Below are 144,179 nucleotides of genomic sequence, written 5' to 3' on the forward strand. Positions count from 1 at the left end.
TGTGGGGATCGGACCCCTGCCTCAGTTCCCCCACCCGCTGAGGGCAGGTCCAGTCCTACCAACACTCCTGTTTCTCCCCTAGTTCCTTCATCCTCCTGAGTTTTGTGTGGTTCTATATATTCTTTTCCACTGGCTGGGTACTCCTGTCTGCTCTCAGCTGGTGTTCTGCATGCACTTCTGTGTCTGAAGGTGTATTCCTGATGTATCCATGCAGAGAGATGTACTCCCCGTGCACCATCTTGTTCTCTTCCTGACTACCTTTTAAAAATTTTCTTTATCTTTGGTGAAGTTCTTGGGGGTATGGACTAGACTGACTGCTCAAGATAAGTGACTAATCTTTAGCCAGGGCTAAAATTGGGTCAGGACAATATTTTTGAGAAACTACATTTCATGAATTACTAACGCTCTTGGATTCACAAGTTGATATTTTTAATCACACTTTGAAAAAATTTAGCCAATATTTCTCCAAATATTTTTTCTTCTCCTAAACTCCACTTAACATAGTTGTTAAGCTGCTTGATGCTGCCTCACAGTTTATTCATATATTCTTTTTTTCTCAGCCGTTTTTCTCTCTTTGATCTTCAAGCTGGACAATTCCTATTAACTTGTCTTCAACTTCTCTGATCCTTTCTTTCTGCTGTGTTTAATCTTCATTTAAGCCCACTCATGAAATTGATTTTTTAAATTTTATCTCTCTCCTAAAATTCCCCATGTCTTCATCCTTTGTATATACCTATTCCTATTTCTGTAACATAGTTATTGTATCGTTCAGTCACTCAGTCGTGTCCAACTCTTTGCGATCCCACGGACAGCAGCACATCACGCCTCCCTGTCCTTCACCATCTCCCAAGGCTTACTCAAACTCAAGTCCATTGAGTCATTGATGCCATTCAACCACCTCATCCTCTGTCCTCCCCTTCTCCTGCCTTCAGTCTTTTCCAGCATCAGCGTCTTTTCCAATGAGTTGGTTCTTTACATCACGTGGCTAAAGTATTGGAGCTTCAGCTTCAGCATCAGTCCTTCCGATGACTATTCAGGACTGATTTTTTTTAGGATGGACTGGTTGGATCTCCTTGCAGTACAAGGTTTTCTCAAGAGTCTTCTCCAAGACCACGGTTCAAAACCATCAATTCTTCAGCACTCAGCCTTCCTTATGGTCCAACTCTCACATCCATACATGACTAATGGAAAAACCATAGCTTTGACTAGATGGACCTTTGTCAGCAAAGTAATGTCTCTGTTTTTTAATATGCTCTCTAGTTTAGTCATAGCTTTTCTTCCAAGGAGCAAGTGTCTTTTAATTTCATGGCTGCACTCACCACCTTCATTGATTTTGGAGCCCAAGAAAATAAAGTTTGTCACTGTTTCCATTGTTTCCTGATCTATGAAGTGATGGGACTGGATGCCATGATCTTCATTTTTTTAATGTTGTTTTAAACCAGCTTTGTCACTCTCCTCTTTTACCTTCATCAAGAGGCTCTTTAGTTCCTCTTTGCTTTCTGCCATAAGAGGGATGTTATCTGCATATCTGAGATTGCTGATATTTCTCCTGGCAATCTAGATTCCAGCTTGTGTTTCTTCCAGCCTAGCATTTTGCATGATGTACTCTGCATATAAGTTAAATAAGCAGGGTGACAATATACGGCCCTGACATACTCCTTTCCCATTTTTGAATAGTTATTTTAAATTCTTATTCAATACTTTCAATATCTTGGTTGCCTATTTGTCTCTTGATTTTTTTTTTTTTGCTTCATTTATATGTCATGCATTTCTATTTCTTATGTCTGATTTATGACATATAAATCAGACATTAGATACATATTGTATACTGGACATTCTGAATGATGTACAGACCCTGGATTCATTAATTTTCACATGAAAACTATTCATTTTGTTTTAGTAGGGAGTTAAGTTACTAGCGGATCATTTTGATTTTAGACTTTATTAGAGTAGGTCTGAGCTTCCCTGGTGGCTCAGTGGTAAGGAATCCACCTGCAATGCAGTACATGCAGGTTTGATCCCTGAGTCAGGAAGATCCCTTGGAGAAGGAAATGGCAACCCACTCCAGTATTCTTGCCTGGGAAATTTCATGGACAGAGGAGCCTGGCAGGCTATAGTCCATGAGATTGCAAAGAGTCAGACACAGCTTAGCAACTAAAACTACAGAGTGAATCTATTTTAGATTAGCCTTTCATCCTAGGGCCAGGACCTGGATTCAGTGGAAAGCCCTGAATTTTTACTGACCTCTAACACCGTTGCTATCATTCAGTCATTCAGTTGTGTCTGACTCTTTACAACCCCATCGACTGCAGCACGCCAGGCTTACCTGCCCTTCACTATCTCCCAAAGTTAATTCAAATTCATATCCATTGAGTCGGTGATGCCATCCAACCATCTCATCCCCTGTCGTCCTCTTCTCTTGCCTTCTTCAATCTTCCCCAGCATACAGGTCTTTTCCAATGAATCAGCTCTTTGCATCAGGTGGCCAAAGTATTGGAGTTTCAGCTCTAGCATTAGTCCTTTCAATGAATATTCAGGACTTATTTCCTTTAGGATTGTCTGGTTTGATCTCCTTGCAGTCCAAGGGACTCTCAAGAGTCTTCTCCCACACCACAGTTCAAAGGCATCAGTTCTTCGGCTCTCAGCCTTTTTTATGTTCCAGGCCTCACATCCTGGCAGGGATTGGGGGCAGGAGGAGAAGAGGATGACAGAGGATGAGATGGCTGGATGGCATCACTGACTCGATGGACGTGAATCTCAGTGAACTCCGGGAGTTGGTGATGGACAGGGAGGCCTGGTGTGCTGCGATTCATGGGGTCGCAAAGAGTCGGACACGACTGAGCGACTGATCTGATCTGATCTGATCTGATCTCAAATCCATACATGACTACTGGAAAAACCATAGCTTTGACCATATGGACCTTTGTAGGCAAAGTAATGTCTCTGCTTTTTAATATGCTATCTAGGTTTGTCATAACTTTTCTTCCAAGGAGCAAACGTTTTTTAATTTCATGGCTGCGGTCACAGGCCACAATGATTTTGGAGCCCAAGAAAATAAAGTCTGTCACTGTTTCCATTGTTTCCCTATCTATTTGCCATGAAGTGATGGAACTGGACACCATGACCTTTGTTTTTTGAATGTTAAATTTTAAGCCAGACTTTTCACTCTCCTCTTTCACTTTCATCAAGAGGCTTTTTCTCTTCACTTTCTGCTATTAGGGTGGTGTCATCTGCATATCTGAGGTTATTAATATTTCTCCTGGCAATCTTGATTCCAGCTTCTGCTTCATCCAGCCTGGCATTTCCCATGATGTACAATGCATAGAAGTTACATAAGCAAGGTGACTCCTTTCTCAATTTGGAACCAGTCCATTGTTCCATGCCTGGTTTTAACTGTTGCTTCTTGACCTGCATACAGGTTTCTCAGGAGGCAGGTAAGGTGATCTGGTGTTCCCATCTCTTTATTTTCCACAGTTTGTTGTGATCCACACAAAGCTTTAGTGTAGATGTCTTTCTGGAATTCTCTTGCTTTTTCTATGATCCAACAGATGTTCGCAATCTGATCTCTGGTTACTGCCTTTTCTAAATTCAGCTTGTCCATCTGGAAGGTCTCAGTTCACATACTGTTGAAGCCTAGCTTGAAGAATTTTGAGCATTACCTTGCTAGTAATGTGAAATGAGTGCAATTGTGGGGTAGTTTAAACATTCTTCGGCATTGCCCTTCTTTGGAATTGAAATGAAAACTGACCTCTTCCAGTCCTGTGGCCACTGCTGAGTTTTCCAAATTTGCTGGCATATTGAATGCAGGACTTTCACAGCATCATCTTTTACAATTTGTGATTCCATGGACTGCAGCACACCAGGCTTCCATGTCCTTTCCTATTTCCCAGAGTTTGCTGAAATTCACGTCCATTGAGTTGGTGATGCCATCCAACCATCACATCCTCTGTCATTGCCTTTTCCTCCTGCCTTCAATCTTTCCCAACGTCAGGCTCTTTCACCTGGTGGGACACAAATGCAAATGTTTTCCCCCCAGTACCAGACACCTGTAAGGCAAATTCAAATCTCTGTGGCTTCCTCCTTTCTGGGATTTTCCCCCTTTGAAAATCTACCAAGGTATATGTTTGTGTACTTGTACCTTCACATGCTATATACATCAGTGGTAATTTTTTTACAAGAAAAATGTGATTTCGTGTCGGCACCCAGATTTCTGATGGCCCCAGACCAACTCAGATCACCTCTCCAGCACCTCTCTCCTGTCCATGACACCAGCCACAGAGGTTCACACGTGACTCCCTAAATGAGACGACACCAGCTCTCACTCCTCCCTGTATCCCCATCTCCCTCATTCTCTGTGGGTAACGCTACTGTTCCTCAAGCTTCAGTTTAAGCGCCATCTCCTTGTATAGGCTTTTCCTGGCCACCGAACCCCTCCTCCACCTCAGGTGCTCTTCGCTGTTCTCACAGTCACAAGGGCCCCTCCCCAGCCTCCACTTCTGCAACAGCTCTCGTTACACCAGCCTGCAGTGCCCAGTGAGCACCTGAAAAGCGGGAACTGTATCTTCAACCTTAAATCCAGCCCCAGAGTAGTTCGCAGAATTTCCAAAATGAACAAAGGCCCTGACATCCTTCCTGTTATGGTTAGTGCTTCTGGGGTAGCTTGCCTGCCAGATCCTGCCTGAAGCAGTTCCCCGAAGTCTGGGACCTAGAAAAGGCCTAAACGTTCTCCTGAGAACCGAAAGAATCGGCTGCACCTGGACCCAGCTCCTCACTAGACAGGATGTTCAGGTAAAGTTCTTCCTCCTGTCCAGGCCTGCTGCATGTGTCAGATGAAGGCGTGGAACTCTGAGCTCTAACCATCTACTCTTCCTAGACCGAAGAACTGAATGACAGACCAGGGGGCTTTAAAGAAGAGAAGGAAAAGTTTATTGTGTTGACCTTATTTTCATTACAGTACCAGAAATTCATTCTCAGTTCATTTCCGGCGCAGAGGGCTCTGCAGACACTTAGCGCCCCAGTGCTTGCTCCAAAGCAAGGGGCAGCACCCAAACCTATGGTGCATTTCATAGAACATGATTACAGTAAAACACAAGAGTTGCAAAGGGTTTTTTTAAAGTACATAGTTTCTTTAAAAATTCTAATATTTTACTTTGTTTTTCCATGTTTACCTTATTATTACCAAAAACAAGTGACTGGAAAACATGGTACTTCATATTCTTGTCTCAAATTGTTGACCTTAGGTTACTGTATTTTGCTATTTTCATTTTAAAGAGGAATTATACCCATTTCTCTGAGGAAATCTAAAAGGTGACAAGTAAGGCGATGCATAAATTACAGGTGGGATGAAGGCCCTGGTTCATACCCTAACTCATGTCCTACTTAAATCTGCCACATTTGGCCTCTGTGCTGTGAGGTAACTGGAAAGGGCTCAGGAGATGGCCTCACTTCTGGACTACCTCGGAAGCTGATTTCCTGATTTGTTTTTTAAAAACTGTCAGCACTCATGACACCCTGACAGGGAGAGATCCTCCAGTCAGGGCACGGACTCATCGCCACCCAGAAAAGTCATTTCTGCATTAGGTTGAGAGCTCAAAGACCAAATAATAAAAGAGGAACTGGTATCCTCCAGATACTCTGAAATGGCAATGACAACCTGAGTTAACGATGTCTACATGTGGTGAACTCTGTCAGGTTAAAGATCTTTCCTCACTATGTCAAGACTGAGAAAACAGAAATTTAAATTAAAAAGTTTATCCCACCAGACTAGACACTTAACAGCAATATTCAAGTTGATTAACCCACAAAAATGTCCCCATAAAATAAAATATTTAAAAAACTATTAAAATTACACAATGGAATATAAATTTAAATAACTTTGCACACCATGCACCCTCCATTTGTTGTTACCAAGAGAAATCTTCCATTACATAGCTTTACAAAAACTTTAATAGTTCCATGAAATTTGATACTCCAGCACTAACATCATTTTATCCAGAAAAACACACTAGATGTTCCCTTGGAACTCTTGCGCTGAATCACTTCTTTTAACCATTCATGACAATCGTAGGGGGAAAAAACTGCTTTCAAGTACCTAAATTTACTCATGAAGCAGGTGTGGGGGAAGGGGAATCGTACTCGTTTTGAGGGTGGTATCTGGCCAGCTCCAGGTCACAGTGGCAGTATGGTGTAACTCCCAGCCAAAGGGAATGGGTTTTCCTTCCTCCCAGTCTCTTCTGGAAGCTGCACTGCTGTCCCTGGCCATCAGGGACTCTGCAACCAGATAATCATTGTTTACTCCATCAGAATCTTAAGAAGGTTCGTAATAGGAAGTCGTGAGGACAGCAGAGGAAATTAAGCTCCATTCTTGGAACTGCTTCTTAATGTTTATAAAACCTTTGCTCTCTCCAGAGAGCTGAGTTCACAAAATACATGGGCTTACCAGATGCGTGTGCAATCTGAAATGCATTGTGAGACATTCAACACTTTATCAATTGTATGGAAAACTAACACACCATCATCCTCAATGTGCTACGTACAGAGGACAATTTTAAAACAAAACACAGGCATGTCCCCACAGCCCCAACAGCAGATTGTGTTACATGCATTTTGACCTCAATCAAATATCACTGTTCACAGAACACAAAAAGTCACACTGTTGCATTTCATTCTGACATGTCACGTTATTTCATATCACTCTGGCACTGATTAAGACAAGTTTTCTATTATGGCATGATGAAAGAAAAAGATTCATTACATATACATGATGGTTAAAAACAACACACTGTGAACAGTTTCCAGAAGCTTCAACTTTTCAATGAAATCAATTCATGTTTCTTAGAAAAAAAATCTACCAATCTTTTCAGTCACAATTTGCTTTCACACAGTAGAAACAGCAGACAAAGCTGACCAAGACCAAATTTTTGTGGCAGCATCATTTCCTAGGGTGCTAGAGATTCGTTTTGGAAGATCTTATGCCACATGAACCAAGAATTCCTGGCATGAGGAGGAGGGTCTGAGGCCATCTCAGAAGCAGGCTGGGGCTTGCATATTTAGAGACTTAAATCCAGGGTGCTAAGGGGCAATGAGAATACACACTGAACAGAGAACAGATTTCACACTGCACCTTCCTCATACAGAATACGCATGAGAGACCAGGCATAAAGAGGTGGAAAGGTGCCCTATTCCATGACCCAGGGGAACCAGCATTTAGAAAGCATATCCCAGTGACTTTTTAGTTATTTCCTGCTCAATATCCCAGAAAATAAACTGGAAAAAAGCACCACTGTGCCCATGGTTTATAGACACAAGTGGTGGCGACAGCAGCTTCTCGGAAGACTTAATTAAACCTCAGATGAAGCTGAGCAAATGTCTTTCATCCTCATTGATTCTATCCCTTTAGCTGCTCTGACCAGTAGAGGAGCAGTGTTGGGGGGTGGGGGTGGGGGGATAGATCACACTACCGCCTTTGTCAACAGCAATAACTCTAAGGGACCTTTTTAATCTTGGATCAATTTATCTACAAGTCCCTCCTCCCCAGTTTTTACAAAAGCAAACTCAAAAGCTCCTTCAGACTTACAGACTCCTGAACTAATGCTTGCATATGAATATGGAAAAAAATTAATTATTTGATATTTGTCCTAAGACCCTGGAAGGAGTCTATGGAGTGCTCTGCAGCTGTAGCTTGCAGCCTGGGCAGACGGGGAGCAGGACCTGCAGTTTCACACAACCGGAAGACTCCTCTGGGTGCCTCCCAGCACTGCCCACCCAGTAGGAAAGGCTGCTGTGCAAGGGCTGTTCCGGGTTGCTAACGACACAAAAAGCCATGACTCATGAGTCCTTCTTACTTCAAGAAGCAACTCTGTAGAGGCAGAACGAGGGGAAGGCTGGCAACGTCTGCTGGCTTAAACTGAAAGAACTACAGAACGGTGTATTTATAAAAACATGAGTTACACAATCAAAATCTCTCCTGGTCTCAGATCTGGGAGTCTTTTGTAGAGAAAAGACAAAGCCAACTTCCCCTGGGTCTGAGAGACAAAAATTCTGCAGAGAAGCAGCGGGTAAATGATGTGGTGACCTGCCTGAGGGAGTTCTGAACCCCTCAAGGTGGATCACTAGAGAGGCTTACTATGGCTGTATCCAATAAGGAAATAACAGACTTCCTGTAAGAAAGTGGGAAGAGAAAGCAAAGACTTTTGCAAATACAAAAATTGCTTACAAAACAATTACTTAAAAAGTTCACTGGGGCTGGGTGCAGAATAAGAATAATGTCTTCATTTCATATTAGTCACAATGGTTCTGACGGTTTATAAAAGAGAAAGGCCAATTTCTGGTTTTCCTCATGACCCCTCCCCCAACATTCCAGAGCCCTCCTACTGCTGCTATTTTCCCTACCCTCACCCCAACCCACCCCCTCCTCCCCTCGTCCTCTCCCCAAATTAATTTGCCCCGAGCTTAGCCTGAAGACACATGATTGTTCATTGGGTTTCAATTTAACAATGAACCTGATGCTGGGGAAGGGCACAGGGGCCCACTGGCGCAAACCCGGAGAGGCTCGCATGGGCGCCGCCCCACCCACTATCCGCCCGGAAGGGTGGCCCCCGCTGCAAGGAGCTCCGCCGCCCCTCCCCGTGGACTGAGGTACGGAGGACCCGGCGGCTCCGGCTAGTGGCCTCTTAAGACACTGCAGCACATGTGCGCTTGTTTCTCTTCCAGTTGCTTTTGCCATCTTCTCTTCTGGTGAGAGGCCTGCTCTTCATAGAGTCCCCCAAAGATCAGTTTCTTGTCTTCCTTTGAGGTTCGAATCTAGTAGAAAGCCTTAACTCCAGAGATCCAGAGCTGCCAGCGTGCGGGAGTCAGGATGAACAGGGCGGCATGCCCAGTCGGTTCATCAGCAGTTGTATAGACAAATTGGAAAAAACTAGCATTTAATATAAAAAGTGTTTTTCAAATGGTATAATTTCCTATCCTCCGTGGAGATCATAATTCCTCATGTGTCTGAGGTCCTATGGAAAAGGAGAGCAAGTGGAGAAAAAACGGATCACTATCAAGTTATAAAGTACAGACTGGGCATATTCTGCTACTGAAACCTATTATTTGTGCCCCACCTCCACTGTATCTCTCTTTTTAAATTTTTAGGAGCTTTGGTTTAATGTGTTTGTGTCATATTTTGAAAGCAAAAACAAATAATACATTTTCATTTTCAAGAACACTGAAACTAACTGTATACCCCTACTCCCTCTAAATTGTTTTCACAAGTACAATATTTACTTCTAGTAAAAATGCACATATATTTAGTCAGGATTCTTCTTTTTTCACTTAATAACGTATACATTTTCCTCTATAGCAGTGTAATTTACCATTTTCTAGTCTTGGGTGTTTAAACTGTTTTCCAATGCCTTTAAAAAAATAAATGATATTAAATAAATTTCTCCATGTATATAACTTCTTTATTGTATTGAAGTATTTCTTCCAAGGTAAATTCTCAAGAGAGGAATTATTGAGGATATAAAATTTAAATGAATCCTGATGATTGATTTACTGCCTTTTAACAAGGATTTTTCTAATGCACACAGCTTCAACAAGATTCACCCAGTAGAGTTTCACCACCATCTTCCCCAACAAATGGAATAATCACCAAAAGTTAAAGTGTTAGTTGATCCATCATGTCCAACTCTTTATGACCCTACGGTCTGCAGCCTGCCCTGGTCCCTGGCATTCTCCAGGCAAGAACGGTGGAGTGGGCAGCCATTCCCTTCTCCAAGTTATCTTCCTGACCTAGGGATCAAACCTGGGTCTCCTACATTGCAGGTAGATTTTTTACCATCTGAGCCACCAGAGAAACCTGGCATTACAAGCATGTACACTCTTTTAGTAATGCTGCTGCTGCGTCACTTCAGTCGTGACCGACTCTGTGCGACCCCATAGACAGCAGCCCAACAGGCTCCCCCGTCCCTGGGATTCTCCAGGCAAGAACACTGGAGTGGGTTGCCATTTCCTTCTCTAATTCATGGAAGTGAAAAGTGAAAGTGAAGTCGCTCAGTTGTGTCCGACTCCTAGGGACCCCATGAACTGCAGCCCACCAGGCTCCTCCGTCCATGGGATTCTCCAGGCAAGAATACTGGAGTGGGGTGCCATTGCCTTCTCCGAATAGTAATGCTAGAGTCCTTTAATTTGATTACTGTTTCTTCAAATTCATTTATTATTTGTGTTTTCTATCTTATTTAAACAGCATGTCTACATTCTTTACACATTTATTTATGAAAATCTTTATGTTTTACTGATGAATTTAATTATTTTTATGGTGAATGTCCAACATTTCAGCTGTGATTTTAATATCATGGCATAGTCTTCAGGATATTTAGGTGAAACACTCAAGATCCATTTCTATAATTGCTTTTTTAGAATTAGTTTTGAGCTGAATAAATTAAAATCCAGAGTAAATCTTACTAAAGGTTTATATAAAGTCACTTTTTGTATTCTAACAATTTTTTAGACTGGCTACCACTCAAAATGTACACAAAGTAGAGAAACCAGTGTATGTCATGTATCACAAAACTCATAAACCTAAACAATAATAATCACAAAGCACTCTTTCTTCAAAAAAAGAAAGAAAACAAAAGAAGGAAGGATGGAAGGGAGGGAGGAAGAGAGGAAGAAGGATGGGAGAAAGAAAAAGAAAAAAAGGAAGAAAGAAAGGCAGCAATTACATTAATAAATACTGTCTAGAAGTCCAACTGAATAAGCAAAGTGAAAAATATAGACTATCAGATGTCACGATGGAAGACTGAATAACTGATTCTTCCTGTTCTTACAAGATTCTGTTTCTGCAACAGAAATCAGACAGGCCAAGAAGCACCTACCTAAAGCCAAAGATCTGTACATACCTTCTCGGCTTGCCTCCTTTGCTGTCTTGTCTCTATACAGTGCTCCCATTTCCTTCTCCTCCTGAAAGCGGTGCTGTAGCTGTTTGATCTCCTGATCATAGTCCTGCCACTCTGGGACAATTCGAACAGCGGCCTCCAGCTTGGGCTCTTTGGTCATTGGATTATTACACTGTGAAAATCAAAATAACGTACTTCAACCGAGTTAAGGAAGGGTATACTACATAGCATTCAGAGGTGTTTCTATTCTTGGGTTGTCGGTCCTAACTGGACAAAAAGAACAATGACATGAGAAGCAATGTGGTAGGGGCTGTACAAAGCTTCTGCAAAGAAGTCGTGGAGCAGTACTGGAAGGCAGAAAGAGAAAGTCCATTCGGAAAAACAAGGCACAGAGTGATCTGGAAGACAAATGGTACCTTCATGGATTCTAAATAGTGAACACAGCCCCATTAGACAACAGAGGACTTGCCTTCCTGCTGAGGTTACTGTAAGAAGTCCTCCAACCCCTGAACTACACAATTACAGAGAAAGACCAAATTATCTAGCTATACATCAGACTGGACTGAATGCAGAAAAGAGCCACAGACAACTTACCAAATCAATTGTTTTTGCCCTTTTCTTAGAGGCATCATCACACCACGTTTCACACCAAAGCCATTCTTGAGGGAGTGATTTAATTGGCACCTGATGGATCATGTTATTGGGCAAATCCTATTCAGTAGAGAAGACAGAACACAACAATCTGAAGTTCTAGGAGAATAAACAACAAGGTCCTACTATAGAGCACAGGGAACTATATTCAATATCTTATTATAAAACATAATGGAAAAACATGAATAAGAACATATATTATATCTGAATCACTTTGCTGTATAGCAGAAATTAACACAACATTGTAAATCAAATATGCTTCAATAAAATACAAAACAGAATATTTAGAAATAAAGTGCTAGGGGAAATTTAAATGAACAGCAAATTAGCTGCTCATTACATATCACATGCCAATCACAAAATTTTAAAACAGAGAGAGTCCTTAGCAAAAACTGTAAAGTACCTACAGTATTTATTGATGGTGTTTTTAAAAACCAAAGTTTAGATGATCCATAAAACACCTACCCATAAGAAGCACCTGAAAAACTTTAGGCTAATACTCACAAATAGTCTGCTTTCTCCTTGGAAGGAAAGCTATGAAAAACCTAGACAGCAAATGAAAAAGCAGAGACACTGCTTTGCTGACAAAGAACCATATACATAGTTAAAGCTATGGTTTTTCCAATAGTCATGTATGGATGTGAGAGTTGGACCATAAGGCTGAGCGTTGAAGAATTGATCCTTTCAAATTGTGGTACTGTAAAAGACTCCTGAGAATCCCCTGGACTGCAAGGAGATCAAACCAGTCAATCCTAAAGTAAGTCAACCCGGATTATTCATTAGAAAGACTAATGCTGAAGCTGAAGCTCCAATACTTTGGCCACCTGATTCAAAGAGCCAACTCATTAGAAAAGACCCTGATTCTGGGAAAGATTTAAAGGCAAAAGGAGAAGTGGCTGGTGGCAGATGAGATGATTAGATAACACCAACGGACATGAATTAGAGCAAACTCCAGGAGATAGTGAAGGACGGGGGAACCTGGCCTGCTGCAGTTGACAGGGTCAGGAGAGTTGGACATGACCTAGCAACTGAACAGCAACAACACACTTCCCTTCCTGAGGGCATTTCTAAGAAAAACAGCACTGCCTTCTAAAAGCCAATTAAGCACTGAATGTGGCTCTTGTAATGTCAAAGTTTTGCTTAAAGGAAGCTCTACATTCACCTTGTCAACTGAGGCTTGATCCCAGGGAGATGAAGCCCACATGTTTTCTGAAGCCAAAAAGGAAGCTCTACATTCACCTTGTCAACTGAGGCTTGATCCCAGGGAGATGAAGCCCACATGTTTTCTGAAGCCAACTGTACTCTATGCTTTGAAGCTTTTTTCTTAGTAAAACTTTTGAGTTTGACACATTAATAATAAAATGTTCTATTGTCCAAAGACACAAACAACCAATATGATCCAATAATTTCACTTATGGGTATACACACATAAGAACTGAAAGCAGGGACTCAAAGAGATACTTGCACACCAATGTTCATAGAGGCATTATTTACAACAGTCAAAAGATGGAAATAAGCCAAATGTCCACCAGCAGGTGAACAGCCAAACAAAATGTAGTATACACATACAATGAAATATTACTTGATCTGAACAATGGATAAACGGAGTTAATGAGGTCTAAGACAATGCTACTCAAAATGTAGTATGTGGACTTGGAGCACAGAGTTTGCTCAGAATGTAGATTCTTAGGTCCAACCCAATACCTACTAAATCAGCCTGTGGAGGATTGAGGCCCAAAGATTAGTGCTTTAGTAAGTTCTTCAGGTGATTTTTTTTTTTTATTATGCTAAAATTTGAGAAGAACTGTTCTAATCTCTTTGCACTGTCCAGTAGCTGGGTAAAACACTATTTAATATTAGCCTTTGCAAAGTCAGAAATGCATGCTGTTACCTCTAGGCTAATCATTAAAAAATTATTTAAAACTGTATAGAGGGAAATAGAATTATTAAAAACTCTCGATCATTTGGAAAGAAACTAAGGAAAAAAAAGACACACAGGACATATGGCATAAGCAAGGGGACTGTGGAAAAGCCAAACTTGTTGGTGATTACATTTACTATCAGCGGATTAATGTTCAAATTAAATGATGGTCACACCAAATGAAAAAACAAACCAATATAAGCTCTTTATAGGAAACAGAACTAAAACATAGGATTAAGAACTATTGAAAACAGAAGGATAAAAAAATACACCATGAAACACTAACTAAAAGGAAAACCAGTGTAGCTATACTAATATTAGATGAAGCACGCTTCAAGCCCCTGCCCAAAAAGCGTCAACAGAAATAATAAAAAGTTAATTTGTCAGAAATATATATGACTTCTAAGTTTTTAGGCAATGAACAATATAGTCTCTAAGTACATCAAGCAAAATTTGACAAAACTAAAGATAAGATTTCACTTTATGGAAAGAGATTTTAACATAATTGCCTCTAATAGAAAAACAGACAAAACACACAGAATGTAACAGGAAAGAACAAAAGCTGACTCTGTTGGATCTGTTTCTCTACCTTATGCTTTCTGTTGCTTTTGTCATCACTAGAGGATGCTTTCTAAATCACTAAAAGGATGCTTTCTATAGTAACAAGCATACATAATGGCCTGCCTTGGGGAACCCTGTCCCTCGGCCTGAAAGGTAAACTCAAGGGGTTTTGTTCAGCTTAGAGAAACATGTTGATCTTGTCCACCTGTGAATGGCTGCAGGAAAGAAGAAATCAACACATCCCCTCCCAGAGGCTGGCCAAACCAGGAGATATTTTGCAAGACTTCCAGCCTCTTCACTTTACTTCCTCACCTCCAGCCTCTCTCTGTTTTATAAAAGAAACTAGCATCCCCAATAAGATAGTACTCTAGGACTCCTGTCCACCATCTTCTTGGACACCCAGGTCTCCAAATAAAGTTGCTATTCCTTGATTCAACACCTCATCTCTCAATTTATTGCCTTCTCATGCAGCAAGCAGACTGCGCTTGGACTCAGTAACAACATTATCACTAAACCTCACCTACTGGACATACAAAGAAAAGCATCACATCTAACATCTGCAGGGTATAAAACCAGATGAAATGTCTACCAAAACTGACCATATCTGGATCAAAAAGCAAAGCTCAACAGATTTTAAATGCCTAAAATCATACAGAATACTTTCTCAGACTAGAGCAACAGGGCTAGAACAAACAAACAAAAACCCAGAAAATCTCCACGTATACAGTGAAAGAAACAAGAGGGGAATTCAAACATCTATGAACGAAGGCAGTAATGTAGGAACTGAGAAACACAAAAGATACATAGAAAACAAGAAACTGGCAGATGTAAATCCCACCTCACTAATAATTACATTAAATATAAACAGATGAAACTCTCCAGTTGAAAGCCACATGGGATGCTAGCTCATATCTTATCAATTCGATTAACAGTAAGTATTACTCAAAACACAGAGCATCAGGAATCCTTGCACTGCTGATGGGAGTATAAATCAGAACTACTTTGGAAACTGTTTGGGATTATCTAATAAAGATAAAGATCCACCCATCTGATGGTTCAGCAATTCAACTTGTAGTTGTATACACAACTGCAATATGTGTACATGTATTTGCATGTACATCAAATGTCTTGCATCAACCAAGACATGTATAACTGATCACAGCAGCAGTATCCATGGAAGACAACAATGGAAAACAATCCAAATTTATAATAAACAAAACAGTACCATTTCATACAGCAACATGGATGAATTTCATTAACATAATGTTAAGCAAAAGAAGTTAGACTCAAAAGAGTACACCTTGTATAATCCCACTGAGACAGGCAGGGGAAAAAAACAGGCAAAACTATAGTGTTTAAGGACACATGTGTAAGTAGTTACTCAACACAGAAAAGCCATGGAATGATTACCACAAAAGCTAGGATGCTGTTGCAGAAGAGGGTGGCTTTTGAGTTGGAAGAATGTTGAATTTCCTAAACTGGATGGCAGTACATGGGTGTGTGCTGTGTGGTACTTCATTGATGCATATGAATATGTATTTACATATTTTGTTTTGTACACTCTTATTTATAGGTGCTAAATATCATAATAAAGGTTGAAAAATGTTTAAAGCAGACTTAAGCAAAACAAAGTATGTGAAACTATGTACCAAAAGCACAAACTACAATCTCATCTCTAAAAAATGTTTAGCATTAATAAATAGTGATTCAGCTAAACTTCTTAAAAAAACACCATGGTTTTTGATATAGAAAAAAGAGAAATAATAATACTATATCCTGTGCTGTGATAGTTGGTTCCTAAAGAAGAGAAACAAACTGACCCTAGCAGGCAGAGAAACAAATTTATCAGCTTAGCTGGGCACAAAATGAGAAGATATGGCAGTGCCCTCCTTCCATCTCCCTCCCCAAACCGACATCAGGCCTATCATATTTTTTACCACTATGTCCTCTCTTAAGGGCAAATAAAAATCACACACCCCCCCAATAAACACAAATTCCTTTCCACAAAAAAACAAAACACTATCTCAACAGAGAGAAATGAGAAGCAAATACTATTTCATTTTCTGACACAACATTGTACACCCATCACCAAAACTGTTAACCAAAAAAAGTGGCCACTTACTTGATCAAGATTTGAAAGGCTGTTAGGATCCTGACTCAGACCTTGGTACTGGCCCCTGAGTCTGTCACCAGCTGCTATTTTCCTAAACTTCTTCAGATCCACAACATACAGTGCACTGGATAGAGAAAATCCACTTGTTATAACCATGGATTATGGCAGAAAAAGTAACCCCACTGATGAATGGAACAGATCACTAGGCTAACATTCTGGTTTCTCGTGGAAAAGGTAAGCTGAGGCTCTTCAGTAGAGCTCACAGTCAGTATGTACCACTTCAAAGATGCTCAGGAAGTGATTACAAAACCCATATTCTGGTACCACAAGCTCATTCTGTCACTGTTCCAAAGGAAATAATCTCTGGCAAAAGAAGTTTCTAGCAAATGTCAGCAGGTTTGATAATAAAAACTATAGTAATTGATAATCATTAGTCAAAGATATCCTGATGATATCTTAAATGTTACACAGGAAAAAACCAAGTGTTATAGTTCCTTCGGATCAAGGGCATACAGTACAATACTTAATCACCAACATCCCAATATTTCTCTCTATATATGTTGCTTCCCACAGGTTTCCCTACTGTCCAAATCACACTTTTCTCAGAGAAGATAATATACAGAAACAACAGATGTACAACAAATACACACACTGTTTCACCTAGGAGTTTCAGGAATCTATTCTATAGGTATATTTGAAATATACGAAATTGTGTGTTTAACTGGTGGCTCAGTGGTAAAGAACCCGCCTGCCAACGCAGGAGATGAGCGTTCGATCCCTGGACTGGGAAGATCTGCCAGAGAAGGAAATGGCAACCCACCCCAGTATTCTGGCCTGGGAAATCCCATGGATAGAGGAGCAGGCTACAGTCCATGGGGTCTTAAGAGTCAGACACAACTTAGTGACTAAACAACAACAAATAACGTTGTGTGTCATAGCAAGACCACAGTGATACATGTACTGGAATAATATGTTGATACAAAAAGGAAAAAGGTCTCTCTCTACATGTTGATGTAAGGTCTACTAGAAACATCAAGTTAAAAAAGCAAAGCACAAACTGTAAATAAGGTAGGATATATTTTGTGTAAAAAAAGAAGTCATAGTTTTTTACCTAAAAATTAAAACACTCTAGGAGACACAGTAAGTAGACAGAATGGGGCAGCTTTTCACTATTTATTTTTTATAGTTCTTATTTTTGATCCACATTAACATATTACCTACTCACAATTTTAAATACACAAAATTAATTTTAAGGAAATGAAAATCAAACCATAACATTCTCATTACCTGATATGGTACTTTCGCCCAGCTAAGTGACTGGCCCAGTACCCTGACTTCCAGAACCTGTAGCCATCCATCTCTCTGCGGCTGTCACAGAAAGGAGTGTAACCATAAGGAGCACCATCCAAATTGAAATCTCTTAGCTCTTTCAAATCTGTTCGTACAATCTGAAGAAGAAAGGATCACAGTCACTTGTTTAACACCCATGCAGATAGCAGTTTCCTAAAAATACTGAGGGCAGCTCAGGGACTGGTGAGTGGCACAGGCAGCAATCCCAGTTCAAGCCTGGCTGCTTCTTGATTAGGCTGACTGTCCTCTCTGGCACATAAGATGATTAGCCTAGCGCTTGGGACACAGTACTCTAAGTGTTCAAAAAAAGGCAGGAGTAAAACAGATTCACATCGTGTTGCCTCTCTGTGACTCAGTTTCTGGGTCTAAACTGGACATCTCACAGGCTTGTTGGGAGGGTCACATGAACTCGTGTATGACAGATGGAGAACGATGCCTGGCACACAGTAAGTGCTCAGCAAGGATGAAATGTGATCGCAGAACTAGGAAAGCAGGCTTCATGTTGAGCCACCTGTGATATAAATGAGCCAGGTGGGGCAGAATTCCCAAGAAGTGGATGATTTTTGTCCAAATGACTTCTGCACACATTACATCACTTCCACTCAGATGAGGAACTCGGGTTTTAGATAGTTCAGGATAAAGGCAAAGGCTGTAGGGCAGAAGTATATTTACACTTTTTGAGTGTGTATGCTCTAAAATTTGTATGTTCCTTTTAATTAAGTCAGCTGTCTTCCTGATAGCAGGAAGACCATCTGAAGAGTTCCATATGGTCAAGGCCAGGCACCAACCCCCTCTCTTACCCACGTCAATAACTCCTAGCTTTGGGGCAAATGACTGGAGATGACAGCAAGCAGTGTTTTGTTAAACCGGCAAATTTTTCAATTTTAGTTTGTATATTAAATGAGTTAAATTTAAGATACAAAACTACATAAATGATGTGATCACAACTACGTAAAAGAGGCACAGGAGGAAAGATGAAAGGAGATACACTGAACGCAAACTTTAAAAGTGACCACATCTGGTGATACCTTTCCATATATTCTTTTTTTTTTCTTTTTAATTGAAGGATAATTGCTTCACAATACTGCATTGGTTTCTACCAAACATCGACATAAATCAGCCATAGGTTTACCCATGTCTCCTCCTACCTGAACATCCCTCCCACCTCCCTCCCCATCCCAACCCTTTAGGTTATTATCAGCCCCAGTATGAGTTCCCTGAGTCAGACAGCAAATTCCCACGGGCTGTCTGTTTTGCATATGGTAATGTATGTTTCCCTGTTAATCTCTCCAATACCCCCCACCCTCTCCTCCCCGCTGCCCAGCCATGTCCATAAGTCTGTTCTCAATGTCTGTGTCACCACTGCTATTCTGCAAATAGACTCACATAGTCTAAATAATGTAAAATAAGTGTGTATTTTTCCACAATTGGAAAGATAAAATCATTTAAAAAGGAAAAGGAACTTTAATGCCCTTAATTTGCACTGCTGAAACCCAGCCTTTGAGAGCTCACCTGATCCGCATCCACAAACAGGAACTTGTCCACAACCAGTGGGAAGAGCACATCCAGGAAGAGGATCTTGTAACCCCAGATGATGCGCTGCTTCTCAGTCTGCTGGTGAAGCCACCGGGGCCACTTGTACTGGACAAGCTCATACTGAAAATTGTATTTGTCCGCCATATAAGGTATAAACTCCTATTTGCAGACACAGAGAACAACAAGCATTTACTTTGATTAAGAAAAACAAGTCAGGCAACAAACCACAATTATGGCACAAGTAAAACACATTTACTGTATCAGCAGTCTAATGAAGGAATGTGACCCTGACTAACTTGTGACTACGTAAAGAATACATATAAACTTTCTGTCAAATCTCCATTTTTTATGATTTCTAATCACACATGAGATGACCAGAAATCTTTAAGTGAAGGCTTTTATATAACTAATTTATGTGTGTGTGTGTTTAAGGGAAATGGACTTTGTCTAAACTTGATTTCAGTAAAACATTTTTTTGAGCTTGATTTTAAGCCTTTCTCACCACTAAGTCTAATCCAGGGAATGACATGGCAAACTCAAATACTCTGAACAAGTTTGCTGCCATCAAGTCTTTCAGATTCTAAATATAAGTACCCTAGGGGACCAGAAGTGAATTATTTATCTAGGAGAGATATTACTGAATATATTAAAAGTTGCTTAATAAATTCTACAGAACAACAAAGAAAAAGATGCAAATAAATCAATTTGCATGACAAATACTGATAAAAACAAAGCAGAAAACTTTCTAAACTTTCCATGTGTGTTTTTGCTTTGCACAGATGATATATTACTTCCACAGATCACTGGGTACAGTTGTTCAAAACAGAACAAACCATCCTTCTCACTGGAACCAGTACTGCGCTTTCTCATTAAATGAGGACATTCATGCTTGAGAAATGTTACTTCATCAAAACGGAAGAAACAGACTCTCCTCTTATGTTATCTAAGCTTCAACCAAGTCGTAATTCTATGCTCAGTTTTATAACAACTATTCCCCTCGAACAGACAGGGGAAAGAATAATCAACATATAATTATGCAGGTGAATTACAGTAACCTAATAAAAGGAAAAAATTTTTAAATACACAGATAAAGTAGAAGTAGTAAACAGTATATTGCACTGTATATATCTCCTTAATAAGAATGTTTTCCTTTTCAAAGCCTAAGGAACAAACCTTAAACGTGGGGGACAAATAATTCTTCAAGAACCAGAATTTCACTGGAGTCTTGGTATTCTTCAGTACTGATAGCATCATTATGCTGTCAAACAAAAGCAAACAATAATAACAATCATTCAAATCTTTTTAATCTCAACAAAATCAATCACTAGACTCAATGTTCTATATGGCAGAGCTAACTAATGGCTCAGTTAGGCAAAGAGAGACCCTGAATAGTGGAAATTGGAAACTTGCACTTATTCATTTTATAGAGTCATCACTGGATGAGAAAGAAGTACTTATCACCTATAAAAATACACCAGACTAATAAAGGCATGTGTTCTAATTACGTTACACCTTAAAATAAACTCCTTTATGAACTGACACATTAATTATGGTACAAATGAATCACGGAGGTTGTGTTTAATGACTACATCACTCTAAAAAGAAAGTCGGTGAAGCCTTAGCAGCTGTGTAATAGCACTGCCTCTCCCAGCCTACATCGGGGAGCCCAGCCAGGGAGGACAGTAGGCAGAAGGAAGGGGATGGCAAATGATCATAGCTTCAGGATTCCCTACTTGGAAAACAGAAACAAATGTTGAGTCAAGGAATTTAATTAAATTCAGTGGTTGTTAACATCTGACATTACAATTCTAGGTCAGATATATTTCTTGGGAATATGACAGCTAAACATGAGTAAAATGACATCTTGATTATCTGCTATATTAGATTTGTAGTGGAAAATTACAAGTAAAAAAGAGCCTTGGCATTAGGAGAGTCACTGCCAGGCAAAGGTGCATATTCATAGCCAAGCCCCCCTGACCACTGACCACAAGGCGCCCCTGAGGGCTTTCCCCCTGGTGGCGGCTGCATTCACCAGCCAAGCCTGTGCCTCCCCTCCACTCTGGCTATGTGACCTCAGTCGAGTCCCGCTACCCTCCAAGTCTCAGCCTGTCTATAAAACACAACTAAAATCCCTCCTGGCTCTAAATTCCTACAAGTCATCAGAAGGCAGGTCCATGGCCCTGTTCCACCTCTATTCTCTATCCTTGGCAATGTTTGGTGGACAATGAAAAGCCACTCTTTATCATGTGCATACAGTAGTTTTAAAGGTTTATAACCTTATAATAGCTATACAGATTCATTTACTATATATTATATAGTCCATTTCATGAGGTTGGCCAAATCGAAACAATATATAATCATCTACACACAATCCTCAGAGTGCCTCAAATCCAAAGAAGTATAATGGGCAGAATCCCATAAAACGTGTATTCCCTAATGAACAATATGACAAATTCATGCATATACACTGAAATAACCAAACATGACTAACCGAAGAAATCTTTCATAGAGATGACCAGATGCAACGGAGAAAATATTAATTATGTCATCTTTGTCTTGTTTCACTTCCTCGGTCTTCTGTCCTCCTGTAAAGCCCCTACAATAAAGAAGGTAAAAACAAGAATACTTGAAATGCTGGTACAGACATGTTGCCCTTTAAGGGGAGGGGAAGGAGATGGTGCTTCCCACCAGGACAAAGAGAGGGAGGCTGCCCAGAGGGCCTTGTGGAGCTTCAGGAGAAGACTGGACTAGTCCACTAGAATGCAAAACAAACAATGGAAATTTAACTGAGCAGTTACCACTCAACTCTCCAAAGAGCAGGAAAAGTCCAACAGGAGTTAGGAAGTCAGGCACAGAAGGAACTCCACTATGAGGGGACACTAACCTCTTTCAGTAACTCAGTAGGGAACACTCATCTACTCTACACACAAGTGGATGCAAAGAGCAGAATCTGAAAAGCCCAGACAGGATTACTATATTCAAAAGAAGGGAGGGATGGCATTTACATCTCAGTTTTTCCTTAAAAACATCACTTCTTTCTGATGCCAATTTACCATTTGAAGGAGTCCCAAAATCCAGATTCATTCTCATTAGTCCCATCGCTCAGCAAGTCCTCATTCACCATGTCTGCCTTCTTCTGAACCTGCAATCAGTCACATGTGATGAATCTCACTCTCCCTACTGGGTTGAGGAGGCACTGAACTGATCTTCACGGGATGCTCACTGAATACTGACCACACTAGAGAGTGAATTCTCCTGCGAGCAGATATAACATACTCTGAGTCCAGACACATTCAACAGAACATGAATGCTGAATTCTGTTGAATGAGTCCAGACACATTCAACAGAACTATGCTCATCATACCACATTAAAATCTTGATGAGGAGATAGCAACCTCTTGTAACTAGATAATAACTGTCTCTAGTTTGAAAAACGGGCAAAGAACCTTACAGTTTAAGTAAAAACAGAAATGCATTCACCAAGCTAACTCTAGTTCTAGGCAAAGAGTACAGTGTGCACATGCTCCAGCTGCCAGGAAGGAGTCATCTCACGTGACAGCCTTGTTTTAGGACTGACTAGTGCAAAGAGGGGTTAAAACTTCTCGAGAGCATAGGGATCATTTTTCTGCTCAACCATGTGTGGCCTGCTTTAGATTTTAGAGTATAATGACTGTCTCATAATATCTTTTATTTGAATATAATGCACTAGGAATTTCAAAGTTCTAAGAACAGAAAGCAAAAGTGAGAAGAAATTAAATAAAGCTACCACCATTTATTATTGTTGCTGAAATTCTCATTGGCATTCTTCCCAGTTTTCAAAAAATAATGTGAACTGTGATTGTACAAACAAAGCAGTATCTATGAAAACATTTCATGTAAAATGAGACCTGCACTGCTCAATGAGATAACCCAAAAGGCGCAACCTCTCAGCTGAAGAAAGCCACAAACTTGTATTTACAAAATATGCTTTGCATTTCAAGCCGCATTGCTATAAGGCTACAGTAAAATCCCAAAGGTGAATTAGTCTTAGGTGGGTTTCTTTCCTTTCTCCTCAGCTTTACTGAGATATAACTGACAAGTAACACTGAGTAAATTCAAAGTGCAGGACATGATGGCCTGGTACAGTTCTATACTGTGAAATGATCGGGCTTCCCTAGTGGCTCAGTTGGTAAAAAATCTGCCTGCAATGCTGGATACTTAGGTTCGATCCCTGGGTCGGGAAGATCCCTTGGAGGAAATGGCAACCCACTACAGTACTCTTGCCTGGAGAATTCCATGGACAGAGGAGTGGGACAGGCTGCAGTCCATGGAATCACAAAGAGTAGGACACAGCTGTGCAACTTTTTCACCATAATAACAGCAATTTTTCTGAAGTTAACACATCCCATCACCTCACATAGTTTGGAGCTGGTTTAAAGATACATATTTTTATATAACAGCTACTAAAGACCAAGTTACTGCTGCTTTTATCAACTAAAATAGAGTGGCTGCCTTAATATACCAAACTTACCTTCACTTTAATAATTTTGCTCTTGAAGTTGTTGAGAACAACAACAACTTCATCAGCATCGGGTGGAGAATCTGTACCGTCGTGACTTAGAAAAGAAGAAAGGAAGGCAGGTATCACAAATCATAATTCTCAAGTTGCAGTAAATGGACTTACATCAACCTGATATATTTTTCCACCATCTTTCATCATAAAGGAGTTTTTTCTGAACAAATTATTTTCTCACAACCTGCAGAAAACCCCTTCAAGCAACACAGAGGCACTTGTCAAAATCTCTACCCTTACATGTTGAACATGTGAACTGGTCACAGCCCAAATTTCCTTCTGGAGCCCCTCACTGAATGACCTTCCATACACTGAGAGGCTCCCAGTGCTGGCAAGAGTATGATGGCAACCCACTCCAATATTCTTGCCTAGGAACTCCATGGACACAGGGGCCTGGCAGGCTACAGTCCACTGGGTCGCAAAGAGTCGGACATGACTGAGTGCGCATGCACGCATTACTTTACGCATAGCAAGACACAGCTCTACTTCAGAGTTTGGTAAAGGCTTCAACTCTGTCCTTCCTGGAGGCACACAGCCAAGTCCAGGCCATGTACTCAATCTAGCATTCATACTCTGCAGGAAGAACTAAAACAAGCTCTGTTTGCAAGCAGACAGAGCAGAGGAGAAAATTTAAAGAGAGTATTTCCTCCCTAATCAACGATAATGTCTAAAATTTCCAGTCACCAATTTTTAAGATGCTAATTATATAAAGCCATGATAAAATATGAATTCACTGAATTCACTTCCATCCAACAGAGAGCAGAGTTCATGGGCAAAGGTGAGATTCTGATAGGGAGCATGGAACATTCCAGAGCCCAGGAAGCACAGAAGGAAGAGAGCCCTCAACTGCTAGGTGGAAAGAGGCCCACACACCCTAGAGGGAAGAGTGGCTAAGAAAAGGGCATACAGATGGCACGGGGTTTAGAAAGACAACAGATAAGCTCTTAATGACAGTACTAAAATTCTTTAAAACCATATTTAGGGAAAACATTTATTGGAGAAAACCCTACCATGTACAATGAAGATATAATTATAATACAAAAATCTTCTATTTTCTTGGTAAGAAATATACAGAAATTCACATTGCTTTCATGTGTGTCAGATCAGATTCTATGAAGCTAAGACGAGGACACAACATGATGTTGTTTTCAAATAACTAATGGAAATCATTCCCAAAATGAACTGGCATGACGTCTTCTCACATAGCTTAAGACTAATTTAAATTGTGTTAAACAGAATTTAGACCACACCTCTTTAGAAGGCAGTATGATTTTTTTAAACTAACAGTCACTTGTAGCAAACCTTAAAGCAAAACAGCAGGCTACTGTCAGACATGCTGGGAGTACTTCCATACTTTCTCAGACCTAAAAAGACAAGTGCTCCCACCAAGGTTCTAAGACCAAAGCCTACCTATGTCTGGTCAATCTGCAACCCACTCAGGGTACACAAATATACTACCCTGGGTTGAAAAGTCTGAACTGTTCTTCATTTCTTTTCTCCTTCCTAAAAATGACTCACTTTCTCATCTGCCTATGGTTTTCATCACAGCTGACAGAATGATTTGGTGCTGGGACAGTTAGCACAAAAGAGGGACTGAAGCCAGACTTGATTACATATATTGCTAATATTTATACTGCTTACTGTTCAATTATACCCCAACAACTCTTCCACATTTCATTTTCTGGAAAAGCACATACAATTACAAAGTAAATTCTAATTGCCTAACTGCCAGTGTACTATTCAATTCAAGCTGATTCATACTGCAGAATATTCTGAAAAAATGCACCTGTATCATTTAATCCTACCTGTAGATTCTGTAAATATCTTCAGAACGTCCCTTTCTTAGTCTGAGAATCCAAGCTCCTGGGTTGGCTTTTAACTGAAAATAGCCCTAGGACCAGAAGACAAGACAAATTTTAGTTCTCTTGGAAACATCAAAATGCTGTTTCTGAGGGACAGCTATTTCTTTTTTGAAATGTCAGTCAACTTTATTTTAAATAAGATACTTAAACCAATGCAATTCTTAAAACCCACATATTAGAAACACTAGCGAAATACAGGCCTGTCAAGCCAAGAAGCCTGTCCTTTAGCTGTACTTCAGTGAAGAAGCAGTATGTAATATGTGAATATACTTCAAATTTCCAATAAAATTAAAAAAAGAAAAAGGCTATTGGCTCATAAGCAACACATTTTCAGGAGCCAGTCTGGTTAGAGCAAAATATTCTAGCATGCTTTCTTTTAAGATGCCATGTGATTCCAATCTACAAGTTTAACTAAACTGATGATTTTTAAATTGACCAAATTCAGTCCATCATGAACTTTAATCTCACTCATGTTCAGAATGCTAATCGCTCCGTCATAAAGTGTAGGGCCCAAATTAACGTGACGCAGTATCGCCACCTGATGTACTGTTATTTACCAGGTTAGCCATAACAATGGTATCCACAATGACTGGCTTGGTTGAAGTTCCTAATGTAAACTGCAGTCCCCGGGGGGGCTGGCCGGTGGTGATGTCATAGCAGTGACCTTCTAGTAACAGGTACTCCAGCTCATACTCAGCAGCCACAACGCTATCCACCTGCAATATCAAAATTAAATCACAACCTGGAGACTACTCAGCAATAAAAAGAAACGGTCTAGTGATACATGCAACAACACAGATGAATCTCAAATGCACTATGCAAAGTGAACGAAATCAGACATAAAGCTATATGTCATATAATCATGTTCATAAAAAATTCAAGAAAAGGTAAAACTATAGTGACGAAAAGATCAGCTGCTGCCTGTGGCCTGGGGGGGAAGGAGGGGATTACCCGCAAAGGGGCATGAGAAAACTTTTTGGAGAGATGGAAATGCTCTGGTATCTTGATCGTGCTGGTAGTTAACAAGCATACACAATTTTAGAAACTCAGGTGGGTTGGAAGGAGAGGCAGGAAAAAGGACACAGAAAAACAGTAAGGAGGTTATTCCAAAAGTACAGAGGAGAGGATAAGATGTTAATCTAGGAAGGTAGTATTGGGAAAAAAATCACAAAAAATAAAATTTCAGAAAAACATCCGACAAAAATGAAAATTCATCTTGGCCTTTAGAAGACAGCTGAAAATACTGCTGTTCTAAATGCAAATATCGCAGATATATTTAATGGTTCCATAGTGGCATAAAACTAACTGCCTAAATTATTGCTAATTCCTTGCAGAAAATATGGTATAATTACAAAATCTTAGGGCAGCTTGGCTTTAGCCATTAGGTTGGCACAAAAGTAATTGTAATTTTGCACTGTTGAAATCTGTTGCTTGATATTAGAATATATTCTAAATAAATGTAGTTATATTATACATTGTTTTAATGCATATTTCTCACCTTATTTTTTTGGTAATGACTTATTACTTCCTGTTTATTTTAGATCAGGGAAATGATGTTAGACAAAAAGCAAATTCAAGCGATTTTCTTACTTGAGTTCAAACTGGGTTGTAAAGCAGTGGAGACAACTCACAACATCAACAACGCATTTGGCCCAGAACTGCTAAAGAATGTACAGTTCAGTGGTGGTTCAAGAAGTTTTACAAAGGAGACAAGAGACTTGAAGATGAGAGGCCTAGTGGCCAGCTGCTGGAAGTTGACAACGACCAACTGAGAGCCACCATAGAAGCTGATCCTCTTACAAACAATGAGAAGTTGTCAAAGAATTCAGTGTCAACTCTTCTACAGTCATTCAGCGTTTGAAGAAAATTGGAAAGGTGAAAAAGCTTAGTAAGTGGGTACCTCATGACTGCAAATCAAAAAACATCGTTTTGAAGTGTCCTCTTCTCTCACTCTACACAACAACAACAAACCATTTATCAATTGGATTGTGGCATGCAACAAAAAGTGGGCTGTATATGACAACTGGCGATGATTAGCTCAGTGAGTGGACCAAGAAGAAGCTCCAAAGTACTTCCCAAAGCCAAACTTGCACCAGAAAAGGTCATGATTACTGTTTGGTGGTCTGCTACTGGGCTGATCCACTACAGCTTCCTGAATCATGGCAAAAACAATATATCTGAGAAGTATGCACAGCAAATCAATGAGATAGACTGAAAACTGGTGTGGACGTGACTGCTGATAGAAGTAAGGTCTGATGCTGTAAAGAGCAATACTGCATAGGAACCTGGAATGTTAGGTCTATGAATCAAGGCAAATTGGAAGCAGTCAAACAGGAGATGACAAGAGTGAACGTTGACATTCTAGGAATCAGCGAACTAAGACGGACTGGAATGGGTGAATTTAACTCACATGACCATTATATCTACTACTGTGGGCAGGAATCCCTCATAAGAAATGGAGTAGCCGTCATGGTCAACAAAAGAGTCCGAAATGGATGGAATCTCAAAAACGACAGAATGATCTCTGTTCATTTCCAAGGCAAATCATTCCATATCACGGTAATCCAAGTCTATGCCCTGACCAGTAACACTGAAGAGGCTGAACGGTTCTATGAAGACCTACAACACCTTTTACAACTAACGCCCAAAAAAGATGTCCTTTTCATTATAGGGGACTGGAATGCAAAAGTAGGAAGTCAAGAAACACCTGGAGTAATAGGCAAATCTGGCCTTGGAGTAAAGAATGAAGCAGGAAAAAGGCTAATAGAGTTTTGTCAAGAGAACGCACTGGTCACAGCAAATACCCTCTTTCAACAACACAAGAGAAGACTCTACACATGGACATCACCAGATGGTCTACACCGAAATCAGATTGATCATATTCTTTGCAGCCAAAGATGGAGAAGCTCTATACAGTCAGCAAAAACAAGACTAGGAGCTGACTGTGGCTCAGATCATGAACTCCTATTGCCAAATTCAGACTTAAATTGAAGAAAGTGGGGAAAACCACTAGACCATTCAGGTATGACCTAAATCAAATTCCGTTATACAGTGGAAGTGAGAAATAGATTTAAGGGACTAGATTTGAGAGAGTGCCTGATGAACTATGGACAGAGGTTCATGACATTGTACAGGAGACAGGGATCAAGACCATCCTCAAGAAAAAGAAATGCAGAAAAGCAAAGTGGCTGTCTGAGGAGGACTTACAAATAGCTGAGAAAAGAAGAGAAGCAAAAAGCAAAGGAGAAAAGTAAAGATATACCCAATTGAATGCAGAGTTCCAAAGAATAGCAAGTAGAGATCTTGCTATAATAGCCTTCCTCAGTGATCAATGCAAAGAAATAGAGGAAAACAACAGAATGGGAAAGACTAGAGATCTCTTCAAGAAAATCAGAGATACCAAAGGAACACTTCATGCAAAGATGGGCACAATAAAGGATAGAAATGGTATGGACCTAACAGAAGCAGAAGAGATTAAGAAGAGGTGGCAAGAATACACAGAAGAACTGTACAAAAAAGATCTTCATGACCCAGATAATCATGATGGTGTGATCACTGACCTAGAGCCAGACATCCTGGAATGTGAAGTCAAGTGGGCCTTAGGAAGCATCACTACGAACAAAGCTAGTGGAGGTGATGGAATTCCCGTTGAGCTATTTCAAATCCTGAAAGATGATGCTGTGAAAGTGCTACACTAAATATGTCAGCAAATTTGGGAAACTCATCAGTGGCCACAGGACTGGAAAAGGTCAGTTTTCATTCCAATCCCAAAGAAAGGCAATGCCAAAGCATGCTCAAACTACTGCACAATTGCACTCATCCCACACGCTAGTAAAAGTAATGCTCAAAATTCTCCAAGCCAGGCTTCAGCAGTATGTGAACCGTGAACTTCCAGATGTTCAAGCTGGTTTTAGAAAAGGCAGAGGAACCAGAGATCAAATTGCCAACATCCGCTGGATCATTGAAAAGCAAGAGAATTCCAGAAAAAACATCTATTTCTGCTTTATTGACTATGCCAAAGCCTTTGACTCTGTGGATCACAATAAACCATGGAAAATTCTGAAAGAGATGGGAATACCAGACCACCTGACCTGCCTCTTGAAAAACCTGTATGCAGGTCAGGAAGCAACAGTTAGAACTGGACATGCAGCAACAGACTGGTTCCAAATAGGAAAAGGAGTACATCAAGGTTGTATATTGTCACCCTGCTTATTTAACTTCTATGCAGAGTACATCATGAGAAACGCTGGGCTGGATGAAGCTCAGGCTGGAATCAAGATTGCCGGGAGAAATATCAATAACCTCAGACATGCAGATGACACCACCCTTATCGCAGAAAGTGAAGAAAAACTAAAGAGCCTCTCGATGAAAGTGAAAGAGGAGAGTTGAAAGAGAAAGAGAGAAAAAGTTGGCTTAAAGCTCAACATTCAGAAAACGAAGATGATGGCATCCAGTCCCATCACTTCATGGTAAACAGATGGGGAAACAGTGGAAACAGTGTCAGACTTTATTTTTTTGGGCTCCAAAATCACTGCAGATGGTGACTACAGCCATGAAATTAAAAGATGCTTACTCCTTGGAAGGAAACTTATGACCAACCTAGACAGCATATTAAAACGCAGAGACATTACTTTGTCAACAAAGGTTCATCTAGTCAAAGCTATGGTTTCTCCAATAGTCATGTATGGATGTGAGAGTTGGACTGTGAAGAAGGCTGAGCGCCAAAGAATTGATGCTTTTGAACTGTGGTGTTGGAGAAGACTCTTGAGAGTCCCTTGGACTGCAAGGAGATCCAACCATTCTATCCGAAAGGAGATCAGTCCTGGGTGTTCATTGGAAGGACTGATGTTGAAGCTGAAACTCCAATACTTTGTCCACCTGATGCAAAGAGCTACCTCATTTGAAAAGACCCTGCCTGATGCTGGGAAAGATTGAGGGCGGGAGGAGAAGGACGACAGAGGATGATATCGTTGGATGGCATCACAGACTCGATGGACATGAGTTTGGGTATACTCCGGCAGTTGGTGATGGACAGGGAGGCATGCTGCAGTTCATGGGGTCGCAAAGAGTTGGACACAACTGAGCGACTGAACTGAACTGAACACTGAAAACTACAATGTCTGCAGCCAGCACCGGTCAACAGAAAGGGCCTAATTCTTCTTTACAACAACACCCAACAATGTTTCAAGAGTTGAACAAATTGGGTTATAAGGTTTTGCCTCATCTATCAAATTCACTAGATCTCTTGCCAACCAACTACCACTTCTGCAAACATACTGACAACTTCATGCCTGGAAAAAGCTTCCACACCAGCAGGAGGCAGAAAACGCTTTTCACGAGTTCATCAAATCTCAAATCATGAATTTGTATGCTACAAGATTAAACAAACTTATTTCTCATTGGCAAAAGCATGTTAATTGTAATGGTTCTTACTCTGATTAATAAAGATGTGTTTGAGCCTCATTATAATGATTTAAAATTCATGGCCCCAAATCATAATTACGCTTGCACCAAACTAACAATTAAAAAGTTTCTATCCCAGGCTAGTTCAGGCTTGGTTTTACAGCCTTATCTAACGCTGATAATGGAACTATTTGGAGCTTAACATGTTACTGCAATACTAAATTCCAAAAGTATAATATTAAGAGCTAAGAGGGAAACCCCCACATGCTCACAAGTCTCAGGCTCTATATTTTCAGTGGAATGTAGAGAAACTGGAGGAAGCCTAAAAAAGAGCAGCAAAAACCCTGGGAAATATGGAAGAAACTTGCTTTGCATTTGATTCTATACTTCTGTGCAATGTTCCTTAGTGCTTTTTTGTGGCCATTCTATAATTTCTTCAACAAAAGTTAGTTCCTCAAGGGCAAGAACTGTATTCTTTATTTTTTAAAAATATGGTGGATAGGATTGGGAAAGGGCAAGTGTGTACCTATGTGTACACACACACACACACACACACACATTCTCTTTCTGCTTCAATCAGCCTAGCACCTAAAGGATTCTTCTTCCAGTTTTAGTGTATGTGCCGCTGAAGTGAGCACAGGGATTCCTCTTTAAGAAACTAGTTATTCAGCCTCACAAAAAGAAGTCTGCAAAGTCCTTTGGTAACTATGCTCAAGTTTCCAGTCTCCCAATTCCCAAGAAGACAGAACCAGAAAATAGGGTTCAACCGTGATAGGAGATATTAAGGGCAGACACAATGACAAATGTTTTAAAAGGGAAGGAGGCTCTGAGGCACTGTAAGTTCCTGGAGGTAAAGACCATGTCTTTCAGTTCCTTTGTTAATACACTCTAAGCTAGGTATAGAGTGAGGGCTGGTAAGAGACATAAGTGAAATGAAATTGAACTATCTTTGAAAATGGGTTAGGGGAAAAGGACCAATTACCTTAGGGACTCCAAACACAGTTATACGGAAAGAAAAGAAAAAAAAAAGGCAATGAAACCAAAGGCTTGTTTTTCGCAAATATCAACAAATGTCAAACTTTTAGCTAGACTGACCAAGAGAAAAAGAGAAGAGCCAACTTACTGAAATAAGCAAGGATAAAGGAAACACAGCTGTTAAATTTAAATTTTAGAAAATTCTATGAAAAACTGTATGCCAACAAATTAGATAACCTAGATAGAATGGATACACTCCAAAGATACATAAACTTTGAAAACTGACTCAAGACAAAACAGAAAATCTAAACAGACCTACAGCAAGAGACTGAATCAGTAATTTAAATTTTTTCCAATACATTAAGAAAATTATATAAAAGGCATCACATTGGAAAGAAAGAATTAAAACTCTATTTGCAGATGGCATGGTCTTGTATAGGCTTGTATACTAAGAACTACAAAACACTGTTGAAAGAAATTAAAGACCCATATAATTGGAAAGATATCCCATATTCATGGTTCAGAACACTTAATACTGTTAAGAAGGCAATACTCTCTAAACTGATTTAGTGATTTAATGAAATTCTTATTAAAATCACAGCAGCTTTTTCTAAAGATATTAATAAGCTGATTTCAAAATGCAAAGAACCCAGAATAGCTATAATTACCTTGGGAAAAAAAAACACACAACTGGAAAATTCACACTTCCTAATTTGAAAACTTACTACAAAGCTTCAGTAAAAAAGACAATGTGGTACTAGCCTAAGGACAGACACGCAGATCAATGGACTAGAACTGACAGCCCAAAATTAAGCCTTCACATTAGGGTTTAACTGATTCCTGACAAAGGCACAAAGACCATCTAATGTGGAAAGAATAGGTTTTTAAAACAAATGGTGCTTGGACAACTGTATAGCCACATATGAAGACTAAAGCTGGAACTCTACCTGGCACCATATACAAAGAATTAACTCCAAATGTATCCAGGAAGTAAGAGTTTTCAAAAATGTAAGAGTTTTAAATTGTGAAAGTTCTAAAATCAAACACTGGCGTAAACCCTTGTGATCTGGGACTAAACAATGGTTTCTTAGATATAACTCCAGAAGCATAAGTGACAAATGAAAAAATAGGAAAATTAGACTTTACGAAGATTAGAAACTTATATGCTTCAAAGGACACCATCAAAAAAGTGAAAAGACAACATATAAAATGGGAGAAAACGTATGTGAGGCATATATGTGATAAGGGACTTGTATCCAGAATATAAAAAGAACTCCTACAATTCAACAATTATAAGATGAGTCAATTTTTAAAGGATTTGAATAAAGCGAAGGATTTGAATAAACATTTCTCCAAAGGAGATACACAAATGGCCAATAAACACATGAAAAATGCTCAATGTCATTTGTTATTAGGGCAAATCACTCTGGAAAGCAGTTTGGCAATCCCATAAAAAGTTAAACATAAAATTACCATCTGATCCAGCAATCCCACTCCTATGTATATACCCAAGAGAAAGAAAAGCAGATCTACAAAAACGTATGTACAAATGCTCCTAGCAGCATTATTCATAATGGTCTAAAAGCAGAAACAACCCAAATGTCTATAAGTGATACAGCCACACGGTGGATATAATAAATAATAAATAAAACGTAGTATATCTATACAATGGAATACTATCTGGCAATAAAAATGAATAAAGTACTAATAAATGCCAAAATATGAATGAACCTTGAAAATAATTTAAGTGAAGGAAGCCAGTCACAAAAAAGTGACAGAAAATAGGTTAGTGGTTGTCAGAGGGCACGGGGAATTGGGGGTGATTACTCATGGGTATGGAGTTAGTCCAGTCAAGGCTATGGTTTTTCCAGTAGTCATGGATGGATGTGAGAGTTGGACTATAAAGAAAGCTGAGCACCGAAGAATTGATGCTTTTGAACCGTGGTGTTGGAGAAGACTCTTGAGAGTTCCTTGGACTGCAAGGAGATCCAACCAGTCCATTCTGAAGGAAACCAGTCCTGAATATTCAATGGAAGGACTGATGCTGAAGCTGAAGCTCCAATACTTCGGCCACCTGATGCAAAGAACTGACTCACTGGAAAAGACCCTGATGCTGGGAAAGATTGAAAGCAAGAGGAGAAGCGGGCAACAGAGGATGAGATGGTTGGATTGCATCATTGACTCGATGGACATGAGTTTGAGTAAACTCCGGGAGTTGGTGATGGACAGGGAGGCCTGGTGTGCTGTGGTTCATGGGGTCGCCAAGTTGGACGCAACTGAGTGACTGAACTGAACTGAACTGAATGGAGTTAGTTTTAGGGGTGTTGAAAATTTTCTGAAGTTAGATAGTGGTGATGGCTGCACAACTCTGTGAACATACTAAAATTACTGAGCTGTATACTTTAAAAGGGTGAATTTTATGGTGTGTGATATAGATCTCAATGAGGCTGTTACTTGAACACTACTGTTTCAGAAGCACTCCTAGACTGTAGGGAGATTATCAGAGACTACCATAACAACATCTTCAACAGAGTTATGTGGGATTAGATACTGGGAAGCAATGATACTCTTACCTCTTCTAAATAAATATTATCAAGGTCATATGGTGTTCTGACAGACTCTACCATCCAACTCTCAGGTGTGTTCAAGTTCAGAGTGAACAGAGGAGACTGTGGCATATCCAAAAATTTTGCTATTGGCCCCTTAGTAAAACTATTGTCTGAAGTAAAAGAAATCTCTGGTTCCAAGACATAACGGTAAAAGCTGAAATGGAAAAGGAAAGATGTTAAACTTTTTTTTTAACGCAACCACAACCTTTGAGCTTATACATATCTACACAGATAAACAACTGACTTAAGACAAACTAGATTTGGAAGACCTTCCTTCCACAGTAAGAAAGTGTTTCCAAAACCATCTTTTGCCCTAACTGTATGCCCTGTGGTTGTTGAAGATGCAAGGAGAGCAGGGGAGGTCGGGTTGGGGGGGACGTCATTCCTTCCTGCATTTTGTGGGGAGGGGAAATGCTTGTGCCCCCAGGTCCCACACTCATACTAAGTTCTTCAAACTCTTGATTAGTTCTTAGAAATTTAGCAAAACTTCAGTAAGTGATTTTTTTTCTAAACATGATGTCCATATATAAATCCCTTTGATCTTTTACATTCAATTTTTAGCTTTCAGACTGAGTGCAATTTTTTCCAAGGGTTGATTTCTTAGCCAGTTGGTTTTACCTTTTTAACGGCATGTCGGAAAGTTTAGATTGGCAGTTCATGAATACTCTTAGATTCATGTTGATCAGCTGAGTTAAAACCTAAAAGAGGAAATCAGATGACAAAACAAAAATTTTTCCTACAAAGTGACTGATACTCGAGACAAAATGTTTATATTTTCTCTTCAGAAATGTGTATCTCAAGAAAAAACACAAAGATAATAAATCCTATAAATTCTGCACTGGGTAAATCCCTAGAAATCACAGCTCTAGTGCACAATCAAAATCACACTTACCTATCATGGGGACAAAACATGGGCATTGCCTCTGCAGTTGTACCTACCAAAAGCAATGGGGCAAGTCTCTGTGCTTCTCTGGTGACAGGGTCAATGACAGCCACGACATCAAAGTATGTCTCCCCTTCCTTGGGTTTCAGTTTAATTGCACTACAGAGATCAAAAAGATAAAACATTACTCTGGGGGAAAATAGGAAACAGTTGATTTCTTGGCGGGGTGGGGGCAGGAAGACAACACATCCAATACAGCTAATCAACTCTCTTAGCATTTTCCAAAAAACAGTAAGTTACATGGTGGTCAACTACATGATTATGTCCACCTCAAAGTTTGCAAAACCCTCTCAAAGTTTCTAATGCTTGTTTTTAACAGTTAAGGAACATTATGCCAATTTTTATTTCTTGGCAAGAAGGTTGTAAGGAGAGAAGAAATTGATGTTTTCAAATAGTAAAAGAAATATAAGAATATTACAAGAAATTTGCAAAAGAGAGAAACAGGAAATAATCATAAAATCTCACCATCCCAACTCAACCACTATATGACATTTCTATACAGTCCTCCTTATATGCCTATATAAAGATCAGATACACCTACAAGATATCAGCAACCTTATAATGACTTCATTCCTTCCCCCAGAAATTGTAAATACTATAAAGATTTTTCCACATTGTTATACATTAATATCCTGAAAAAAAAATAATCTTCAATTTGCTAAGTGAACATGCTGTAGTTTACTTAAGCTATTCCTTATTGCTAGACTTTTAGATGGCTTTCAAGCTGTAAAAAACTTCTCACAACCACTTTGTATCACTGTTGGAAATTTCTTGAGAATTAACGCACTCCTAGACATGAGAGTCATAATTAAACAAATATTTTTATGGCAAATAGTCTGTTCAAATTTTATCCCCACCAGGACTGACTGTGAGAAAGCACAGGTCAATTAAACCAAAGTCCAATCTACTCTAAACTAATTAAATCAAAATCATAGAAGAGTAGCATGCAGGCTTCTGCATCTAAAGCCTTTGTGGTGATTCTGAGGTGCAAAAAGATATACACTTGACTGGTAAAGTAAGGGCTGCATACATCAACTGTAGGAGTCCTTCCTAAAGACAATTTAATCTTAAATCTAATCATGAGAAAACAACCCAGATTGTGGGACATTCCACAAGACAACTGGCCTGGACTCCTAAGAGTCAATGTCATAAAAGACTGAAAAAACAAATAAACAAAAAAACCCTCAAACTGTTCTACCTCAGAAGAGACTAAAGAGACACAATAACTAACTTCAGTGTGTGAGCTGGACCAAAACGACAAACAGTTATAAGAGGTCATTACTGGGCTTCGGAGAAATCGGAAAATGGACTGATATTACATAATATTGCTTTATCAAGGTTAAATTGCTGAGGTATGCCAGCAATTTAAATTGCTGGAGATACTGTCAGTACTCAGGAGACAGATGCCAAAGAATATATCCATGATATATAACAATGTCTACAAGCACAAGCTGGAATCAAGATTGCTGGGATAAATATCAATAACCTCAGATATGCAGATGACACCACCCTTATCACAGAAAGTGAAGAAAAACTAAAGAGCCTCTTGATGAAAGTGAAAGAGGAGAGTGAAAAAGTTGGCTTAAAGCTCAACATTCAGAAAACTAAAATCATGGTATCCGGTCCCATCACTTTACGGCAAATAGATGGGGAAACAGTGGCAACAGTGGCAGACTTTATTTTGGGGGGCTCCAAAATCACTGCAGATGGTGACTGCAGCCATGAAATTAAAAGACGCTTACTCTTTGGAAGAAAAGTTATGACCAACCTAGACAGCCTATTAAAAAGCAGAGACATTACTTTGCCAGCAAAGGCCCTTCTGGTCAAAGCTATGGTTTTTCCAGTAGTCATGTATGTGAGACTCTCATGGATGTGAGAGTTGGACTATAAAGAAAGCTGAGTGCCGAAGAACTAATGCTTTTGAACTATGGTGTTGGAGAAGACTCTTGAGAGTCCCTTGGACTGCAAGGAGATCCAACCAGTCTATCCTAAAGGAGATCAGTCCTGAGTATTCATTGGAAGGACTGATGTTGAAGCTGAAACCCCAACACTTTGGCCACCTGATGCGAAGAGCTGACTCATTTGAAAAGACCTTGATGCTGGGGAAGATTGAAGGCGGGAGGAAAAGGGTTCGACAGAGGATGATATCGTTGGATGGCATCACTGACTTAATGAACATAAGTTTGGGTAAACTCTGGGAGTTGATGATGGACAGAGAGGCCTGGCGTGCTGCTGTCCATGGGGTCACAAGAGTTGGGACATGACTGAGTGACTGAACTGAACAACATACTTTCAAATGGTTGCCAAAAATGTGAATGCACATTACATTTGTATGCAATACAAATTTTGTATGTATACTATATGTATGTATCTATATTGTATGTATACTATACATACACACACATATGGATAAATGTGGCACAGTGTCAACAGTTGGTGAATCTAGGTTAAAGATATTTGGGTGTTCACTGTAATAGTCTTTCAACTATTCTCCAAGTTTGAAACTTTTCAAAATAAAAAACTGGAAAACAAGAGACAAAAAGACAAAAGACAAAAGAGTTCCTTATAATGCTACACTTATTTTTATTTTATTGAAAACAAGACAGGTTTCAAAAAAAGATGAAGAGACGAGTGGTTTAACAACTGTTTATTCTTTAATATCATAAAATTAAGCTGATCTGCTTTATTAAAAGCTCTGTTTTCTTAAAGGGTGTACTCAGAACTACTTTAAATTGATTTAGAAATAAATGTCAACTTTTATGCAACTGAGCTCTGTTATGAGTTCTACATATGAATATAAACATATATAAAAACCACATCACACTTACAAATACACTTTAAATGGAAGAATAAAGGAGCTGAGGAAAACAAAAATATGCATAAATTCAACACTGATTCTATACCTGTGTCTGTCTTCGAAAAACTGGTATTCGATTCTTGCATCTCCCTTTGGTTGAGCTGACAGGAGAGCATCCACCTTCATTACCAAGTCACTGGCCCTGAAAGATGTGGTTGGTGAAAATTTAGCAATCAACCTAAGTACTGAATGCCAACGACATGGTTTGAAGAAATAAACTTTGTACCAACAGGCATGAGAAAAAAAACAACAATCTGTGTCACTGATTAGTTTTATAGCCCTGCAGTTAGTGTTGATTTTTCCATATGTGAAATGGAGGCAGCAACTACTTGGAGCAGCTCTTATAAAACCAGCACTGGCCTAACATACAAAATAAAGCACCTAGCTCAGAGCCTGGCCCAGAGCAGGCAGCCAGTGTCATTTATGTCTCCCTCACCCTCTTCTAAATAACTTTATTATTTTTTATGATCATTAGAGTAACAATTTACAAAAAAAAACATTCAGGAAAAAAATACATAAGGAGAAAATGGAGATACACACAATAATAGCATATTTAAGAAATAAGTGTTGAAAACACTTCAGTTCATAATTCTTCTATATTGTAAAATATATATATATCTATACACACAAAAGTGGTACTACATTATTTGGTAACCTGATTTTTCATTTAATAATATATTACAAACATTATTTTGTTGGGGTACATCAATATTTTCAATAACTGCATAGTATTATATTTATGGATATATCATTATCTATTACACTATTACAATCAACATTACAGTAAACAACTTTGAAAAGCACTTCCACATTCCCCACCCCTCCTAACTTGATTTCTAACCAAGGAAGATTTTACACTAAATCGTGAGACTCAAAAAAAATGCTCTAGTCTGCTGAACCAAGGATTGAATTCTAAGAATGCTAAAATATATTTGAGAATATTTGTGAATATATTTGAACTAGAATCAAGCCCATCCATTCTCTCACTGAACCAAACAACTATATTAAATTATATACCCTGGTACTTCTCAATATAACTCTGAAAACAGAATAAAATAGGTCATCTGTTTCCTCTGATGTGTCAACATTGTCACAAAATATGTCAAGGGACACTAACGGGGCCTGGGATGAGTACCTCGATTAAAGAGGTCACAACTGGGGTTTAGGGAGCTGAGGACGGCCTCTTAGCTGCAGGTCTGGGTCAGGCATGAAAGCTGTGGCTGTCATAAGGGGCCACTCCCAGGTGGAGCAGTCCTGTCACTAAGGAAAACCCTAGGCAAGCAAGGGCACTCTGAGAACCCTAAAAGTTTTAGCATCAATCTTTTGGTAGCCCCATAACTACCTTGAAAGTGAAAAAGAAAGAGAAAGTTGCTCAGTTGTGTCCAACTATTTGCCAACCCATGGACTTATATAGTCCATGGAATTCTCTAGACAAGAATATTGGAGTGGGTACCCTTTCCCTTCTCCAGGTGATCTTCCCAACCCAGGGATCAAACCCAGGTCTCCCACATCGCAGGTGGATTCTTTACCAGCTGAGCCACAAGGCAAGTCCAAGAATATTGGAACAGGTAGCCTATCCCTTCTCCAGTGGATCTTCCGACCCAGGTATCAAATCAGGGTCTCCTGCATCGCAGGTGGATTCTTTACCAACTGAGCTACCAAGGAAGCCCAAAGCTACCTTATATGTCTATATCCACCCAGGACCCACCTAATACATCTCTAGTTGGTTAAAGACAAGTCTTTTGTGCATAGTCTGGCAATTATACAGTCCACAAGGACTCCAAGGGACCCCTCCACAGGCTCCAGAGACAGAGAGGGAGTGGTCCAAGGAACACAGCAAGCCTATGCCTGTGACACATGGCTTCAAGTCATAGGTCAGCTCCTGGCCTGTATCCAGGAGGTGTTTCATAGGCTAAAACAAGGAGCACTAAATGAGGTAGAACAAAACCTCTTTATCTGTGACCCCAGTTTGGCTGAGATAAAAAAAGATTCCTTCTCATATCACATAAAACTTGGCAAAGAGACTACTCTGGTAGCTATCAAAGTCAACACTAAGACATGCATCTCGAACTCTGCAACATCATGCTATGATGAAACAGAGGAAGAAAAGAAGAAAACAGAAAAACTTTAAAATCCTATATCCTCAAACTATGCATCAAAGAACACTATCAAGAGTGTGAAAAGTCAATCCATGGAATGGGGAAAAAACATCCACATATCACACAGCTATACGGGATTGATATCCAGAATATAAACGAATTCCTACAACTCAACAACAAAATACTTAAAAATGAGCAAAGGACTTGGACAGATGTTTTCCCAGATAGACAAATGGTCTATTAAGCACATGAAAAGATGTTCAAGATCACTAATTATTAGGGGAGTATGACAAACCACAAGGAGATACCACAGTCATTTAGAATGGGTATTATAAAAAAAATAAAAAATAACAAACGTTGATGAGGACGTGGAGAAATTAGAACCCTTATGCATTACTGATGGGAAAGTAAAATGCTATAGCCTCTGTGGAAAAAGGTATCATGGTTCATCAACATTAAACATAAACATACATCCTCCAATTATACATGCATTTGATATTTAATGCCAAAAACCATGTGAATATGAATATGAGCTTCAGTTACACTGCAGGTACATAGACCAATCAAATAATTACTTTTCTTCCTTTGAGAAATAACTTATTAAAATACATAAGCTAGTAATAACACTGAAAAGGATTAAAATAACAGTAAAGAACCAATAATAATCAACTCATCATCATCACCTTTGGACTACATAACAAAAAACTCATTATTCAATAATTAGTAAATAAAGAAAAAGAAACACTTAATTTGCCTTTTTTTCCTGAAAATAAAACTGAAGGGTAATTAAAGAAATAATTAGGAATAAGTATGTCTTTCCATAAGTATTCCAAAGAAATAAAATCACCCCTCTACTTTTGCATATGTTTGAAATTTTTACAATCAAAACCTTTTAAAAAATCAAAATGGAGAGAATTCAGTTCTTTAAACAGCTTGCTGCAAAATTAACTCATTTAGTGGAAGCAAAAATAAGTAAACCTGAAATGAAGACAATTATTATATTTTAAAGCTAGAGATAAAACATCTTGGAATAGATGTTTAACATTTTTTTTTTTAAAGAATGCTGCTGCTACTGCTGCTAAGTCACTTCAGTTGTGTCCGACTCTGTGTGATCTCGTAGATGGCAGCCCACCAGGCTCCACCGTCCCTGGGATTCTCCAGGCAAGAACATTGGAGTGGGTTGCCATTTCCTTCTCCAATGCGTGAAAGTGAAGTCACTCAGCCGTGTCCGACTCTTAGTGACCCCATGGACTGCAGCCTACCAGGCTCCTCCGTCCATGGGATTTTCCAGGCAAGAGTACTGGAGTGGGGTGCCATTTAAAGAATGAGGAAGGTCCAATTAAGATAGCCCCTATGACTTGAACTGATTAATTTCTTCTATGGCAAAACTTACACATCTTCTTCTACCCGAAGCTGCTGAATATGAGATTTGATTTTCTGTCCTGAAGTTTTTAAGATGATATTTTCCAGGAGGTGGAAATCGTCTTGATTAAAGAATTCACTGTCCTCAAGTGGCCCAATGATCTGTGAAAGAGAGCAGGGCAGTCAGTGCTGGAATCAGCAGGCTGCAAAGAAGCCCTGGGTTGTCCTCAGGCCACCTTACAAACCAAATCACTTTACAGACCCAAAGCATGTTTATGTCTAAGTTAAATCAATGAAAAAGTGAAAATAAAAGCCAAATCAACTCATATGGCTATCCACTTATCAATTCCTCCACACTCAACAGAGTGTAGACTCGAATATTTTACACTATTTTTACAGTAAACAAACTCTGATATAAAACAGCAATATCATTTTCATTAATTCTCACTGAATATAATAAAAAAGCCAAAATAGAAATGCAGTGGTAGATACCAGAGATTTCACCCTAAGTGCTAAGAGTTTCAAGTTTAGTATGTCTGCCTAGTCTCATTTTCACATGTGCAGATATTTATGAAGTATTCTAAGCATAAACCAATTAAGTTCATATAAACTGCACAAACCATAAACTTAATCCCCACATGATACAAATACTTTATGTATCAAAGGTCTTAGGAATTTATGTTCTGAGAGCAACCACACTCTCACCATCTTACACACTCACAGGGCAAAACTAAACAGGAAGAAGGTTTCATGTAAGGACATTTGTGTCCAAATGAGCAAACTTCCTTTGAAACAAGGGGGCAGTAATGATCACCAGCACTGCATAAGCCCTAATCACCTTCAGAAAAAGTGGCTCTGTTGAAGAGTTTACTAGCTTCAGAGAAGAATGCTGCCAAGACTGTTCACTAATCTAATTTGAAGGCAACCTTGTCTCAGGACAAAATCCTTACCCTTCCATTGCTGATCACTGCCCTCTGTCCTTTCTTCAGCTTTAGAACATCCCTGCAGTACATGGCATGAGACAAAATGAAATCCATTTTGGAAGACTCAAAGACCTCTTTAAAAAGACTGAAATCCATGCCCTAGGAAAGTAATTGTTATTAAGGAAAAGTAATTGTTATTATGAAAACCACAAAAATTAATAATCACATGAATAAATCATAAAATGCTCTAGAGGAAAGTTATGACTAATTTTAATAATTAACATTATGATGTCTCCATTTTCCACATTTCCTCCCGTTTTTTCCCAACCTCTCACTTAACAAGTAATTGCTTATTTCCTTTTCCTGGTCCTTTATGTGATAGTTTAATTGGTAAACTATAATTCATGGTATCTTTATTATGCATTTTTAAATCTTGTTAATTTCAAGAGAGAACCTTTTTTCTAACTGAAACATCAAATACACTCATCATTTTATAAAAAGTTTTAAAATTACACAACAATCAAAAGTACGTAGTATATAAATTAACTTGGACTTTTTAAATTAACTCTGCCTTTTAAAAACTTACAAAACCAATGGCTTTGTGCTTAAAAGCATACATAAACTCATGTATACACATGAAACCTAGTAAGTTTCAAGTGAAGTAAAGGGAAAATCACAGAATTGTTATTTATTGGAAAGGCTCTTCCAACTTAAAAAATATTCTCTGAGCTCAGAACTACAATCACAAATCCTGACATCAACAGGAACAGGACAAATCAGCCCACAGGAATGAACTTCTAAATAACAGAACAAGGCAGCTTCGTGCAATACACAGACTTACCCCAACAGAGAACTCCCTGATGTCAGTTCCTGCGGCCAGGGCCTCTGCAGTCTCCTCCTTGGCCATTTTTGTGATGAAGTTCTTAGCAGAGTTGGAGGTCTGGGTTTGGAGAGCAGCCCAGATTGCTCTGGAGATCTGAGTTTTCTCATAACTTATATCTTCACTAGGATTATTGATCATGCTTACTCTAACATTGTTACTGGATTTCTATTTACAAAATGGGAAATTAAGAGTTATATGGTAGATGTCTTGAACTTAAAAAGCAGCATTAACATCAGTCATATTCCATAAGTAGCAAATAACACTTAAGTCTTCAGTCGTTCTCCTCTGCATACCAAATAAAATTAAAATGCTGTAACTAGGCATTCAAACCCTTATATGAATTGGCCCCCAACCTACCTTTCCAATTCATTTCTTGCCATCTCTGTAAATATGGAATACATTACAGATTGTCAGAGTCCTGTATTTTCCCAACACACTTTGCATTCTTCTTATGCATGTTATGCCTCACTTGGGCATGTGAATCCCAACTACACCCATCTTTACTACCACAAGTCACAACCCTCTTGAAGGGCTCTGCGCAAACCCTTTACAGATTTACAGATTTCTAGCAAAAATTAATCTCTCCTTGGGTAAAAAGTCAAGAATTCATGTGGAAGAAGATATCTAGGACCAAAAAAAACAAAAAAGGGCCATAGCAACAGAAATTCATACTTATGTGTATCATTCATACTGATGTGTATCTAAAAACATGTACCTGAGTATTCACTGCAGCATTCTTCTAGCCCCAAACTAGAAACAAACCAACTGTCCATCAAACAGACTAAACAAACAAAACTCTGTGGTACAGCGACTGCACAATGAAAAAGAACTAATTACCACTACTTGTAAAGCCATGGATAAATTTCAAAAATGTTGAGCAAAGAAATCAAATGCAAACAAACACATGTTAATATTGTAAGAGTCTATTTAAACAAAGTAAGTAACAGGCAAGCCTAGGCTGTGAGGAGAGGGACCGGAGAGGGATAGTGATGAGGCCGCAGGCAGGGCCATACTTTGAGGTGACTACTTCTGTACCTGGGGGGTGGTCACACGTTGACAATGTACATCCTGTTAATGTGTGCTTGTCTTCTGAACCTATGTGTCACCTCAGTTACTCCCTCCCCGTTCTCCCACTTTACCACCACACAAGCTTTATCAATTTAAGAATGCATTATACATATATCATCCTTCCAGGACTGCTCACAAATACAACTCTGAACTGACCACACCATCTAGTCTGTTCCTTTGGACAATAAAGGCACTCAGTACATCAGTATTTCAGTGAGCCTCCTTAGGACACAGGGTGGTAAAGGGACACAGGTCAGAGGGGTGTGAAACCTGGATGAAGATCCAATCTGAAACTACTCAGGAAATGTAACAACTCTCTCTCTGACAATGAGGATCTCTAGAAGAGGTGATATTTTTTCAACTGTTCACCACTGCTATTCAGTCCACTTCTACAGGTGATACCCTGCCTAGCTTTCAGGCCACCTGTATGTGCATCCCTCTGCGTGCCTACACCAACTTCTATTACATAGGCGCTGATGTGCCTGGTTAATATTTTTCCCATATCTGGACCTCTGTCAAGGTAAGGACTCTGTCTCTTCCACACAATATACAAAATGAACTTTGCAGCATCTCTTCAGCAAGGGCATGAACAGTAGTACAATTAAAAACTTGTCTATGATGAAGATCTCGTTATTTTTCCCTCTAAAAGAATCTATTCCCAGACTTCCCTGATGGTCCAGTGGTTAAGATTCTGCCTGCCAGTGCAGCGGACGTGGGTTCGATTCCTGCTCCAGGAAGATCCCACATTGCTGTGGAGCAACTAAGCCAGTTTGCCAAAACTACTGAGCTGCAGCCTAGAGCCCATGATCTGCAACAAGAGAAGCCACTGCAATGAGAAGCCTGTGCACTGTAAGGAAGAGGAGCCCGAAAGACCCAACAGAGCCATAAATAAACAAATAAATTTTTTAAAGAAAAAAAAGAATGTTGCAGTCTTCTCGGCTTTCTCAATAGTTGCCAGACCTCTGAGAAAACAATGCTTCTTCTCCCCAAGCACTAAAAATGCAGGATTCAGCCTCCCCACCAGAATATTATCAGCACACAGGTGCTCATGAAGATACTGCAGCCTCAAACAAAGACACAGACTGAAGTAGGAGATACTTGCCTGATGTTTAATAGCATCATACAACAACTGCCTTCCAGAAGGGCTATCAAAATCCCCAACAATCCAAAAAGTTACTGGTCTAACAAAAGAATCATCTGTAGAAAAACAAACACAACATACTGAGTGGGAGGAGGGGAGAAAGCACATCCTATGTTTCAGTATTGCTATTAAGTCAAGTAATTTCTGCAAACCATGCAAAAAATAAAGATACAAAGCAAAAGCAGCGAAACTTTGATACTAGAATGAAAGCATGATAACCTTCCATGTGGCTTAATTAGAAATTAGAAACATGCATTTATTAATTCTGTTTTGGTTTGGGCATCTGTTAGCATGTAAAATGAAAAAGTCTTTGAGAGTGTGGGTAAAATATGATAGTCTCTAATCATATTCATTTGTAACTTTCTATAATATAACTCTTTACAAACACACAGAACTTATCTGCATTGATAATATATCTGTTACCCACAGGTTCCAGAAACATTCCAATAAAGTAGCGATAAATTCTGAATTATAACAGTGCCTGAACCACATAAGATAATTAATAAAAAATAAATAAAAGGAATAGAACACTCTGAAGTTTAAAGTTACCATAGATTTCCTTGGAGGACATTCCTGGACAAAAGTAAAGGAAAAAGAGTAGAAAAAAAGAAAATGTCATTTCTCTAATTAATGTCAACTTAAGAGACAAATTTTAAATAATGCCCAACATCCTCTATGCTTTTTTTCTGGTTCTTCGTCCCATTTGTGTTACAGAACTATACAAGGACTCCTCGGAATCAATTTCTTAGAGGAACCAAATGGAGCAATGGACTGTATTTAAATATACATTTGAAAAGCCAGAACTTCTCTCTGGGAGAAAACTACAATGGTAATAAAAATAGCTACCTTAAATGACAGTTGGTGCTTTAAAAGGGTAATAAATGTAACCAGAGAGGGAAAACATCTGTCTTTCATTAAAAGGGTATCATTTTACATAATTTTGATCTGCATAAAGAACTCTGTATCAAAATCAGCTTAAAAACAGTCACAAGGATTTCTTGAACCAAGTTTCCCTTGCGGCTCAGCTAGTAAAGAATCCACCTGCAATGTGGGAGACAATCCCTGGTTGGGAAGATCCCCTGGAAAAGGGAAAGACCTCCCACTCCAGTATTCTGGCCTAGAGAATTCCATGGACTGTATAGTCCATGGGGTCACAAAGAGTTGGACACAACTGAGCGACTTTGACTTCACTTATCTATAAATCCCAAAAATTTAATCCAATGTTGTCATTGAAGAGGTGAGTCAAACCAATCTGCAATGCATTAAACCATTTTTACATAATTCTTTTTCTATTCTGAACCATGAAAAAATTTTTCTTTTTGCCTTTTATGTCTATTATGGTAGCTCAACCGGTAAAGAATCTTCCTGCAATGCAGGAGACCCTGGTTCAATTCCTAGGTCAGGAAGATCCCCTGGAGAAGGGTTAGGCTACCCACTCCAGTATTCTTGGGCTTCCCTGGTAGCTCAGACAGTAATGAATCCACCTGCAATGCAAGAGACCTGGGTTGGGAAGATCCTCTGGAGGAGGGCATGGCAACCCACTGCAGTATTCTTGCCTGGAGAATCCCATGAACAGAGGAGACTGATGGGCTATAGTCCATGTGGTCACAAAGAGTTGGACATGACTGAGCGACTAAGCACAGCACACACAGCACATAAAATTTATAGACAACATCTGAATTTTCAAATATATATAAAAATTAAATTTAAATAGGTAATTTCTAGACTCAAATAATTATACAAAAAAATAAAAGAAATTATGGTATCTCTTTCTCAACAGACACTAAATTTTTGTAGATACTAAAAAAAAAAAAAAGTTGAATCCAAGGTTAAGCGTAAAATGAATTACCTTTCTTAGTCAGATAATTCATACTGTTGGCTATAGCAGCAGTCTTGCCTTGGGAATCCAAGACGGTAAATCTAGCATAATCATCCACAAAAAAGTTATCTGAAAAAAAAAATTAGATTTATAATTAATATGCCTAAATTCAAGCTAATGTTAACATTCAACTGATAACCTTATTTGACCATAACATATGTTTTAACAAAATGCATGAGCAAAATATATTGTTCCAAGTTCATTGAACAAGTTAACAACATGACCCCTACCTCATTAATCATATTTTAAGACACAAAGGGAAAATGTACCCATCTGACATATAACTCTCATATATGTGTTAGTTTGATTATTTAAATTAATTTTATTCCTATTTTTTCACTTTATACCTAGAGGATGATCTTTTAAAGAGACTTTAACTTCACCTCCCCTTTCCATAGTCCATCCCTATAGTAAACACTTCCCTATTCTATTTGGGGATAAGAGGAGATAAATGGGAGAGAAAATATAAGAAAACGCATATTTTAGTTATTTCATCTCTATCATAATAACATTTCTAACCTTAAAAGAAATAAGAGGTCATTTTTAGATATATATTTTTCCTATTAGTACCTATGTGCAATTGCTCTTATTAATCATTTCCCCTCAGATTACTCTTACCAAAATTCCAGCTTCATCAAGTCACTCTCTTGCTCTAAATACTTCATAATTTCTTCCTACCTACAAAGTGGTCTCCAGCCTGGTATCATAAACCCTCTATCTCTAGCAATCATCCCAGGTCTTTGCATTACTCACATCCCAATACAAACGCCCTGCTTTCTGCCCTACCCTCCAAGCACAGCTTGCTTGCCCACCCTCACCCATCTATCTTTTCATTAAAGAAAGCACACCGAAGGCCTACAATCTGCTCAATCAATGTTCTAGTAATGGTAAGCGATTATGACAGACATAATCCATTCATACTGTTGGCTATATGCAGGGGAGGGGAGGAAGTACCATGGCCTTAAAACTTGGTTGCAGGACAGCAAAGGCCAAGAGCAGTGTAGATAATGGAGCTATAACCACTGGGTTAGGAGGATGCCAGTTACTCCTTCACCAACAGCTTCACAACGCTCACCAAGCGACTACGTCCTTGCCACTGGGGACTGGCATCATGTCACAGGTGAGGGTGTTAACACTCAGTGGAGAAAGATATCCCAAAACACAGAGCTGTTTTTACGTTCCTTATTCATCAGTACTCCAAAGATAACTCTTTACAGCTTAATTTAAAATGATGGAAACAACAAACAGGATGAAGATTCATAACACTGCCTGCCTTGCACTACTAATTCTTCTGGTAAAAAAGCATTTTCTTAACTACCTTTTTTTTTCAAATATAAGCATACATATGAATTTTTCCTCTGCCTATATTTAACCATTTTATTCTGCCTGAAAGAAAAGGAATTTAGTTTCAAGTAGAACAGAGATAGCCGCAATCAAGTACCAATCACAAATAGATTTATATATTTATCGTACTCAACTACCACAACGAATACACTTGGTTCTGACTTCACCGTTAACATATCCTTTCTTCCCCGTGAGATTTCCTGAGCAAATAATGATAGCTCCATGTCATTTCCTGCAGTTCGTCACAGTGGCCTCCACAGTCTCCAGCAAAGGCAAAGAACAAGCTGCAGCTGGGGTTAACTTCTAAACAAGGCATTGTTTCAGTTTGTTCATTTTCCAAACTTACTTATTTTTAACTGAAGGAAAACTGCTTCACAATACTGAGCTGGCCTCTGCCATACATCAACAAGAGTCAGCCATGGGTGCGCACGTGTCCCCTCCATCTCTAACCACCCCCCTCTTCCCGCCCTTCCAGGTTGTTCCAGAGCCCCAGTCTGAGCCCCTGAGTCACAGGGCAAATCCCCACTGGTTGTCGATTTCACACGTGGTAGCGTGTGTGCGCCCCCATGCCTCTCTCCATGCATCTCACCCTCTCCTTCCCCCATCCATGTCCCCACGTCTGCTCTCTGCATCTGTGCCCTCAGACACTGGTGCCCTCAGACAGGTTCATCAGCACCATCTTTCTAGATTCCAGATATATGCATTAATATGTAATATTTGTGTTTCTCTTTCTGACTTACTTCACTCTGTATAATAGGCTCTAGGTTCATCCACTTCATTAGAACTGACTCAAACGTGACCCTTTATATGGTTGAGTAACATTCCATTTTTATATATATATATATATATGTACTACAGTTTCTTTATCCATTCATCTGTCGATGGACATCTAGGTTGCTTCCATGCTGTAGCTATTGTAAGCAGTGCTGCAGTGAACATTGGGGTGCATGTGTCTTTTTCAATTTTGGTTTCCTCAGGGTATATACCAAGTAGTGAAATGGTGGGGTCATATGGTAGTTCTACTCCCAGTTTTTTGAGGAATCTCCATACGGTCTTCCACAGTGGCTGTATCAATTTACAGTCCCATCAACAGTGCAAAACGGATGCCTTTTCTCCACACCCTTTCCAGCATTTATTGCTTGTGGATCTTTGATGATGACCATTCTGACTTGTACGAGGTAATATCTCATTGTAGTTTTGATTTGCATTTCTCTAATAATGAGTGATGTTAAGCATCTTTTCATGTGTTTATTAGCCATCTGTATGTCTTCTTTGAAGAAATATCTGTTTATGTATTTTGCCCGCTTTTTGACTAGGTTGTTTGTTTTTCCGGTATTCAGTTTCATGAGCTACAAAAAGGTATTCTTGTGGAAACAACCTAAACATTAATCAACTGAGGAACAGGTAAGCAAAGTATGGCCTGTCTATACAATGGAAAAGGAATCAGTCGTAAAAAGGAAGTTCTGAGACAGGCTACAACGTGGATGAACCTTAAAAACCTTTATGCTTAGTGAAAGAAGCCAGTCACAAAAAACTTCCAATTATATAAAATATCCAGAACAGAAAAATCCATAGAAAGAGAAACTAAATTAGGTAGTTGCTGAAGGACAGGAGAAGTGGGAAATGGACTACTACTAGAAGAGGGACTACTAACGGGGTACATCATTTCCTTCGGAGGAGTCTAAAATTAGACAGTGTGATGATCACACAACTTTGAGAATATACTAAAAACAGTACACATTATAACTGTACAATTTGAAAGGTTGACTTTTATGGCAAGTACGGTATTTCTCAGTGAAGCTTTATTTGTTAAAAAGGCATTCTTAAGTCCACACAGTAAAGCTCTCTGAGATATTTGTCAACATTATTGCTGAAACTGACACCAGACCTAGGAAGAAAACAGCTGCTTAAGAGCTTTAGGACTGTAAGAAAGCCAATAATCCAGGACCATTCCTACCATCTACTGCCTATGTTTAGCTGGCATTTAAAAGACATTGAATAACTTTCAGAGTTTACAAAGATTTATCCAGGAAGAATTTCTCTCCTCTGGAGGAAACTCTTGTAAATTTAGAGGCTCATATAATGAAATCAAGGTACAAAGAGTTTAAACAAAATCGTGTCACAATCTTGGATTATCTTCTGAACATTACAATCCAATAAATACAGGATTTTGAAAGACAAATCAAAAAAGCCTAAAGTGTTCCTGAAATGTTACTTACTGGTTGCTGTTAGGTCCAGGTATTCTCGCTCAGCTGTCAAAATCCTAGAGTTGATTCGTGGAACAACATTTGGCTGATTCATGATATACTCTACCACATCTTGATCATGGGACAGTTCACCCTACAGGAAAAAAAGAGACAGGATGCAGGCAAGAAGCACATTAAACAAATCTGAGTAGTGCTCAGCCACTCGGTCATGTCAGACTCTTTGTGGTCCCATGGACTGCAGCCCACCAGGCTCCTCTGTCCAAGGAATTTTCCAGGCAAGAATACTGGAGTGGGTTGCCATTTCCTTCTCCAGAGGATCTTCCCCACCTAGTGATCAAACCTGTGTCTCCTGCATCTCCTGCATTGCAGGTGGATTCTTTACCCACTGAGCCACTGATCAATAGATTTATTAGGAGCTAAAAAATCATTTTTATATTATCTTCTGACAAACTAGTAACAGCTAAAAATAGAAGTTATCCCAAGTTATAGGGAGATATATATATATATATATATAACCAAGTTATAGGTTCTTGTCGTTGCCAAGCAGGCTCTTTATGTACAGTATTTCTAATCTGTTCGACAATGTGAGCAAGATGTGGTACAGTAAGGTTAAATAACTTACTCAAAGCCACAAAGCTAATGAGAAGTGCATATGAAATGCAAACCCATGTTTATTCGATCTTGCCACAGAAACAAGCAAGCTTGAGAAACTGGAGTTAACACAAGCAAAAACCCACCTTGAGATCTACTCACAGTAAGCTTCTCTCTAAAGAACAAAGCCAAATGACTTCACTAAAGCAGTTAATATTCTCTGAAAAAAAAAAATTACCCCAAGCCTTTTTCAATCTCAGGCATCCAAATAATCCTGTATTTCTAGGGTCACAATTACATTGGGGAAAAAGAAATCATTTATCATTAACTCTTCCCTTTCATGCTTCTCATATTATAGAAATACTTGTACTTCATGAAGGTGATCTAGTATATGTGGCTGTGTAAACTTATAAACTTTCACACTGAAAATATTTCACACAAAACCATACTTCAACATGATTTTCAGGGGAAACAGATGTGAATGAAATATACACAGTCAAGTCTTTAAAAAATCCATTCAGGCATCTTCTGTGGCTACTTACCTCAAGAGCAATAACTCACATACAAAATCTCAAACTATAAGCCAATAATGAGCATACAAACCAACTACCAGAGAAGGCAATGGCACCCCACTCCAGTGCTCTTGCCTGGAAAATCCCATGGATGGAGGAGCCTGGTGGGCTGCAGTCCATGGGGTCGCTGGGGGTCGGACACGACTGAGCGACTTCACTTTCCCTTTTCACTTCCATGCATTGGAAAAGGAAATGGCAACCCACTCCAGCGTTCTTGCCTGGAGAATCCCAGGGATAGGGGAGCCTGGCTGGCTTCCATCTATAGGGTCACACAGAGTTGGACACGACTGAAGTGGCTTAGCAGCAGCAGCAGCAAACCAACTACACAATTCAAAAGACTTACAAAGGTACTCAATGACTCAGTATAGATGCAAGCCCATGTATATAACTTTGGTCTCTATGATAAAAGCCTAACTGAAGGAAGGAAATTTGGCAACATCTATGAAAATTATACATACCTTTAAATGGAGTCCACCTACAAACACACACACAGGGATTGTTTGCAGAAAGAAAAATGAACAGTGAGGAACAGGAATGTTTAAGTGACAATTTTGCTTCATTTATATCTCTATACACACTTTGAATCTCACACATCTGCACATCCCAGAATGCAAAGATTCTTCAATATATGCAAATCAAGCAATGTGATACATCATATTAACAGAGTAAAAATCATATGATCATCTCAAAGGTGTAGAAAAAGCTTTTGACAAAGTTCAACACCCATTTATTTAAAAAAAAAAAAAAACTCTCCAGAAAATGAGCATAGAGAGAGCCTACCTCAATATAATGAAGACCAGATATGACAAACCCACAGCAAACACCATTCTCAATGGTGAAAAGCTGAAAGCATTTCCCCTAAGATCAGGAACAAGACAACAATGGCCACTCTCACCACTCTTACTCAACATAGTTTTGGAAGTCCTCGTCATGGCAACCAAAGAAGAAAAATAAAAGGACGACAAACTGGAGAAGAAGTAAAACTGTCACTGTTTGCAGTACTATACACAGAAAATCCTTTAAGATTCCACCAGAAAACCACTGGAACTAATCGGTGAATATGGTGAGGCTGCTGTTGTTGTTCAGTCACTGAGTGATATCCAACTCTGGACTGCAGCTCCATGGACTGCAGCACACCAGGCTTCCCTGTCCTTCACTATCTCCCAGAGTTTGCTCAAACTCATGTCCATTGAGTCAGTGATGCTATCCAACCATCTCATCCTCTGTCGCCCCTTTCTCCTTTTGCCCTCAATCTTTCCCACCATGAGGGTATTTTCCAATGAGACAGCTCTTCGCATCAAGAGGCCAAAGTACTGGAGCTTTAGCTTTAGCATCAGTCCTTCCAACAAATATTCAGGACTGGTTTTCTTGAGGATTGACTGGTTTGATCTCCTTGTGTCCAAGGGATTCTCAGGAAGTCATCCCCAGCACCACAGTTCAAAAGCATCAATTCTTCAGCACTCAGCATTCTTTATGGTCCAATTCTCACACCCATACATGCTACTACAAAAACCATAGCTTTGACTAGATGGATCTTGTGTCAGCAAAGTGATGCCTCTGCTTTCTAATATGCTATCTAGGTTTGTCATAGTTTTTCTTTGTATAAGCAGGTATCTTTTAATTTCATGGCTTCAGTCACCATCTGCAGTGATTTTGCAGCTCAAGAAAATAAAGTCTGTCACTATTTCCATTGTTTCCCTATTTCCCATGAAGCGATGGGACTGAATGCCATGATCTTCATTTTTAGAATGCTGAGTTTTAAGCCAGCTTTTTCACTCTCCTCTTTCACTCTCATCAAGAGGCTCTTAAGTTCCTCTTCACTTTCTGTCATTAGTGTGGCATATCTAAGGTTGTTGATATTTCGCCTGGCAATCTTGATTCCAGCTTGTGATTCATCCAGCCCAGTATTTCACATGATGTATTCTGTATATAAGTTAAATAAGCAGAGTGACAATATACAGCCTTGATGTACTCCTCTTCCAATCTGGAATCAGTCTGTTCCATATCCAGTTCCAACTGCTGCTTCTTGACCTGCATATGGGTTTCTTAGGAGGCAGGTAAGGTGGTCTGGCATTCCCATCTCTTTAAGAATTTTCCAGTTTGTTGTGATCCACACAGTCAAAGGCTTTAGCATAGTCAATGAAACAGAAGTAAAGTTGCAAGGTACAAAATTAGTGCACAGAAATTACGTGCATAGAAAATGCAATGCACAGAAATTAGATTCCGAACAACAAAAGACTAGAGATTAAGGAAACAATCCTATTTACCATCGCAATAAAAAGAATAAAATACTAAGAAATAAATCTACCTAAAGAAGCAGAAGACCTGAACTCAGAGAACTATAAAACACTGATGAAATAAATCAAAAGAGGACACAAACAGAAGGAAAAATATATGATGTTCTTGGATTGGAAGACTCAATGTAGTGCAAATGAATATACTACCCAAAGCAATCTACAGATTCAATGCAATTCCTATCAAATTACCAATGGTATTCATCACAGAGTTACAACAAAGAACTCCACAAATTGTGTGGAAACACAAAAGATTCTGGACAGCCAAAGTAATCTTGAGAAAGAAAAATGGAGGAGGAAGAATCAGATTCCTTGACTTCAAATGATACTACAAAGTTACAGTAATCAAAACAATATGGTACTGGCACAAAAACAGAACCATAGACCAATGGTACAGAATAGAAAGTGCAAAGATAAACCCACAAGCCTATGTTACCTAGTCTGTGACAAAAGAGGCAGGAACAGTGCAGAAAAGACAGCCTCTTCGATCAGTGGTGCTGGGAAATCTGGACAGCAATATGTAAAAGAATGAAATTAGAATGCTACCTAACACCATACACAAAAATAAACTCAAAATGGATTAAAGACCTAAATGTATAGACCAGACACTACAGGAAAACACATGAAAAAGACTCTTTGACATAAATGACAGCAAGATCTTTTTTGACCCTAAAATAATGAAAATAAAAACAAAAAACAACTGGGGACCTAATTAAACCTAAAAGCTTTTGATCAGCAGCTACATAAGGAAGCCCCAGTAAAAAATCTGGACGCCAAAACTTAACTGAACTTCCCTGGATGGAAATACCCAACATGTTCAGTCATTCAGTTGCTCAGTCGTGTCCTACTCTTTGCAACCGTTTGGACTGTAACGCCAGGCTTACTTGTCCATCACCAACTCCCAGAGTTTACCCAAACTCATGTTCATTGAGTCAATGATGCCATCCAATCATCTCATCCTGTCATCCCCTTACCTTCCTGCCTTCAGTCTTTCCCAGTATCAGGGTCTTTTCCAAGCAGTCAGTTCTTCGTAGCAGGTAGTCAAAGTATTGGAGCTTCAGCTTCAGTATCAGTCCTTCTGATTTCCTTTAGGGTTGACTGGTTGGATCTCCTTGCAGTCCAAGGGACTCTCAAGAGTCTTCTCCAACACCACAGTTCAAAAGCATCAATTCTTCAGCACTCAGCTTTCTTTATAGTCCAAATCTCACATCCATACATGACTGCTGGAAAAACCATAACTTTGACTAGATGAACCTTTGTCGGCAAAGTAATCTCTCTGCTTTTTAATACGCTGTCTAGGTTGGTCATAACTTTTCTTCCAAAGAGCAAGCATCTTTTAATTTTATGGCGGCAGTCACCATCTGCAATGATTTTGGAGCCCAAAAAAATAGTCTGTCACTGTTTCCTTGTTTCCCCATCTACTTGTGATGAAGTGATGGGACTGGAAGCCATGACCTTCATTTTTTGAATTTTCAGTTTTAAGCCAGCTTTTTAACACTCCTCTTTCACTTTCATCAAGAGGCACTTTAGTTCTTCTTCACTTTCTGCCATAAGGGTGGTGTCATCTGTGTTTCTGAGATTATTGATATTTCTCCCAGCAATCTTGATTCCAGCTTGTGCTTCTTCCAGCCCAGCATTTCACATGATGTATTCTGCATATAAGTTAAATAAGCAGGGTGACAATATACAGTCTTGATGTACTCCTTTCCCATTCTGGAACCAGTCTGTTTTTCCATGTCCGGTTCTAACTGTTGCTTCTTGACCTGCATACAGAATTCTCAGGAGGCAGGTCAGGTGGTCTAGTATTCCCATCTCTTTAAGAATTTTCCATAGTTTGTTGTGATCTACACAATCAAAGGCTTTGGCATAGTCAATAAAGCAGAAATAGATGTTTTTCTGGAACTCTCTTGCTTTTTTGATGATCCAATGGATGTTGGCAATTTGATCTCTGGTTCCTCTGCCTTTTCTAAATCCCAGCTTGAACATCTGGAAGTTCATGTACTGCTGAAGCCTGGCTTGAAGAATGTTAAGCATTACTTTGCTAGCATGTGAAATGAGTGCAATTGTGCAGTAGTTTGAGCATTCTTTGGCATTGCCTTTCTTTGGGATTGGAATGAAAAACTGACCTTTTCCAGTCCTGTGGCCACTGCTGAGTTTTCAAATTTGCTGGCATATTGAGTGTAGCACTTTCACAGCATCATCTTTTAGGATATGAAAGAGTTCAACTGGAATTCCATCACCTCCACTAGCTTTGTTCGTAGTGATGCTTCCTAAGGCCCACTTGACTTCACATTCAAGGATGTCTGACTCTAGGTGAGTGATCACACCATCGTGATTATCTGGGTTACGAAGATCATTTTTATACAGTTCTTCTGTGTATTCTTGCCACCTCTTCTTAATATCTTCTGCTTCTGTTAGGTCCATACCATTTCTGTCCTTTATTGTGCCCATCTTTGCATGAAAAGTTCCCTTGATATCTCTAATTTTCTTGAAGAGATCTCTAGTCTTTCCCTTTCTATTGTTTTCCTCTATTTCTTTGCATTAATTACTAAGGAAGACTTTCTTATCTCTCCTTGCTATTCTTTGGAGCTCTGTATTCAAATGGGTGTATCTTTCCTTTTCTCCTTTGCCTTTAGCTTCTCTTCTTTTCTCAGCTATTTGTAAGTCCTCCTCAAATAACTATTTTGCCTTTTGCATTTTTTTTTTTTTTTTTACAGCTCACTGCTAAACCACCATTGACAGGAGAAATGTTGGATCCCAGCAAAAACAGATAGCCCGTGTCCAGGGGCAAATGAGAAGCCCCAGCAAGGCAGCAGGACAGGTGAAATCACGTTTAGAATCAAACCCCATACCCACCAGAGATGCTTGGAGGGCTCAAACAAAACCTTGTGCATACCAGGACCCAGAGACCCCACAGAGACTGAGCCAGACCTGTGTTTCAGAGTCTCCTGTGAAGATGCAGGTCAGCAGGGGCCTGTCGAAGAGGCAGGGGCTCTGCGTGTGGCAGATCTGAGTCACACAGCCTGTGGCATAAGCCCTCTTGGAGGAGGTCCCCAGTAACCCCACCGTAGAACCACCAAGCAGACGACCCACACACTGCAGAACAATTGTATCCCACATCAAAGAGCTGGAAGGATAATATAACCTGGCATCACAGGGAAAAGACATAGAATGTTTACATTTGGAACCTTCCAAAGCTTTGCTGTGTGCTCCTCAGTCTTCGGCTGCTTCTGATACATATTCTATTACTTTAATAATGCTAACTGTAAAAACCACACTATCCTGAGTTCTGTAAGCCATTCTAGCAAATTATCATAACTAAGGGGATACCTGCATTTGTAGCTATTTGATCATAAGTAAGGGTGGCCTGAGGATCTCTGAACTTGTGTCTAGTGTCTAAAATAAAGACAATCTTGTGAAAAACTATGTCCTTAATATGTTAGGACTATGTCCTAACTCTGGGCCGTGTTGTGTCAGAAGTCATCACAAACCAAAAGACTAATAGAAGAAATAAAGGGTAAAAAGTTCCCAGTTTTGATGGAAAATGTTAATTTATATATCTGAGAAATGCAGTGAGGGTATATCCACAAAATGGTTTTTCAATCTCAGCACTATTGACATTTTGGACTAGATAACTCTTTGGAAAGGGAGGTGATGTCCTGCTGTTTTGGAAGGGAAGGGACGTCCTGAGCACTGCACGAGGTTTAGCAGCATGCCTGATTCACTCCCACTAGAAGCCAGCAGCACCTCTTTCCTCCCCAAACTATGACAACAAAAAATATCTCTATATATTGCCAAATGTGCTGCCAAGTGGGGCAAAGTTGCTTACTAATGAAACACTACATGGCTATCTTAAAAAAACTGAGAATACTCTATACACCAAATTAGAAAGACTTATGTATTTTGTTAAGTGAAAAAAACCAAGGTGTAGTATAGTTATGCATTAATAATTTGTTACCACTTTGAATAAAGGTTAGGAAGGAGTAAATTTTCATTGTTAGCATATAGATACAAAAATGTTTTGGAACAACTCAGAAGAAACTTAAAACAGCAATTACCTATTATTGGAAGGTGGGTAGATGGATGACTAGATACAGAGGGAGATTTTTTTTTTTACTCTTATGACAATAACCAGGGGAATTTGTAGTAAATAATTAAATACACAGTTCAAAACTGACAAATCATTTGAGTCTTTCCATTTGATCAGTCTTAATAATCATCATTTATAAGAATGCCAGACCTTGATTTCCCTCTCAAGCTACTGAGAATCCCTAAGTATACTGAGATTTTTTTTCTGTCTATACATTGCTTTGGGGTCCTGAAATATCTGTACAGTAAGTCATACTTTGATGTCTTGAAAAGCAGAAAACTAAGAGAGTAGAAATACTGTAATTTGTTGCAAAAAAAAAAAAAATGTAACATATTATAAGTAGGAAAAACTCAAGAGTTTCACTCTAGGCATGCTGTTGTCATTTGAAAGATGACAATGATTTCTGTACAGAAAATGTTAAGAAATCTACACGCACCCACACAAAAGACTAACAGAGCTAATAAACAAGTTCAAGTTCACAAATAAACTACCCCAAAATTAAAGAAACAATGCATTTACAACAGCACCAAAAAGAGTAAAATATAAAATACTAAGGAATAAGTTTAACAAAAGTCTAAGACTTCTTCACTGAAAACTATGAAACATCATTAAAAGACAGTAAATGGAAATGCGTCCTACATTCATGGGTTGGAAGATTCACTACAGTTAAGACATCAATAGTCCCCAAATTGAACTACAGATTCAACACAATTACTATTAAAATCCCAATGGCCTCTCTCTGGTAGAAACTGACAAGCTTATTTTAAGATACATAGGGAATTAAAGGGACACAGAAAAGCCAAACCTTCTTTTTTTTTTAAGGAATACTAACAGTCCAATCCAAAGTTTTATTTACATAAAAATCATTTCCCCGACAGATTAAGGGCACAGTCAGGCTAAAGAATAGCCTTGTTCCCATTAGTAGCCACATCACAGAATACAACAACAGTTATATTTATGGTGACCTTGACATTTTCTCTCGGTATATGAGCCAAGTCCTTTATATTTGGGAACTAAACAGCCCAGACTGGGACTTTTTCTAGAAACATTAGAAGTCTACTCCAAAGGAGAAATGATGCCTCCATCTCCAGAAACTTAAAATTGTCGGTACATTTCAAATATTAATACTCCAGGTACAAACTTTCAGGAGGAAGCGACCACCCCCAGCCATCATCTTCCTCCCAGATATATGAGTATATATACACATGGGCATGCATCTATTTTGTGTATGCATTAAAGACTGGTAATATGGTGGCTAAATCAGAGATTTGGGGCTATGTTAATTTTCTTTCAGCTGCTTTTTCGGGTTTCTTTGTGTTTGGAATTTTAAGATTCATCTGAACATGGAACAAGCACAAAGCATACGTGTAAAGCTGAGTTTCAGGGGCTTTTTGTCGGCTTGAAGTCTCTAATATTTTATTTCCTCTTTCTTTGATCTTTCTCCTAAAAAACAAAGACCTACATGACTGATTAATTAAGGTTTTAGTTAATCAAATTTCACTAGGGATTTTACAAATTTTATAGACAACTGTCTTGTAAGCTGGCCTGATGCAAAATGGCAGATGGGGCATGTCTGACCATAGACAGGAGCCCAGTGAAAAGAGTAGATTGAAAACCAAAGGTGTTCATGTAAATCAATGTGATTAGGAAAAGTTCCTTTCTAAAAATATTCATTTTAGCAAATAGTGAGCTGAAATTTGTAATGTTTACTCAAAACCACACAATGAGTTTTAAAACCACAAGTGTAGCAAAGCCGCTCAGTTGCGTCCGACTCTTTGCCACCCCATGAACTGTAGCCTACCAGGCTCCTCTGTCCATGGGATTTTCCAGGCAAGAGTACAGAAGTGGGTTGTCATTTCTTTCTCCAGGGGATATTCCTGACACAGGGATCGAATCAGGTCTCCTGCATTGTACCTAGACGCTTTTACCGTCTGAGCCACCAGGGAAGTGGGCACATAATTATCTTGTCTGAAGCTCACTTTGAACTCAAATCTGATTTTTTTTAATATAATTTCAATCTTAAAACTATAAAGCAATTGGTTTTCTCTGTGCTTGAGTAGTTTTCCTGTCAGGCGGTAAACAGGCTAAGGCTTTTTTAAAAACTTCTTTACTTCAAATTAGCACCATAGTACATATTCATTGATGAAAATATGATAAATACAGAAGAGTTCAAAGAAAAACAATCATCTGTGATCTCGCCATGCTGTCCATGAAAAAGCTGCTCATCTGAGTTATTTATTTCCAGCCTGGGCTTCCCTGGTGGCTCAGATGGTAAAGAATCTGCCTGCAATGTGGGAGACCTGGGTTCAGTCCCTGGGTTGGGAAGATCCCCTGGAGGAGAGCACTACAACCCACTCCAGTATGCTTGCCTGGAGAATCCCCATGGACAGAGGAGCCTGGCAGGCTACAGTCCACAGGGTCACAAAGAGTTGGACATGACTGGGTGACTAAGCACATTTCCAGCCTAACACACACACACACACATATACTTATGTCACCTACTCAGACACATTCACATATACACAGTAATAAGATCAGCCTAGCCACACTACCTTATATAATCCATTTGCTGGTCCGTGGCAACATGTTGTAGACATGTCTTTAGATGGTCTTAGTTAACGTCTTTCTAACGGCTGCATTGTGTTCCACCATATTGTTGGATATTTAAATCATTTCTCATTCTTTGCTGTTATAGAGACTGCTTCAGTATACATTTATATATTTCACATTCATATGTTTATACATTTAATACTCACAAAAGAGCCAAACATTCTTAAAAACAGAAAAACACTAAGTTGGAAAACTCAAACTTGATTATGATTATAATCAAGACTGTGAGGTACTTACATAGGAAAAGTAGGTTAACTGAAACAACAGACGGTCTAAAAATAGACCTATACATTAGTGGGCAATTTATTTTTGACAAGGGTACCATGACAATTTAACAGCGAAAGGCTATTCTTTTCAAAAATGGTACTGGGGCAGCTAACTGAATAGTTCAAAGATATCCAGCTGCATGTCTCAAATTGGACATGGAAAAAGAGATAGACTCCTACCTCACTCCACATACAAAAATTAACTGAGGATGGATCAAAGAACTAAACATTAAGAGAAATAACTATAAAATACTCAGAAGAAAACAGAAATCTTCATTACCTAGGATTAAGTAAAGATTTCTTACATATGATACAAATAGTACAAGCAACAACAAAAAAAGTAAACGGACACTACCAAGAAAGTAAAAAGACAAACCAGAAAATGAGAGAAAATATTTGACAATTATATACATATAATAAGTAATTCATATCCAGAATACATAAATAACTCTTATAACTCAACAGTAATAAAACAAATAACCCAATTAAAAACAGGCAAATAATCTGAATAGACATTTCTCCAAAGAGGAAATAAATGGTGAATAAGCACAGGCAACAACACTCAACATCATTCATGTTTGAATAATGCAGATCAAAACCACCATGAGATACCACTTCACACCCACTAGCCTATAACCAAAGAGACAGATAATACCAAGTATAAAAAATGGAACCTGTATACATGTTTAAGTGTGCAGCTGCTTTGGAAAACAGTCTGGCAGCTCTCTTAAAAACAGAATTACTGTTAAAAATAGAACTAAACTGACACACAATTCCACTCCGAGGTATATATCCAAGACAACTGAGAACATGTCTACAGTAAAAGTTTTACACGATCGCTTATAGCAAGCAGCAGCATTATTCACAGTAGCCTCAAAGTGGCAATAACCCAAATATGCATCAACTGATAAATGCACAAAACGCGGCCTGTCCATTGGAGGAACTATTATTTGGTGATAAAAGGAATGAAGTATTGACATATGCTCCAACAAGGATGAATCTTGAAAACATTATGCTAAGTAAAAGAAATCAATCACAAAAGACCAGATATTACCTGAACCCCTTTATATAAACTATCCAAACAGGAAATCCACACAGACTGAAAACAGACTGATGGTTGTCAGGGGGTAGGGTAGGGGATAATGGGAAGCAATTGCTGCTGGGTGTCAGGTTTATTCTAGGGGTAATAATGCTCTGAAATTAGACAAAGGTGACAGCTGCATAATTCTGTGTATATACTAAAACCTACCGCATGTCCACCTTAAAAGGCTGACTTTTATGGCATGTAAGTTAGATGTCAATAATAACTACACACACACACATATGGCATATTTGAATTTCTCTATGTCAAAATTCCTTAGAAGTAGAATAAATGTTTCTAAGAATGGCTAAGTTCTTAGGAATTTTTAGTATAAAATTTAATCTTAAAGCCAATAAAATTAGTTATTTCAAAAACAATGTATAGAAGTCTCACGAATATTTCCACTCCCAGAATTTGCTGGGAGTCTACAAATCAGTTGAGAGTGGTACAGAAAACAGTGATACTTCAAGAACTTTAATGCCTAATACAGAGACTACAAAAATGTAAGCAAACCATTCTCTTTCAAAATCTACCCAAAACACTACTTACCAAGTACACTGCTCTTTGAAAGAAAGTTGTGGTCTCTAGGATTTTGTGCATTGTAATGGTTTCCAATTCATCAGGGTCTAGCTGCTCCCTTTCCAAGGGCACTCCATTGAACAGGACAACTGGCAGTGGGCCAACTCCAGTCTGCTCATAGTAACTTCTTGCTTCCTGAAACACATGGGACCACAAACAGGATATTTTTGTCATTCCTGAGAAAAATGGAACAAAGCATATTTTTGACATATACATGTTCTAATAAGAAAAAAAAATCAACAGAAATATAGAATCCAAGAGATAACTGTAGAAAACTTATTTTCAAAATATATAAAAAACTAACAACATTATAAATCACCTATACTCCAATAAAAATTAATTTAAATATATATATAAAGAACATCATAGTTAATATCCTACTAGGTAAATTTGAGTTTAAACTACTGAGGTTTAATAAAACCACAAAACCTTATAAATCAAGAAGTAGTTGAAGGTGGGGATGAGGGTAATTTTAAGCAGCCCAGGCTAACAGATCTGAATTATACATATTACAGCCCAAACTACACAACAGACCTTTCTGCAATGATGGAGATATTCTATCTTCACTGTTCAATGCAGTAGCCACTAGCCACATGTAGCTATTGAGCACAGGAAACTAATTAATTTCCATTTTAAAAGCCCACGTGACCAGAGACTACCATAATGGGTGGCACTACTATAGACTGTCATAAACTATTAGTGCTCCTGGGCAGATAACCTGAGATGAAATATTTACATCCAATTCTCAATTTAAAAGGGTCCATATCACCAAAAAAGAAATTACACCTGCAGAAACCAAAACAAGGCTGGTGAAAAGACAGTGCTCAAAAAATCACTCTATAATGTACTAAGCTCAATCTTTCTTTTCTTCTCAAGGACAGAAGAAGTTCCTCGGCAGGGAAATACCAGGTGAAAAAATACATCTGAGACTTTTCCAAAAATCTATATAGGTACATTCCTCCAGATACCAACCACAGACTCAAGACTAAGTTTTTAGAGTAAAAACTATGTCATTACCCAAGACATAAAAAGTTTATAAGACATCCTTGTTAAACACCTTATAACTGATATTTTCTGAAAATAGCAGAAATTTAAAGTATATAACTTTTTGAGATAGCACGAATAGAAAAATGTGGTAACTGATACTAGTCATAAGCTTAGTTTCAGATCTAGCCACAGTGGTAAATGATACTACAGACTTCGATGATGGACTATAACAGGGCACGGCGAGAAAGACTGTGAGCGCACCATTTCTCTATACCATTCTAGGTTGATCTCTGCCACGTCTCTATGCCAGTGTTAGAACCTTTCAAAGGTACACCCCCAAAACTTATATTAATTCTGTTCTTTGACATCTCACCTATTTCAAAGAAGTTCCTAGACACCCAATTTTAATATACTTTGAGCTCTGAAAATTTACTGATGGATTCCCCAAGAAAACAAAACAAAACCCACACTATAACTCAGTAACAATAGGAAGTAAGTAACATTGGCTTTCTCTGAAAGTGGTAATTGAGTAAAAGTCAAGAGTGGGAGGGAGATGTTTTGACTTTCCATTTTCACAACCTGCAAAAAGATTATCAGACTAAACAATAGAATGCAGGCCAATAATCCGAGTCACACTTAAAACTTTTATGTGAGAATTTCTAGAAACCGATCACTAAAAATGCTAATTATACACAATTTTGAAACACTGATTACAAAGTCACAAATGAGTCATTCATAAAAAGATAACTGAGATTAATAAAGACCCAGAGATAATATGCCAGCAGTAAAATGTTGGCATGAATAATTTAGAACTTTTCTTACTTTGGCTTTAAAAGATACAAATATGCACCTATCAGACTATATGCTCTTCAGTTCAAAAGATCTACTTTAATTGTACTCCTTAGTTATAGAAACAATTACTTCTTTCAGATATCAAACACAGAAGATAACAACGTTTCAAATTTATAACAAAAGACTCAGATATCTGTAAATATAATCACATTTGCCAATTGTACTCATTTCTCCTTTAAAAAAACATGCACTTATTCTTTCTTTTCAAAAAAATCTATTTTCCTTGGGCTTTTTCATATGAAGGGTACATGTCCTGCAAAAATCTTAAAAAATTAAAGAATCTTATTGATCATTAGATTCTTAGGACTTCTGAGAATCTCACAATAATCTTCTCTTGAAAGTATGCGATTACTTAGCTAGGAAATTATGACCTGTTTATATGAGAAGGCCCACTAACCAGTACAGATGAGGCAAATGGCCAAATGGGAGAAATGACTGAGGAGCTGGGTTTGTGATACTCTCACTTGATTCTTCAGCAAAATCAAGATTTCAGTGCATAAAAGACAACACGTGAAAATACCACTTTCTGTGAACCTTATTTAGGGACAGTTAGATACAGATTGGGCTTCCCTGGTGGCTCAGACAGTAAAGAATCTGCTGTAATGCAGGAAACCTAGGTTTGATCCCTGGATCAGGAAGAATCCCTGGAGAAGGGAATGGCTATCCACTCCAGTATTCTTGTCTGGAGAATCCTATGGACAGAGGAGCCTGGCAGGCTATAGTCCAAAAAGAGCTGGACACAACTGAAGCAACTTAGCACCCACACATGCAGATACAGATTATACAACTTATTTAGATGAAACTGTTTTATAAATGTAAAGAGCTAAATGTTAAATTCTTAACAATATCTATCTCTTTCATTGATCAATCTCTATATCAATAGACGTAAAAGAATGATCACCTCAAATTTATTGCAGTGGAGACTGCTTCTTGAAACATTTTTCACACATATACACAAACCCAATATTGGTTGTGAGAGAGTTTCATTTTTCAATCAAATGTATAATCTGCTAAATGAAATCAGAACTTTAGATTTAATATATTTTTCTTCAGAAGTAGGTATTTCTTTAACAGTGCTTGCTAATTATGCACTATATGAAAGAAACATGACAGCAAAATAGTATGCTATTTTCTTATCACTTTTGTATCTATGTATTTATATAAGCTATCACTGAAAGCCTGTATTTCAAGAGTGAATTATTCATTTGGATATAAATGAAAATTCAAGAAGATGTAATAACTGATTCTCTGTTGCACAAGATAAATTGATCATAAGAGGTAAATTTTAGAATGTTATCATTTCTTTTAACGTAACAATTATGTTTCCAGCATTGTTTTAGCAGTCTATTAACATAAGCCTTTTCAAGTTTAAAAAGGCAAGTTGGGAGGCTTTACCATACAGGACAAGTATTAAGGTATTAAGGTAATCCATGCCCTAGAAGCTTAATACTCCTTCTCACATTATTATGCTTTAAAACCATTACTATTATAGAATATGTCCTTCATCTCTAATACATCCAACTCTGCATATGTATCATTAAAGAATATGTTATTAATAAAATATATTATAAATATTAAAACACACCCTTTCCTCCAATTTGTCCATTGTATTCAATGTTTTTAAGCAATTCCTTTTGATATAGCAATCACCCACAATTAAAAAGGCAACACATACTTTTTCTTCAACAGAATGATAGAAAATCAAAGTTAAACATTTTCCAAATGTGAAATACGAGAAAATTCCATTAATTTCCTCAAATATTCTCAAGTGGCCCTCCTTTCCTTTTATTTCACTTTTCCTTTTTCTACAGAGTACACCTCACGTTGGTTGTGAAAAAAATCACCAGCACGTGCCCATATCAATATTATTTTATTAAAAAAAAAAAAGGAAAGTGACTGAACAAAAGGTTGCAATACAATAACGGAAACATGTTCACTCTAAACTGCGAAGACCTCATGACCAGCTTCAACTTCAAACCCAATTGGATATTTCTGAAAACAAGGAGATTTAACACTGAGGCAGGAGTGATTTGGGGGTTTCCCAGGTGGCTCAGCTGTAAAGAATCCACCTGCCAATACAGGAGATGCAGGAGATGTGGGCTCAATCCCTAGGTCAGGAAGATCCCCTGGAGGAGGAAATGAAAACTCCAGTATTCTTGCCAGGATAACCCCATGGACAGAGGAGCCTGGCGGGCTACAGTCCATGGGGTGGCAAAGAGTTGGACACAAGCAAGTGACTGAGCATGCACGCAAAGGAGTGATATCAGTTTCATGGCTAAATAAGACATCCCTCATTAGTGCCTCCCTCACACAAAAGCAACGATTCGGCATCCATCCACAGGCAAAAGTGTCTCTGTGGGAGCTCTGGAATCCAGCACCAAAGGCCAAGTGGCCCAGGAGAAGTGTTGCCCACCCATGCAGCAGGGAACAGGCAGACAGACTTTGACAACGGCTGTGGCCTCTGCACTGGCCTTTGAGCTGGCTCCAGGGAACTCCTGGGAACAACTATCTTAAGCAATCACCCATGGATATGATGCCAAAGAAGGTCTAGGTTTCCAGCAGAGAAGTTCCAGGACTTTGTCCACTGGACACATTGGTGAGACTAAGAGAAACAGTCTGACTTTATTCATATCACTCTCCTCCCAAGTCAGCACAGCTCAGGGACACAAGAGAGATTCTGAGCCTATGATTTCTTCCACAGGGGAAGTAAGAGCAAGGGAATGAGCACTCAGCTTCCCCAGCTATGTGAGATGCTGGCAAAGAGGCTCATTTCTGTTCTGCCCCATCCAGAATACAGAACTGTGAGCAGCTTCACCAAGTGGGAAGGCTGGGAGAGCAGCAGACAGTGCTCTTCAGGCATTTAAGGAAGGCAGATCCTACTTACTGCATCAAGAAGCCCACCTAAGAGCCACCCAGGACATCTCATTCACAGATCTCCCCCAGATGGCTCATGGGCACCCTACAGTGCTCTATACACCTTAACCCACATAAACCTGCACACAGAGGCTGGCTCCCAGTGTACAATCCTGATAACGGCAGCAAGAGTGAACTTTGCCAATGGCTAATGAGGACATACAGAAAGCCAGTCCAAACCCGTGGGCCAGAAACAGACAAAATTTGAACTGTAGTGCCACTTTGGGAAAAACAAAAAACGGGCCTGTCAGCACCCAGCCTGGGGCACTGTAGAATCAAGAAGAGTTAAACAAGCTTCAGAAATCTGCACAAGAGGGAACAACAGCATGGAGTACATGTACCCACAGATGTTCTGAGAAAGCCTCAGAATTCCTAACAAGGCTGGAATGAAAGGTATTTTTCTCCGAAAGCAGAGAGCAAAGACTGGGAGAAGTGACTGCTACCAGTCACTTCTGGTAACAACATAAAAATGCAACGAATATGCAAAAAATTCAAGAAACTATAACATTACCTAAGGATCACAGTAATCTTCCAGTAATCAATCTTGAAGACATGGAAATCTGCAATTTACACAATAAGGAACTCAAAATAGCTGTCATAGGGAAACTCAGTGAGCTACAAGACACAGAAAGACATTCAGTAAGATCAAGAAAACAATACACAAACAAAATTGGAATTCTGACAGAGAGAGAGAGCATAAAAAAGAACCAAACAGAAATTCTGGAGCTGAAGAATATAATGAATGAAATAAAAAACAATATAACATTACCATCAGAGTGAAATCAAGTAAAAGAAAAAAATCTACAAGTTAAAAGACAGAAACTTTGCAATTATCCAGTCAGAAGGCATCAAAGAAAAAAGAAATTAAAGAAACTTAACTCTACAAATGACAAGAGTATTCAGATGAAGCATGAGAGAGCCCTCAACCACAAACTTTGTAGCAATGACCTCCACACTCAAAGAGAACATAGAGTCACTTGAATTCCCCTCTAAAGATGATGCAGTTCACACATGAAACTCCATCTGTTTTTCGATATAAAGAATATGCTAATGAAAAGCAAAAAAAAAAAAAAAATAGAGTTTTAAAAGTAACTAAGGCTATAATAATTTGCTATTAAATATACATGGTAAAGAATCTGCATGCAATGCAGCAGACCGGGTTTGATCTCTGGGTTGGGAAGATCCCTGGAGGAGGGCAGGGCAACCCACTCCAGTATTCTTGCCTGGAGAACCCCCATGGACAGAGGAGCCTGGCGGGTCCATGGAGTCGCAAAGAGTCAAATACAACTGAACGCCTAAGCACAGCACAGCACAGCACATACAATACAGAATTAAATTGTGATGTCCAAAATAAAAAGGAGGAGGGAATAAAAGAGTAGTTTTTATAAGTGATCAAAGTTAGAGCATCAACATAAAAGAGACCGTTAATATCTACAAAATATTTTATGTAAGACTCATAGTAACCACAAAACAAAAATCTACAGTAGGTTCACAAATGATAAAGAGAAAGTAACCAAAGCATACCATTATGGAAAATCATCAGTTCACAAAGGGAGGCAGCAAGAGAGGAAGAAAAAAACAAGAAATACAAATCAGCCTCAAATAACTAATGAAATGGTATTATATGTCCCTTACCTATCAATAATCACTGTTACTGTATTAAATTCTCCAATCAAAAGGTATAGAATGGCTGGATAGATTAAAAAATAAGACCCAACTACATAAGCCTACAATTCATTGCTGCTTTAAGAACACAAAAAGACTCAAAAGTGAAAGAAAGGATAAAAAAGATACACTATTCAAGTGGAAACCAGAAGAGAGCAGAGGTAGCTATAGTAGTGTTCAGTTGTCTTAACTTTCTTTGAAACAATTTTAATAGACCATATTGTGACAGCTGTCCCATCAGCAAGGATTTTTTTTAAAAACTTATTAATATTGGTGAATTTTTGCATAGCCACTTTAATACTGAAGATGGGAGGAAAAAAGCAACCTTTCTGACATAATTATGCTTTATTCAGAAAGGTAAAAACACAACTGAAATTCAAAAGAAGATTTGCGCAGCGTAAGGAGAATGTGGAATGTGCTATGACTCTGTCAAAAGTGGTTTGCAAAATTTTGTGCTGGAGATTTCTCACCAGACAATTCTCCATAGTTGGGTAGACCAGTTGAAGCTGACAGCAATCAAATCAGGACATGAATTGAGAAAGGGAAATAGCTGACATACTAAAAATATCCAAATCAAGCACTGAAAATTATTTTGCACCAGCTTGGTGACATTAATTGCTTTGATGTTTGGGTTCCACACAAGTGAATAAAACCTTCTTGACTATATTTCTGCATGTGATTCTCTACTTGTAATGAAAACATTCCGCTCTTAAAACAAATTGTGACAGGTGATGAAAAGTGGATACTATACAATAATGTGGAATGGAACAGATCATGGAACCACCACCAACTACACCAAAGGCCAGTCTCCATCCAAAAAAGGTGATATTGTATATATGGTGGGATTAGAAGGGAGTCCTCTACTATGAGCTCCTTCCACCAAACCAAAAGATTAATTCCAACAAGTACTATTCCCAATTAGACCAACTGAAAGCAGCACTCAACAAAAAGCACCCAAAATTAGTCAAGAGAAAATGCATAATCTTCCACTAGGATAATGCAAGGCCACAAGTTTCTTTAATGACCAGGCAAAAACTATTATAGTTTGACTGGGAAGTTCTGGTTCATCTGCTGTATTCTCCAGACATTGCACCTTCGGATTTCCATTTATTTCAGTCTTTACAAGATTCTCTTAATGAAAAAAGTTTCCATTTCCTGAAAGGCTATAAAAGGCACCTGGAACAGTTCTTTGCTCAAAACGATAAAAAGTTTTGGGAAGATGGAATTATGAAGTTGCCTCGAAAATGGCAGAAGGTAGTGGAACAAAATGGTGAATATGCTGTTCAATAAAGTTCTACGGGAAAATGAAAACATGCCTTTTATTTTTACTTAAAAACCAAAGGAACACCCTGGCCAGCCCAATAACAATTACAATTTGCAAATGACATGATTTTATGTGTAAAAAACTATAAAGAAGATTGCACTAAAAATTATTAAAAATAATAAACAAATGCAGTAAAACTATAAGATACAAAATCAACATATAAAATATGTTGCATTTCTATATACTAAGCACAAAGAGAAATTAATGTTTATAATCACAACAAAAACAACAGAACACCTAGGAACAAATTTAACCAGGTGGGTGAAAGACCTGAAACACACTGAAAACTGTAAGACTGTTGAAAAAACTGAACACACAAATAAATGGAAAAATATTTCATGCTCACAGATTGGAAAAATTAACACTGTTAAAACATTTGTATTACCTAAGGCAATTTATATTACAGATGCAATGCAGTCCCTATTGAAATCTCAAGAACATTTTTCATAGATATAGAACAAAAATTCTGAATTTATACAAAAATATAAAAGACCTAAATAGCCAAAACAATCCTGAGAAAAACAACAAAGCTGGAGGTTTCATACTTCCTGACTTCCTTATATTACAAAGCCATGGTAACCGAAACAACATGGCACTGGCAGGAAAATAGATACATAGATCAATGGAACAAGAAATAACAGCCCAAAAACAAAACCAAATATATAGGGACAATTTATGGCAAAGGGGCAAAGAACGTACAACGGAGCAATGATAGTTTATTCAACAAATGGTGTTGGGAAAAATGGACAGCCACATGCAAAAAAACAAAAAAGAAAGAAAGAAACTAGACCACTGTCTCATACCATATACAAAAATTAATTCAAAATGAATCAAAACTTTAATGTAAAACCTGAAACCACAAAGCTCCAAGAAAAAAGAAAGGCAATATGCTCATTAACATTGGTCTTAGCAATATTTTTCTAGATATGCCTACTCAGGCAAGGAAAACAGAAGTAAAAATAAACAAATGGAATTACATCAAATGAAAAAAGCTTCTGCATAGCAAAAGAAAAATCACTAAAATGAAAAAAAAAACTACAAAATGAGAGATATTTGCAAATAATATCCAATAAGAGATTAATATGCAAAATACATATAAAGATCTCAAACCACTCAAAACACCACCACCAACAACAAAAACAACCTGATTAAAAAATAAGCAGAGACCTGAATAGACATTTTCCAAAGACATACAGATGGCCAACAGGCGCATGAAAAGATGTTCAATATCACTAATCATTATGGAATACAAATCAAAAGCACAGTGAGCTATCACTTCACACTTGCCAAAATGACTACTGTAAAAAAGACAGACAACAAAAAATGCTGGTAAGTATGTGAGATGGTTGGATGGTATCACTGACTCAATGGAGATGAGTTTGGGTAAACTCCAGGAGTTGGTGATGGACAGGGATGCCTGGTGTGCTACAGTCCATGGGGTGGCAAAGAGTCAGACACGACTGAGCAACTGAACTGAACTGAACTGATGTGGAGGAAAGGGAATCCTCCTGCACTGTCGGAATGTAAATTGGGGCAGCCACTATGAAAAACAGTATGGAGATTCCTCAGAAAAGTTAAGAATAGAACTACCATATGATTCAATAATTCTACTCCTGGTAATTTATCCAAAGAAAATGAAAATACTAACGTAAAACAATATATGCACTTCTATGTTCATCATGACACTGTTTACAACGGCCAAGATACAGAAACAACCCAAGTGTCCACCAACAGATGAATGGATAAAGATATGAGATATATACACACATACTATAGACTGCTGCTGCTGCTGCTAAGTCGCTTCAGTCGTGTCCGACTCTGTACGACCCCACAGACGGCAGCCCACCAGGCTCCCCCGTCCCTGGGATTCTCCAGGCAAGAACACTGGAGCAGGCTGCCATTTCCTTCTCCAATGCATGAAAGTGAAAGTGAAGTCGCTCAGTCTGCTACTCAACCATACAAAGATGAAATCTTGCCATCTGTGACCACATGGATGGACCCTGAAGTTAATAAGCTAAGTGAAATAAATCAGATGGAAAAGGACAAATACCACAGGATTTCACTTATATGTGAAATATAAAAAGCTAATAAACAAGCAAAACAAAATAAATGAACAAACCAAACAAAACAAACATGTAACAAAGTAGTGGATACTGGAGAGGAAGAAATGACTAAATAGGCTCAACTAACTGTATAGTGATGGACAGAACCTAGATTTTTGGTGAGCAAGTTGTAGGGGATACAAAAGTAGAAATTAAATGTTGTACACAAGAAACTTCTATAATGTTATAAATCGATGTTAAGCTAAAGGAGAGGAAGGGAGGAAATGAAAATAAACCGAATGATGAGAAAAACAAAAAAGCGAAAGGCTAAAAACAACTGGTGCTGAATTTGGTGTGCATAAGACTTGAGAGGGAAATTATAGAATCTAGGATTCTGTACTCAGACAAAAGACCAATTATAAACAATGCATTCAGTATCAGTATGGTTTCTAATGAAATGATAGCTCAGATCTCAAGCAGATGAATCAAATGTCTTGTCTTTCATTCAAAGAAATGAAAAAAGTTGGTAAATAAATATACTCTTACTGTTTTAAATTGTTTCAGAAATGTATTTCGATTCCTTGCCTCAACACTTATTTTCAATAAACCACCATGTTACTGTTTGCAATAAAGGTCCTTCACTGTATTTACTTGTCTCATTATTATCTTTAAATAAAGATTTTAAAATATTTCCCTACATCTTTATTATCAGACTTTGCCATTCTGTTGATTATATTTCTTACTGCATTTCCACCTTTAGCCTAAACAATTAATACATGACGCATTAGGCTATACATCATACCCTCACAAGCATACATCATATACTTCCAACAGCTTTTATCTGGAACACACATCACATAAGTACTACCACTGCATAATAAAGATAAATTATTTTTCAATTTAATAGCTAATAGACCAGTTAAAGATCAGTGATACCTTCACAAAATTGACAAATAAACTATACTTGCTAAGATAAAAGAGTGATCTAGTTTCTAAATTTTTTAAATGCTAAGTATCTAAATATTTCACCACCACCACCTATATTAATAGAAATCCTGATAGCTCAATTGGTAAACAATCCGCCTGCAATGCAGGAGATCCTGGTTCAATGCCTAGGTCGGGAAGATCCACTGGAGAAGGGATAGGCTACCCACTCCAGTATTCTTGGGCTTCCCTGGTGGCTCAGCTGGTAAAGAATCCACCTGCAATGCAGGAGACCTGGGTTCGATCCCTGGGTTGGGAAGACACCCTGGAGAAGGGAAAGGCTACCCACTCCAGTATTCTGGCCTAGAGAATTCCATGGACTGTATACTCCATGGGGTCGCAAAGAGTCAGAGAGATTGAGTGACTTTCACTTTCAATAATAAGGGGAGGTAAGGAAAGCATAGTGTTGCAGTCAGATGAGAAACACCAGAGAACATTTACCTTTCGATTCTGATCATATGCAGAGTCAATTCCCAAAATGCTATTCACTTCCACATATGGATATTTCTTCTCCAGGACAGTGACCACGTGTTCAACTTTCACTCTTTCTCCAGTCCTTACTTTGTTATACATCTAAAGAAAGAAAAACCAAGTAACCAACTACACTTTCAAATCCAAATTTCAGAGTACTTATTAAAAAAGATTCCAGAATGCAGAGGAAAAAAAGGCCTCTCTGTGGAGGCATCCCCCAATAGATCGTAAGGTGTCAGAGGACAGGGGAAAGCCTGTCTTTGTACACATCTTTGTAAAGGGTGCATCTTTAATAAAGGCTGGCCAAATAAATAAAGGAACACTCAATTAATTAAAAAAAAAGCCTCTGACTGAATCTCTAAACTATAAACAAAACAAGCATAATAAACAGCAGGCTGCCACCATGATTACAGGTAAAACAGAAGTGGTGAAAACCAACTGCTTTAAAGTAGCTATTTCTCTTAAAGGGCAAATGGGACATATTAGCAATTCTCCCTTTTCTGTATTACTTCCTTATGCCTTCTTATGTTAGAAACTATATATTCGTAAAATAGTCAGTTCATACTCACACATTAAAAGTCCAAAACACAAAAATCTGTTAATTTTTTTTAAATCTGAATACTTATAAGTAATCCTTGAAATAAGAATTCATGTCCATGATGTTTAAGGGGAAAAGAGTTTCAAAATATGTACGGCATAATCCCTGTTTGTAAAAGGCAGACACAAAACAAACAACAAAACTGTGTCTGTGCATACACAGTTAAGCACAGGAAGGATATACTAAGCAAGCTTTTAACAGTGGCTGCCTTTAGGGAGCAGAATTAAGGAGAGGGGAGAAGAGATTTTTAACTGACACATCAATACTGTTTTTAAAAAATTTTAATAACAAACATAATTTTTTTCCTTTTGTGACTAAAAAGAAAAAGAAAACTCACTATCCTTTCCCTCATACACATAGCTATAAGAGGAAAAAACTTTAAAAAGCAGACTTTAAAACCCTCATCCTCAGTAACTTCACATGAACCTGTTTCACTCTCCACAGCCTGCTGCTAATCCTGAGTCCACCCTTGTTTCTTACAGAGGTCACAGCAACAGCTCATCAACTAGTACCCGTGCCACTTTCTCAGCCTTCATCAGATCCACCTCCATATACGCATCACAATGAGGTTTTTCAGTTGGACTGGAGTTTAACTCTAGAAGGCAGTGGCACCCCACTCCAGTACTCTTGCCTGGAAAATCCCATGGGTGGAGGAGCCTAGTAGGCTGCAGTCCATGGGGTCGCGAAGAGTCGGACACGACTGAGTGACTTCACTTTCACTTTTCACTTTCATGCATTGGAGAGGGCCATGGCAACCCACTCCAGTGTTCTTGCCTGGAGAATCCCAGGGACAGCAGAGCCTGGTGGGCTGCCGTCCATGGGGTCACACAGAGTCGGACACCACTGAAGCGACTTAGCAGATACCCGTTACGCAGCCCAGGCTCTTTGACCAGGTTCCCTGCTCCACTCTGTGCTCACAATATTCTGTTCAAGTCACACTAACAACTTGGAGTCACTACCTCTGATCTGCAGTCACTGTTCACTGACTCCTTGTTTGTTCAACTATGCAGAGCTGAGACAACTCGACACTCCACAAGAACACCCTCACTCCACGTAGAGTGAGGTCCTCATGCTGCTGTAGCCAGTGGTGCTACACAGAACCACATCATCTCTGTGGAGGTGTCCCCCAGTAGATGGTAAGGAGTCGGAGGATGGGGGAAAGCTTACACTTCTTTGTAAAGAGTGCATCTTTAATAAAGGCTGGCCAAATAAATAAAGGAACACTCAATTAATAAAAAAAAAAGCCTCTGACTGAATCTCTAAACAATAAACAAGACAAGGATAATAAACAGCAGGCTGCCACCATGATTACAGGTAAAACAGAAGTTTTTTAAATAATTAACACTAATTTGTAAACAAAACAACTACTACTTATAAGCTTTTAATACTCAAAAATAGAAAAAAAAAAACAAGGAGAATTCTCTGTTTGAACTTGAGCAAGTATCTCAAAATACATATATATAATTCAGAACATTTGAGAATTTCCAGTTAAAAATAGAGAAAACAGATAATAAGAATTTTATGACTTGAATATTAAATGTATCCCTAATGAAAATATCATGATGGTCTTAAAAAAGAGTAAAGTTTTTTAAACAAGTAGAGAACATCACAGTTACCAAAAGGCATTAATCAGTGATTTCAAATTGTCAAAAGGCAGAAGACTAAGATATATTAATGTATTTAGTATCTAAGGAATTAGTATCTAAGGAATCTTAGCTGAAATCTCAACAATCTATTATTAACATTAGTGTATCAATAAAGGCAATTCCTAACATATAAAATGCATAAAGTTTGTGAATACTTTACCTGGTTCTCTTTCCAGAAATATAGAATCCCCTTACCACATACTGTTTCTGACAGTAACTTAGATTTTTAGAAATTATTCACCATTTTGAACAAAAACATACATGTGTCAGAATTTGGAAGGCATGATAATCATCCACTTCTTGTGCAACATAGTTATATGCTCTCAGAATAGCCACTCCAGCATCTTGCATCCCATCAACATCTTCAGAGTCGTTAACCACAAAGATTAAACCAAGTCTGGGGGGAGAAAGGGGTGAGCAAAAAGAAGCAAATGAAACATCTCAAAGAATGCAACCAGTCAAAAAAGCAAAGGCTTTGTCTTACAAAACACAGTTCACGTCACCGTCATTCTCTAACATGGTTGGCAAAGGTATTCATCACTTAAGTATAAAAAAAGCAAGTTCCCAAAGGTGGCTTAGACTATAACTATTGAAGCAAGTTTCATTCCAAGATCTCATTTCAAGATCATGAAATGAGACCATCACTGACATATAAGGTATTGCTATAGTTTTAGATAGAGATTTCGTTCTGTTTTTAAATCAAAATTAGGAGAAGTGAAAATTCTCAGAACGTGAAAATATACACAGGTGTGGTGGATTTCGAGATTTCACCCCAGCGATATGAGTATTATAGGCAAATGGAAAGCATTAAAATTTTTACTACTGTCCTTAAGTAAAAAGCTATACCCAAAGTTAATTACATTTTAAAACTTAAAGGAACAAACCACAAAGAAACACCATCACACATTTACAGACTGGCCAAAAAAATGTGCACTGGCGATAGGCCGCTAGACTCCATCTCAGAGCAAAAGCAATGAAGAACAGCCAGTCTTTAACTAAAATGGATTACAGACATAAATGTAAAACACAAAAAATTGTAAAACTCGTGGAAAATAACACAGGATAAAATGAGGTGATCCTGGGTTTGGCAATAACTTCTTGGGTCTAACCCCAAAAGCATGACCCACAACAAAAAGAACTGGGTATGCTGGACTTCATTTAAATTAAAAATTTCTGTTCTGCAAAAGACACTGCTAGGAGACTGAAGACAAGCCACAGACTAGCTGAAAATCTGTGCGGAACACATATCTGATAAAGGACTGATATGCAGAATATGCTAAGAGCTCTTAAAACTAATAATTTTTAAAAAGTTAAACTGGGCAAAAGATCTGAACAAGCACCTCACCAAACAAGACATACAGTCAGCAAAAAAGCATATTACAAGACATTCAAGGATTTCCGTGGTGGCCCAGCAGTTAGGAATTCACCTGTCAGTGCAGGGGACAGAGGTTTGATCCCTGGGGAGGGAAGATGCCACGTGCCACAGGACAACCAAGCCCTCGCACCACAGCTACTGAGCCCATGCACCAGAGCCAGTGTCCCACAGCAAGACAGCCCACCGCACGGACAAACCCACGCACCACAGCTACAAAGTGGCCCCCGCTTGCCACAGCTAAAGAAAGACGGGAAAAAAAATAAAGAAAGAGAGAGAGACAGGGTGCAGCAACAAAGACCCAGTGCGGGCAACACTAAATAAATCATTTATTTAAGAATTGTTTTTTTAAAAAAAAAGATGCTCAAAATCACCGTCATTAGGGAATTTCACATTGAAACCATAATGAAATACCACCACACACCTATGAGAAAGGGTACAACCCAAAACACAAAATTTTGGAAAGGATGTGGAGCAATAGGAACCCTCATCTGTTGCTGGTGAGAATGTGAAATGATACGACCACTTCAAACATAATGTGGCAGTTTCTCAAAACACTAAACACACTTTTACCGTAAGATAAAGCAATCACACTTAGTATTTACTAAAATGCAATGAAAACTTATATCCATACAAAAACCTGCACACAGATACTTGTAGCAGTTTTATTCATAACTGCCCTAACCTGGAAACAACAAAGATGTTTGTTAACATGCAAATGGACCGAAAAACTATAAGACATCCATATAATGGAATATTACTCAGTGATAAAAAGAAATGAGGTATCAAGTCACAAAAAGGCGTGGATAAAACTTAAAAGCAAACCGCACTGCTAAGTGAAAGAAGCCAATCTGAAAATGTTACACACATTATGATTCGGGAAAAGACAAAAACTACAGAGACAGTAACAAGACCGTGTGTGGGCAGGGGCTGGGAGAGAGGTAGGGAGGAACGAATAGGTGACACACAAGAGATTTTTAGGGCAGTGAAACTAATCTATGATACTGCTGCAAAATAATGGCGGAAAATGTCATTATACATTTGTCAAAATTCCCAACATGCACAACACAAACAGTGAACCCGGATGTAAACTATGGACTTCTGTTAATAAGAATGCAGCAGCATCAGTTCAATAATCAACACTGCTCTAAAAAATACAAAGTCTATTCATTTTTTTTAAGTATAGCTTAAACAGAAGAAAATATGAACATATTTCAAACATCATACTCTCAGAATATACATGGAAAATTTGTGTATCCAAAGATAAGGTGGTTGAGAGGGTTTGTTTTCAGATTAAAAATTGTCTTTGTTTTTTTTTTTTAAATCTCTTTTATGACAGAAATCACATGAGTGAGCTCCACGCAGAAATGACCTAAATATTATTTTTATGAAAATAAAAATAAGGGAGAGAACCTAATTATCTCCTCACAAAGTATCAATACTTCCCTTTCCCAGGTATTCAATTTCTAAAAAGGGCATCAGAGTCGTTCTGTTAACTAACTTCCAAAATTCAGACTTCAGGTTCTTCCAGGCCCGGTCCCTCATCAAGGACCAGCAAGAAGGCTCTCAGTATGTTCTCTCCTCTCCTCATTAAACTGCCAACAACCCAGCCACCACATCAAAGCAACAAAGGAAAACAACTGCTGGTCTGCCTTTCCCCCAGTTGTTCACAACATGCCTATGAGGCCAGTGCCTTCTTCTTATCTACCCTTGCAATCCGAAGGCCACATTTCTTGCTCCTATCTCTCAAAACAATTCAGTAAATGTTTAACTAGTGCCTACTCATTGGAAAAGACTCTGATGCTGGGAGGGATTGGGGGCAGGAGGAGAAGGGGACGACAGAGGATGAGATGGCTGGATGGCATCACCGACTCGATGGACGTGAGTCTGAGTGAACTCCAAGAGTTGGTGATGGACAGGGAGGTCTGGCATGCTGCAATTCATGGGGTCGCAAAGAGTTGGATACAACTGAGCGACTGAACTGAACTGTGTGCCATGAGCCAACTTCTTTTTGCTCTTATCAGTCAGTTCAGTCACTCAGCTGTGTCCAACTCTGCAACCCCATAACTGCAGCACACCAGGCCTCCCTGTCCATCACCAACTCCCAGAGTTTACTCAAACTCATGTCCATTGAGTCAGTGATGCCATCCAACCATCTCATCCTCTGATGTTCCCTTCTCCTCCCACCCTCAATCTTTCCTAGCATCAGGGTCTTTAATGAGTCAGTTCTTCACATCAGGTGGCCAAAGTACTGGAGTTTCAGCTTCAGCATCAGTCCTTCCAATGAATATTCAGGATTGATTTCCTTTAGGATGGACTGGTTGGATCTCCCTGCTATCCAAGGGACTCTCAAGAGTCTTCTCCAACACCACAGTTCAAAAGCATCAATTCTTTGGTGCTCAGCTTTCTTTATACTCTAACTCTCACATCCATACATGACTACTCTTATATTTCCCTTTTAATCAAACATAGCTCTGGCTGTAATCCGCCCCTGAGGCAGATAGTATTCATGTTTACATTAAAAATTGCATTAAACTCAAAACCTCTGCTTTTCCGTCAATGAAAACCCACCTTTTTCTTCAAAGTCTACTTAAATCCAACTTTGCCATGAAACCTTTGTCCTTCCCAAATATCCATCTATAGTCTTTTGTTTCCCTGAAATTCCAAAGAACTTATAACTAGTAAGGATATCACTCAGCACTTAACCAATTATCTTACAGGAAGTAGGCGCTGTACTTTTTCCAAGAGGGTAGAAATGTGCCTTATATACCACTCACAGCACTTAGCTCAGTGCTAAGTATGGAATACACAATAACATTTGTTAACTGAAGAGCTCTTTTCTTCTTAATTTTCTTGTTTTCTAAGAATTCAAATTTTATCAACTCATAAAACTATCAGATATTATCTAGAATGTGAGTGAAAATACCTTAACCTTTATATGTAAAGTCTTAAAACATTGTTCTTAAAAGGCATAGTGGAAACTCAGCCATTTAAATACTCTGTTGGTAGATTTGGTAAAATCTATTTAGTGAAATAAATGTGTCTGTTTGCATCTACAAAAAGCTATGTATACATTTAGTTCTGAGTCTAACAAAAGTTCTTGGCAAAGCTTCTTATCTCTGCCAAAAGTGGAAGTAGGCTTTGTGATGTGGACACTTGTGTAGGAAAATTCCCTTCAATTGGAAAATAAACTGAGATCACATGCTAATTTTACATGGGCTATTTACTAATAACTCAATGACAGTAAGATTCTATTCATTAAGAATCAAGTTCTCTACCCCAAAATACACTGGCTTCATACTGAGCTAAAGATAAAACTGTAATTAATGATCCCCACAATTAATTATCCTAAAGTTCAGTAGTACCAGATTTGCATTTAAGAATGACAAACAAAACCTCAACTAAATGTTATATTATCAAATCAACAATGATGTTACCTTAGTGGTATATGATTACTGAGGAACATCTCAGCTGTGTTAATCAACTCTGCAGTGCTTTCGTGAGCAGGATCAACTATGAAAACCTATAGGAAGAGGGAAAGGAAAACATGAAATGACATTCATTCAAATGCCATTGGGTCAGTAAAAATGCCTTACGTCTTTTTATTGGGTTGGCCATTTTCCTCCAGCTACTTTTGAACCTTATAAAAAAGAAATTATACAAATAGCAGTTACCCTCCCTCTGTATTCAAAGAACATGGTACTCAAAGACTAAATGATTTTGTCATGATCTTATGCTAACATGAAAACTACATCCAGATACCTTATTCCTATCCTTCACTACTTAACAATACATATTTTATTAATTCTTCCACTTTAGAAAACAGAGATTAGCTTCTTGGGTATTCATTTCAAAGGATAGAACCCAATTTTTAGACCACAGTAATAGGTATCATGTATTAAGCTCTCATGGTGTGCTTTATGGGGAGGGAGGAGGGTTCAGGATGGGGAACACAGGTATACCTGTGGTGGATTCATTTCGATATTTGGAAAAACGAATACAATATTGTAAAGTTTAAAAATAAAATAAAATTTAAAAAAATAATAAAATAAAATAAAATTGAATAAAAAAAATAATAGCCATCTCATTGAATCAAATAAAGTTCTCATTTAATAAATTATTTCATATGCCAAGAAAAAAAAAAGACTGAAATTTTGACTAGGAAGGGAAAAAGGGGGGTTTCAAAAGAGTGACCGAAGTGTAAAAGATTGTTTCCCAGAAAAGTTCTCAGGAAGCCAACTTCAGCCCTCACCTGCCCCATCTCTGCAGGAGCTACATGAGGGAAGAGAAAGACATGAGATGGGGAAAGAGGGCCAACTAAGAACCTCTGTCTTTCTAAAGCAGTGGAATAAGGATAAAAAGTAGGAGCTGGCAAAGATTTATTTAAGAGAATAAACTGAACTATCAAATTTTAGGGATTAAGCTATTCAAGAAAAACAAAAGATATATTTATCTTCTGAGTGAAAAAGGAAAACTATCTTAAAACTCAAGACAATCTAAACCTTCAGGTTAAAGATGAGGAGCATCCCTTATACACAGACATTTCACAGCCCTACAATGAATACATTTCCAAACCCTTTCAATTTGAACACAGAGCTAGAAAAAAAACATATTTAGTGGTATTAGTGCAGGGCGGAAGCGAGGCAGAGAAGCAACTAGTAAAGGAGAGACTCGAACACTATAGATACGAGAGAAAAGGAAGAATGCAAGGAAGAAATAGAGATCATGGTCCAGCAACAAGAAGCTTCACTTACCATGTTGTGCAAGTTCTTCCTGATCTGTCGGATTACACCAGGAAAGGTGGGGCGAAGCAATTCTTGTAGGCTAGAAGGCCACGAATTGTATCTGCTATCAACTTCCAGGTTGTTGATCCACTACAAAAAAAAGAACACAACATGGTGTATATACTTTAGTTACCACCAGTGAAATTTGCAAAAATAACAGTAAGACTTTATTTCAAGAATAATCACGTCGTGAAAAGACCATTTTCAAAGTAGACAAATGAGTAACTAGGACTTCCCTGTGGTCCAGCGGTAATGTCCCCAGTGCAGAGAGCACAGGTTCGATCTCTGGTCCAGGAAGATCCCACATGCTGTGAGCCAACTAAGCCTATGTGCCACAACTGCTGAAGCCCACAAGCGTACAGCCTGTGCCCCGCAACAAGAGAAGCCGCTGCAAGGAGACGCCCACACACGGCAACTAGGAGGCAGCCCTGCTCTCGGCAGAAAGACCACATGCAGCAATGAAGACTCAGCACAGCCAAAAATAAATCAATGAATATTTTTTTTTTTTAAAAAGTGACTAAAACACAAGCCACAAAATATAAGAAGGTATTTGCAACTTACAAAATGAATAAAGGACTAGTGTCAAGAATATCTACAGAAATCTAACATATCAATTTAAAAAGGCAAAGAACATATGAGAAATAGAAATGAGTCAAAAATATGAATAAGGAATTTATAGAGGAATTTTAAATGGGCAATTAACACAAGCAAAGATACACACCTTCACTAGTAATCCAAGAAATATAAACTAAGCACAATGTAATTTCACTCATATTGTCAATATCCGAGAATAGGCAAAAATATAGAACAGTGGGCATTTTCATCCAATTCTGAAGTCTGCAACAGTCACTTTGGAGAAAATGACCTACTAAAGATGAAACTTTTGTTACTATTCTACCACGAAGTACTGCAGCTCCAGGTATTTACCCCACAAGGCTACCCACTCCGGTATTCTGGCTTGGAGAGAGTCCATGGGGTCGCAAGAAGTTGGACATGACTGAGCAACTTTCACCTCACTCCACTTCAAAGATGAAACTTTTGCTACTATCCTACCGCTAAGTACTGCAGCTCTAGGTATCGATCCCGAATATTAAATTCTCAAATTTAAATTTAAATATTAAATATTAAATTGTACAAAGAGAGGTACAAAAGGGCCATAACAATACTGCTCAAAACAGCAAAGAATTAGAAACAACTAAATATTCATAAAAAATGAATGAATTAAATGGTACATAATATCTGAACAAATAGCAGGGTGGGAAAGTATGTGAATAATATTTTGTTCATGTACATAAAGAGTATTTCTGGAAGGATATACAATGAATTGATAAAGCCTGTTGCTTCTAGGCCCACTCCAGTACTCTTGCCTGGAAAATCCCATGGACGGAGGAGCCTGGTAGGCTGCAGTCCATGGGGTCGCTAAGAGTCGGATACGACTGAGCGACTTCACTTTCACTTTTCACTTTGATGCACTGGAGAAGGAAATGGCAATCCACTCCAGTGTTCTTGCCTGGAGAATCCCAGGGACGGGGAAGCCTGGTGGGCTGCCGTCTATGGGGTCACATAGAGTCGGACACGACTGAAGCAACTTAGCAGCAGCAGCAGCAGCAGTTGCTTCTAGGAAGAAAAACTGGACAGCTCGGTTAAGAGTTTTTTCAATACACAATCTTTTGTATTTCTTAAATTCCACATTGTGAATTTATAAAAGGTATTTTTTAAAAATTAGAAGAATATAAAACATGATATGATAAACTAGACCTTTATGTATCAAGTAGGTAAGTCTTGAAAAAATTGTTGAGTAACTCATTTTTTAAAAATTTGATGAAGGATACTGAGATATGGCATTTTAAAAAATTTTAAAAACATATGACAGGGAAGAAAATGATCAAATAAGTGACAGGAGGGATACATGCCCACTTCAAAAGATGAATTACCCGCAGGGAGGAGAGGGGTGGAACTAGGAAGAGATATAAAGAGGGCTTTCACCGAAACGTTTTTTTCTTCCAAGAAAACATGAAATGATTAAACTAACATTTAGCAAGTATGGCAATGGGTCCTATGATTGTTAATTATGTCAAAGCTTTACTCTGTAATGAAAAAAATTCTACAGAAAAACAAATCACATAACAGTATTCATCCACATAACAGTTGTAACACCAAGTGAGAATTCAAGTAGGAAACATCTACATTCTGTATTACTCCCCTTTCCAAAAAATTTCCCTAAAATAAATGCAGGACAGACACCGAGAGAAAGGGCCTGGAGAGCGAAAGGTGCAGGTGCATCTCACCACCTGTGTCACTGTCACCACAACTACCCAGGCAGCTCCGAGCCCTCTAGTCTCTCATATCTGAGGAGACAAAGGCCCAGAGACATCATATAGCAGGTATTCATCTCTATAAGTCATTCAGTATAAAATATCAGTCTTTTCTTAAAGAGGCTTGGTAGCTAAAATAATATTTTTAAACAAAATCACACAAGAGTATCACACAACTAAAAAAACTAAACACTTTCCAAAGAGGTGCTCAGCTGATTCCTAAGGAGATATAAAATTCGAAAAATCACTGTCTTAACCACATTAAACCAAATGACTCAACTTTCTGGAGCATTTAAGAGCCTACTTTATTATATACACATATGCCATATAAGCAGTTGTTGCAAATCTTTGATGCCAATGAAAGAGATGACAGGAATAACTTATCTTTCATAGAAGACAAATGCGAATTCCATAATAAAATAATTGGCCAGATCACCCCCTGGACACTCACGGAATACCTACCGAAATAGCAGGGCTCCTGATGTCTACTCCATAGTCGGCCTCAGAGGGCTGTATATTCAGTTTCAAGACATTATGCAGAGAAAGGCCTTCTATTCCCAGTCTATGTAGACCCTCCATCACCCGAGCTTCATTCCTCAATATATCAAACAGACTGGGGGAAAAAAACAGTATTTAGGAAAAAGGGCCCTAAAAAAAATTTCTCACCATGAAAAAATTCATCAGTTCAAACTCTATGCCCCTTCACAGTAGTTGAGAAGTCAAAAGAGGAGGTTCTTCCCTTGGTTCATTTTGTCCAAATATGCAGAACAGAGTGGGTAAGACTTGCTTCTTGGTTGATATTTATTTATACTTACCAATGTATACATTGTGTAGAGATTAACTACACACACACACAATTTGAGGATGAAATAATCCTAAATCTGGATTTTACACTGTATGTTTTTAAAAACACTAAAGTAATCTTCCTGTGATATTTCTTATAATTGCACATGAATCTATAACTATCTGAAAATAATTTAGTAACACCAAAAAATACACTAAATAATATGTGTTTCAATATCAGTATCAATTCCCAAAAGGCCCACACACATATGATCATAGAAAAAGGTGTGGAGGAATTCACATCCAACTTAAAAGGTTTGCAGGGTAAGGAAGATTAAATAAGATGAAACACAATGAGACTTCACTGTTTAGTTCCTTTATCTCTGCATTATTGAAAACTGTTTACAAAAAGCTAGTACACAGTTTGTAATAGTATGGAAAATTAAAGGTTTTTTTAATATGAAGTAAAAATGAGGGCAGCTTTTAATGTGTTCTTTACCAATTTTTTACTAGGTCTGAAAGCAGTGTGTGCACATAAAAGCTAAATTAAATTAATGTGAAAAGTATCTTACTGTGGAAGCTGTTTCTTCTGAAGCATTAACCAACCATAGCTTTTGTTTTCACTATTATAAAGCCTTAGTGTCAACTATGTCACTTTTAATTTCAAAGAAAAAATCAGAATTCCACTTGTCTTCCACATCCACCCACCCCAAAATTCATGGGGACAATTTAGAGAAATTTAATCCTAAACCACATTTTAACAAAAAGATAGCTATTCAAATAATAGACACTTGGACCTTAAATGTCCAAGGTATCAGATGTACATTATGATAAAAAATGGCCAAGTATCATTCTGCCCATCCCAGCCAGAATATGGACTACCTAAACGCACTCACTGGGCTGATGAGTCATCAGGTTTTGCAGCATGTCACATCAAGGAGGAACAACAGTCTGGACATATCACAAGGAGCCACACATTATGAAAACTTATCAGAGTGAAAAATATTTATCCATACCTGAATATATCTTGTGTCTCTAAATCAATATGAAGTCCATTGATGAATAGTGCTGAATCTCCAGGCTGTAACCCTAAAGTTCCCTTGAAATACTGAAATATGAAAAATTGATTAAGGAGTAGGAAGAGAATGTTTAACAAAAATTTCCACGTTTCTGGCTTTATGTACAAATATTGACAATGATCATTACAGTGTTTCCTACAATGTTGGGGTAGGGAGGGTATTCAATAAGCCAAGTGCTGAGATTTACCTTTCTGATACCCTTGCCTGTCTGTGATGCTAGTCAAGGTTGAGCCAGCAGTCACTAACAGCTGGCCTTCTGGATGAAGTCCAGGGATCTGATTCAAAAGGGTTTCAAAACCCTATACCTCCCTTAAACCTCCAAACCAAGGCATACCAAGAAACTGAGTCGCTGAGCTAAGGGTGGCACCTATATGCACCCACGCTCTCTAAGGCCTGGCCTTTAAGGGGCCCTCCAACTGATGCCCACAGTCATGGTGGAACACACACGACCCCACAGCCCCTGCAGCCTTCAGAACTGCCTAACCCACCGGAAACACTGCTTTGATGCCGTATCATAGCTTCTATTGACTTCTATCTTTTCCATTCAATTCTTTCTCTCCAAGGAAACCAGCACTGTTAATCGTATATTAGACACCACACAATAGAGAAGGAAAGAAACAAATCAGATGCTAGGGACAGAACTTGGATCCCTAAGCTCTCCCAGGGCTGGGAGTGAGCAGCAGGGACCACTGAGCTCCCTTCATGACCCCGCAGTCAGTGGACCAAGAGAAATGAACTCTAAGATCTAGCACTATGTGGGAAAAACATAAAACAAAACAATGCAGAAGCCACAGCTTTTGCTTCTTTGCCCTCAGAAGATAAATAATAAGCAAGAGAAGGGTAGATAATAGAAAACTCCATCAATGAGAATCAGAAATTTTTACATGGGAAAGGAAAACTCCACATCTGCTCACTCCAAGGCTGTGAACACAGCACCCTGTGACTGTGGGAAAGACTGACTGGGATCTATGAGAAATGAAACACAACATGGGGATCCCATGCTGAAAACAGGTGACCGAGTGGAAGCTATCAAATGCTCTGCTCTACTGGGCTTCAACAACCCTGCCAGGCAGAAGATGAGAAGATCCTTTTCTGGAGACTACCCAGCTTAAGACGAAAAGTTTAAAGATCTGTCACGGGAGTGCCCTAAGAAATGGCCATATCAGCTTAGCCTACAGTCACAGAGCTGCATTCTCAGGGCTTTCAATCGGTTTTTTATTGCCTTGCTCTCCAATACAAGCAGTTAGTGAGAGATCACCAGGTATCTCAGGAAAGCCTCCAACATTTAAGACAAGAGGCTAAGACAAACAGAAAGGCAACTTAAAAGGAAACAGACTATGAAAAGAGAAGAAAACACACACATGAACCACGGATATCTTCAGAAAAGTAACACCATAAAAAGAAGAATCCAATAACCCTTGTAAGTTAAAAATCTGTCAACTAAAGAAAAGAATCTCAACAAATGGTCTGAAAATCCATCCCAGAAAGTTTAAAAATAAAAGCAAATGAACTAGAAAACAAGAAATAAAAGATTTTTAATTAGGTCAAACAAGTCAAGAAGGTATAACATATTAAGAGTAAACAGGAGTTCTAGAAAAACAGAAAAGAGAAACCAAAAAGACCAAATGCAAAGAAATAAGTCCAGAAAATTTCCCAAAACTAAAGGAAATGATTTTCCAGATTTAAAGGGTTCACCAACCACTAAAAAGTACAGACTTTTTTAAAAGGCCTTGTTGTCGTTCAGTTGCTAATTCATGTCCAACTCTTTGCACCTCCATGGACTGCAGCACATTAGGCTCCTCCATCCTCTACTATTTCAGAGTTTGCTCAGAATAATGTTCATTGAGTCAATGATGTCATCTAACCATCTCATCCTCTGCCACCCTCTTCTCCTTTTGCCTTCAATCTTTCCCAGCATCAGGGTCTTTTCCAATGTCCTTTGCATTAGGGGGCCAAAGTACTGGAGCTTCAGCTTTACCATCAGTCCTTCCAATGAATATTCAAGGTTAATTTCCTTTAGGATGGACTGGTTTGATCTCCTTTCTGTCCAAGGGACTCTCAAGAGGCTTCTCTAGCACCACAGTTCCAAAGCATCAATTCTTCAGCACTCAGCCTTCTTTATGGTCCAACTCTCACATCTGTACATGACTACTGGAAAAACCATAGCTTTGACTATACGGACCCTTGTTGGCAAAGTGATGTTTCTGCTTTTGAATATGCTATCTACGTTTGTTATAGCTTTCCTTCCAAGGAATAAGCATCTTTTAATTCCATGCCTGCAATCACCATCCACAGTGACTTTGGAGTCCAAGAAAATAAAATCTGTCACTGTTCCAGTTTTCCCCCTTCTATTTGCCATGAAGTGATGGGACTTGACGCCATGACCTTAGATTTTTGAATGTTGAGTTTCAAGCCAGCTTTTTCCCTCTCCTCTTTCACCCTTTGCATGGGGCTCTTTAGTTTCTCTTCACTTTCTTCCATCAGACTGGTACCATCTGCCTATCTAAGGACCCTGATATTTCTCCCAGAAATCTTAACTCCCAGCTTGGGATTCATCCAGACCAGCGTTTCCCATGGTGTACTCTGCATACAACTTAAATAAGCCGGGTGACAATATGTACTCCTTTCCCAATTTTTAACCAGTCAGTTGTTGCACATCTGGTTCTGCTGCTTATTGACCTGCATACAGGTTTCTCAGGAGACAGGTCAGGTGACCTGGTATTCTCATCTAAGAACTTTGCAGTTTTTTGTGACCTACACAGTCAAAGGCTTTAATGCAGCCAATAAAGCAGATGTTTTTCTGGAATTCCCCTGCTTTCTCCATGATCAAACAATGTTAGCAAATTGATCTCTTGTTCCTCTGCCTTTTCTAAACCCAGCATGTACATCTGAAAGTTATCAATTCATGTACTGCTGAAGCCTAGCTTGAAGGATTTTGATCATAACCTTGCTAGCATGTGAAATGAGTGCAGTTTTATGGTAGTTTAAACATTCTTTGGCATTGCCCTTCTTGGCATTATCACTGTGAAATTTCAGATTACTAGGGTCAAAGAAAAGATCCTATGATTCAAAAAAAACAAAAACACAACAGCATATAAAGGCTTCAGACTTCTCAAAAGCCATAATGGAAACCAAAATTCCTTCAAACTTCTAAATAATTTCCAACCTAGAATTCTATACCCAGCCAAGCTCCTGATAAAAACAGAAACAGAAGGGACTTCCCTGACGGTCCAGTGGTTAAGACTCTGCCCTTTCATTGCAGGAGGTGCGGGTTCGATCCCTTGTCAGGGTACTGAGATCCATGCAACACAGCACGGTCAAGAAAAAAAAAAAAAGGAAAACCGATTTCTTAGAATTTACCTCACACACAACCCTTCTCATGAAGAATGATTTGCTGCACCGAAATAAGGGAGTAAACCAAAATCAAAGAAGACATGGATAGATATCCAAGAGATAGGAGATCCAACAAAAGAGGTTAAAGGAAGGTCCCAGGATAATTGATACGTACTAGACATAAAGAGAGGAGGGCATGGCAACCCACTCCAGTATTCTTGCTTGAAGAATCCCCATGGAGAGAGGAGCCTGGTGGGCTACAATCAATGGGGTCGCAAAGAGTCGAGCATTACTGAGCAACTAAGCACAGCACAACACTAGACACAAAGAACCACCAGTCCACAGTGAAGCGGATCAAAACCGATATAATCATGACAAAACTAAAGGGACAGTAGAGAGACGGGGACAGTGCCAGTATGAAGTACTGGTAGACAGTGGGAGGAGAGGCAGCGCAGTGAAAGAAAGTTAAACCTCACCATTGTAACAGAAGCCAATACATGAGACTGGAAAATGAGAAAGTACCAATTTAAGCTTGCTAGAATCTGGAGATAAATATCAAAACAAATCAGGATTTGAAAGCAGATGCTTCTGGGAAGGGGGATACACAGGGAGTGGGACATGTTAGGGGGGATGTTATTTTTCTAAAGAAACTGATAACATTATTTGATGCTTTGAGTTATATTCATATTTAACTGTGATTAAAAACGGAAAGTATAAAAAAGATTCTACAAATGAATCAAAATATCATCTTTAATAAAACAGTAAAACCATTAAACGTCACTGATTTAACTCACATTTGTGCATCTTTAAAGATATAATACAAAATAGAAAGGCTACTATTTTCCATTGGTTAGTACCTTCTGATTCTCTTCCACTTCAGCTCTAAGTTCTGAAGTCACAGCTGTTTTTGTTATTGCTCTAAGGAAAGAAAAACATTATCAGTGATTGGTTTAGTATTTGATATACATGACTTCAATTTCCCTATATGAAACAACACACTGTTCAATAAATTACAAAAAAAACTAAATGGAAAAAACTCTAAACCTTTACAACTGATAAAATAAATTTCTCCTCTCAGACGTGTATATTTGTTCATTATCATAAGATAGAAAACCAAGGGAAAGTAATAGTAATAGCTGATTTTAATGGAAGTGCAGTTATTTCCAGGAACTTAGTTAAATATATGCAACTCTATTCCTATATATCATCTCTACAGCTCATAGAATAAAAGGATAATGTTAAATAAGTTAAGGCTACAGACTCCTCAACCTTTTTAAGCATATGTATGTCTTCAACAGGGCTTCCCGGGTGCCGCTAGTAGTAAAGAACCCACCTCCTAATACAGGATACATAAGAGATCAGGTTCAATCCCTTGGAGGAGGGCATGGCAACCCACTCCAGTATTCTTGCCTGGAAAATCCCCATGGACAGAGAAGCCTGGTGGGCTACAGTCCACAAGGTCACAAAGAATCAGACACAACTGAAGCAACTTCGCACACACATGTCAACAGCACACACGACTCAATAAGGATGTACTACATGATTTTTAAGTCCTGTCTAAGTGTTTTCCAAGACTAAACAAGTAAACAAATTTATTTACAAAAGCATTTCAGTTAAAACACCTCATTCAATTACTCAAGTAAAGGACTGACAATCATTTAAGTTTCTGAAAATGTGGCTTTTAAAACAAGTTTGCCTCATATTTATGAGAAGTAGAGGACCTTTATACAACTGAAAGCAATGCAGAAAAGCTGCATTCAAAACCTTAATCAGTCACTATATCAGTGACTGACAAACCTTTATCAGTCAGCCTCTATAATTCATTTCCTTCATCAAGACTGATTAAAACGATATATATGAAACTGTTTAGGAAGAAAAGCACTAGAGTCCACACTAGACCCTAGATTAGTTACGTCTGCATACGTTAAATTTTGTTAACTCATCTAATCCTGAAAGGCAGGTACTGTTACTTCTGTTTTATTGCTGAGGAACGTGATTATTTGCAGTTACTCTCCTCAACCACACAATGCAAGGGTGCCTTCCTGAAAAGATGGTACCATTAGTAGTACAGCACTAGTAGCAACAGAACTTTAATTTTCTAAGCATTTTCATAATTTAGTGGCTTCAACATGGCGTAAGCATGGACATAATTAGACATGTGTTAAAAAGAAGACTGCCTCAAAACTGTATTACTCTGTGTTACCTGGCTTTGGTGGGAAAGTTTTGACTGAGATCCTTCATAATCACGAGAGCTAACTCAACAGGTGCAGCCAAGATCCGTGCAGCAGTCTGAAAACTTAGATCTGCAACAACGTCAAACAGAAGTTGAAGTGTATTAATCTAACACAATGAGAAATAGGAAAAAACATTGATTTCCCATTATTTTCTTAGTAATTAAGAATGCCTTAGAATGCCACCATTTCAGAGCGTGTCCAGGTTTTACTCAATTCACAGGCCCCTAGAGTGTTTACTGTAGCCGTTCCTCAATCTGCCGGCATAAACACTAGGGTACATACAAACACATTCAGCACAGGATTAATCCATCCCAAATCCTTTTCCTTCTTCTGAATTTACAACATATCACAAAGTATAGCAAAAGATTTTAGTAAATTATCTTGCGAAAAAAACTTTGACATACAGTTCTTTGGACCAAGAGCACATCCTGCCATACTGAGATGCCTTCAGCATCCAACTGTTTAATAAATGTGTACATATAGAAACACAAAGATTCTGACAAGCTTGTTTCTAGTTTTACAAACTAACACATCTGGGCAAAGACAGAAAGATCTGGTACTCTTCCATACATATATATTATTCTGCTAAGTGTTATCTGTCTACAAAAGGACTTCCTTCCATTTCTGATAAATCATAATAAATCACACAACCCTTAAAATCTGTGAATAAATATGAACAAATACAAATTCTAACTTTTTTAACACCATAAAATTTAGAACGATTCTTCTACATTTTTATTACCTTGCAACTGCCAGACTTTTAAAGGTGCCATTTCATTGGTGCTCTCAACGAGATGCTTTCTGAGTTCTTTCAACTGTCCCTTCAGGTCAGGGTGCAGGTCTCTGAAAGAAACACAAAATCAATTCCTTTCATGTGTCTTTTCTTTCCCAAAGCATTTAGAAGTTGACCTCAAATTTATCTTCATGACTTTTCCCTCTATGTAATAGAAAAAATCCTACAATATAGGAAAAATATTAAAGTATAACTACTTTTCTTAAAAAAAATCAATAAGTTCATTTAAAAACTAACACAGTTTTAAAAATGCATCCCTACAATAGTGCTTCTCTCTCTGAGGGGATGGAGAGGAGTGGGACTGAGAGTATGGAAGAGAGAGGACCTCAACGCTATTCACTGTGTTTTACTCAACTTGTTTCTTCTTTTCTTTCTTTAAGGAAAAGAAGGCATTATGTTGAAGGGAAAAAAACTCAATTCACAGTTTTTTCATACAGAAAAGCAAGTATGATAGCAACAATCAATTTTGAGTGGTGAGTACGTGGGTATATTATTCTCCTTTCCTGAATCTTTTTAATTTCTCAAAATAAAACTGGAAATACCATGCTGCCGGTCCCAAAATGAATTTCTTTCAATACCTGCCCGTAAATCCTTTACTCACGTGAATCTAATTCAAGCTTTCCAAAATAATTGGATTTTTCTTAGTTCTATCTCAAAATATAGTGCATTCTATTTAAAGTTAGTAAAACAAATTTTCAAAGTCAGACATACATCATTTAAATTAGAAACACAGATGGAATAGACTAATTGTTTTTAAATATTATAACTCAAAATTTCTTAAATACAACATGCCAAAAGTAAAACATTTACTCAGATCACTCACCATCCAACCAATACATTCGAGTTATTACAAACTTTTCTTCATGATAGAAGTGTCTTAAAATGGGTCAATTACTTTAAATAGCTAAATAACTATTCTGAATGTCCATAAAGGAAAATGTCTTCAATATTCTACACAATACTATGCTGTAAATACATGAAATCATAATGCTATCCAAAAAACAAACATAAAACGTGACTATGAAAAGGAATTATGGAAATCTGGATGCAATAAAAATGGACCCTGACTGCATACTAATGAGGCCATAATTGGCGTTCAGCACAAAGAAACGTACATACGCACAGGATGAACTCAGTCTGTGCAGTCACTCCACACGAAATCATCTCTGCTAAACTTTAGTTACACCATTTTACTCAACCAAATGTTAAAGCTAAAGTGTATGAAACTACATCTACATATACTATTTCTATTTTTTTAAAAAGCACACCATAGATGTCCTAATTAAGATTTCCCTGAGCCCTGAGCAGAATTCAGGGCTCAGAACAATGAGAAGTCATATCAGAAATAGCTACAACATTTAAAATAAGAGCTAAGAAGATTTTTCAGGTAAAAAATTCTAAGATGCTTTCATAAAACAGTTAATGAAAAAAAAACGTTAATGAAATTTTCTTCAAAAAGCCATTTTCTATCTTCTTTCATAGAAATCAAATTGCAATAAAATGTATTTCAACTGAACATATAAAATCCTCCATACCTATTATAACTCTTTTGCAATTTTTCAAACTATGCTGAGCATAAGTAAATAGCTATAAACACAACACTGTAAATCAACTATACTTCAATAATTTTTTTTAAAGAGACAAAAAACAAGCAAAAAAAAAAAATAGCTATAACCTCTTTAAGTTAAAATACACTTGATTTTCTCAGGAAAAGATTACATAAAATTATTAGATTTCTCCTACTATGTGAATCAAAAAGTGGAATGTAACTTTAATACCATCAACTACAAGGTCCAAAAAGGGAAATCAACTTAAGCCATAGGAGGCAGTCATAGTATCATGTAAGAATAATGTGCTTCAGAATTACTAAAAATCATAAACATACTAGAAACTAAATTGTCATCTTCTCATATCAGAATACATATGTAAAGTACTCTTGAGAAACAGGAGATATAGTAATGAGAAAGATGATTCTTACAATGCTAAGCCTAAAGAGTTAAAAGAATATACATACCTTAACTTTCCAAAGAGAAACCCTTGAACTTCATCAATAGGATCACTTTCACCAATCACTGTGGTGTTAACTTCAGTTCCTACAAAAGCACAGCAATTACATGTCTAATCATTCAGAATATAAAAATAATAACTTCATAAAATTTGAAAAATATAAGAAAACATTTTAAAATACCTGAAACTAAAATAGCATTTATAAATGTGTTTTTGATATATCCTGTGTTCCTGGATAAAGTAAGAATGTATTTTTCCTTGAACTTTGAAAATTTTTACATTTAAATACTTCAAAATTAAGAATAACAGGTATTTCAATATCAAAATTCTGAGGAATTTGTGACTAGGCAACTTAATCCTAGATATAATTATTGAGAACAAAATGATGAAGTACTAGGCTACCTTCCATGTACCAAAATCAATCATTTTTACCTTTAAAATAAAGCAAAAGATATAAAAAGAGTACACATAAACCTTGCTGAAATTCAAAACCCTAGCATATTACAACAAGAAGTAGCCATAATAAACTGTTTCAAGTCAGAAAATAACAACAACAAAAAATTAAACTGTTAATTACATAATAGTTCAAGATTTCATATTGGATCACAAGTTAATTACTATTAGTGAGCTACTTATTATCAATAACAGTAGCCACTACTTACTGAACTTTATTTTATCAAAAACTTTGTAAAATTTTTTTACCTATACATCTTATTTTCTCCTTACAAATACTTAAAAAGGCATATATCATTAACCACGCTCTACAGAGTAAAAAATTAGGACCTACAGAATTTGTCACCCAACTCGAATATAACAGAACCAAGATTTAAACACAGCTTCATCATTCTCCTAAACGTATTCTTTTTCATTAAAGAAAAAAATTCCCCTTTAACTTGTCGTATCTAAAGAAAACGCGTTGGTCTTAATTTACAAATTCACCTTTCACCTGAGTATCATCCTTGGCCTTGTACTCGGTGCTCTTAATGGCCAACTCCACACCGTAGCCAGAGAGGTAAACAGGCTCCTTCCTGGGGTTCTGCAGACAGAGCAAGCATTCCATCACCACCGAGCTCCCACGCCATCATGACCACCTAGCTCTTAATGCACCATGGCATACAGAGTGCAACCACATTAATGTCATGCAGTCATCACCTAGGATTAGGCACTCATGATACGCTTTAACTTCTATGGGAATCCTTAGATTGTGGATCCCGCCACAAGTGTGAGAACCGAAATTCCAAGGGAGAAACAAAACTGGATGAAGGCATAGTGGAAAGCCTAATGGTCACCAAACCATACGAAGAAATGGAGAAAATAACAAAGAAGTTCTGTACCTACATAGGGTTGAAAACTGGTAAGGTTTCAAACCTTGAAGTGCTTTGTTGAGACCATGTGTGTAAATGTGTGTGTACATTTTTTAATGAATTTAAATGTCTTCAGGTAGGGTTTGGGCTGACCAAATGTCACAGGCTTACCATCATCCTAAATGAGGATGGCCTTTTAATACCAGCAATAGAGCATAGTGGGACAGGGTCAAAAACTGGATACTGACAAATCTGCTTCTGCTCATGTAAGTTTTCCTTTAAAATTTTTATTCCACATGGACTTAACAGTATTTACTGAGCTCAATATGACAAAGAGACTTTAAAGGCTAATGATCTTTACATATAAATATTTTAAATGCTAAAAGCTACACAAAGTTTGAAAACCTTAATTTCAAACCCATTCAGCTAGATTTTATCTCTTTAGACATTCTCCTCCTTCTATCAAATGAAAAATTCCAAAAAGGAGGGAAAAAAAAAAGGGTTTAGAAAGGAGCTGAATTCAAGAATCAGTTTCATGGTATGATGCCCATATTAAATCTGGATGAAATTAAATATAATTTGCATGGTTCATTTTGAAATAGAACGTAAATTTTATACTGGTGTTGTTTAATTGCTAAGTTGTGTCTGACTCTTTGTGACCCCGTGGACTGTAGCCCACCAGGCTTCTCTGCCCATAGGATTTTCCAGGCAAGAATACTGGAGTGGGTTGCCATTTGCTTCTCCGGGGGATCTTCCTGATCCAGGGATCAAACCTGCATCTCCTGCTTGGCAAACGGATTCTTTAGCACTGAACCACCTGGGAAGCTATTTTTAAAGCATAATTTTATTTTAAAATTTTAAAGCATAACTTTATATAGTCATTTTTAAAGCATAATTGTTTATACTTCTTCAGTAAGGCAAGCAAAGTATAAATAACAGATCTGATGAAAGTACCACAGTTTCCAAAGAAGTAGTTCAAGTCATTTTATAAAGGGGAAAATTATTAGCTTAAGGGCTAAGGTTTTCATGGGCAAATTAACATTTAAAACAGTTATAAAACAAGTCAATACTTACTGATACATAATGTCTGAATATGTAATTTATTTTGCCTGCATTGCTTTTTGAAATAAGTTGTCGGTGGAAATTATAAAACTCCTCAGAGCCAATCTCAGAGTAGAAAATAACCACTGAGCTTTCAGGATTAGATGAGGGGTATCTGTGATCTCCTTTGAACAATAAAGGTTTTGGTCTGAAAATAAATATTAAAAGCTTAAGACTGTTAACTTTAAAAAAGTTTTTAAACGTTAAAAACAGTACAAAATGAAGCTACAGCAAGGATAATTTAAGTAAAGATTATACGCATCTTAATAGAAAATTGAGTATCACAATCTTAAATAGCTTTTAGTTAGTAAGAATACTGTCAGATGTAAGTCTTATTGGTCCATAATTAAAAATAACAAATGTAAATTATATAAATTATAAAATGTAGACTTTGACTAGAAATTGTTATCAATTCCTACAGGAGGGGGGAGCCAGGAAACAAATACATACCCAGACCTCATAGTACTAAAACTTTAGTAAATTATTCTACTATATAAATAGCATATAATTATCTTTTTATCTGAAAACCTAAGTGTGAGTAATGCAAAAGAGCAGGGATTATTTTAAGCATATAACTGCCCCATCACAGCATCTCCCTTCTCTATCATTTTTACCATTATGATCATCCTACTACTGGATCTAACATTTATTTAGGTTTTCGTCATAAATTTTGAAACTCTGCCCTCAAGAAAACTCCTTTAAGAATGGCATCAAGGTATTAACAGATCATAATGCACAGACGTTATGACCGACCAACCCCTCTCAAGGAGGTACACTTACATGTACTAAGTGGAAGATGCCTCTTATAAAAATAAACCCACCTACCTGCATAAATGTATAACCACAGGAAAAAAGTATAAGAGGATATATGCCAATGCATTAAAAAGTTACCACATCTCAGAAGAGGAAACATTATCACTCTTTTCTTTATAAAGGTGTGCATTATTGTAACAAATGAAACACAGAATTTTTCAAGTCAGTCAACTTGCTTTCCCCAGTGAACAGCACTTTGCCATGCAGCCAATTTCAAAAGTGCACACCTCCCCACTGAGATGGCTGAATGCTGCTCACTGCGTTTCTGGTTATCACCCTGAGGAAAAGTACTCATATCATCTGGTGGGCACAGGACAGATGCTGAGTAGGTAATTTCACTAAAGAAGAATTTCCTCACCTAAAACACCCTTGGCACTTCTGGCACAGAGCAACATCAAAGAGAGAGATCGCTATTATCCTATTTACAAAAGTATGAGAGGATATACAGAGGGGTTACTGCCCTAGCCAGATAGCAAGAAGGACCTATTATTTGTCCATCACAGGAAACCTACCTTTAAGTAAAAAAGTCAGCCATTACCAACTTAATATTCAAACTAACTTGCAATTATCTTAAATAATCTCCTTTGTCTGAAAGTAATATTATCCCTAGAGATCATTACCATTAATATCATTACTCCAGGTACTGGTTTAAATACACAGAATATTCTTTACTAAGCTGATGAAAAAGCCTATGTAAGCTCTTTGATATAGTCATTACTAAATAACAGTAAGTTCTCTTATTATCTCTATTTCAAAACAAGATGAGGAAAGAAAGGTTATATAATTTGCTTAAGTAGGCAAAACTATCTTAAGTGATGGAGTTGGGATTTAAATCTAGTCAGTCTGGTTCCAGAATCCATATTCTAAACCACTATATTTATGAACTACAAAACCCAGAAGAAAAATCAGAAGAAAGCACAATGAATGCACAACACTTAAATAAACACAGATGTACCTTTCAGAGGCTGTTAGTAGAAGAGTCTCAAGGGTATCAAAATCACAAGTCTTCTTTCCATGCACTGAAAAAAATGAATTACATCCTTCTGGTGGCGGTTCATCAGCTGCTATCTGTCATTTAAGATACAAGACATTTTTAAAAATAATTTCTAACCAAAGACAAGAGAAAAATAAATATTCTAAATAGGTAATAAAATGATAATAAGACATCAGTGAAAACAAAGGCAACACCTACTGCACATTCATTATGTGACAGGAGTAAGAGCTCTCTGCTTCACTACCTTCCTTATTTCACCAGTTCACCTAGCTCCTCCCAGTATCACTCCATGAAGTAGATGTTATTATTATTCCGAAAACAGAACTTTAAAAATCTATCTTAGAAGACATCAAAAGCTATCCAGGGAATAGAATATGTACCTTGCAGAAAACTAAGCTTACAAATGTCAGCCGTAGGTGTCAAAGTGCAACAATGCAGTCTTGAGTGTAATATGCAGATTAATGCAAAGCCCCTCCCTGAAACAGGAAGAATGACACTGCATCTAAAAAACCAACAGGACCGAAAAGAAGAGTATATATGGAAAGGCAAAATCACCCAAGGAGCACAGTAAGATATTTAAAAGAAAGGCTGAATGAGTTATGGGGTATGTTCAGAGGAAAATGTACTAACGCCCAGGCATGACAACGCAAGTCCACCCGCAACCTTAATGAGAGGCTCACCGACATGCACGAGTGTGAAGAAAGGAAAAAGAAAGGACGTGATGACAAGCACTGCTATACGCACTGATGTCATTTATGTAATATATTCATACTAAATGTTCTTTTCTATGGCTGGAATACAAATAATTAAGAAAAGAGGGGAAGAAATGGAAAGCTTGCTATGAAAAATTAACATTAAAACTTTTCATTACATTCTTTGTCTCTTTTTTAAGTTACTACAAAACTTCCAAACTTCTATTTATAAAAAGAAAGAATAGTACAATAAAATCCCATGTACCCATGATGAGTATTTCGGTAATTATCAATTTATGGCCAAATCTTATTTCCTCCATTTTCCTACCACACTTTATTGGATCATTTTGATATGCACTCCAAATAACATTTCATGCATGTTTCAGTATCTTTCAATAAAACATAAAAATTATTCATTTAGTTTTTTTGGCCACACCACGTGGCTTGCAGAATCTCAGTTCACTTAACAGAGATTAAACCTGGGCCATGGCAGTGAAAGCCCGAAGACCTAACCTCTAGGCCATCAAGGAACTCCCAAAACACAGAGACTTCTTTTAAAAACATACCACCATTATCACTTTTAACAAGTAATCCAGGGTTTCTCTGGTGGTCCAGTGGTTAAGAATCTGCCTTGCAATGCAAGGGACACCAGTTCAATCCCTGGTCCAGGACAATCCCACATGCCACGGAGCAACTAAGCCCAGGCACCACAACTACTCATCCAGTGCTCTAGAGCCCGTGAGCCGCAACTACTTTAGCCCACGCACCCTAGAGGCCGTGCTCCACAAAAGAGGCCACCGTAGTGAGAAGCCCAGGCTCCGCAGCTAACAGCAGCCCCTGCTTGCCACAACTAGAGAAAGCTGTCATGCAGCAAGGAAGACCCACCACAGCCAAAACTAAAAATAAATAAACAAATAAAATCTCAAGCTTTAAAATAAACAACTAAAAAAAAAAGTCACACAGTTCCATGTTGATGGCCATTGGCAGCATAGTTTTTCTGTCTTCTCAAATGCCCTCATTAGAGCAAAAATAAAAACAGAAACCAATGGACCACAACTATGACAAAACCAGGGGGAAGGAAATCTCCATGATATAAAATGCAAAAAGACCTGCAGTTATCAGAGGTCATGGAAGCAGAGGGAAACTGCAGAGATTCTAATGATTCTGAGAATAAGAAAACCCTGAAACAGCTAACAGGTTTCAGGGTTTTCTTATTCTCAGAATCATTAGAATCTGAGATGATGTATGGCCAAGTATGATGGACCAACTGGTTTTGTTCAGCCTAATATTAGGTAAGCACACGGCAGTCTGACCTCTGAGAATGTGGAACTCACAAGCTAGGACTCACTTCCAGGGAAGGGCCCCACGCAAAGGAGAAACTTTTGAGGGCAGAATAATACTTGAGTAGGACAGAAATAGACAATAAAAGAAAAAGTCCAAATAAAATCTGAGGAAGGGAACAGAGTCAGGAAATTTCAAACAGCAAGCTACCTTTTTTTTTAAGTCACCATATTTTAACAAAACATAAAATCAACAGGATAGGGAACCAGGGAAGTTAAAGAAAACAAATTTCACATCAAATTGAGCAGAGAAAGTCTCAGTGTCAAATGCCATACAGAGCTGCTTTAAGAAAAGAGGAGGGGAAAGAACAGAATAACACTCTTAGCCTTACAGAAAAATTCTGCAGTGATAACGATATACTGGGAATTCCATGGGAGTCCAGTGGTTAGGACTCAACACTTTCACTGCTAGGGCCCAGGTACAATCCCTGGTTGGGGAACAAAGATCCCCTGTAAGCCACCTGGTGTGGCCAAAAAGAAATGTACAGGGCAAACTGCGTAAGTTACTCAACAGAAAAGAAAGGGACGGAGGGAAACCTATAAACTAAGAGAACACACTCCCACCAAAAATTAATAAATTTGTAAAAAAACCGAGAAAACTAAACTATTGTATGGAGAGGCACTCTTGGGCAATGAAATGGTTTTTTTTAAAAGAAAACAGCAAATTATTCCAAAAGAAGAAAGAGACTCCTTTTGAAGGGCAAAAGTCAGCTGTGGTGGGCACACAGCACATGCAGGGCTTCCATGGTGCCAAGCCAAGTTCAATTTCTTGACCTGGGTGAAAATCACAAAAGTGTTCCCTTCATCATAATGCATCACACTATACATTTCTTGTGAGTTGCTGTCTATACCAGTTTCACTTCAGAATTAAAAAATGGTTTTGAAATTAGCATTTCTTTTATATCAAACATACAACCAGTGTACAAACAGCTTTGATTCTCTTGCTCTCTATTTTTTTTACAAGTTTGTTCAACTCAAAATCCAGTAAGATCCACACATTACATTAAGGTGACACATTTTTAAGTTTCTCTTGAAATTCCTCCTTCCCTCTTTTCTTTTCTTTTTAATGTATTTGTTGATAAAATCAGATCATTTTGCCATAAAGTCTTTCACATTCTAGCTTTTCCTGACTATAGCCCTGTAATATTTCTTCACATTTCCTATCTGCTGTTCTCCTGTGATCTACAGACTGTGATCACCCTCGGGGTTAACTGGTTTAGCAAAACTGTATCTCTCTCTTCAGCTGTGCTATATAAATGAAGTCTGTAGTTTCAGGGTTTTTGCACAGGCATTTTTTTTTCCTTAAATGACAATAAGTGCACATTCAGTTCAGTTCAGTTCAGTCGCTCAGTCGTGTCCGACTCTTTGCGACCCCATGAACCGCAGCACGCCAGGCCTCCCTGTCCATCACCAACTCCTGGAATCCACCCAAACTCATATCCATCAAGTTGGTGATGCCATCCAACCATCTCATCCTCTGTCGTCCCCTTCTCCTCCTGCCCTCAATCTTTCCCAGCGTCAGGGTCGTTTCAAATGAGTCAGCTCTTTACATCAGGTGGCCAAAGTATTGGAGTTTCAGCTTCAACATCAGTCCTTCCAATGAACACCCAGGACTGATCTCCTTTAGGATAGACTGGTTGGATCTCCATGCTGTCCAAGGAACTCTCAAGAGTCTTCTCCAACCCCACAGTTCAAAAGCATCAATTCCTCGGCACTCAGCTTTCTTTATAGTCCAACTCTCACATCCATACATGACCACTGGGAAAACCATAGCCTTGACTAGATGGACCTTTTTTATGTTATTTGAAGGTTGAACATAATCAGTTTTGCTCATTATTTACAAACAAATCATAAATTCTAGAAAATTTCAGGTAGAAAAGGTACAGTGCTGTAACACAATGACAGGACAGCTGCAATACATCCAATCATGTTATACAACCCCTAAAAAAAGTACTGTCACAGGGAAGCACTGAACTCACCTGCTGGAAGGCTTGTATTGTAGCTGAGTAGGAGCGAAGAGACAGACAAAATTTCAACAGATTCTGCTGTAGTGGTGACAGAAACTGAAATGCAGCTTTCAATATTGCATGATAATAGGAGTAATCAGTGCCTGTCAGGAAGAATATCAACCAAAATAGTTCTATATAACTACAGGTATCCAAATAAGGTAGCTCATAAAGTATAAAGCTATGTGTTACAAAAGCAAATGTTTGCAAAATGTTTACAAAAGCAAATAACTGCAAAATGTTACCACTATACTGTCTTGCAAAGTGAAAGTGTTAGTTGCTCAGTCCTGTCTGACTCTTTTGCAACCCCATGGACTGCAGTCCTTGAGGTTCCTCTATCCACGGAATTCTCCAGGCAAGAATACTGGAGTGAGTAACCATCCCCTTCTCCAGGGAATCTTTCCGACCCAGGGATCAAACTCGGGTCTACTACACTGCAGGGGAACTCTTTAACCTCCTGAGCCACCAGGGAAGCAAAGCATACTGTCTTGAGCTGTTGTCAAATGCTTAGAATTATTTAGAGTATGCTGTGCAATTGGACTCTTCCTCTCTTCAATCCTTTCTTCACTATTCCCTCTCCCTGGACTGAGATTTTCCCACTTACCTGGATGACTAACTCCCACCTTCTTCCTCAGGAAGAACTCAGTTTATGAGAGCACCTATCCCACGGAGGCATTCCCAGCCCCTACTCCCACACCTCAATCAATCATGTTCCTCTCTTCTTTGCTCACCTCTCTCACTTAGCATACCGTTCACTCGTTTACTTAATCACTAACTACCCCCCCGCAATAGTCTTTGAGCCCCTGCACACAGAAACTATGATGTGTCTTTGTGTCCCCTGGCACATGTTATCTATTCAAATAACACAACAAGACTGAGCAATGTAATGAGGAAGTACAAGATATTAAAAGATGCTAATGAAACTATGGTTTGGGGAGAGGCATTGAAACAAATTATCTGGGGGAAAAATACATGTAGCAGTATAAAAAAATCCCAAGGATATATTAAATGAAAATCACAAGGTACAAAACAATATATTTAGTACACTATTTTTTCTTACTGTTAGAAAGAATAAGAAATAAGAATACATACTTATGTATTGGATTGGCCAAAAAGTTTATTCAGGTTTTTCTGTAAAATAGAATGGAAAAACCTGAACAAATTTTTGGTCAACTCAATAGTTGTAAAAAAAAAAAAAAAAGAAGAAGAATGAAAAAAATACTGAAGGCTAAACAAATTAATTTTAAATAGTTATTAAAAAGCCAAGAGAAACAGAAGGAACAAGATTTTTCTGTGTACAGCCTTTTATATAGCTTTGGTTTTTCTTCTAAAATTTTACTTTATAATGAAGTATAGTTGATTAACAATATTATGATAGTTTCAGGTATGTGAAGCTTTGACTTTTAAACTATTATATATTTTTGAAAAATTCAAGAAAAATATTTAACATTTTAAAAAGCAAAATGTAAAAGGTTCTGTATGACATTAGCACCTTCAAAGTAGAAAAAGAGATCAGAAAGAAAAATGTTTTGTGAAGTCACTTAGTCGTGTCTGACTCTTTGTGACCCCATGGACTGTAGCCTACCAGGCTCCTCCATCCATGGGATTTTCCAAGCAAGAATACTGGAGTGGATTGCCATTTCCTTCTCCAGGAGATCTTCCCAACCCAGGGATTGAACCCAGGTCTTCTGCATTGTAGGCAGATGCTTTATCGTCTGAGCCACAAGGGAATGTTGCCAGAGTGTTAAAAGTGACTATCTTTGGGTAGTAGGAGTATGAATATTTCAAATAAAGTGTTTAATATACTTTTATGGTCACTTTCAAGAATTCATACTCTCCTAACTTCAACCAAAAACACACTAGCATTTATACTGAAGAAATTTCATTTTAAATGTCAGAGTTAAAATTTCACTATAAAAACTTTGATAAGTTTGTTTTATGAAACTGTAAACTAAAATGATTTTTTTGGTTACCTGAACAATTCTAGTTGACTCTAAATTACTTAACTAAAACTTACAGAAGCTTGTTCAAAACTTTTACATATTTAAACTGCAAAAAAGATTTAGACTTCACTTTTTAAATATGCTCTAATTTTTTAAATCATAAAGTTAAAAATCAATTCAAACATTAACAGCAGTCACATATTTATAATTTTTACACACTTTCACTTCCACAAGGACTTATGCCTGTCAATGCAATATTCAAGGTTTTAACTACTCATGTATCAGCATCTTTGACTATTAATGTCCATATTCTATATAGTTTACATTGAATTAGAAAACGTTTGTGAAAGCTCATCAAAAACTAAACAAGTATACAGTTTACATTAATTTGACACCTGACACTCTAGTTGTCAGTGGTTGGCATGCGTAATGGAAAACATTTTGGATGGCGCTCAGTGAGAAGAAACTCAACAGATAACAGATCAGTTGAGTAATAAGTTCATAACAAAAGAAAGCGAATCAAATCTGATGGTTATTATGTCGATGCTAAATGATTCTAAATGAATTTGACTTCTGCAAAATATTCACATAGCACTTTCAATAAAAGAACATAAAAGAACAAAACACAAAGCGGGGGGGTGGGAATCAAAGGCAATTCTTATTACCAAAGTTGTAAACTTTTTCAAAAATAATTACTAGTTTGTGTTGGCTCTGCTGGCTGCCATGACAATTCTACTCACTAAAGATAAAAATGTTTTTCATTAATTGCCATGCCACCATACTCTGAAAGAGACCAAATTTCTAATACATTCCCAGACACCAAAGTCAAAGAAGCATCTGCTTCTATTTTACCGTGATGATCTGATGATCCGATATTTTGACTGGCTTCTACAAAATCCCAAAATTTCTCTTGACTGTCTTCTGCTAAAAACTCACTGAGAGAAAAGGGGGAAATATCAGAAATAAAACAACTTAATAAAAATCTTCCAATATAAGTTATATTACTAAGGAGAGTAAAAATAAGCTTTAAGTTTCCAAATGTCCAAAGCTTAGTTGTGATAATATATATTATATATGAATATATGTAATATATTTCTATAAAATATTTTCTAATTTAGGCACATCTTACTAATTAGCTATTAATAATTAGCTTCATAGTTTATTCACTTAATAACTTCATAGGTATTCCTTAAGAAGCCTAGAATAATAGAAATGTTTTAACAACAGAGAAGTCCCAATATAAAGAAAGGTTATGAAATCTCATTTGTGAAAATGCTGTCAGTAGTGGAAGCAGAATTAGGAATTTCTAATTCTAGTACTAGTTCTGCTCACTCATTTTCTGAAAGACTTACAAAGAACAAAACAACATGTTTCGCCTAAGGTTCTCCTGAGGAAAACATGAATCCTAGAAACATCTCTAGGAGACTGAAGGCAGCATGCTGTAATCTTTTTACATCCATAAATCCAAACTTTAAAGGCCATCAAATTTTAAAGTTAGCACTGATTTAATAAAATCAGGTCTCAGAACTTAATGCCATCTTAATTTTTTTCTTGACTTTACTCTACCGACCTAAAATAAAATAAAGGCTATTCTACACTTCCCTTCATTCAGGGCCTTTAAAATCCCGAGAAGTAGAAGCAGGTACTCATTGAATGATTCATGTAAATCGGTTATCTTCTCCTCCAAGCAATGTAGTGGTGGTCCTTCCCTGTCTTAGAGCAAACTACAGATCTGGATCTCAGCTTACCTAGCCAAAGGAAGACTTTCCCATTACTTGTCAACACTGGGGTGTACAACTCTCACTCTACTCCACAGCTAGACACAGAAATATGGGAAAAATAAGAAACATTTCCTGGTAATGCACAGCTTCTCTAAAAATAGGTTTCTGAAAATACCCATTATAATCATGTATTAAATTATTTAGTGCCTCCTTGAGTGTGGCATTTTTCTAGGCTTTCGAGCAACTGACAAAGACATCACACACATCTTATAATAGCTTACAGTCTATTAATGTCTTACAGGTATTAAGACAGATTATGATGTGTAAATAAATGCTAAATTCATGAATTAAAGCAGCATTCACAAGATAAGTGAGCAGAAGGGGGAAAAGTAATACACATTAGTTCTGAGACAAGGGTTCACTTAAGCTAAGACCCTCCTTCAAAGGCCATATGCACATAAATATATAATTTTCATATAATTAGAGGAAAACATAAACATCCATTCTTTCTCACCCCAATGTATAAATAAGTCTTACAATGTCTAAGTGTCAAACAGTCTCAAGAAAATTAATTACCAGATCCACTGAACTAAGTCATGGAAGATAAGAACAGTACAAGACACTATTAAAAGGAATGCTGCCATTTGCTTACAGTGTGCTTCAATTTGTTTGCTTTTTGCTCTAAATTGTTTTTTAGCTTCTGATATCTATTCCACTGAGTAAAAAATCAAGTTTTACAGATGAAATTCTACGGTGTCTGTGACTTGCTTTACAATGTCTTAGTGGGAGAAGGCAGGAGGGTGGTGACAGTGACGGCTATTGGACTTGAGCTGACAATTGCTAAAACTGGGCGACAGGCAGAGAGAGAGCATATCATATAGAACATTTTCTCCATTTATAAATATATTAACTTTCTTAAGGGCATAGAGGTAGTAAAAGAAAAATCTGGAATTTACATTCCAGTCTCTATCACTCAAATCTTTCAAGCTGCATTCTCAGGCCATTGTAATATTTATGCATTCAATAAATGATTGCTTCAATTTTAATAACAGAACTTTATTTATACAACGTTTTTGTTAGTAACTATAGCTGCGCAAAACATATTCAGGGCTCTACTTCAATTAAGTATTGATGGACAAACAGAAGCTACAAACCCTTCATTAGCATCAGTTCCAATCTAAGAATACACATGGGAATATTTTCAGTCCCTAAGGGCCAGAAGCAAAGAAAGCAAAATGTCTGTGTTAACTGCATGCCTCGATGTGTGGAGAAGTATCTGACCCTTCAGCCTCCCACCACAGACGTGCTGTGACCCACCATCAGTGTCTGCCGTGGATGCGGGAGGGAAGGATGGTGGCCTCAGCCAGCTCTGAGGTGAATATGGAGTGGTTTCAAACAAGCACAGCATGTTTTTGAGTTGTCTACCCAACCCTTTACCCTAGCAAACTATCTGTAAATAGCCACAAAGGAAAACTAAAATAGTGAACCCAAATGGCAAATGGCCAGGATATCATGAAAAGGGGCTATGTTTGTTATGGGTAAACTGGGGTGAAAGAAATAGTTTATAATACTCACTTCACTGAGATCAAAGAACTGAAAAAAATTGATCAATTAAGGCTGACAACTTGAGCATACTTTCTCAAAAGTCCATAAGTATATGCCATAAGACTCTTCTAAGAAAATATCCAAACGCCAGTAAGTTTGTTAGTATAAGTGAGAGTAATGGGATGTAACCTAGTTATGAATATTAAGCAGAATATCTTAAAACATCTATTACAGACAGCTGCACAAACTTATTTGTAAAGTAGTAGTAAATCTCAGTGACTTAGACTGACACCAGGCAAATCATCCAAAATAAGATGAGCAGAAAGGAAGAAAAAAACATTCAGTTAGTTGTAAGAGTGCTAGCCCAGGCAGTCGCGGACCTCACATGCCTGCACACTTCACTGCTACAAACACCCAAGATCTAACAAGGGGCTTGGCCTATTTATCTAACTAGTTATTGTAACATCACCATGACATATAAGCAGTGGGGTCTGGTAGGGCGGGCAGGGGTTTGTCAGGGCCTGGGGTTTGTTTCTGCTGCCCTTTAATTGCTGAGGAGAGGGAGGCACGGAGAAGTGACGGCAGAAAGCCTGTTCGGCAGAAAGTTGGAAGGCTCCTCAGCAAGTCAAGACCAGCTCCCGCATGTCCCATGTTCCTACCGGCCTCTCCTCAATACAAAGGAGGCTCTTCCTTAGGAGGTACACCATCAACACAACAAACACTTTGCTCCCATCTTTCTAGAGATTAAGGAAAGATGTGAGAAGATGAAATTCTAAGTTGAAGGTCACAAAGATAGACCACAAAGTTAACTGATGAACAGTTCAAATTTCCAGCTCTATCAAATTCTGAAATTACTAAATGTTTATCGTTCATCTACCTAAGTGTATGCTTTAGAAAGATTCGCTATAGGTCCTAGCTATATGTTATTTGAGATACAATAAAAATAAGCTTCCCTCTATAAACAAAAAAACTGACTAAAAGACAGGTATCTGATTATACTTATATAACAACCATTTACTAAAAAGTATATTTGGTTTATAAAATCTTCCAAGAAATCATTGACTATATTTTACTTTATCAATTTTAAGACATTCCCCTCCCCCCCAAGTTTGGGCAATCTTCTTTACTGAGAAATTGAGATGCATGTTTTCTTTTTTCCCCTAAAAACACACGTCTGGTTTCTACAATCTGTCTACTAACTCCTTCTTGCAGTTCATTGAAGGGTTGTCAAGTTTCCTTCAACTTTCATTTTCTTCCATAATCCCCAGACCAGAGAATCTCTTCTCGTTTGAGAGGTAACAGTGGGAAACTTGGTGTGGCTTACTGCATATTCACTACACTCTAAATCCCTTCGAAGCCTAGGCCTTTGAAACTCATTTTCTGCACCAAGACCCCGGAACACAGCAGAAGTAGAAATGGCTGCATGGGGCAGAAGGCAAACAGGCAAGAACCAGTCTTGCAGAGTTTCTTGAAGCCCCAGATGGTACTGAGGTAGATGGGGTAGGAGACTAGGGTCCAGTATGTTTCAGGAAATGCTGCCCAAAGACAACTGTCGATTTTAAGACACATCATTGTTTTAGAAAATGCTAAGAGTGAAAGATGCTACCAATTTTAATTGTGAGATAACAACTTGGCTGCATTCGGATTTTGGAGAAGCTAACATCAGATAAGATGTGGACACTTTCTCAGCTTCCCCCTGCACTCTTTTATCTGGGGTCTGTCTCCTTCTGAGTTCTCAGGAGGGGTATGTCCTCCACCTGCATCTCAACAAGATCTCTTCTCTTTCTTGTATTAAACACCCCTTAGCACCCTGTTCAAATAAACAGAAATTTTCCTTTAAGTACAACACTCTCTTCCCTTATTAGCATATTTACACTCTTCCTGGAAGACACCATAATAACTTAACCAATTCAGTATACCTGTCTAAAGAAGTCCCTCAGGATCTGCCATCAGTGCAGTCCTAGCCTGCAGCATAATCTGTGAAGGGACTCAGCACGGTGCACAGTGAGTGGGGCTCCTACTAAATGCATAATGAGAATCCCACTCCCTAAAAGCTCCCAAATATTCACTGGCAGAGCCCACATTTTCAATTAAACACGTGAAAGGAAAAAACATGTCTTCTTACCTGGCTTCTAATAACAACGGAGTGGAAAACCATTTTGTTGTAAGAGAGGTCGTAATGGCTTTTGAATCTGCCTTAACCGAGGAAAACAGCCATAGTCCAGTAAGCACAGTCAGAAGGCCCATTTTACAGCAAAGTCCTAGAAAGGGAAAAAAAAAGATTTTTCTACAAGGCAATGTTTAAACCTGAATCTTAATACTTAGAGACACAAAAGAACATGATTGTGACAGAAATAAAAATGTTTCCAAAATATAACAGCACATACTATCTATAGATAGTCGATAGATGTTAGTTGATTACTGACACACAACTAAAGGTGTGTCGTTCATTACACTCTTTTCTACAAAGGCTGCACTTCATCTCCTGGGTGCCTATACCATACAGAGATGTTAGCCTCTCATTTCATAGGCTTCTCTTGCTGTGGAACAAGGGCTCGAGGGTATGTGGGCCTCAGCAGTTGCAGCATGGGGGCTCTGTGGCTGTGGTTCCCAGGCTCTAAAGCACAGACTCAACAGCTGTGGTGCGCCAGCTAAGTTGCTCCATGGCACGTGGGATCCTCCAGACCAGGGATCAAACCCATGTCTTCTACATTGGCAGGTGAATTCTTCACCACTGAGCAACCAGGGAAGCCCAAAAAGTTGCTTTTAAAAGAGTGTGAAGTTCAGATACTGTTGGCTTCTTGGGAAACAAAAAAATTAATATGAACGTTCCATTTATAAATGTGTAGTTGTTCAATCGCTAAGTTGTGTCTGTCTCTTGCGACCCCGTGGAGTCCGCCAGGCTCTCTATCCATAGTATTTCCCAGGCAAGAATATTGAAGTGGGTTGCTATTTCCTTCTCCAGAGAATCTTCCTGACCCACGGATTAAACCCCCGTCTTCTGCATTATAGGTGTATTCTTTACCCTCAGCCACTAGGGAAGCCTCTTTATAAACAGATATTTTTAAAAAAATCAACATTAATAAAGACTAGGACTAACCAAACCAGACCTCTGACAATGAAACCTGCTAGCCGGTAAGTCCTAGCTTGGGAGGGTGTGGGGGGTGGAGGGGTGGGGGGCACGGACAGGAAACTGGAAATGATGTAGGCTCCTCTCCCGAAGTAGCAAAAGTTATTGACATTTCCTGCAGAGGGGCAAGCAAGGACCCAAACTGTTACATACAATTTAAGACCACTTAAGAACTCTCTCAGACACCCTCCCCTGGAGGTTCATGGACTGCAGCCTCAGAAACCTGCTCCTCGTGATAGAACATCAGTTAGTAATAGAGACCTATGATCAATTCCTGAGTTTGCTAGTTACCAACAGTTTAACCCCAAGCATGTTACCTAATAACTCCTCCGCCCTTACCTTTAGTCTCCCACTCTCTAAAATAAGAATAACAGTAACTGCCATGGGGGAGAATGAGAAGGCAACATGAAATCACTTTGTAACAAAAGTCACTTTGTAGTGAAAGTTACTTTTTGTACTGTGCCAAGCATGTGCCAAGTACTACACGAAAGCTAAACTGCTCTAGCAAAATACGTCATAAGGAAGAGAAGCTAGAAACTATGTTCTAAACTATAGAATAACAGCTCATCACTATCACAAGGCCCCAAAAACATTCCTTGGAAACATATCCTCTGTGGCTGGGGGGGAAAAACACTTTGCTGTACAGCAACGACTAACACAACATTGTAGATCAGCCATAGTGCCTGCCTGCTCAGTTGTGTCCATCTCCGTGACCCCATGGACTGTAGCCCACCAGGCTCCTCTGTCCATGGAATTTTCCAGGCAAGAATACTGGAGCAGGTTGCCATTTCCTCCTCAAGGGGATCTTCGCAACCCAGGGACTGAACCCGTGTCTCCTGCATGCGCAAGCAGGTTCTTTACCACTGCGCCAACAAAAATTTTTTAAAATCCTACCCCAAAATCAGTAAGTTTCTAAACCAGAGGCAGCGCATATGAACTATGTTCAAGCAGTAATAATGCTCCAGCTGTGTTCACAATTTTTCCTGCAGGGACCTAGACATGTTACCCCCAGCAGTGATGATTCCAGATGAGAAACTGGATGCCACTTAACAGTACTCCCAGATGGACCGCATGCAGAGAGTGAGGAGGAGGCTCCTCCCCACTCACCCGAGCAGACACCCACATTTACTGAGCAATTACTAGAGGCGGGATCACTCTGACTGCGCCACTGCCAAGAGCTCTGCAAACAGCACGTTCCCCAGCTCACCTCAGTAAACAGCAGTGCCTGGCAAATGGCAGAGAGTCCATAAATACGCTGCATGATGGGTGAAACACTATCACCCCCACTTTAAAAATAAGAAAATGGGAATTCAGAGAGGCTAAGTAACTTGCCTAATAAATAGCAATACTTAGAACCTACACATGCCTGTTTTTAGAAGTTCTACAATACCATGCTCTCTGCCCTGGCTTTAAGAAGGGGTTCTTAACGTCCAGACCTAGACTGAGCATACGGCTTTATTACGAGACCCAAGACAAGTTCAAGGATTTCTAGGGCAGAGTCTTTGGGTCCCAAATGGCCAAGAGAGGTATAGTTTCACCTTGAAACCAAGGAACCAAGGGTGCAATCAAGCAACCAGCCTGACAGGTCCATACTGGGACTGACTTTGGGAACAGAATGTGAGCTCCTCAAGAGCAGGGAGTTTTGTTTGTCACAATCACATGCCTAGCATAATGCCTGGAACACAGGAGGCCCTCAACATAAACAAACAGACTGTGTTCATTAACAGATGAATGAAAAGAACTGGGAGAAAAAGGGATGTGGCACCAAACGCAAAGGCGCTCAGAAAGCCTAGGACTTAAGGGTGAAAATGAAAACTACGCATCATGACTCACCCCGAGATCCCCTAGACCTGTTTTAAAGACACAGAGAGAGTTCTTGGGGTGCCGCAGAGCATCATTAGAGATGGAAAAGGGAGGAAAGCCATACATTAATGAACAGCTTTCCCATACCCAAACCCCACATCCTTCATACCACAGGTAACACCAGAGGAAAAGACTGTTCACAGAAGTCAAAATAAGAACCTTTCTGAGTGGTCATTTATTTGAGGATACCTTCATTTGCCGAGATCCCATATCACTCTGACCCTAGTAGTCCTTCAGGGTTGCTTATTAAGAGGAATAGTCTGCAAACTAACAGTTGGCAGAATCTTCAGTGTGGCACTGCATGATTACAGGCATCACGCTTATGGCATATGCATAAATTAAAAAGTCTTTAGTAAGTTCCAGGCCCAAATGATTCATCTATAAGATCTAACGTGTGGCCTGGCTTCTTTAAATTAAAGACACTATCTCTTGCTCATTTATTTAAAGTATTCATCAGTTATATTCTGGCAAGTGTTTATCACTTTTGACAAATAGAAAAGGCATAAAGTTCTAAGTCATCACCAACTTTTTCCATTTTTAAACTGAAGAAAATAGCTAATGAACTCAAAAAAACACTTAAAGGGTTCAGGTTAATAGATGAGTTTCAACATATATGAAAATAGCAAGGAAAAATATTAGGAAGTTACCCTTCTTGAGAAATAAATTTACTTCTGAAATAATTAAATTAATATACATTTATACCTAGAATTTTCTCCATAGTTCAATCTAGTCCCCTCAAGTTGAACACACACTGTGAAGGGAGTTATAGTACTGTAGAAAGCAATGTTTATTTCCCTTATTAAAAATAAGTTCCAGCTAAGTATATCAAAAGCAAGTCAAACGGAAAAGCTACAATCAACCCAACTTTTATGCTGCTGCTGCTGCTAAGTAACTTCAGTCGTGTCCGACTCTGCGACCCCATAGAGGGCAGCCCACCAGACTCCCCCGTCCCTGGGATTCTCCAGGCAAGAACACTGGCGTGGGTTGCCATTTCCCTCTCCAATGCATGAAAGTGAAAAGTGAAAGAGAGGTCGCTCAGTCGTGCCCCACTCTCAGCGACCCCATGGACTACAGCCTACCAGGCTCCTCCATCCACGGGATTTTCCAGGTAAGAGTACTGGAGTGGGGTGCCATTGCCTTTTCCTTTATGTTGCTATCATATAGCTATTTAAAACGTCTTCAAATATCACACTAAAATTGTCTGGCCAAGTGTATGATGAATGTTTTCAAAATAGTTAGCACACAGTAAGGCATAAGACCCCAAGACTTCAAATGAACAAACTATGCTAGTTTTCAAATCTGGCAAAAAATGCAAAACAATCTAGATTCTGGCCAAGGAACACTGAAGAGCTCACGCCCATAACTCATTGGCGATGTACGCGGATCTTATTCTTCTGGCAGGTCCCAGGCTAAAAGTGAAACCGGATCATCCAATTTCCAGTCAACAGATCCTTGAAACAAACGAAAACGGTAAACAAAATTCACCACCCGAATTCATTTTAGGGAAAACAGAAATCCATAAAAAGATCCATCTTTTTCCCACAGGAGTCCTGCAAACCGCTGGCTCTCAACCTCCTTGGGGTCAAGCTTGGTCTGAATTCGTGTTAGGACACGTCCCCCACCTCCGTCTGCACTTGGGCACACGGGTTTCAAAGCTCTCCAATGAAGGCGCAAAACCGATGAAGACAGTCCGCGGCCAACCTCGCAGAAACCGGATTTGCCCAGAAAACACTGAAGGACTTCTAAAGGGACTCGAACGGAGAGGAAGGGCTGAGACACAGGAGGGGAAACTGAGTGAGGAAAGAATTGGAAGATCAAGGTGACCGAGACACACGGTGGCCTCGCTCCCCAGACCCTCTCTCCGCCGGCGAGACCTCCCCACTCCAACCCCAGGGGTACCTGTCACTGGTCTTGCAGCTGCAGCACACGCGCCGCTCTCATCCCCTTGCCAGCCCATGCCAGGGGCCGCGCTCTGTCCGCGACGGCACCTGCGACAACGCCGGGGCGGGGCAGGACAGCGGCGCAGGCGGCAGCAGCTGCGCCAGTGAGCGGCCGACACGCGCCTTTCCCGCGGCTCTACTCACAAGCCGGCCTCGCAAAAGAGAGACCAGCTGCCGACCGCCCTTTACTTCCGCTTCCTACTGGCTAGCGCCGGAGGACTTCCGGCTACAGAGTCGTGGCCAGGGCCGCCCAGAGCGCCACGCTACTGCCATCTTACTTCCGAAGAGGTTCCGCCTCTCTTCTTGCTTCCGGAGGTTCCGTTTGGTTTGGGAGGCGCTGTTCTTTGAGGTTGTGTGAACATGTAAGGGAACTGGGAGAAGGCAATGGCAACCCACTCCAGTGCTCTTGCCTGGAAAATCCCATGGACGGAGGAGCCTGGTAGGCTGCGGTCCATGGGGTCACTAAGAGTCGGACACGACTGAGCGACTTCACTTGCAGTTTTCACTTTCATGCATTGGAGATGGAAATGGCAGCCCACTCCAGTATTCTTGCCTGGAGAATCCCAGGGACGGGGGAGCCTGGTGGGCTGCCGTCTATGGGGTCGCACCGAGTCGGACACGACTGAAAAGACTTAGCGGCAGCAGCAGCAAGGGGACAACTGAGACACAAAAGCTTTACCACATGAAGAGACTGGATAGAATCCACTTCCTTAAACTCGTCCGTTAAAAGCACTGTTGCACCGTAAAGAACCAAACGACTTAATGTTTCTGAGTTTTTTAGACTTTATCTCAAACTATCTTGGATAGCTTCCGTTCCAGGGAGCAGAGAAAAGAATTTTTTTTTTTAATTTCATGAGACGTTTTTGCTTATTTTGTATAGGAAGTGGCAGCTTAATCTGCAAGGGTTACTTTGTCCTTTGAATTACTTTTTGGCAAATATAAATTACTATGTAAAATATTTTTAGAATTATGACACTGGGCAGGTCATTTTAGCCACCCAGAAATGAGTAAGTCTTTGGGCGATATATTGTAACTAATAAAGTGAGCTAAAAAGCCAAACATATTTTTGTAAGTACCTAAATAAAAACTGTAAAATATTAACTGACTTATGGTTATATGGTGCAAACAGTCCGTCCCTTGAGAGTGGCAGAACAAGTAGTAAAAAACACTTGTCTTAGTCTGATACCTATATGTCTGTACTGTGCTTAAGAACTGTAGCTGACTGTTGGGTTTTCTGTTCCTTGCTAGACTAAATTTCAAAAAAATTTAAGGAATGAAAATGATTGTTTCAAAATATATTTCTTCAGAAAGATTTTGTTAGAAGTTTTCCACTGTGTGTTTTGTATGCCTTTTAAAGTCACTTCAAGTGATAATTTAATTAAAAATGAATTGTTTAACCACAATACAGAGTTAGTTTTTCACTCTGTTTTAACTTGGTTGTCTGCTATTGATGCATGAATAACACCAATACTTGCTTAGTTATAGCATACAACTAACTGATTGTTAGTATTATTTGTGGAAATAATACAAATACATTATTACTAAAGTACATAGTTTACATCACAGTTCACTCTTGTTGTACTATCTTATGTGTTTTCACAAATGTGCACATAATCATCATTACAGTTTCACGCAAAATAGTTTCATCCCTCTAATAATCCCCTGTGCTTCACCTATTCACCTCTCCCCTGAAATCCTGGCAAACACTGATCTTATCAGCATCTACTATAACTGAACAATATGAAAAGGCAAAAATATAGGACACTGAAAGATGAACTCCCCAAGTCGGTAGGTGCCCTATATGCTACTAGAGATCAGTGGAGAACTAACTCCAGAAAGAATGAAGAGATGGAGCCAAAGCAAAAACAACACCCAGTTGTGGATGTGACTGCTGATGGAGGTAAAGTCTGATGCTGTAAAGAGGAATATTGCATAGGAACCTGAAATGTTAGGTCCATGAATCAAGCCAAAGTGGAAGTGGTCAAACAGGAGATGGCAAGAGTGAACATCGACATTTTAGGAATCAGCAACTAAAATGGACTAGAATGGGTGAATTTAACTTAGATGACCGTTATATCTACTACTGTGGGCAAGAATCCCTTAGAAGAAATGGAGGAGCCATCATAGTCAACAAAAGAGTCCAAAATGCAGTACATGGATGCAATCTCAAAAATGACAGAATGATCTCTGTTTGTTTCCAATGCAAACCATTCAATATCACAGTAATCCAAGTCTATGCCCCGATCAGTAATACTGAAGAAGCTGAAGTAAAACGGTTCTATGAGCACCTACAATACCTTCTAGAACTTAAACCAAAAAAAGATGTCCTTTTCATTATAGGGGACTGGAATACAAAAGTAGGAAGTCAAGGCATACCTGGAGTAACAGGCAAATTTGGCCTTGGAGTAAAGAATGAAGCAGGGCAAAGGCTAAGAGAGTTTTGCCAAGAGAATGCACTGGTCATAGCAAACACCCTCTTCCAACAACACAAGAGACAACTCTACACATGGAGATCACCAGATAGTCAAAATCAGATTAATTATATTCTTTGTAACCAAAGATGGAGAAGCTCTATACAGTCAGCAAAAACAAGACCAGGAGCTGACTGTGGCTCAGACCATGAACTCCTATTGCCAAATTCAGACTTACATTGAAGAAAGTAGGGACAATAACTAGACCATTCAGGTATGACCTAACTCAAATCCCTTAAGACTATACAGTGGAAGTGACAAATAGATCCAAGGGATTAGATCTGAAAAACAGAGTGCCTGAAGAACTACGAATGGAGGTTTGTGACATTGTACAGGAGTCAGTGATCAAGACCATCCCTAAGAAAAAGAAATGCAAAAAGACAAAATAATTGTCTGAGAAGTCCTAACAAATAGCTGAGAGAAGAAGAGAAGTGAAAGACAAAGGACAAAAGGAAAGAGATACCTATTTGAATGCAGAGTTCCAAAGAATAGCAAGATGAGAAAACAAAGCCTTCCTCAGTGACCAATGCAAAGAAATAAAGGAAAACAATAGAATGGGAAAGACTAGAGATCTCTTCAAGAAAATTAGAGATACCAAGGGAACATTTCATGCAAAGATGGGCACAATAAAGGACAGAAATAGTATGGACCTAACAGAAGCAGACGAGATTAAGAAGAGGTAGTGGGAATACACAGAAGAACTATACAAAAAAGATCTTCATGACCCAGATAATCACGATGGTGTGATAACTCACCTAGAGCCAGACATCCTGGAATGCAAAGTCAAGTGGGCCTTAGGAAGCATCACTACAAACAAAGCTAGGGGAGGTGATGGAATTCCAGTTGAGCTCTTTCAAATCCTGAAAGATGATGCTGTGAAAGTGCTGGACTCAGTATGCCAGCAAATTTGGGAAACTCAGCAGTGGCCACAGGACTGGAAAAGGTCAGTTAGTTTTCATTCCAATCCCAAAGAAAGGCAATGAAGAACGTTCAAACTACCGCACAATTGCATTCATCTCACACGCTAGTAAAGTAATACTCAAGATTCTCCAAGCCAGGCTTCAGCAATACGTGAACTGCGAACTTCCAGATGTTCAAGCTGGATTTAGAAAAGGGAAAAGAACCAGAGATCAAATTGCCAACATCCATTGGATCATGGAAAAAGCAAGAGAGTTCCAGAAAAACATCTATTTCTGCTTTACTGACTACACCAAAGCCTTTGACTGTGTGGATCACAATAAACTGTGGAAAATTCTTCAAGAGATGGGAATACCAGACCACCTGACCTGCCTCCTGAGAAATCTGTATGCTGGTCAAGAAGCAACAGTCGTAACTGGACATGGAACAACAGACTGGTTCTAAACCAGGATGGAGTGTGTCAAGGCTGTATATTGTCACCCTACTGATTTAACTTATATGCAGAGTATATAATGAGGAATGATGGACTGGGTGAAGCACAAGATTGCCAGGAGAAATAACAATAACCTCAGATATGCAGATGACACCACCCTTATGGCAGAAAGCAAAGAACTAAAGAGCCACTTGATGAAAGTAAAAGAAGAGAGTGAAAAAGTTGGCTTCAAGCTCAACATTCAGAAAAATAAGATCATGGCATCCGGTCCCATCACTTCATGGCAAATAGATGGGGAAACATTGGAAACAATGACAGACTTTATTTTGGAGGGCTCCAAAATCACTGCAGATGGTGACTGCAGCCATGAAATTAAAAGACGCTTGCTCCTTGGAAGAAAAGTTATGACCAACCTAGATAGCTTATTAAAAAGCAGAGACTTTAATTTGCCATCAAAAGTCTGTCTAGTTAAGGCTATGGTTTTTCCAGTGGTCATGTATGGATGTGAGAGTTGGATTGTAAAGAAAGCTGAGTGCTAAAGAATTGATGCCTTTGAACTGTGATGTTGGAGAAGACTCTTGAGAGTCCCTTGGACACCAAGGAGATCCAACCAGTCTATCCTAAAGGAACTCAGTCCTGAATATTCATTGGAGGACTGATGCTGAAGCTGAAACTCCAATACTTTTGCCACCTGATGGGAGGAACTGACTTATTTGAAAAGACTGATGCAGCAAAAGACTGAAGGCAGGGGCAGAAGGGGTGACAGAGAATGAGATAGTTGAATAGCATCACCAACTCAATGGACATGAGTTTGAGTAAACTCTGGGAGTTGGTGATGGACAGGGAGTCTTGGCATGCTGCAGTCCATGGTGTCACAAAGAGTCAGACACGACTGAGCGACTGAGAACTATAACTGAATGTTTGTGTCACACCCCTAAATTCTCATAGCTTAGTTGGTAAAGAATCTGCCTGCAATGCAGGAGACTCAGATTCGATTCCTGGGTTGGGAAGATCCCCTGGAAAAGGAACTGGCAACCCAATCCAGTATCCTTGCCTGGAAAATCCTATGGAACCTGGCAAGCTACAGTTTATGGGGGCACAAGAGCCAGACAAGACTTCGCGACCAAACCACCACCACCACCTAAATTCATATGTTGAAACCTTACGTGGTAATATTTGTAGACAGGGTCTTTGGAAGGGGCTAGATCATGAGGGTGGAACCCTCATGTATGGGGTTAGTTCCCTTAAAAAAAAAAAGGCTCCCTTGCCTTTTTGTCATCTGAAGACACAAAGAGAAATTCTTGCATGTTGCCCACATTTTTCACTTAAGCTTTTAGCGTGTTACACAAAGTTACTCAAATTCTAGTCTGATAATTCCAAAATCTCTCCGTATCAGAGCCTGATCTGATGCTTTATCTTGTCAGACTATATTTTTTGTTGACTTTAAGGACTTTGTTGCCTGTAATTTTTGCTTGAAGCCCAGACATGATGTACTAGGTAAGAGGAACTGAGATAAATAGACCTTGGTGTGAGCCTTTATATTTTTCCGTCTAGGAGTTGGGCTGTGTTTACTGTTGCTGAAGCTGTATATATCAGAGACCTACATTTACTCTGTTGTCCTCTTGTTTTTCTTTCCTTTCTTATATTTGGGTTTCCCTAGAAACGACTTCTTAAGTAGAGCCTGGGCACTGTTAGTCCTTTCAGCTGTATACCCCACCTTATCACAAGAGTCCTGTTGATGTGGTGGTAAGGTTGATGGGAGGGAAAACTGAGCAATTCTATGACTAGGTCTTAGTTTCTGTAGGCCTGTCTCCCAGGGCTGTGACCTCCACAAGTGCTTTTCACATTGTATGAGACAGGATATCCAGAGGGGGCTGGACTTCAGGGATTTCCTTCCCTCCAAGTCAGAAAGCTGCGGTAATGGCTTTCTCCTCACTGGGTAAGTCTTTGTTCTGGGAATTCTCTGGGCTTGTTTCAAAATCATTGCGTTTCCCTTCCACCAGGCCAAACATGAACGGATTTTTCTAAGGTACTCACTGTGTATCTGGGAAGGCTCCTGGAGACAGACCCCACAAAACTGTAGGACCCATCTCACCTTACTCTGGGCCCTCAGGGGTATCTCTCAAACTAGTGTAGACTCAGCCTCTAGAAAATTGTCCAAATTACCTGTTCAGCGTTCCTATCACTTAGTAGTTCCAGCAGCTTCTACTTCAGGTAGGATGATCTTTATTCTCTGTGTTTACCCATCTCTCCAGTTTTGGGGTTGGCAGTTTGTCTTCTGACTCAATTCTCTGTTGACTTTCAGTTCACTCAGTTTTTTCTTGTTGTGAGGATAGGAAAGATGACTTCCAAACACTACTCATAGAGTAGAAACCAGAAGTTCAGACACCCTGCCTAAGAGGAGCTGTTGACAGAGCCCAGATCTCTAGATCAATGGTGTCTGATAGAAATAAAATGTGAACCACATATGTAATTTTAAATTTTCTAGTAGCCACATTAAAAAAGTACAAAGACACAGGGAACTATATTCAATATTCTGAGATAAAGCATAAAGGAAGAGAATATTAAAAAGAATATATACATATATATGCATAGCTGAGTGACTTTTCTGTGCAGCAGAAATTAAACACAACATTGCACATCAACTATACTTCAATAAAAAGTGTTTAAAACGTACAGAGAATAAGTGAGATTAGTTTAACAACATATTCTACTTAACCAGTATATTTAATACATTGTCATTTAAATGTGCAGTTATTTTAAGAGTTATTAAGACACTTGACTCTTTTTCTGTAATAGTGTTTGAAATCTAGTATACATTTTGCATTTACAACATATCTCAATTCAGTCATGTTAAGGGCTCAATAGCCATAGACTCTGCTAACCACCCTATCTGTCATTAAAAAAATTCTTAAGAGTAAACTGAATGCACTCCTCACCAGGACTGCTCCTTGAACGCACAGACACCCTGCTGTGTTGTCCCCTCTGCCTGAATTGTCTTCCTCTTTCTCCACAAGGTCTGCTCATACTCTTGACTTAGGTCACTGTCAACATCAACTCTTCAGAGGGATTTCCCTCACTTCCCCACCTAAAATAGATCCCCCAAACTGTTACCTTCTCTCTCATTTACCCATTTTATTTTTTCCATTCTATATTTGTTTATGGTCTACTATACCCTATTAGATGTCACCACACAAGCACAGGGTTTGTTACCAAATCCATACTCAGTCTGCTCTCTGCACCACAGACCAATAATTGAGAGACGCAGCATTGAGGCAAGGAATAATGACTTTATTCAGAAAGCCGGGTGTCAGAGAAGGTGACAGACTAGAGTCCTAGAGTACCATTTTATCATGATCTGGATACCAGTTTCTTTTATAGAAGAGAGAGAGGGAAGGAGAGGAGGAAGTAAAATAAAACCACCGAAAGTCTTGCAAAATATCTCCTGGTGTGGTCAGCCTGTGGAGAGGGCTTGTTAGTTTCTTCTTTTCTGCAGCCATTCACAGGTGGGCAGGGTCAGCGTGTCTCCCTGTGAGCTGAACAAAGGTACTTCAACATCAAGGCAGAAGGACAGGGATCCACAAGGCAGGCCACTGTGTATGCTTGTAGCATACACATAGAATCCATGGCATTCTTCCAGTGATTATAGTAGCAAAAGCAAGGGAAAGCAAAGGCTAAAGTAAAAGAAACAGACCCAGCACAGAGTCAGATTTTGTTCTTCCCTGTTACAGGGCATTACTTAGTTCCATGCAATGTCCTCACCCCAGGACTGAATTGTCTTCTTCCCCTTTCTCCACAAGGTCTGCTCATACTCTTAGGTCACAGTCAACATCAACTCTTCAGAGGGACTTTCCTCACTTCCCCACCTAAAGTAGATCCCCCAATCTTTACCTTCTCTCTCATTTACCCGCTTTATTTACCCCCAGAACAGTACCACGCAACATCTGATGATGAACTCCAGCCACATCACCCTCCTCTGTCTATGTGAACATACTCAACCAAGGAGATGTTCTGCCCTTGCTACTGCTCTTACCCTGTCAGCTTGTGGGCAAAGGACCTGCCATGAGATCAGTGAGTCTCCTTGAACTATTTAAGAGACAGAGCATAGACTCTACCAACTTTTAAGCTCTGTTTGTAATTCCAGAAACGAAAGCCCACTGTTGACTCTGTGTGCTTTTTCTCTTAACACAGGACTCAAGAGTAGGCAGACCCAATGGGAGAGTTATGTCCTCAGGGGTGCTGGCCCTGCAGACCCAGGCCACCTGGTCCTTGTAAGGCAACAAGGGCCTTTAAATGTGCAGTTATTTTTAATGTCATTAAGATATTTTACTATTTTTGTACTGTTTGAACTAGTATATATTTTGCATTTACAGAGTTGTTTTACTAGAGTTCCCAACAAAGAACGACCTGTCGTGGTGCGTACACAGGTTGGAAATGAATTTCCAAACATGAGGCAGAACGAGAGGAGAATAAAGTTTATTAAAGTGGGAGATACTGTTAGAATAGTGGGCTAACTCAAGGGAGAACTGAGCCCTTCCACAGCCTTGCACCCAGTTTTTATAGCCTCAAGACAGAGAAAATTCCTACTGAAATGGTGGCATTAGGTGATTGGTGAGGATGCTATAGGGTGGACAGTAGGGTGGAGAGTTTACCTAATATGGGATCAGGGAACTGGCTGGTTTAGATCCCAGAGGCACATGGCAACAGTTGCTATGCTATCGGGGTTGGTCAATTCCAGACATTTTTATCCTGTGACCTTGGTATAAGGCTCCACACCATCTGGCAAAAGAAATTGCCCAAAAGTAAGTTAATAAACACAATAAAGACAGAATATCTAAAAATAGTCATATATAGCGAAAGTGAAGTCATTCATTCGTGTCCGACTCTTTGCGACCCCATGGACTGTAGCCTATCAGGATGGAGGAGTCATATATAAGTTAACTGTAAATGCCTACCTTTTAAGTATTTTTACACTGATGCTAAAGCTGAAACTCCAGTACTTTGGCCACCTCATGCGAAGAGTTGACTCATTGGAAAAGAGTCTGATGCTGGGAGGGATTGGGGGCAGGAGGAGAAGGGGACGACAGAGGATGAGATGGCTGGATGGCGTCACTGACTCAATGGACTTGAGTCTGAGTGAACTCCGGGAGTTGGTGATGGACAGGGAGGCCTGGCGTGCTGTGATTCATGGAGTCGCAGAGTCGGACACGACTGAGCGACTGAACTGAACTGACACTGCTTTATCTTTGATTACATTTACATCTTTCTTCTACTTGTATTTCTGTCAAATCAGTTCTTATTTTACATCTTTGATCCAGCATCTTATTCTCTCTTTATTGACTGGCCCCACAATGGCATCCCTAATTTATAAAAAGGAACTGAAGCTCCTGGGGGACTTTTCAGTTGTTAATTTTATCACTTCAGAGAACTTGATGGGCAGTGTCTGGTCTGCATCACTGGTCCCCACTCTGCTTCACAAAAGGCCTTTTTGGGCCCTTGTGTCTCCCCATTTCCTAACCTGTGATTCCTTGTCTGAATGTATGTGTCCACTTATGTAATGTTCACATGCTCCTGCATTGAAGTGCCTATTTAGCGTAAGGAAATCTGGTCCACATTTGTCCTTGGAACTCTTAGCACTTAAAGTCTCTGCCACTTATTTAGCTACTTCTATACAGTGTCACGTATCTGTTTGAGCTTCCCTAGTAGATCAGCTGGTAAACAATCCGCCTGCAAAGCAGGAGACCCTGGTTTGATTCCTGGGTTGGGAAGATCTGGAGGGCATGGCAACACACTGAGTCCCTTGGACTTCAAGGAGATCAAACCAGTCATCCTAAAGGAAATCAGTCCTGAATATTCATTGGAAGGCCTGATACTGAAGCTGAAGCTCCAGTATTTTGGCCACCTGATGTGAAGAACTGACTTCTTAGAAAAGACCCTGATGCTGGGATTGAAGGCAGGAGGAGAAGGCGATGACAAAGGATGAGATGGTTGGATGGCCATGACTTTTAGCAAGCTCCAGGAGTTGATGATGGACAGGGAAGCCTGATGTGCTATAGTCCATGGGGTTGCAAAGAGTCAGACATGACTGCGTGACTGAACCTGATACAGTGTCATATAGCTCCTCTGTCTTACTAAGTTGTTGGAGGAGGATGCAAGACTAGATTAAAAACAGGAAGGAATTAAACTTTGAATTGCCCAACGAAAAGGGAGGTGTCTGGGGGCAGGAGGATATACTCAGAGAGAGTGAGGGGAACAACGTTCAGAGAATATCTTATGGCCAGAAACCAGGTTCTAAAATTTGTGGTTGCCAAATGGCTGGGGGAAGGGGGGAAGGGAGGAGGAGGAAGCTTGAGAATTTGGGATTAGCAGATGCAAACAATTACATAGAATAGATAAACAAGGTCTTACTGTATAGTCCTGAGAACTACATTCAATATCCTGGGATAAACCATAATGGAGGGACTTCCCTGGTGGTCCAGTGGTTAAGACTTCACCAATGTGCAGGGCATGGGTTTGATCCCTGGTTGGGGAGCCAAGATCCCATATGCCTTGAGGCCAGAAAACCAAAACATAAAACAGAAACAATATTATAATAAATTCAATAAAGACTTTTAAAAAAAATCATGGAAAACAATATGAATATATATGTAGATAACTGTATCACTTTGTTGTACAGTAGAAACTAACACTGTGAAAATTAACATTGTAACTCAAGTACATGTCAATAAAATAAATGTGAAAAAATCAGTTCCAATCTATACCAATTAGAGACAGCTTTTATAAAGTTGGCAGTGGGAGTTACACAGAACCCACAATGCAAATCTGCAGGAAACTGAAATCACTGTTAAGGGGGCTCTATGTATACCTTTGGCTAAATTTAAATGTATCATACAAAACTGGCTAGGAACTTTAAGAATCTAAGGTCAACAAAGAAACTGGTTGCAGAAAACAAAGTCGGTTTTTTCACAAATTTAGGAGTCTACATTTTTTCAAACCAAAAATCTTGGCATGCATGCACAATCTCCTTGTTGTTGTTTAGTCAATAAGTGGTGTCGAACTCTTTTGCAACTCCCTGGACCACAGCCCACCAGACTATTCTGTCCATGGGATTTCCCAGGCAAGAATACTGGAATGTGTTGCCATTTCCTTCTCCAGGGGATCTTCCTGACCCAGGGATCAAACCTGTGTCTCCTGAATTGGCAGTCAGATTCTTTATTGCTGAGCCATCCTTGTATGGTCAGATCAGATCAGATCAGTCAGTCATGTCCGAATCTTTGCGACCCCATGAATCGCAGCACGCCAGGCTGCGATTTTTTTTTTTTTTTTTTTTTGCCTATGAAGAGACCTGTTTATTACTGATAACACTTCATTTGGCTAAAACCACGCACACAAATACTTAAAGTGCAAATTCTCAGAGGGAGTATTTATGATACACCCTGGTAGTCTGTAAGGAAAAATGAGAAGATGTTGACAGAAACTATTGAAACAAGGGTACAATTTTGAACTACTGGTATACAGACAAATAATTAACTCTTAACTGCATATATTTTATCTGGCATATTCAATGACGTATACAAAGAGTTTGTTTCAGCCTATAACACAACTGTCCATCACCTGTCCATCACCAACTCCCGGAGTTCACTCAGACTCACGTCCATCGAGTCAGTGATGCCATCCAACCATCTCATCCTCTGTCGTCCCCTTCTCCTCCTGCCCCCAATCCCTCCCAGCATCAGACTCTTTTCCAATGAGTCAACTCTTTGCATGAGGTGGCCAAAGTACTGGAGTTTCAGCTTTAGTATCATTCCTTCCAAAGAAATCCCAGGGCTGATCTCCTTCAGAATGGACTGGTTGGATCTCCTTGCAGTCCAAGGGACTCTCAAGAGTCTTCTCCAACACCACAGTTCAAAAGCATCAATTCTTCGGCACTCAGCCTTCTTCACAGTCCAACTTTCACATCCATACATGACCACAGGAAAAACCATAGCCTTGACTAGACGAAACTTTGTTGGCAAAGTAATGTCTCTGCTTTTGAATATGCTATCTAGGTTGGTCATAACTTTCCTTCCAAGGAGTAAGCGTCTTTTAATTTCATGGCTGCAGTCACCATCTGCAGTGATTTTGGAGCCCAGAAAAATAAAGTCTGACACTGTTTCCACTGTTTCCCCATCTATTTTTCCATGAAGTGGTGGGACTGGATGCCATGATCTTCGTTTTCTGAATGTTGAGCTTTAAGCCAACTTTTTCACTCTCCTCTTTCACTTTCATCAAGAGGCTTTTGAGTTCCTCTTCACTTTCTGCCATAAGGGTGGTGTCATCTGCATATCTGAGGTTATTGATATTTCTCCTGGCAATCTTAATTCCAGCTTGTGTTTCTTCCAGTCCAGTGTTTCTCATGATGTACTCTGCATATAAGTTAAATAAACAGGGTGACAATATACAGCCTTGACGTACTCCTTTTCCTATTTGGAACCAGTCTGTTGTTCCATGTCCACTTCTAACTGTTGCTTCCTGACCTGCATACAGATTTCTCAAGAGGCAGATCAGGTGGTCTGGTATTCCCATCTTTTTCAGAATTTTCCACAGTTTATTGTGATCCACACAGTCAAAGGCTTTGGCACAGTCAGTAAGTGCAAAGTCTTACACGGTTTTGTGAGGTTTTTTGTTGTTATTTTTGTTGTTTTGGGGGTTTTTTGGACACATGGCCTATAGGATCTCCCAGGGCCATAGCAGTGAAGGCCCAGAATCCTAACCACTAGGACACCAGAGAACTCCACTATAGTTTTAGAGGTCAAACATTCACAATGGATCAGCAGGGCCCCATTCCTTCTGGAGGCTCTACTGTTGCTGCTACTGCTAAGTCGCTTCAGTCGTGTCTGACTCTGTGTGACCCCGTAGATGGCAGCCCACCAGGCTTCCCCGTCCCTGGGATTCTCCAGGCAAGAATACTGGAGTGGGTTGCCGTTTCCTTCTCCAACGCATGAAAGTGAAAAGTGAAAGTGAAGTCGCTCAGTCATGTCTGACCCTCTGCGACCCCATGGACTGCAGCCCACCAGGCTCCTCCATCCATGGGATTCTCCAGGCAAGAGTACTGGAGTGGGGTGCCATTGCCTTCTCCGCTGGAGGCTCTAAGGGAGAATCAGTTTCTTGCCTTTCTCAGCCCCTAGAAGCCTCCCACTCTCTCTGGATCATGGCTCTGCACACTCTGACCTCTGCTTTTGTCATCATATCTCCTCTCTCTCTGACCCTTTGTCTCCTTCTTATAAGACCGTTAAGAGTCCATTGGATAATTCAGGATAATCTCCCCATCTCAAGATCTTTAAGGACATCAGCAAAGTCATCTATTCACAGGTTCCATTTTGGGGCTTAGGAAGTGAAATACTTAGGGAGGATCACTATTCAGCCTACCATTCAAAGGTTCATCAGAAAATAAGCATCGTTTGGGACTTTCTGGGTGGTCCACTGGTTAAGAGTCTGTCTGCCAATGCATGCGATGAGGGTTCGAACCCTGGTCCCAGAAGATCCCACATGCTGAGACACAACTAAACCCATTACCATAGCTACTGAGCCCATGCTCCTCACTAAGAGAAGCCACCACAATGAGAAGCCCACACACCGCAACAGAGTAGCCCCTGCTCACCACGACTACAGATGGCTCTCACACAGCAACAAAGTTCCAGCTCAACATAAATACATAATTTTTTAAATAATTTTTTTTAAAAAAAGAAAATAACATCAGTTAAGTGACAGCATCCAGTAATCCTTGAAACTTCTGAGCATTTTCCTTCCTACAATATGCAATCACTCTGGTAAGTGGCCACAGGTGCATGTGGAAAGCAAGGAAGAAGAGTAGCCACAATGCAGGGTCTTTTTATTTTCTTTAATTCATTTATTTGGCTGCACAGGGTCTTAGTTGCAGCAGCTGGGATCTTCATCTTTGATGCATCATGCGGGATCTATAGCAATGGTGTCCTAACTCTTAGTTGAGTCATGTGGGATCTAGTTACCTGTTCAGTTCAGTTCAGTTCATTTCAGTCGCTCAGTCGTGTCCGACTCTTTGCGACCCCATGAATCGCAGCACACCAGGCTTCCATTTCCATCACCAACTCCCGGAGTTCATTCAAACTCACGTCCATCGAGTCAGTGATGCCATCCAGCCATCTCATCCTCTGTCGTCCCCTTCTCCTCCTGCCCCCAATCCCTCCCAGCATCAGGGTCTTTTCCAATGACTCAACTCTTCGCATGAGGTGGCCAAAGTACTGGAGTTTCAGCTTTAGCATCAGTCCTTCCAACGAACACCCAGGAATGATCTCCTTTAGAAAGGACCGGTTGGATCCCCTTGCAGTCCAAGGGACTCTCAAGAGTCTTCTCCAACACCACAGTTCAAAAGCATCAATTCTTCGGCGCTGAGCTTTCTTCACAGTCCAAATCTCACACCCATACATGACTACTGGAAAAACCATAGCCTTGACTAAACGGACCTTTGTTGGCAAAGTAATGTCTCTGCTTTTTAATATGCTATCTAGGTTGGTCATAACTTTCCTTCCAAGGAGTAAGCATCTTTTAATTTCATGGCTGCAGTCATCATCTGCAGTGATTTTGGAGCCAAAAAAAAAAAAAGTCTGATGCTGTTTCCACTGTTTCCCCATCTATTTGCCATGAAGTGATAGGACCAGATGCCATGATCCTAGTTTTCTGAATGTTGAGCTTTAGGCCAACTTTTTCACTTTCTTCTTTCTTTCACTTTCGTCAAGAGGCTCTTTAATTTCTCTTCACTTTCTGCCATAAGGGTGGTGTCATCTGCATATCTGAGGTTATTGATATTTCTCCTGGCAATCTTGATTCCAGCTTGTGCTTCTTCCAGCCCAGCGTTTCTCATGATGTACTCTGCATAGAAGTTAAATAAGCAGGGTGATAATATACAGCCTTGATGTACTCCTTTTCCTATTTTGAACCAGTCTGCTGTTCCATGTCCAGTTCTAACTGTTGTTTCCTGACCTGCATATAGGTTTCTCAAGAGGCAGGTCAGGTGGTCTGGTATTCCCATCTCTTGAAGAATTTTCCAGTTTATTGTGATTCACACAGTCAAAGGCTTTGGCATAGTCAATAAAGCAGAAATAGATGTTTTTCTGGAACTCTCTTCTTTTTCCTATGATCCAGCAGATGTTGGCAATTTGATCTCTGGTTCCTCTGCCTTTTCTAAAACCAGCTTGAACATCTGGAACTTCATGGTTCATGAACTGCTGAAGCATGGCTTGGAGAATTTTGAGCATTACTTCACTAGCGTGTGAGATGAGTGCAATTGTGGGGTAGTTTGAGCATTCTTTGGCATTGCCTTTCTTTGGGATTGGAATGAAAACTGACCTTTTCCAGTCCTGTAGCCACTGCTGAGTTTTTCAAATTTGCTGGCATATTGAGTGCAGCACTTTCACAGCATCATCTTTCAGGATTTGAAATAGCTCAACTGGAATTCCATCACCTCCACTAGCTTTGTTCATAGTGATGCTTTCTAAGGCCCACTTGACTTCACATTCCAGGATGTCTGGCTCTAGGTCAGTGATCACACCATCGTGATTATCTGGGTCGTGAAGATCTTTTTTGTACAGTTCTTCTGTGTATTCCCACCACCTCTTCTTAATCTCTTCTGCTTCTGTTAGGTCCATACCATTTCTGTCCTTTATCGAGCCCATCTTTGCATGAAATATTCCCTTGGTCTCTCTAATTTTCTTGAAGAGATCTCTAGTCTTTCTTATTCTGTTGTTTTCCTCTATTTCTTTGCATTGATCACTGAGGAAGGAAGGCTTTCTTATCTCTTCTTGCTATTCTTTGGAACTCTGCATTCAGATGCTTATATCTTTCCTTTTCTCCTTTGCTTTTTGTTTCTCTTCTTCTCACAGCTATTTGTAAGGCCTCCTCAGACAGCCATTTTGCTTTTTGCATTTCTTTTTCTTGGGGATGGTTTTGATCCCTATCTCCTGTACAATGTCGTGAACCTCCGTCCATAGTTCATCAGGCACTCGGTCTATCAGATCTAGTCCCTTAAATCTATTTTTCACTTCTACTGTATAATCATAAGGGATTTGATTTAGGTCATACCTGAGTGGTCTAGTGGTTACCTGACCAGGGATCAAATCCAGGCCCTGCTGCATAGGGAGTGTGAAGTCTTAGCCACTGGACTACCAGGGAAGTCTCGCAAGATTTTTCCTCAGAGAGATTTCCTCCCCCTTCAATTTAAGAGGCCCTGGGGCTGTAAACTGCCTCAGTGTGAGAATCGGGTGATGGAAAATCACCCTACAATGTTTGGCTCAAATCAGGTCTGTGGAGGCCACAAGTAAAACATTTTTGCTTCTTCATAGCAACTACAACTTTAGTGGAGTTTTCATATATTTTATTCCGTATTATATGACGTTCTGTAACCCATCAGCAAGGATTTCTTGAGTGAAACCGTTCTGGTTGCTGCTCCGTCCATGCACACTGTCCTGCAATTCTATTTATAATGGTCTTTGGCCTGTGCTTGACCTCTGCCCCTTGGAAACTAGCAACAGGGAGAACCACAGTCGCCATTAAAAAAAGTAATTTGGGGGAATTCTTTGGCAGCCCAGTGGTCAGGACTTCAAGCTTTCACTGTTGTAAGGTGTGAGGCCAAAAAAAAAAAAAAGTAATTTTGGCTTGTGAGCACAGATAGTTATGAGAAATGGAGTAGTTGCAAGCCACATGGCCCCCTCATCTTTCCGCGTGAGGCATGGGTCTCTGAGCTCTACCAACTTCTCTTTTGTTCTTTCTGTCTAGCCCAGGATTCTGGGTGATATGTGATTGAGCCTCAGCCAACTTACAGAGGCTAATTCAGGCTTGGCGGAAGTTTTTCTCACTTGTGTTCTTCTCACTTCAACTGTGAAGCAGTGTAGTCTAGACAGAGCACTGTAGGCTGCACCACTTCCCATGTCCGCCTGATTCCTCTGAGACTCCTCCCCAAAGGCAGTTGTCCCAGCAAACGGCATGGAATGAAGGACACAGGAGGCTGCGGGAACTGAGAATTGTCCCCTCACTGCTTTTAATCCTGCTCATATAGTACTATTCATTGGGCCACTTTATCTCTATGAAAGGAATTTCTGATATGCCTTCTATAATAGACAGGCAAGCTTGGAGGAAATTACTGATTGACTAGGACATAAGCCAAGAGCCTAATTTGGTACTACATAGTTAGACAATCAATGGGGGGTTGCAAAATCTTCAAAATAAGACAGTCATAACTCTGTGAATATGTCCTGATGTCTTAATGCCTTTCTGGAGAGGGGAGTGATGCCTAACATCTCCAAAAATAAGAAAAGTACCCAGTTCACTCCAGGTTTATCAACAGAGCAGGAGAGCAGACCAATCATGAGCTGAAGGGAAACGGAAAGTCAATTTCTCGTCATTTAGTGAGGGTTCAATAAAGGCTCAGCCTTCTTTAAGGTCCAACTCTCACATTCGTACATGACTATTGGAAAAACTATAGCTTTGACTAAACAGAAATTTATCAGCAAAGTGATGTCTTTGCTTTTTAATACACTAAGTTTGTTATAGCTTTCCTTCCAAGGAGCAGCGTCTTTTAATTTCATGGCTGCAGTCACCATCCACAGTGATTTTGGAGCCCAAGAAATAAAAAATCTGTCATTGCTTCTGCTTGTTCCCCTCTTTTTTTGCCACGAAGTGATGGAACTGGATGCCATGATCTTCATTTTTCTGAATGTTGAGTTTTAAGCCAGCTTTTTTCACTCTCCTCTTTCACCCTCATCAAGAGGCTCTTTAGCGCCTCTTCACTTTCTGCCATTAGAGTGGTGTCATCTGCATATCTGAGGTTGTTAATATTTCTCCCAGTGATCTTGATTCCAGGTTGTGATTCATCCAGCCTGGCATTTCACATGATGTACTCTCTGCATGGAAGTTAAATAAGCAGGGTGACAGTATACAGCCTTGACAGACTCCTTTCCCAATTTTGAACCAGTTCATTGTTCCTTGTTTGGTTCTAACTGTTGCTTCTGGATCTGCATACAGTTTCTCAGGAGACAGGTAAAGTGGCCTGGTATTCCCATCTCTTTAAGAATTTTCCAGTGTGTTGTGATCCACACAGTCAAAGGCTTTCACGTAGTCAATGAAGCAGATTTTTTTTTTTTAATTCCCCTGCTTTTTCTATGATCCAACAGATGTTGGCAATTTGATCTCTGGTTCCTCTGCCTTTTCTGAATCTCATTTGTACATCTAGAATTTCTCGGTTCACGTACCATTGAAGCCTAACTTGAAGAATTTTTAAAATATATTTATTTATTTATTTGGCTGTGACATGTCTTAATTGCAGCATGTGGCATCTTTGTTGACTTATGCAGGATCTTCAGCTGTGACATGGGCTTAGTTGTTCCACGGCATGTGGGATCTTAGTTCCCTGACCAGGGACTGAGCCTGTGTCCCCTGCATTGCAAGGCAGATTCTTAACCACTGGACCACCAGGGAAGTCCCTAACTTGAAGGATTTTGAGAGTTATCTTGCTAACATGTGAAATGAGTTCAATTGTATGGTAGTTTGAACATTCTTTGGCATTGCCTTTCTTTGGAATTGGAATGAAAACTGACTTTTTCCAGTCCTGTGGCCACTGCTGAATTTCCCAAATCTGCTTGCATACTGAGTGCACACTTCAACAGCATAATCTTTTAGGATTTGAAATAGTTCAGCTGAAGTTCCATCACCTCCACTAGCTTTGTTCATAGTGATGCTTCCTAAGACCCACTTCAGCTTGGTTAAGTCCCACTTAACTCTGGGACGCCCAGCAATTTTCCCCCATCTGCATGTCCTCCATCCCTTCACCCACTGACACCCCTGTACCTCATAGGTATTGAACTCATATGTATGCTCCCTTTTCGGTGGCACGTGTGAGAGCTTTTTAGGATCCAGATCCAGCCAGTCAGGGAAGAATTTGTGCAAAATGTAACCCAGCCCTAATTAACGCATAAATAGCTTTGCTTCTGTAACCTGGCTGCCCTCCCATGACCCTGTCATCACCTGCATCCAGCTGATGAAGCCCCTTCTCCTTTGACAGTCCCCACTGGTGGAAGCATTAATAAAGGTTTATCTTTCATGCTTGTTGTTAGCACATTATTAGCACAGCCATCCAGGAAGCTCCTAGATGGTGGGTTACCTAGGGGAACCCTTTTGGGAGGTCAACACATATGGGAAATAGGAGCAATATGTTGAGACAGACAGTTCTCCATGTGTCTCTCATTTCTTGCTGGGTATGCCAAAAACACTGGAGAAGGAAATGGCAAACCACTCCAGTATCCTTGCCTGGAAAATCCCATGGACAGAGGAGCCTGGCGGGCTGCAGTCTGTGAGGTCGCAAAGAGTCTAGCACAACTGAGTCACTAACACTATAACACTATGCCAAGAACACAAGTCCCTGACTACCCTGACTAATCCCAGGCCATTTCTTAGGATTGTGTTTGCAGCAAGCAGCCCTAAGAGATGTGAGACTGTTTCTCTCTGGGGCAGAGAGCAGGCTTGCATACTGCTTGCTACAAAATAGTGAGTTCTCCAAGCTCCGTGTTTCTCAACTGTCATGAAAACTCACCGTGTGCACAAAAGCTATCAGGCCCACACTGCGTCATCCCCATGGGACTTGTGGAGGCGGTGGTAAGAAAACAAAATCATGCCATATAATGCTGATGCTGCTTGCTATGCTGTCTGCATAAATCCATGCAATGATGCTTGATCCAAGAGTCTGGTAATTTCTGCCAGCACCCATGAAGTAGGAACAGGCTAGCATATTAGCTTAGAGAGAGAATGAAATGAAATCTCAGAGCCAAGAAATTGGAAAAAGGCAACACAGAACCACGGAAAAAAGCCCAGAAGAATGTAGTCAAGGGCAAAGCTATTGGTGTTTAGGCCTCTTTCTCTTTCTTTCAGAAGTATAGCCTTTTTACAGATAAATACCTGCCTGAAAAATCCTAGACTCTTTGAAAGGGGCCTAAGAATCACTACTATACTTGCTTCATAAAAAGAATGAGCACCAACATCACAGAGTGAGGGCAAATCCTGAAAAACGAAAAGATAAAGAAAAACAGGCAACCTAGATCACAAGTGCAAAGAGGTACAGCAAGTTTCCTGGAAGAACTCTGCAGCAAATATAGAGAAATTCAAGGACATTCTAACAGCCAATATTCCTGTCTTAGGCTTTCCTTCTCCAGAACTTCCTTCTCCTGTACCTCTCAGAAGACGGTTTAAACTTTTTTATCATTTTATTTATTTATTTGGTTTTGGCTGTGCTGGTTCTTTGTTTCTGAGCAGGCTTTTCTCTTGCCGTGCGGTGTGGGCTTCTCATGGTGGTGGCTTCTCTTGTCGCAGACCATGGGCCCCAGAGCATGCGCGCTTCTGTGGTTGCACACAGGCTCAGTAGCTTCAGTTCTGGGCTCTGGAACACAGGCTCAGTGGTTGTGGCACGTGGGCTTAGCTGTCCTGCAGCATGCGGGATCCTCCCAGATCAGGATCGAACCTGTGTCTCCAGCACTGGTAGGCAGATTCTTTACCACTGCGCCACGAGGGAAGCCCAGAAGATGGTTTAAATTTAACATAGACACCTATTATAATGAGAGCAAGACAATTAATACAGACAAAAATGGGAAAACACCAGAGGAAGTAAACCTGCCTAGTATTCTAAGTGAAGAGGCCCCCCTGGGGCGTGGGAGATTGTACCTGGGTTTTGGTTGCCTTTGTGCTGTACTGAGCTGTGCTGATGGATTTACACTAGGCAGCTCTACAAAGTTCAGTTTTGCAGAATAAAAACTAAATGGCCACTGTGGATAACTTTCTACAAGCAAATTTTTTTTGCAGGTTTTTTTTTTTTTTTAACTATAATAGATTTTTTAAAAATTTAACTGATGTATAGTTGATTTACAATGTGTTAATTACTGCTATGGAGAAGGCAATGGCACCCCACTCCAGTACTCTTGCCTGGAAAATCCCATTGATGGAGGACCCTGGTAGGCTGCAGTCCATGGGGTCACTAAGAGTCGGACGCGACTGAGCGATTTCACTTTAACTTTTCACTTTCATGCATTGGAGAAGGAAATGGCAACCCACTCCAGTGTTCTTACCTGGAGAATCCCAGGGACGGGGGAGCCTGGTGGGCTGCCGTCTATGGGGTTGCACAGAGTCAGACACAACTGAAGTGATTTAGCAGCAGTAGCAATTACTGCTATACAGCAAAGTGACTCAGTTATACATAAATATACATTCTTTTTCATATTCTTTTCCATTATGGTTTATCACAGGATATTAAGTATAGCTCCCTGGGCTGTACAGAAAGACCTTGCCTACCCATTTTATATATACCAGTTTGCATCTGCTGATCCCAAACTCCTAGTCCGTCTCACTCCCATGCCGCATCCCCTTGGCAACCACAGTCTGCTCTCTGTCTGTGAGTGTGTTTCTGTTTCATGGACAGGTTCATATGTCTCATATTTTAGATTACACATGTAAGTAACAATATCATATACTATTTGTCTTTCTCCTTCTGACTTATTTCACTTATTATGATAATCTCCCAAGCAACTATTACTATTTTCCTAACTACAAGATAATAAAGTAAAATAGTATGTTATATGTAATAACCTATTATGTCTAAAATATAATGGGAAATAATACAGAAACTTAAAGGCTACCTTGAATTTGAAATATTCTTTCTATCATGAAATGGAAATGGTTCGCTTTGGTGTGAATATATCTTTCATGCATCTAAGATAAGTAAGCTACACACTTGTAAAATAGCTTTGCTGTTTTTGTTAAGAAGCTAAGTCGTGTCCAACTCTGTGACCCCACGAAATGCAGCATGCCAGGCTTCCCTGTCCTCTGCTGTCTCCCAGAGTTTACTCAGGCTCATGTTCATTGTGTCAGTGATCCCACCCAACCATCTCATCCTCTGTCGTCCCCTTCTACTCCTGCCCTCAATCTTCCCCAGCATCAGCGTTTTTTCCAGTGAGTCAGTCCTTCGAATCAGGTGGCCAGAGTATTGGAGCTTCTGCTTCAGCATCAGTCCTTCCAATGAATATTCAGGATTGATTTCCTTTAGGATTGGCTGGGGAGAAGACAGTTGGGATTTTGATACAGAGTACGTTGAACCTGTAAGTGACATGCATTTCTGAATGGAACTAGCTGCCATATTCTGTACTGGTCTTCACAGAAAGAAAATCTGTTAAGATTTAACTGTTAAATTTCCTTTTATGAGTAAAGAAATCAAATGATTAGCTCTGTTTTTTATCTTTTAAATGATCGGTTTACCTGAGAAATCCACATGTTATATTCATTGACTTCGAATCTCAGTTTGCCATTTGGTCTTGAGAGGAATTTAACTGAATTCATCTAGTATTGGATAACCCATTGCAATTCTCCCTAAATTCACTTACACAGATGTGCAACTTCTAGGTTTAACTTCACCCGCAGTGTTACCATGTTGCTGTTCAGTCACTAAGTCAGGTCTGACTCTCTTTGACCCCATGGACTACAGCATGCCAGGCTCCTCTGCCCTCCACTATCTCCCGGAGTTTGCTCAGATACGTATTCCTACCATGCTGCTGCTGCTGTTAAGTTGCTTCAGTCGTGTCTGACTCTCTGCATTCCAATGGACTGTAGCCTGCCAGGCGCCTCTGGCCATGGAATTCTCCAGGCAAGAATACTGGAGTGGGTTGCCATGCCCTCCTCCAGTGAATCTCCCCAACCCAGGAATTGAACCCGGGTCTCCTGCATTGCAGACAGATTCTTTACCACTGAGTCACCAGGGGAGGACTTATGTTACCATCAGTTCAGTTCAGTCGCTCAGTCATGTCCGACTCTTTGTGACCCCATGAATCGCAGCACGCCAGGCCTCCCTGTCCATCACCAACTCCCAGAGTTCACTCAGACTCACGTCCATCGAGTCAGTGATGCCATCCAGCCATCTCATCCTCTGTCGTCCCCTTCCCCTCCTGCCCTCAATCTTTCCCAGCATCAGGGTCTTTTCAAATGAATCAGCTCTTCGCATGAGGTGGCCAAAGTACTGGAGTTTCAGCTTCAGCATCATTCCTTCCAAAGAAATCCCAGGGCTGATCTCCTTCAGAATGGACTGGTTGGATCTCCTTGCAGTCCAAGGGACTCTCAAGAGTCTTCTCCAACACCACAGTTCAAAAGCATCAATTCTTGGGCACTCAGCCTTCTTCACAGTCCAACTTTCACATCCATACATGACCACAGGAAAAACCATAGCCTTGACCAGACGGACCTTTGTTGGCAAAGTAATGTCTCTGCTTTTGAATATGCTATCTAGGTTGCACATAACTTTCCTTCCAAAGAGTAAGCATCTTTTAATTTCATGGCTGCAGTCACCATCTGCAGTGATTTTGAGGCCCAGAAAAATAAAGTCTGACACTGTTTCCACTGTTTCCACATCTATTTCCCATGAAGTGATGGGACCGGATGCCATGATCTTCGTTTTCTGAATGTTGAGCTTTAAGCCAACTTTTTCACTCTCCTCTTTCACTTTCATCAAGAGGCTTTTAGTTCCTCTTCACTTTCTGCCATAAGGGTGGTGTCATCTGCATATCTGAGGTTATTGATACTTCTCCCGGCAATCTTGATTCCAGCTTGTGTTTCTTCCAGCCCAGCGTGTCTCATGACGTACTCTGCATATAAGTTAAATAAGCAGGATGACAATATACAGCCTTGACATACTCCTTTTCCTATTTTAAACCAGTCTGTTGTTCCATGTCCAGTTCTAATTGTTGCTTCCTGACCTGCATATAGGTTTCTCAAGAGGCAGATCAGATGGTCTGGTATTCCCATCTCTTTCAGAATTTCGCACAGTTTATTGTGATCCACACAGTCAAAGGCTTTGGCATAGTCAATAAAGCAGAAATAGATGTTTTTCTGGAACTCTCTTGCTTTTTCCATGATCCAGCAAATGTTGGCAATTTGATCTTTGGTTCTTCTACCTTTTCTAAAACCAGCTTGAACATCAGGAAGTTCATGGTTCATGTATTGCTGAAGCCTGGCTTGGAGAATTTTGAGCATTACTTTACTAGCGTGTGAGATGAGTGCAATTGTGCAGTAGTTTGAGCATTCTTTGGCATTGCCTTTCTTTGGGATTGGAATACTGACCTTTTCCAGTCCTGTGGCCACTGCTGAGTTTTCCAGATTTGCTGGCATATTGAGTGCAGCACTTTCACAGCATCATCTTTCAGGATTTGAAATAGCTCAACTGGAATTCCATCACCTCCCCTAGCTTTGTTCATAGTGATGCTTTCTAAGGCCCACTTGACTTCACATTCCAGGATGTCTGGCTCTAGGTCAGTGATCACACCATCGTGATTATCTGGATTGTGAAGGTCTTTGTTGTACAGTTCTTCTGTGTATTCTTGCTGTACCTCTTCTTGATGTCTTCTGCTTCTGTTAGGTGCATACCATTTCTGTCGTTTATCGAGCCCATCTTTACATGAAATGTTCCCTTGGTATCTTTAATTTTCTTGAAGAGATCTCTAGTCTTTCCCATTCTATTGTTTTCCTCTATTTCTTTGCACTGGTCACTGAGGAAGGCTTTCTTACCTCTCTTTGCTATTCTTTGGAACTCTGCATTCAAATGGGTATATCTTTCTTTTTCTCCTTTGCCTTTAGCTTCTCTTCTTTTCTTAGCTATTTGTAAGGCCTTCTCAGACAGTCATTTAGCTTTTTTGAATTTATTTTTCTTGGGGATGGTCTTGATCCCTGTCTCCTGTACAATGTCACGAACCTCCATCCACAGTTCATCAGGCACTCTTGTCTATCAGATCTAGTGTCTTAAATCTATTTCTCATTTCTGCTGAATAACTGTTAGGGATTTAATTTAGTTCATACCTGAATGGTCTAGTGGTTTTCCCTTCTTTCTTCAATTAAAGTCTGAATTTGGCAATAAGGAGTTCATGATCTGAGCCACAAGTCAGCTCCCAGTCTTGTTTTTGCTGACTGTATAGAGCTTCTCCATCTTTGGCTGCAAAGAATATAATCAATCTGATTTCGGTGTTGACCATCTGGTGATGTCCATGTGTAGAGTCTTCTCTCGTGTTGTTGGATGAGGGTGTTTGCTGTGACCAGTGCGTCCTCTTGGCAAAATTCTATTAGCCTTTGCCCTGTGCTGTTTACTACTTCTAAGTGAAGTCGCTCAGTTGTGTCCGACTCCTTGTGACCCATGGACTGTAGCCTATGAGGCTTCGCTGTCCATGGGATTTTTCCAGGCAAGAGTACTGGAGTGGGTTGACATTTCCTTCTCCAGAGGATCTTCCCGACCCAGGGATTGAACCCAGGTCTCCCACATTGTAGGCAGCAGGGGTGGCAGGGGGATCCTGCTGGGGTTTTGACCAGGATGGTAGTCAGTCTGTATCACTTTGGGCAGAATAGATATTTTCACCCAGCATCTTCCAGTCCATGGAGATGGCATGTACCTCCTTTAAGTCTGCCTTAATTTCTCTCAACATTGTATTATAATGCTGCTGCTGCTGCTAAATCACTTCAGTCGTATCCAACTCTGTGCAACCCCATAGACGGCAGTCCACCAGGCTCCCCAGTCCCTGGGATTCTCTAGGCAAGAACACTGGCGTGGGTTGCCATTTCCTTCTCCAATGCATGAAAGTGAAAAGTGAAAGTGAAGTCGTTCAGTCATGTCTGACTCTTCACGACCCCATGGACTGTAGCCCACCAGGCTCCTCCATCAATGGGATTCTCCAGGCAAGAGTACTGGAGTGGGTTGTCGTTGCCTTCTCCATGTATTTGGTGTATAATTATACTATTTGGTGTATAAACCTTGCCATCTAATCATATCTGATTTTAAAATGTTGTAAAACGTGATACCTTCCTATTTCATTTTCTTCATTTATTTTATTTTTTTTTTTTTTTACAGTAGGTCCTTGTTGGTTATCTATTTTAAATAGAGCAGTGTGTACATGTCGATCCCAAACTCCCAGTCTATCCTTCCTCCCCACCCTTCCCCCATTCCTAGTAACGATAAGTTCATCCTCTAAGTCTGTAAGTCTGTTTCTGTTTTATAAACAAGTTCATCTGTATCTTTTTTTTTATTCTGCATATAAGGGCTATCAGATGATATTTGATATTTCTCTGAATTTCTTCACTTAGTATGATAATCTCCAGGCCCATCCATGTTGCTACAAATGGCATTTCATTCTTTTTAATGATTAAGTAATACTCCATTATATATAGATGAAAATGAAATGAAAGTCACTCAGTCATATCCAACTCTTTGTGACCCCATGGACTGTAGTCCACCAGGCTCCTCTTCCATGGGATTTTCCAGGTGAGAATACTGGAGTGGGTTGCCGTTCCCTTCTCCAGGGGATCTTCCTGACCCAGGGATCGAACCCAGGTCTCCTGTGTTGCAGGCAGACTCTCCACCCTCTGAGCCACCAGGGAAGCCATATATAGATTTAGATATAGATATAGATACCACATAGAACAACAGACTGGTCCCAAATTGGGAAAGGAGTACGTCAAGGCTGTATATTATCACCCTGCTTATTTAACTTATATGCAGAGTCCATCATGTGAAATGCTGGGCTGGATGAAGCACAAGCTGGAATCAAGATAGCTGGGAGAGATATCAATAACCTCAGATATGCAGATGACACCACCCTTATGGCAGAAAGTGAAGAAGAACTAAAGACCCTCTTGATGAAAGTGAAAGAGGAGAGTGAAAAAGTTGGCCTAAAGCTCAACATTCAAAAAACTAAGACTGTGGCATTTGGTCCCATGGCAAATAGATGGAGAAACAATGGAAACAGTGACACTTTATTTTCTTGGGCTCCAAAATCACTGCAGATGGTGAGTGCAGCCATGAACTTAAAAGACACTTGCTCCTTGGAAGAAAAGCTATGACCAACCTAGACAGCATATTAAAAAGCAGAAACATTACTTTGCCAACAAAGGTCCGTCTAGTCAAGGCTATGGTTTTTCCAGTGGTCATGTATGGATTTGAGAGTTGCACTAAAGAGAAAGCTGAGCACCAAAGAACTGATGCTTTTGAACTGTGGTGCTGGAAAAGTGAAAATTGCACAGTCGTGTCCGACTCTGTGATCTCATGGACTATAGCCTGCCCAGCTCCTCTGTTCAAGGAATTTTCCAGGCCAAAGTGCTGGAGTGTGTTGCGATTTCCTTCTCCAGGAGATCTTCCCAATCTGGGAATCAAACCCAGGTCTCCTGCATTGCAGGCAGATTCTTTACCAACTGAGCCACTAGAGAAGACCTAGTACTTGGAATGCAAGATCCAACCAGTCCATCCTAAAGGAAGTCAGTCCTGAATATTCGCTGGAAGTACTGAAGGATGAGTTGGTTTGATGGCATCACCGACTCGATGGACAGGAGTTTGAGCAAGCTCCAGAAGTTGGTGATGGACAGGGAAGCCTGGCGTGCTGCAGTCCTTGGGGGTCACAAAGAGTCAGACACGACTCAGCGACTGAACTGACAGATACCACATGTTTATCCAGTCCTCTGTCAACAGACATTTAGTTTAGATTGCTTCTGTATCCTGGCTACTGCAATGAACATCAGGGTGCAAGCACCCTTTCACATTATGGTTTTCTCCAGATATATGCCTATGAGTGAGATTGCTGGGTCATATGGTTGCTCTGTTTTTGGCTTTTTAAGAAACTTCCAAACTGTTCTCCATAGTGGCTGTACCAATTTACATTCCCACCTACAGTGTAGGATGATTCTCTTTTCTCCACACTCTCTCCGCATTTATTGTTTGTAGATACCTTCCTATTTTAGTTCCTAATTGTTTACTAGTGGTAAATAAAAATAAAAGGGATTTTAAAAAACCGATCTGGATCATGATCTCCACATAGATAAACATTGGGCTGTGGGCAGGGACTGGTGGGAAGCCAGACCAGACAGAGTAAAATAAATCAGGTATTCCTGCCCAAAGGACACTAAAGGATATCCATGAACTTAGGGTATGTGGCCCAGATGAGCCCCATTCCCCAGGACAGGTGGAATTCAAGGTTTCCATCCCCCCATTCCCTAAATGCTCAGAGCTGTGGCTCCTCTTCCTCGTCGTTCATGGGGCTCCCTCTAGAGGCCAGCCTGTGCTACTGACACAATGGCCCAGCAGGGACCAACTGCTCATGATGATCCATCCCTCTCAAGAAGAGGGTGAGAGGAGGAGATTTAGCGTGGTCCTTGCTCACCCCTGGAGGACGTCATTCTGTTCCCTGTGGGAGTATGGAATGCCCCGAGTGTTGGCCAGGTGGGTGAGCCCAGATAAGAGTGTTGTGTGCTTGGGGAATCCACAGGGAGTGAAAGCCCCAATTACTGTGAACTGACAGATTCCACACGGTGGGGAGTGAAGCTTCATGTGGCCATGGATGGTGGGCACTGACAATGTGGACCTCCTGGGTCTGGATGGCCTTTGGAGCTACAAATTCAGGTCATGAGCTGGAAGTCTTCATAGGGAATGAAGTGATGAAGGAAGCCACAAATGTAAGCCAGACACCCTCAGGGGGTTGGAACAGGTCTACAGGGCCTGGATTGAAGGGGTCCCATTC

General features: G+C 39.4%; 1 protein-coding gene across 2 annotated transcripts; it reads right to left on the reverse strand.

The window, feature by feature from the left end:
* Positions 1 to 4,903: 4,903 nt before the first annotated feature.
* UGGT1 (UDP-glucose glycoprotein glucosyltransferase 1) lies at positions 4,904 to 115,954 on the reverse strand. Of its 2 annotated transcripts, XM_019968860.2 has the most exons (41): positions 115,736 to 115,954; positions 110,969 to 111,104; positions 106,430 to 106,512; positions 103,608 to 103,738; positions 99,558 to 99,670; positions 97,763 to 97,937; positions 96,324 to 96,420; positions 95,392 to 95,470; positions 93,327 to 93,427; positions 92,554 to 92,653; positions 91,208 to 91,268; positions 86,955 to 87,046; positions 85,618 to 85,768; positions 82,811 to 82,930; positions 81,494 to 81,579; positions 76,946 to 77,081; positions 74,411 to 74,542; positions 63,173 to 63,337; positions 51,132 to 51,252; positions 47,539 to 47,637; positions 46,239 to 46,262; positions 45,651 to 45,745; positions 43,439 to 43,645; positions 42,625 to 42,756; positions 41,706 to 41,836; positions 38,260 to 38,355; positions 35,353 to 35,455; positions 35,032 to 35,111; positions 34,378 to 34,567; positions 25,984 to 26,142; positions 25,370 to 25,455; positions 23,523 to 23,607; positions 22,066 to 22,154; positions 21,504 to 21,608; positions 20,186 to 20,270; positions 18,989 to 19,171; positions 17,414 to 17,574; positions 16,136 to 16,250; positions 11,475 to 11,591; positions 10,884 to 11,052; positions 4,904 to 9,002 (listed from the first exon to the last, which is right to left on the reverse strand). In XM_019968860.2, the coding sequence occupies exons 1-41, from the start codon at positions 115,791 to 115,793 to the stop codon at positions 8,977 to 8,979; spliced, it is 4,674 nt and encodes a 1,557-aa protein (XP_019824419.2). In that variant the 5' UTR covers positions 115,794 to 115,954; the 3' UTR covers positions 4,904 to 8,976. The 2 variants fall into 2 exon arrangements, with proteins under 2 accessions (XP_019824419.2, XP_019824427.2); XM_019968868.2 differs by lacking the exon at positions 46,239 to 46,262.
* Positions 115,955 to 144,179: the final 28,225 nt, after the last annotated feature.

Source organism: Bos indicus, chromosome 2, assembly GCF_029378745.1.
Source record: "Bos indicus isolate NIAB-ARS_2022 breed Sahiwal x Tharparkar chromosome 2, NIAB-ARS_B.indTharparkar_mat_pri_1.0, whole genome shotgun sequence".
Taxonomy (NCBI): domain Eukaryota; kingdom Metazoa; phylum Chordata; class Mammalia; order Artiodactyla; family Bovidae; genus Bos; species Bos indicus.

Coding starts and splice junctions, on each gene's coding strand:
- UGGT1 (XM_019968860.2), bottom strand. CDS start 115,793: ATGGGCTGGCAAGGGGATGAGAGCGGCGCGTGTGCTGCAGCTGCAAGA. Junction 77,082..81,493: donor AGTAATCATATACCACTAAG/GTAACATCATTG, acceptor TTCTCCCCCCAG/ACTTGGTTTAATCTTTGTGG. Junction 11,053..11,474: donor GGGCAAAAACAATTGATTTG/GTAAGTTGTCTG, acceptor TGATTTTCACAG/TGTAATAATCCAATGACCAA.